At 38.3% G+C, this 140,301-nt stretch overlaps 5 protein-coding genes and 1 non-coding gene across 9 annotated transcripts; 3 read left to right on the forward strand and 3 right to left on the reverse strand.

The window, feature by feature from the left end:
- Positions 1–1,036: 1,036 nt before the first annotated feature.
- Positions 1,037–26,233, reverse strand: LOC135463669 (transmembrane 9 superfamily member 1-like). The gene is made up of 15 exons (XM_064741050.1): positions 26,144–26,233; positions 22,025–22,114; positions 19,039–19,120; positions 18,264–18,368; positions 17,678–17,796; positions 16,998–17,107; positions 15,227–15,290; positions 13,875–13,946; positions 13,138–13,285; positions 11,831–11,956; positions 10,975–11,067; positions 9,146–9,256; positions 7,907–8,069; positions 7,291–7,482; positions 1,037–5,996 (listed from the first exon to the last, which is right to left on the reverse strand). The coding sequence occupies exons 1-15, from the start codon at positions 26,231–26,233 to the stop codon at positions 5,795–5,797; spliced, it is 1,767 nt and encodes a 588-aa protein (XP_064597120.1). The 3' UTR covers positions 1,037–5,794.
- A 470-nt stretch (positions 26,234–26,703) lies between these two features.
- Positions 26,704–74,041, forward strand: LOC135463393 (homeobox protein dve-1-like). Its single transcript, XM_064740653.1, has 6 exons — positions 26,704–27,095; positions 41,902–42,031; positions 69,545–69,745; positions 70,301–70,427; positions 71,567–71,672; positions 72,434–74,041. The coding sequence occupies exons 1-6, from the start codon at positions 27,006–27,008 to the stop codon at positions 74,039–74,041; spliced, it is 2,262 nt and encodes a 753-aa protein (XP_064596723.1). The 5' UTR covers positions 26,704–27,005.
- A 16,439-nt stretch (positions 74,042–90,480) lies between these two features.
- Positions 90,481–93,360, reverse strand: LOC135463394 (activator of basal transcription 1-like). Its single transcript, XM_064740654.1, has 2 exons — positions 93,153–93,360; positions 90,481–91,088 (listed from the first exon to the last, which is right to left on the reverse strand). The coding sequence occupies exons 1-2, from the start codon at positions 93,358–93,360 to the stop codon at positions 90,481–90,483; spliced, it is 816 nt and encodes a 271-aa protein (XP_064596724.1).
- Positions 93,361–94,010: 650 nt separating this feature from the next.
- On the forward strand, positions 94,011–117,981 carry LOC135463572 (protein unc-45 homolog B-like). Of its 2 annotated transcripts, none has more exons than XM_064740874.1 (21): positions 94,011–94,271; positions 94,602–94,809; positions 95,963–96,138; positions 96,792–96,884; positions 97,517–97,684; positions 97,841–98,048; positions 98,935–99,102; positions 99,505–99,673; positions 100,693–100,762; positions 101,160–101,252; positions 102,900–103,037; positions 103,749–103,843; positions 104,795–104,936; positions 109,856–109,996; positions 111,310–111,425; positions 111,709–111,775; positions 112,571–112,684; positions 113,390–113,505; positions 113,934–114,051; positions 116,394–116,543; positions 117,403–117,981. In XM_064740874.1, exons 2-21 carry the CDS (start codon positions 94,611–94,613, stop codon positions 117,658–117,660), a joined length of 2,799 nt encoding a protein of 932 aa, XP_064596944.1. In that variant the 5' UTR covers positions 94,011–94,271; positions 94,602–94,610; the 3' UTR covers positions 117,661–117,981. The 2 variants fall into 2 exon arrangements, with proteins under 2 accessions (XP_064596944.1, XP_064596945.1); XM_064740875.1 differs by having other exon boundaries at positions 94,266–94,271; positions 94,608–94,809.
- Positions 117,982–121,584: 3,603 nt separating this feature from the next.
- On the reverse strand, positions 121,585–138,881 carry LOC135463712 (kynureninase-like). Of its 3 annotated transcripts, XR_010443580.1 has the most exons (14): positions 138,655–138,881; positions 137,824–138,054; positions 137,303–137,423; positions 136,568–136,650; positions 134,993–135,054; positions 134,295–134,366; positions 133,918–133,992; positions 131,838–131,984; positions 131,468–131,566; positions 128,657–128,783; positions 126,633–126,718; positions 125,649–125,876; positions 124,680–124,859; positions 121,585–122,095 (listed from the first exon to the last, which is right to left on the reverse strand). XR_010443580.1 is itself a non-coding variant. In XM_064741116.1 (13 exons), exons 2-13 carry the CDS (start codon positions 138,023–138,025, stop codon positions 124,734–124,736), a joined length of 1,428 nt encoding a protein of 475 aa, XP_064597186.1. In that variant the 5' UTR covers positions 138,026–138,054; positions 138,655–138,881; the 3' UTR covers positions 124,242–124,733. The 3 variants fall into 3 exon arrangements, 2 of the variants coding, with proteins under 2 accessions (XP_064597186.1, XP_064597185.1); XM_064741116.1 differs by lacking the exon at positions 121,585–122,095 and having other exon boundaries at positions 124,242–124,859; XM_064741115.1 differs by lacking the exons at positions 121,585–122,095; positions 124,680–124,859; positions 125,649–125,876; positions 126,633–126,718 and adding an exon at positions 126,795–127,969.
- On the forward strand, positions 133,623–133,743 carry LOC135464249 (U5 spliceosomal RNA). Its single transcript, XR_010443656.1, has one exon. It is a non-coding gene; the product is annotated as a U5 spliceosomal RNA (small nuclear RNA).
- Positions 138,882–140,301: the final 1,420 nt, after the last annotated feature.

Here is a 140,301-nt window from a genome sequence, read left to right on the forward strand (position 1 = left end):
GGTGCATGCGCTGTAAGGAGTGTGATCCAACACATATCCTCCAGGAATATTAGTTCTAATGATGTGAATGCCACACATCTGTATAATTTCTTAAGGGACTGGAATTTTGAAATTTTATGACCCTGCGCTCAGTTTTCACGACGTTTGTAACAGTGCTTATTTGATTGTTAGTACTCGAGCATGTATGTTTCACTTATATTTGTTTATTTATTTGATTTGTGTGTTACGCCATCCTCGAGTATTTGACTTATACGATGCAGCCTGCATTATGGTGGGAGGAAACCCACAGCCATCCACAAGTTTGCCAGACCTTCTCATGTGCACCCAGACGACGAAGAAGTTCTGGAGTGCATGTTATTTGCCTCCTTGTTGCAGGAAGGATTTCCACCGCTCTTTTATCTAGTAATGCTTCACTGAGACAACTTACTGAAGGCTATTAACTTGCCCCGCCCAAGCCATTATGCTGATACGGGTTAACCAGTCGTTGCACTATCCTCTTAATGCTGAATGCCAAGCGAGGAAGCTACAACTTTCTTTTTTAAGGTCTTGGGTGTAACCCGACCCAGGATTGACCCTGGATCTACCGCCCCCGAACTGAGCCATCGGGGCTCGTCGGCCAGAGAGGAAGCCAGCATGCTCAAGTTTATATGTTTCACTTTATGATGGCAGTTAGTTTCATGTTGTGTGAAACCCGAGTGCTTGGAGGAAGACCACTGACTCTTGGACAGTTATGAATACACTTTCCCATGTGTGGTTTTCAACAAATGAGCATTGTTGATAACTCTTTGTCTTCAAGGAATATACAAAAAGTGATAAAGAGGCAAATGTACAAATTCCCTGTCCAAGGCTGGGTTTGAAACCACACCTCATAATAATTGAAATAAAAATTCAAATAACAACTCAGCCAAGTTCCACTGCTATTTGCGTGAGTAAACCATAAGCCTCCTTTAAAAATGAAACAATTCACAAAGGTATTGTGTGAAAAAAGTGACAAGATTCATTTTAAGTTAAAAATAATATATTTTTGAATACATATAGATTCACTAGTACATGTGTATTCTAAGAGCTCTTCACACACAAATTATCCCTCTGGAAAAACAAAATGTACAAAGTTCAGACTATTCCCATTTGTATATCATAATAAAGTACTTTGTACCTAATGGTACAATGATTAAATTGTTAGCCAAATATTAAATATTATAAGGTATTTATATGCAATATATTTTCATATCTGACTAATTGTTGAACTTATCTGAACCCATCTAAAATGATTTAAGAAAAGGAAAAAAAATGCAAACTAAACCCGACATGAAAATTCAGAAAAGAAGGTACAATACAATGGCACAAACAGAGGACTACTATTTTAGCAGGTACTCTGAAGGCAGAAAAAACAAATGTAAAAAAAAAAGTTTTTTCTCATGCCACTTTTATTCACTCATACATAGACCTCTGCCTTGTGTACCTTCTCATATACGACAAAAAAAAAAGCAGCCAGCATGAGCTGGACTTGAACTCGTTGTATTGGTGAGAGGTTCCTGGGTCATTGTCATGACTGGCAGGCTAACCACCAGGCTAAAGGTACCAAATCGTTTTACTTTCAAACTTGTAAACACTTTAGTACTATATGCTGGAAAAATTATTCCACATATGAAATGTACAGCAGACCGCAGAAGTTTTTTGACAACTTTTGTAATCTAGTAAAACTATGGTTATAAACTATAGTTTCTATATTTACGAATTTGTCACATGATTTAATTTTAGTGCTGCTCTAGCTGATATGGTTGGGATTACAGTTTAGTGTGAAATTATAACAGTTCATTGTCACATCAAATTAGTTCTGTGTCATATTGGAACAGTCCAGTGTCAAATTACAGTTCTGAATGATATTCAAACAGATCTCTGTCATATTAAAACACCTCGGCTTCAGATTACAGTTCTGTGTTATATTAGAACAGGTCTGTGTCTCATGAGAACAGCTCAATGTCAAATTACAGTTCTAAATAATATTCGAACAGATCTGTATCATATTAGAACACCTCCATGTCAGATTACAGTTCTGTGTTCTATTAGAACAGGTCTGTGTCTCATGAGAACAGCTCAGTGTCAAATTACAGTTCTAAATAATATTCGAACAGATCTGTGTCATATTAGAACACCTCCATGTCAGATTACAGTTCTGTGTTATATTAGAACAGGTCTGTGTCTCATGAGAACAGCTCAGTGTCAAATTACAGTTCTGAATAATATTCGAACAGATCTGTGTCATATTAGAACACCTCCATGTCAGATTACAGTTCTGTGTTCTATTAGAACAGGTCTATGTCTCATGAGAACAGTTCAGTGTCAAATTACAGTTCTAAATAATATTTGAACATATCTGTGTCATATTAGAAGACCTCCATGTCAGATTACAGTTCTGTGTTCTATTAGAACAGGTCTATGTCTCATGAGAACAGTTCAGTGTCAAATTACAGTATCCTGTCAAGACATCTGTTCTACAAAATCACTTTTTTCAACCCTGTAATTATGTTTATTATCACATATGTACATTTTCAAAACACTGTACGTGATACAGCAGGGTACATTTGCCTGTGATCAAATTCATACAAATCCCTTTGCAGAAAATTCATTTAAATAAATGAATAAATTTTAAAAATGAAGTAGAGCTTATCACATAAATCATGCACAAGCATGTCAGTCTTCTTTGACTTTTGTGAAATGAGACAAATGGCTAACAAACCCTGACAAATAGTTAACAAAGCCTGACCAATAGCTAGCGAAGACTGACAAATGGTAAACTAGCTCTGACAAAAATTTGCTAGTAAAGCCTGACAAATAGCTACATACAAATTTACAGAGAACAGAAGCTTAAATAACTAAATACTATGAAGACCGTCCCTCTTGACTTTTTTCCCCACGAATTATATTCCTCTGCAGCTGTGTGAACACAAATTAAGCCCCGCTCATGTAAGTCAATTTTTCTGACAAATGGCAAAACAAAGCATCTGACTACATGTATAAGCTAATGTACAAGTCAATACAGGCAACTAGCCATGTGTGACAAGCATGTTGTAGCCATGTTCATGTTTACGCACTATTAGCTGGAGAAATCAGACAATGATCAGTGATGGAGAAGGACTTTAGAACATGTACGGTACCAACTACTCTGCCTGATTCAACCAGTACTCCATTCTACAAACATCACATGATTTTGTATTTATTTGATTGTTTTTTTACGCAGCATTGAAGAATATTTGACATATACACTGTCAGTCGGCATTATGGCGAGAGAGGGACCTCACAACCATCGTCTGCTCTCTGGTAGACCTTCCCATGCATGAATGGAGAGGAGGCCAGTCACGTGATTTTGTAATGAAGTTACTTTTTTAATTATATCTTGGTAAACTAAGAAATTTTATAAGAAAATTGTTTAGTCTGACTTTGTTGGTAGTGTGTATATAAATAATCAAAACACATTAAGTCATAAATGTTCCCTGCTTTTTTTTTTCTTGACACTCACAATACATTGTAAAACTAGTTTCAAACTTAAGCTACCATCTCTTGTCGCTAGATAGCGCCACTAACCAAGAGGCACTACAGAAGGGGAAGTCACAAACTAACACTCATATCCTCATAATACAGGAACATAGAAATAGAAACGGTGAACCCTGCTAGTTGTGAGCAATGAACAACTTGTTCACTTAATAATGGCCGTTGCTATTTGATTAGCTGTCCTCCTCGCAGTGTAACTTTCACCGGTCTCAGCATAAATTGTAATAAAGCAGTATGTCTCTTTAAAACGTGTGCAACCAATGAGCCAGATGAAGCTATTTACAAAAGGCAGATTGGTTAAAATAATGGTTTACTCAAGAGTTTTTCATTTATGTGATGGAGGCCAGGTTTATGGGCTTGAAGGAACAAAAACCTTACAGACCTACGTGTACATGTACACAAATGACACGTGGAGCTTTAAATTCATTGGTCCATTCTTCAGAGAGCTTTTACAACCATTTACACCATACTGCTACCTCATATTTTACAGTAAATTTAAACCATGTACATGATCAAAGATCTGAAGGGAATTGATATTTTCCAATCTCTGCTTAAGTACTGCTTGTCGGTTCTTCCAATGGTCCATTCCTTACAAAATGTCTTTTTTTTGACACATACCAGCCACGCCTTGCATGAAATCATGCTTTGTAGTTTGGTCATCATTAAAAATACATTTTTTAAGACCCTAAGTCTTAATTTGGATTTTGATAAAAAGAATTTTCAATTCATTTTTCTCTACATGTTAATTTCCACAAAATCCCTATCATTAGCCAGAACAAAAACATTTCCTACTGCTGACTTTATTAACTTGATATGCTTTTACTCAACAAACATTTTTTTTTACGGCAGGCCTTGTTACTACATATATACACTGATCTAAGACTAACTCTCTGGCATACAACAGAAAAGTCTCTTCCATTCTCGTCAATAGTCACAAGAGATATTTGGCATCGATGAAATGTCCAGTAAAAGGTCAGTCCTTCATTAGCCTCCATGAATATGCATTTATCAAGAACACACATGTAAATAAATACCACTAGTCTATTGTGGACTGAGGCTAAGTGACACACCCAGCTAGTGAACGCTTGTTAATTGATGTACCTGCTAACGACCACTACACCTGAGAAAGAAAAGACAGTGTTTATATCGCAGGTGAACTCCCTGAAATTCCCCGAACTGCACATTGTCAAAACTGTTGCGAGTACAAATTTAGGGGAGGTAACTCTTCAATACAAGTCAGAAGTAGGTCTGTGAAAAGTGTTTTTATTCAGTGGCATAAATAAATCGTCCTGTTATATGTATGATAATGGTGCATCACACTAGTGACTGATTGGTTAAAATAACAATAGTTTTAAATTCAGAAATGTAATTCTGGTGCCCCTTGATACAGTACCAGAAACTGAATATATGGAAAAAGTAATTCTCCCTCTCTACAAGATAATGCGGCCATTGTACCTTAGGTACTTTTGTACTTGCATACATAATATTACCACAATATTACGGCAAACAAAAGAAAAAGTTGTTTCCACAGCATTTCCCATTATTAGGAGATCCAATTTCATCTACTTCTGTAAAACAATGCCAAATTTGATCAGGAAAAAAAAATAATAAGTTACATATTACTAAATGTAAATTCATTTTACATGTAAAAGCTACAAGTAAAACTGGCTCTGATCCAGTGAACAAATCTCACATACTTGTAATTATATGCATAATTAACTCATACCGTGTTTGACCCAATCTTTCAATGGCACTGTAAACCTAACACCCCTTTAAAAATTTCTGCACCAATAGATGTATATTATATATATGTCAGTATCACCTAGCATTTCATTAAGCTGCACAGCTTACAATTACACTGAAGAGTTACCTTTCTTTCCAACTGCAGTTATCCCTCTTTAATGATCCAGTCAAATTTTCCACTTCACAGAGACATAAAAAAATAAAGAAAAAAAGAAAAACACCTCCATTGTCACCTTCCAGAGAGACACACCCAAACATCTGATCTTCACTTGGCATTGTGCCAAAAGTAGAAATGGTCCAATCCAGCCCTAACCATGTTCACACACCAGGTCAAAGGACATTGGGATATTCCAATAAATTCAGATAGGTTTGCAAGTCCACACTCAATACACAATACAGAAGTCTGCAGTCAAGTTGCGTCCCATTTTCCATTTTCTCTCAAAAAGAGTTTTTTGTAGCATACACTGAGTTACTGGGCTCTCCCTGCTGACCCTTGTCGTCAGTCCATCTTAATGTTAATGTAGATATATCTGATGAACTTCAACGAGGCAAAAAATGAGACTGTTCCGAGCATGAGGAAAAAGACGAAACAGCTCAGCATCGTGTAGCCGAAAAACTCCACAGTCTGAAGTAGTCCCGACATGTTTGAGCGCTTGAAGTAATAGAAAAGTGCGTACAGAAAGACAAAGATTCCGGTAGATCTGTAAACAAAGAGGTTACGATTAGAAACATTTTTCACATTCTTAGGGGAAACAAGAGGTTTTTTTTTCCGAATCACGTTTTTCATACATTTTTATGTAAATACATATATTCTCTTGTTCACTTCATCTGGATGCTGCTTTAAAAAAAGTTTCATACTAAGTTTGTTCTAAACTTTTTATCCAGTAATTCACAAAGTTATAATCTGCTACCATATATGATGACAAATATCAGTGACAAAATACTGACGAACGAGCAAATAGAGCAGACAGAAAAACATCAGAATCTAAAACTTAAAGCATCTTAAATTGGATACAGAATCGACGCTGGCTGGCTGGCTGACAGAGAAAGATTTCCTGGGTTAAATCCGGAAATGTACATGTAGTCCTCATAGTGAAAATTGAGCCTTGTAGGCTAGACATAGCCTGGGTTTGCCTATTCCACACACCAGCCAATCAGGAATGATTCTGCCTCCAGATAAGATGTTATCATTAAGCTGAAAATTTAATTTCCTTAGTTGGAAAGATTTCTTGTGACAACAATACAAACATTAAAGGCAAAGAACACACTAGCATGAAGTACATGTCGGATGAAAAACCATTAAACTAAACCATTAAATGACTGTAGGTATTTGAAAATATTTTTGTATGGTGGGTATTTGGGACCGACTTTTGGTATTTATCGTTGTTGCATAATAATGTTCTCAATAAGGATGTGACGCTTGTCGAATAAATTTATTTGACTGTAAATTTGTTGTTTATATCAAAACATATGCATTTATAAATGATGATAATATTTATGAACATTAAAAACATTAAAAATATAAATATGATCCAAATTGAGGTTTAATATATTTGTTAGCTGAAAAGAACAAATTCTAGTGCAAAAATATTTATTAAACCTGTGTTCCATCCTCATTTATGACATTATTAAACAAAGACTATAAATACCAAAAGGTGGTCCCAAATACCCAGCATGCAAAAATTATTTTCAAGTGTCTTTTTCTCCTTAAGGGAAAATCGGAAAAAATACTGAAAACCACATTTGGGAATAACTTTTCGCACTCTTTCATCTGAACTTTATGTCATTTTCATGTTTTCTCCGCTTTAAAAGGTATTTCATCTGATAATACTTTGTTTTAGTGCTTTCGTTGCTGTTAATGGCCCCTTGAGGCCTGAGCACGATTACCTGCACAAAACAGGAGAGAAAACCAACAACAAGTAGGACTAAAACCATGATTTCAAATACTAAGTCACACTTCTAAATCATTTTGGCTGTTCTTTTAAGCGAACTCACCCAGCGCTGAATATTGACCTCCACCACCATCTGTAATCTTCAGCCGACAGCTGAAAGTAGGTCAAGGCAACGGAGATACAGGCAGTGACACTCAGCAAGATCCCGTAGACAATGAAGAGTATCCCGTACAGCGTGTACTGCTCCCGTCCCCACAGGGTCGCGAAGATGTAATACAGCTCCACGGAGATGGCACTAAGGGGAGACAACCGGAAAACTAATCAGTACAGACACATTTTATTTATTTATTGATCTGATACTCTAATGACAGAGAAATTTTTCACTTATACAGTAGCGGTTTCAAAGGTGGAGGAAAGCGTAGTACCCAGCATAAACCATCAACCTCTCGGCAAGTTTCCGATTTTCTTTCCCTTGTGAATGATTACTGACGAATAAGGTTAGGCATAAGCAGTAAGAGCACGAGAAAGGTAGTTTCAGCACCAAAACTCTTTTACATTTAATAACACTTCCTGCCTATAAAAATACAACTTTTGGTGAATTGTTTTAGGTCATTTAATTTGTCTGCAAGCAAACATTTTCGCACCATTTTTTAAAATTTCCATCTTGAAACTTGTATTCAACACTGCTGAAATAACAATACCAGCCTTAATCCACTTACCTGAAGGGCAGAAAGCCCCCGACAATGCAATGAGCAAATGCTGATCTGTACCATGGTACACTGGGAATTTCCCGCGCTATATTCTTTGTCCGACACGGAGCGTCGAAACCGTTAGCCCAGTTCTTACCGAAGATACCCCCAATCACAGTCAAGGGGAATCCCACTGAAAGAGAAACAGACCAGCGTTGGAAACATCAGTGGTCTCACAAACGACATAGTTTAACGGCATACTCCTGAATTTTTCACTTCGCTGGAATGAATAAAGCACAAACAAAGTTAGATTTGTGCTTGAAGCTGTACTCAGGTATCCAGGTAGTCAGGTATTAAGGTTGGGAGGAAAACTGATCAGACAGAATAAACCATCGTCATTTGGCTGGTATTTGTCAAACCATTTTGTTTATTTATGCATTTGATTGTTGTTTTACGCCATACTTAAGAAAGTTTCAGTTATATGACGGTACCAGCTTTATAGTGGGAGGAAACCTGGCAGAGCATGGTGGAAACCCATGACCAGGTTGCTGGCAGACCGTCCCAGTACTGCCGGAGAGGAAGCCAGCATGGGCTGGACTTGTACTCACAGCAACCGCACTGATGAGAGGTTCCTTGGTCAACAAACCGTTTTGACACCTCCAAGCCAGCGAGACCTGGATTTGAAAGTGTTCTGCAAAATGACGTGCAGTCATCAAGTTTTGGAAAACAGTAAGGCTATGTATTGTGGAGACCCAAAACTTCCCCAAAGACTGGATTCATTACTTAACTGTCTGCAGAGTAAGTGTCAAAAAGCTGTAAAAGAAGAATTTAGTGTTTGACTTATAATTTTGTTCATGACAAAGTTACTCACTTTTCCTGATTGTGAGAGTTCTATTGAACTTAGACAGGTGTTTTGACGTTTGCTTGAAAAAGAAGGATCATATCCTACAGTGAAAATAAAAGTTTTCAGACCTTATAAATAAAAATTTACTTCTTTGGATGAAGTTTCAGGACAAATACATATGTATAATTACATGGGGAACCTTCCCTATTTTTTCTGGTATGCTCTTTTAAGCCAGTTTACACGTTCCTATAGCGGGAATATTTAGTTATTTTTTTTTCTCATATGGTTAGAATATCTAATGAATAACATACTCACATCTTTACTTTTCCAAAAAGCTGGGTAAGAAATGTAATATTCTACTTTAAGCACTACTTACATCTGTCCCCCAAAATTAGAAGGATTAGGGTACTTAGGGGGTGACTTACCAAATATCCAGAGCCCCATAAGGAGGATGACGGTAGTCCAGGGTAGTGCCTGGGTGGTGCCATATGCCCAAGCCACAGAGTTCACCACTGACCACACCACAAAGAATGGCACTGAAAATATGCACGGAAATTATTATTTCTTTAATCATGTTTCACTTACACAGAATCAAGCTTTGAAAAGTTACGGACTAATTTTTCCCCATGAAAATGATCGTTATTTACAGAATTTTTCACTTATTCCATGGTGGTTAGTGTTATTGGTAGAGGAAACCAAAGTAGCCAGAGGAGTCCAAAGTAACCAGAGGAAACCAAAGTAACCAGAGTAAATCATCCATCCTTGGATGCTAATTACTGACTAACTTTCCCATGAAACTGATGGTTGTTTATGGATATATTAAAGAATTTTTCACCTACTGGCGGCTAGTGTTATGAGTGGTGGAAACCAAAGTGCCCAGAGTGAGTGAGTGAGTGAGTGAGTGAGTGAGTGAGTGAGTGCTTGAGGTTTAATGTTGTACTTAACAATTTATCAGTCATATGACGATGAAGGAATCCTTAGAATGTATATAATGTGCCTCCTTGTTGTAGGACAGATTTCCACAGCTCTTTTATCTAGTGCTGCTTCACTGAGACTCCTTACCGAAGGTAAGTAAGCCGCCCCGCCCAAGCCATTATACTGATACGGGTCAACCAGTAGTTGCACTATCCCCTTCTTGCTGAAGACCAAGCTAGGAAGCTGCAACTTCCTGTTTTAAAGTCTTAGGATTGACCCTGGATCTAGCGCTCCCAAAGCGGACGCTCTACCAACTGTGCCAGCAGGGCCGATTCAAAATGCCCAGATTAAACCAACCTACCATTGGCTAATTACTAATCAACTTTCCCATACAACAGATTGTTGTTTATGGTTACACTGAAGGAATTTCCACTTATTCGATAGAGTACCAGAGTGCCTGGAGGAAACCAGAGTGCCTGGAGGAAACCACCATCCCTTGGCTAATTACTGACTAACTTTCCAATGCAACGGACGGTTGTTTAACGCCTCACTGAAGAATTTTTCTGCTGTTACGTCATGATGTCTTTAAGGAGGTGTCATTAGGACAACTTGTGAAAGGAAGGATTCATGTTATAAAACTGGTATTTGAAACTTGCTATCAAGTTGCCCGTTTCAAGACATCAGGCATGATTCTTGCTGCTCTTCCAATAAAGAGTACTGCTGACAGAATTCATAAAGATTGGCTCATATTTACTAAGCAGCTAAAGACTTAAGCCCATTCTCCCTACAGTGCTAGTGTCGCTCTCTACCTTTTGCTTTGCATCACTGCCACCACTAGCAAATTATGCAGAGAAATCTCGAACAACGCCAAAACCATTGGGGTCACGGTGATGAGGCAGGAAGTTGATGTCAGAAAACACAAAAAAATGTCTCGGCCTTTGTTTCCAATAATACTTTACACACATGCATTCTCTTTATCTAGAGTATGTGCAGCATGGTTCTAACCATCACCTAAAACAATTTTATTGATGAATGCTGATTAAATAGTTCCGCTGGAGGAGACAAGTGATAAGGCTAAGCCTAAACAACCCCACAAGGGATGTAAAGCGAAAGATGGGGAGTGACGCCAGAAAGTGCTGTAGGGAGTATGACTTAAGGTGTGAACTGCAAGCAAAACTCTGCAAAAAACTGTGGTTGGTACTTTGTGGTGCAATGAAGAATTGGTATACAAATTGTACCCTTCCTGGAGTAAAACATTTCGACTGTAACTATGTTTCAGTTTTTTACTTGAGTCTCAAGATATTTGTGAAATATTAGCCAAAGGAGTTGACACACTTACAAGCAAAGAGGGATGATGTCAAGTTGATGTTCCACACCCAGTTGTCTCCGCCCATCTTACGATACATGTTGACGGCCACATAACCTGATATACCTGTGGTGGAAACAAATCAAATAACGATCAAATATTTTTTATTTTTTTTATTTTATTGACAGACTGCAGATTTTCTAGGAAGTACATCTGCTCTTACTAAGACTATCAATAACTACTCCAGAAGTTAGATGCTTAACGGGTAATGAATTATCATGTTGCTATTTCAAAGACAAAGAAAAAAAAAATACTAAGAACTTCCCAAGACATATGCAATTACAATTTGTATATAAAAACATCTTCACTTAAACCATTTTTATGTTTAAATTATGTTGTGGGCTCTACTAGTGACTCCCCATAATCAGGTACACTTGCTTATTCTTTCCTTTTTTTTTTCAATCTGAGGTCACTCCTTTATTTTGTGTTTACAAGTGAGCAAACACCCAAAAAATCCAAAAATGGAAAAAAAAAAGGGAAAATCCACATTTTCATTTCTTCCTATCTTCATTTATTTACAATGGTCCTGTTTTTCAATGCTATTTGACTATGTAAAATATGTCTTCAACACTGCTTGGAGCAGTTTACATTTCCTACAAAGTACTTGATCTTTTAGGTTTCACTTTTACTTTCATACCCACCTTCAACAATTTGGAAAAAAATATATTCTGTCAGTAAAATAACAATTTAAACTGTTGTAGCATGACTAGAGCAGGTAAGTTTACAGGAGCTCCTTCCATGCACTTGAATGAAGTTATCAAAGAATGTCATCCTGAGCAACTATTTAGAGCAAACCATGTGTGTGTGACGGGAGAACAGTGGTCCGTACACGAGGTGAAGGCGTAGAGAATGATGGAGGCAGCGTTGATGGAGCCGTGACGGTGCACATTGAACATTCCTGTCAGAGCCATGAGGAGAATGCCTGTAGCCAGTGCCAGGAACTGACTTCCAACACCTGTCAAACAGATAGTTGTTCCCTGCAGAAATGACTTTTGCTATCACACGCACAATGTTGTTTGCATCATATTCAAACATATATTGTACTTATCCACTCACAGCAAGGTGAAATGGAGGAAACCAGTGGAGTGGAGGAAACTGGTGGAGTGGAGGAAATCAGGGAAATCCAGGAAACCAGTGGATAAATAAAAGTTTTAAATTACTAGTTTTGGTGCTGTAATTTACATGTACAAGTACATTTTTCCAGAACAATAGAATCCCACCTTTCCAAACGAACTTCAAAAAAACATTCCAAAGATGAACAGAACTTTACTATCAGGCAAAATGAGTAACCTAGTCATGAATGAAATTTTAGGGCAAATACGGTCTTGTTTTTCTCGGTTTTTCCTGGCTTTGTCAGTTTTACTTAGGACCATGTTATTAGAAGAGTTTATTTTCATAACTGAAAACACACTGAATGTTACCAGCCTACCATAATTTTCACTTCAAAACAAACATATTTTAGTTGTTAAATAAGTTAGAAGTCTTAATTGCTTTATTAATTTATTTCATTCATTGGTAAATATTTATTTATTTATCTGATTGATGTTTTACGCCATACTCAAGAATATTTCACTGATACGACGGCGGCCAGCATTATGGTTGGAGGAAACCGGACAGAGCCCGGGGAAAATCCATGACCATCCGCAGGTTGCTGGCAGACCTTCCATTGGTAAATAAGTCCTGAAGGTTTAATTCATTTATCTGATCTGATCAATATTATATGCTGTCTGCAAGGTTTCCTTTGCCAAGTGCCTCACAAACATTCGGATGTTAGCTTGTAAACATGAATCCAATAGAACAGCAGCCCCATGGCTGGATTTGAACACACAACCAGGCGGGTCGATATTTTCAAGATAAGAACTTCAGACCACTTTAGTTTGTCAGCAGAAATGCTGACCATACAAAGTCTTACCATACTAAAGATTTCCCTGCATGTAGTAAGACCTGGGGATTCTACAAATTTCCTTTTCCAAGCCGGGTTTTGAATCCTCATTCAGTGTGTCCTAACATTCAGACACCAATGGAGGTGGAATTTGAACACCCAACCCAACTGGTCTTAACTAACACGTACTGGTGTCAAGAGCAACCCTTTACATCACTTTGCCAACAGAAATGCTGACATGAAGCATCACCCACCTAGAATAGCGCAGAACAAGCTTTTACACTCAGGAAACCTGAACACATCTGTATGGATGATCTTCCAACCATTGTCGTCAGAGTCCAGCTCTTCACTTTCTTCTTCGTCGGTGTTGTACCTGGCAAAGTCGCTTTTCAAAACACGTGTCTGAAATGACAAAATGAGCACACCATACACTACAAGTGACAGCGCTGTTCCATTTCAAAATGCTCGCATTGAATTATGACTTTAGCAATTAGGATTTCATAGAAATCCCCATAAACAATTAATATTATTGGACAACACTGTTTGCCGAAACAAGTCCTTTCAAGAAGTGCGCTCTTTTGATCTTTACTGTAATATGTCACTTTTTCTGTACAATAGTGCTTGTAAAGCAGAATGGTAGTTCTGCAAACACAGTGCAGCATAATAGCAGAAAAATATACACAGCTTGGAACCATTAATCATTCTGTCTTTGATTCATTTATTTTATTCGATTGATGTTTAATGCCTTACTCGAGAATATTTCACTTATACGACGGTGGTCAGCATTATGGTGGAAAGAAACCGAGCAGAAACCCATGACCATCCGCAGGTTGCTGAAGACCGGTGAGGAAGCCAGCAAGAGCTGGACTTAACTATAGGTATTACGTCACCATGGCAGTAATGCTTAGGCCTGTGATATGGACACTTCAGTTTTTATGCTCACTTTCAAGAACAGATTAATACAATGTTGCCACTGTGGATGATAACTTACCAGTATGATAACTACAAACCCGATCAACAGGAAAACCAGCACCATGGAGTTAATGATGGACAGCCAGTGGATCTAAAATAGAAAACACGTTCATCACAAATTATTTGCTTGTAAATTAATTTAGTTATTTAATCGTTGTTTACCACTAAACTCTTTCACACAGTAGTGTTGTATTACACCTAAAGTTTGGCATTTTCCAAGTGGGGGGCCTTCGCAGCGTAATGGCCCAGGAGCCTTTCACCAATGTGGTCGCTGTGAGTTCAAGTCCAGCTACATATGGCCAGATAGGAAGCCAGCATAAGCTGGACTTGAACTCACATCTTCCTATCTAGCCATATGTAGAAAGGTCTGCAGCAACCTGTGCATGGTCGTGGGTTTTCCCCGAGCTGTGCCCAGTTTCCTCCCACCATAATGCTGGCCGCCGTCATGTAAGTGAAATATTCTTCATTTGGCATAAAACACCAATCAAAGAAATAAATAAATAAATAAATAAATTTTTCAGGTGACACATTCAGCTTGATTACAACATCCTTTAGGGTCACATTCAATTTTTTTTTTTTTTTTTTTTTTGAATTAGCTGCTGTATCGGGAAAGCCTCATAGTGTTAACAAATGATCTGCAGCATGGGATATGTTTTACTTGTTCACAGGGATGTGATTATAGTCAAGAAGACAAAAAAGGACTTCTATTTACTATACGTTTAAGGTATCACATGATGTCCAGTTTATGCCATCTAATACCATATGAAATTATTAAATACACCACTGCTAATAATCAGTCTTAAAAAATATGTTTTTTATTTCCAAAAAACAGTTTTGCTGTTCCTTGAAATTCCATGAATTCACTATAAAATGGCATGCCTGTGTTCAAAGAGTGTGATTTGTTGTCACTGTCTATTTCATGACATTTGTACCTTTCTACTAACACTGGTGGCGAGTTAACAAGTATCGATGCTGAATAATTGCACCGTGTGAAAAAGGTTTTCTGACATGCATGTCTTTCCATTAGCGACATTTCCATTATAGGCTGGGCTCTACTGCATTACTCACCACAGAGCAGCCGCGGTCAAATTAGCATCCAGTCACAGACAACTGGCTTTTGAAATTTGAGGCTACAGCTGCTATCCACAGCAATAAAAATGGCAACCTTTCAAAATAACACTTTCTACTTGGCCTTTTCAGTTTCTCCAATGTTTTTACTAGAAGTTACCAACTGGGGACATGATTTCCAGTGCCAAATTTCAATGATACGGATATTTATTGTAGCATGCCTGCCCAGCTAGGATGCCCATTTTGACTGACAAAATGGCAGCCGTCCTAAATGCGAATGTAGCTTTTCACTAGTACACTTACCTCCAGGGTCTTGGGAAAGAAACTGTTGTCATGTAGTCGTTTGATTTTTTCATTGTATGACATTCTGTTAAAAAAAAATAGAAAAAACATCTTAATAAAAGCTCACAAAAAGCAGACAATGACGAATTATTAATTTACTACCTTAGTGATTCATAACTCTGTGACTCCATTCTTCTCCCTTTAAACGTTACATGTTTATATATTACTGAGATTCTGTCATTTATATGTTAACCTTTCAACACAGGCATATATTTTACTGAGATTCTGTCATTTACATGTTAACCTTTCAACACACGTATATATTTTACTGAGATTCTGTCATTTAAATGTTAACCTTTCAACACAGGCATATATTTTACTGAGATTCTGTCATTTAAATGTTAACTTTTCAACACATGTATACATTTTACTGAGATTCTGTCATTTACATGTTAACCTTTCAACACAGGCATATATTTTACTGAGATTCTGTCATTTATATGTTAACCTTTCAACACATGTATATATTTTACTGAGATTCTGTCATTTACATGTTAACCTTTCAACCCAGGCATATATTTTACTGAGATTCTGTCATTTAAATGTTAACTTTTCAACACGTGCATATATTTTACTGAGATTCTGTCATTTATATGTTAACCTTTCAACAGATGTATACATTTTACTGAGATTCTGTCATTTAAATGTTAACCTTTCAACACATGTATATATTTTACTGAGATTCTGTCATTTATATGTTAACCTTTCAACACATGTATATATTTTAATGACATTCTGTCATTTATATGTTAACCTTTCAACACAGGCATATGTTTTACTGAGATTCTGTCATTTACATGTTAACCTTTCAACACATGTATATATTTTACTGAGATTCTGTCATTTATATGTGAACCTTTCAACACAGGCATATATTTTACTGAGATTCTGTCATTTAAATGTTAACCTTTCAACACATGTATACATTTTACTGAGATTCTGTCATTTATATGTTAACCTTTCCACACATGTATACATTTTACTGAGATTCTGCCATTTATATGTTAACCTTTCAACACACGTATATATTTTACTGAGATTCTGTCATTTAAATGTTAACCTTTCAACACAGGCATATATTTTACTGAGATTCTGTCATTTACATGTTAACCTTTCAACACAGGCATACATTTTTACTGAGATTCTGTCATTTACATGTTAACCTTTCAACACATGCATATATTTTACTGAGATTCTGTCATTTACATGTTAACCTTTCAACACATGTATACATTTTACTGAGATTCTGTCATTTATATGTTAACCTTTCAACACAGGCATAGACACGATAGTTACGGCCTTTTCATATCTGTACATTTCAACAAAAATTTTCGAATATGACTAGTTAACAAATTTGGCCTGATTCTTACAAAGATGTTTTCGGCCTACTTCGGAAGACGATATCCTTCTGGGAAAATAAAATTCTCAGCATTTAAAGTAATATTAGAGACAATAACACAAAAGTTTGCCCATGACTACATGGACATTAATACACACTTTACTTGATTTTGAGAGCTATTTTGATCTTAGGAAGTTGTTTTGATGTTTGTTATGACGGTAGTATGGTATTCAGCTGGGAATATGTAAGTTCAAGTACCAAAAGTGATAATTTATTTTATTTGCTCCTAAAAACGCACTTTTGGGGCAAAATGATATGTTTGCCTCTAAAATACATTTCTTCATGCTAATTTTTAGACAACACTTTTTGTTCTTTTTTTTTCCTTTAACTTACTTAGTCTCATGCCACTGGACACTGTACGTAAAGACGACTTCAAAAGGAGAACTGACTTCATCCAGACTTACAGGTGACTGCTCTTTGGTAGAGACATTAGCGTAAATGATCTGTAAAAAATAAAGACCTTCTCAGGTTATACAGAAATACGGTATGAGATGTGGACTCTCACATACATGATCCAAAAAAAAAAAAAATCTGTACAAACACTCACTGGGACCATTCATTTTGAAATTCTAATTTACAATAGATCCCATTAAAATAAGACTATACGCAAAGTGATATGCAATTAGCAAAAGTGATTTTCAAAAAAAAAACTGCAAATATAGTACATATTTTCCATAAATTAGATGATTTTCAAGTTTTAGTATTTATTTTCATACCTTCCTCCGCCACTGAAAAAAAAATTAACTCTTCCTGTTAAACAACAACTAATTTTGGCTAACTCAGAAAGAGCTTTGCTAGATTAGTAACAAACCTGAGGGCATCAGTTCACATGCTAGATTACTAACAAAACTGAGGGCATCAGTTCACATGCTAGATTACTAACAAAACTGGGGGCATCAGTTCACATGCTAGATTACTAACAAACCTGGGGGCATCAGTTCACATGCTAGATAACTAACAAACCTCAGGGCATCAGTTCACATGTTAACTTCACCTGCATCAGTTGAACATACCTGATCACCATTATACTCTATGTTGAAGTGGTGATGCGCCCACAGGTATACTTTGTGGGTGTGAGGAAGAAAACCGCTCTCTTCCAGGTGACCAATAAACCCTCTCACAGGTATGTCATCTAAAGAGGAGGATAAAAAAAAAAAGTGCTTTGTGAAGTGAAATGCAAATGGTAGTGGTTTGAAATCTGCCAGCACATCTGCTCACCTGGCACATCTTCGCCAGCCAAGTGACATTCACCTGATGCTCTGCTAATTCTTGGCTTGAGAAGATGAACTGGCCAGCGCCACATGCTTTACTCAGATGACCCAAAATACTCATTGTGATAATGCTCATTTTGTAACTTTACAAATGTATTTTTTATTTAAAATTGATCTGATAGTTGTTTAATGCCGTAAGAATTTTTCACTTTAATACACTTGCTGTTAGTTTTATGGGCACAGGAGGCCAATGTGTTCGGGGGAAAAACCACCAGCCTTTTGCAAGTTACTGGCTGGTATTTTTACGCGCAAGTATCTACAAACTCCAAACATTAAGCCACACGTACATGGTTCCTGCAAACAAAAAACTTTGTAATTTTTGTCTTACCAATGACAAACTCAAAGTAATACAAGTCCTCTATGGCGTCACGAAGCAGTTGAAGGTCATTCTCTGTAAACTTGACTGCGCACAGCGTTTTCTTGGAAAAACTTTCTAAAAAAAACAAAAACAAGGAAATATTATTTCCTTAGCAGTGTTATCTTATAGTACCTTATTACAAAATTACTCAAGCAAAAAAGAAACTCGCTTGAATACTTTAAAACAAAATACTTCTCCCACGAATTCTCTGGACAGTTATGTTTATAGAGGTTTGAAAATGTCTGATATTTAGCGAAGAGCTCAGCAAATATTAATATGATTTAAGTGTGAAATGTGACAGATTCCATTTATAGACATTTTATGTCAATATGACCAAACAATTTGACCTCTTTCTGCAATGGAATGTATATGTAAATGTAAACATAAGCAATCTGGTCTATCTAACAGCTAGTGGAACAGAATTTCAAATTACATGTACATGTACAAGAGGAAACTTTCAATATTTGAACCAAAACCAATCAAACTAGCATTTTTATACATGTGTAATGTACATTTTCTCAAAAAATATCTATGTTCAGATATGCAATTTGCAGTCATAAAAGTTTGTCTGTGTTTTTAAACTTTTCTAACCCCTCCTCCTAAACCCTCCCCGAAAAAACAACATTAAATTGGGAATAAAAAGTTACATGTCCCATGTTCAAACTACAAAAAAATCATCATGCTCCAAATTAAAACACTGAACAAAAATACATGTAGAGTATTTCTTGTGTACTGAAAAACTTACTTTTAAAATTTATCTCATACATAGACTCGGCCATACGATCTCCATCCAAAACTTCTCCCAGGGTAAGGCTTTTATGGTTAACCTGAAAAAAAAATTAAAAAAACATTTTGCAAACTTTCAAAACATTCGAAAACTGTCTGTTTCTCAAGACCCTACACAATGTATGTATATTTTTGTGGCTTTTAGTTTATGCATGTGTGTTATCTAACAACAGTCTGGCCATACCTGGGAAGGTCTGTCAAGCAACCTGATCATGGTTGTGGATTTCCCAGGGGCCCTGCCCAGTTTTCTCCCACCATAATGCTGGCCACCATCGTATAAGTGAAATATTCCTGACTACGGCGTAAAACACCAATCAAATAAATAAATCTACTGACAGTTCTGGATGAAAAAACAAGCATAATATAATTTTGTCGTATGCGAAACAGCTGCTGTAAATTGCATACATGTATTTATTTCTTTGCTAGTTGTTAAACACTATACTCAAGAATATTTCAGTTTATAAAAAAATCTTGTTAAAGTAGAACCCCATTATTGAGCAATCCAAACTGCATAAAGATATGCATAAAGATGCATAAAGATATGCAGTTTGTCGCCTGAATTCATTTCGATCGTTTCAACCATCGAAATGGGAAGAAAATGCGTAGAATTTGGTGATCAAAAATCAGAAAATCCACTCCACTATGATCGAGCCACCCTTGACCTTGTGACGTCAGGGCTGTACATTCTCTGTCAGGCATGCAGTCTGCTCTATGTGTACAACCCACACCACGGTTGACAATCGCTACACTTTTACAACTAATTTTGATATTATTCCACGCCCAAGTGTGGCTTGCGACTATAGTAATACAACACAGGATACTGTAAAGTTACATACAATTAAGCGTTTGCTTCATCTGGTATGTGAGCTGAAATCGGTCATCGTATCACCCAGTCGCAATGCTGTACACAATTTCCAAGGGCCTAAAACAACTCTGGTATCTTTCAAAATATTTACTGCAATCTGTCTACATATATGATTTTCAGGGTGCTAATTACAGTGCTAATAGATTATGTCATACCATGTCTAATTCTGGAAAAGCATGCAGCGGGCTGGCTTTACGCATAGATTCGGCAATGCATTGCAGGGCTTTTCAATACATTATGCCGGCAGGTGTGATTGGCATGACGTCACATGGCCAGGGCTCTGCGGTCGACAAGATAGACAGAGGGTTCAACTTTAATCAAATTTTTAAAATAAAACTAGCTAAGATGTTTTCTTAAATGCAGTTTACAGATTAACATATTATAATTATTGTGTCCAGGGAACAATTAGTGTGAAAATAAAGTTGTTGGGGATCGCTTTTGACAATAAATGGTAAAGAATGCATGTGTACGAATCCCTGCATCCGAACATCTTGTCAACATTCAATCCTTTCAGCATGATATGCTAACTGCAGGGTCAAATACAGACATTAAATTTGGGCACTGTTTCTGTTGTCAAATCTGGGCAAAAATATTTTCAGATATTAAAAAAAAAAGACAACAAATGAACTTTTGGAAGAGGGGGTAAAACCAGATTTAAACTGTCACAGATATTTTTTTCTGATGTTCTTTGTGACTCTATAAATCAGCTTCCGATTTCAGGAATTCTTAAGAGGGCATGAGATAAGCAGAAACAGACCCTTCCTCAAGTAATAGAAATTACCTGCCCCTGACCATGCAAAAAAACAAAACAGATTACATGGTGGCGCTTTAGACGCAACGCGTGTGATTTTGCTTACTTCTTGAATTGCGATATCTTGGTTGTGCAACATCACAAAAATAAAACAATATGGGTTTCGAAACCTGTGAGATACTTTATCGATGCTTATACACATGTATCTGGTCAGGTGTCGTCTTTCTCTTAAGAAACCTGAACTTAAAGGAGAAGAAAACTTTAAAAAAAATGACACTATAGGCTGAAAAGAGCCCATTTTTTTGTATCTGGTAGTGCCTGCTGTATAATTTTGTGATTTTTCCTCGCCATACACGTAAAGTCTGAAAACGGCAAAGCTAGCATTACACAAAAATACATGCTATGTAGAGTATTTCTTGTGTATTGAAAAACTTTCTTTTAAAATTAAAGTTTATCTCATACATAGACTCAGCCATACAAGTCCTCCATCTTTAACACCCTGTAATTTATGCTGAGGTGTGTTGCCTCTCAGCCAATGAGTCTTCAAAACTGCCAGCTTGTTCGTGCTTGGAACCTACAATCCGGTTTCCCGATCATCAAGCCGAAAATGAACTGTACTGTTCGGTACCTTCTGGGACGAACAGTTTTACCGGAAATGTATGAACTGCACTTGGGCGGATTCTGACAGCAGTTTTCCTCCTAACACAGAAGACTTCATGACTAGTTCTTAGGCAAAATGGAATCGCCCATAGCAGATTTTGGTGCTGACTTTATTTATAATTTATCAACTCGAGGTACATATTAGAATTTTTTTAATGCATGCACCTGTGAGGAAATGCATACTCTTTTCAATGGTATTTGTTTCCTATTTGAATTTTCTTCTTCTTTAATGTCATATAAACAAAACTATAGACTGCAGGGTTTTTAATGTAGAATTGGAGAAGGAGGTGAGAGTTCAAAAGTAGGTCGCTGAATTGAAAGTAATTATGTCACAATTACTATTGATTTAAATAGTAAGAATAGTAAGGCTACAGGGACAGCAGTAGACTGCTGTCTGCAGCCTGCTACTTGCTCTTTTTGAACGCTCTTTATAGAGTCAAACTGCCTTACATGCATAAATCTTTATACTGACTGTTCTCATGACTACAAAGATCAACATTTAAGTTAAATTTATCAGGTAATGATTCCGAAATTTGGGCTTTTTTAGGATAAACTGTAAAATTTGGGGACCTGTAAAGGGTATCAAAATGTCCCTATAGTCCATGCTGAATGTGGATAAAAAAATGAGCCCCTAAAACAAGAATGTCAGTGAATTATTGGAGATCTCACCTGCTTGGGCCTGCAAACTGGCAGCTGGTAGTAGTGATACGTCTCATGTGGATTGAAATACGGCCCAACCTTATTCACATAGAGGATTACCTAGAAACCAGAGAAACACACATATACATGTATATGTAACAATGCTCAGGCCACACCAATTTCAACGTTCGTTTTACAGGCTGAATAAACCTTGTTTCAATGTCTGAAAAAAGAATAAATATAAAAATAAAAGGAAGCCAGCATGAGCTGGACCACATTGATGAAAGACTCCTGGGTCATTACACTGCGCTAGCACGCTAAACAACTATTACCTTAGAACACTTGCCCATGACCTGCTCCCTTTAAATTAATCTGAAGCAAACCTGTGGAGCAGAACTACATGAAACTACATCACACCAAAGGATATGCAATGAACAGCATTATGCACATTTAATGCCTATAACTGCGGATTCTTCGGCAGTAGTTTCCGTAAAATTTTCACGATGCGACGTACAAATATTCCTTGTGTGACTCTGAATCACAAAGGCATAACATGGAATTAAACAATTTTGCTAATATGAAATAAAAAGCATTCAAATATACTGCATCATTTGTGGCTATGTATGTACATGTACATCTGTCATGGGTGGCTCCGTGATGCCAGGTAAAAGTGGATATATATATGATCCTAACAACACTTACAATGGCAGTCTTAATAAAGCGCAAATCTTACATTATTTAGGAATACACTTCAGACCACCTCAACCCTTATCATGTAATGGGTTTAGCATTGGTACTGTACAGTTTTACAATAGCTGATTATCAGACTGACATGCCTCATGCTAACAATAAGATTAGCCAGAGGTTCTTCTTGTTTAAACGGGATGGACAAAGAAAACAGGAGAGAACTTGGCAATGAGACTTTCTAATTTCCAAATCTTGCAAAATCTATTCTTCCACCTTAGTGAACTTCACACTATCTTCAAATGTGCTATCAACATTAATTTGGCCCTTATTGTGATAACATCTGGCTGGAAGGCACAGCTTATATTTACACCTTACATGTACCTCAGGTTTGATGCTAAGATTTACTATCCAAATTGTTATCAATCTACCATTTAGTATTACAAGAACAGCAATTATTTTAATCCTTAAAGAACTACTTTAGTGTCAAGACTTGTAAGTTCCAAAACTAAAAAGCAAGGTCAAATGACAAGGATGTTGCTTAGACAACACACAAAAAATGCCTTCAAGATTAAAGAGCTAGAGTAAATGTGACGTCATCTTGCTCTCGATAATGGAGACATGCTGAACCTGTGACAAGACGAAGTTTCTCTAAACTTTTACTGGGTGGAAAAAAATATTTAATGCAGGTTTAAGATACTTTGAATGGTATTCTTTCAGTGGACTTAAACATTAGTCAGCCGTTGTCTTTCACTTTAAATTGTAAAAAAAAAAATGCACTGTATTGAAGCTGCTGTTGTTAGTTTGGGAGGATAAGACAGAAACAAAGTTTTCTGTTATTTCTAATTTTGCCTGGTGTGACATCAAGCAAGAATATTTGACGTAACCCATCAATGACATTTAGCTACAAATGATGTACTTTCAAACACCCTTGACATCATTCAAGCCTAACGTCCTTACTCAACATTATACCTGCGACATTCATCATCACAAAAGGAATATTATCCCGTATCAGACAAAACACTCGGCTTTTCATTGAACAATGGTCATGTGGGGTACAGACATATTCTCCAATCCTGCAGACGACGTCAAATAAATATCTTGTGAGTATGTTATCTCCCTTTGTTGGGTTATGTTATGGTCACATTGCTGCAGCGATTCACCGATACATCAGTCTCCTACACTGAATTGATGGGTCTTTGCAGGGTAAATCGCCACCTAAGCCCAATATGCGGATTACTGACACCATATATTGGTGTATCCTATGTAACTCATGTTATCATGTCACAGCAAGAAAATTTTAAGAAAAATGCTGAGGATTTTGTTTTTGAGGACCTTACACCTATCAGGGTTAAACAGCATTATTCAGCCTAATTTTTTTAAGCCATGGTACTAATTCTAGCTCCATTCCATAGTCTACCACTCGTATCAGTTCAATATTTTCACCTGGCCTCTCGAGACTGAAGTCACACTTTAACACATTTCACATGAAAGCACTGGTTGAACTATTTCAATGAGTATTTGACCAAAATTCCATGGAACTGTGGAAAGGCTGTGGAAATAATAAATAACATATCCCAGGGTTTTGACTTTGAGGTGTGATATCACATTCCTATTCCTGACTTGTAAACAAGGCAAGCTTTTAAAACATGCCTGACATGGTGAAACTCAAATAAATTGATGAAGTTAGATGTTTACATTCCATTTCTGGTATTTAGCGACCGCAGGTGTGTGAAAAGCTGATGTCTAACAAAAAACAAACTCAAAAGCCAGATGACCATAAAAAATTTAAGTAACACTATCAGCCTCACAGCTGAAGCATCTTTCTTCAGCTTAGTATGTTACAAGCAATAGATATCGTTCCTGCCTAAATTCTAAGGATTAAGGCAACAGAACCATACATTCAAAGCAATGACACTATATGTGGCAGAGTGTAGTTAAAGCTATGAATTCTGCCTGTATATATTTATTCTTTCTTTTGACATGTTCAGGAAAATCCAGCATTCCCAGCAATTCACAGGTGTTTTTCCACCCCTTACGTTCTGTAGTGATTATGATCTCTGATCATGAGGGTAAACACACAAATGTAGAAAGTCTATGGCTGCACACAGCGTATACAGATTTACAGGTAGGTAAACATTTCTGGGTGCACAAATGCACCCATGTATTATTAATTTTCATCCCTCACTCTTGGACACCTGGGAGAATTTACCATGTGGATGACTGCCAAAGTTGTCTCCCTTACTACAAGAATATCTTTGACTCGACCATTTCAGCACTGCCTTTTCTGCCATTTCATTTAATGATAATTTCACACACAGTACAAACGAAGGTTATTCAAAGACTTCTATGTCTCTTACAAGAACAGATTTCTAACCCAATGATTTATCACATTGAGAAGGATTCAGTGTAATATTTTCAAATTATGATATTCCCTGTGTTATTGATTTTATAATAAACATAATAGATTTACTTAAAACTTAATAATAAAATATGGGTGTCACAATTAATCAGAGCTCTAGCTGCAGTTTAAAGGAAGGAGCTAATTTTGCACTCTTTGATGGAATGATTGATTGGTGTTTAACACTGTGGTGAGTGGGTGCGTGCAAGCTTAGGCTTTAACGTCGTACTTAACAATTTTTTTAATGTGATATGATGGCGTCCATAGAGTGCAAGTAATGTGCCCCCTTGCTGCAGGAAGGATTTCCACCACTCTTTTATCCATAGCTGCTTAACCAAGATGACTTATTGAAGGTAAGTAAGTCGCACCACCAGAGCGTATTATACTGATACGGGTCAACCAGTCATTGCACTTTCCCTTAATGCTGAATGCCATGTGAGAAAGTTACGACGTTCTCTTCTTAAGGTCTTTGGTGTGACCCGACCCATGACTGACCCTGAATCACAAAGAAGATGGAGAAATGATGAAAACGGGGAAAAGGAATTTGTTGGTGTCGGTAAGTTCGTGTTTACACTAGGGGTATTCAGTAAACCTTTAGGATGGCTGTATGGCTTATTTTTTGAAGATATTTTCTGATACATGTTCTCCATCAATAGATCGACATTTTACAATCCGTAACACATTGTAATTCTCGCGGCGCCCACGCGCCACTCGCACAAGCGAGAGGTACATTATTGCAAGTAAATACCAGTATGTCAGGAAATATTTGTTGCATGGCTCGTAATGGTTTTCTGGTACCACTTGTGCGTGACTAGCATCGGTTGAACTGTGTTTCCAGAAAATAAACAAAAAAATTTCACTAACTTGTCGGATAGGAACTTAACTGAAAACCTGAAAGCACTTAAGCATGTCCAATGTCGCTAAGGTCTGCTATGACAAGTATGATCACAACAACAACAACAAGGTATAGTTACTTAGTAGGTAGGGTGAGAATCAAACGTTTACTCAAGTAACGATCTCGGATCCAAATATAATATATTTTAGAAACAAGTGTAAAACTTTACCTGGGCGTTGTCTTTGTACTTCATGGAGGCTACATTTGTTTTTGACAAGACAACTGCCAACACGACAGCGACCGCCACCGACGCCGCCATTTTGTCAAATTTGTAACAAAACTTTCACCGAAGACTTGAATCTAATTTTTAAAATGCTTTTGTAGGTTTATAGAATTTTAGCGACCATCATTTAGATAGGTCAATACAATCACAAAAAATATTTATTTATTGAGAAATCTCGCGCATCTTGCGAGAAATGCTAATCTTGTAGGGACTATTTTTTGCAATGAATGAAATCGGATATCTGTCCTCTTGAGCGTTGAACAATTTCCCAAAGGCCGTTTTGTTTAATTATCGTTTGCCCAAGAAACAGGTGACACTTAGGAATACAAATCATTAAGTCATGGTAAAGTGTTTTATTGTAAACTGCGAAGGTTTGTTCTGATTTTTGGCGGAACTATTTTCTGCAGCTTGATCTATTATTGTTGTGTGAGTCGGCGCGCTAATCCTCTTAGCAGAGATGAGGCTTTAGGGAGCTAAACCGTGGATTTGCGGGTGAAGATGGAAAATGTTACAGTGCCACGGTAAAGATGTACCAAAGACGAAATAATGTGAACATCTAGTGACGTCAGTTATGTATGCTACTCCAGTTTTGTAACTTTTGGGATTATTGAATTTAGGTGAGCGATAATCCGCACCAAAACAGACGGTGCTGTCACTTGCCCTCACGCGCGAGGCATCTTGTGTGTGGAGATTTCTTTGTGGCAAGTCTCGCCTGCTTGCATGATAGCTAAGTGCACCTAGCCCTCCAATGTAGGCTACCGGCTTGGGCACAGCGCTATTTTTGTCCACATCTGTTTTCGTTCAAAAAATGGACTTTCAGGCGGCAATGGAAACTTTCGCCGAAGCATGGGTTGCTGCAAACACGCCGACTGCCGTCAACTCGGACCCCGCTAGTCAGGTGAGTCGCGATTTCTGGGCCCTGAGTAGGCTTACGACTTCGATTTTTACTTAAACTTTTGAATATTGTTTATACTGTTTTCATTTTCTGTCCAAGACAGATATGTGTTTTATTAAAATACAAATCATATTAAACAGTTTATCAGAAAAAAAGTTAAATTGGTTGACGTGTGTGTTATCAAACCCTGTGTCTTGGGTTGGGGTTGTGGTGGAGGGGGTAAGGTGGGTGTGTGTGCGGGGGGAGGGGGGAGGTGATGCTGAAGTAATTATGTGCAGACAGTGATTTGTGTTGATGTTAATTTTGATGGTGATTTAAATGTATTCAAACTTTATACACTCATTAATGGTATACCTCTTGAGATACCATGGACAGGCCTACCATTTATTTTATTTTGTGTGTGTGATTTATCCAACAACACTGACAATTTCTAAGAATGGTGGTACACAAAGTTTCAATTTCAGTAATTTGATCGACAACACTGTAATTCCAAACTTGTATAGATAGAAAAGGTGTTGTTGTCAGATGTTATTCACAAATGCAATATTTGGAATGTGTCCGACCAAAATGCTGCCACACAACAATGGCAAAACAGTTAAAGTACCTGGTTCACAACAAGGACATAAATTCAATCTCAAGTCTAGTCCTAGTATAGTGCATAAAGCTTAGTGGCGGCATATAATAACCGGGATGTGGCATCATGTGTGGTGTCTTCAGCATGGTTTCCAGTTGGACATCAGTGTGAATTAAATAGATGTATTCATTATTAAGTAATTATATAGATTTGAAAATGTCTGCATTTCTTTCACTGGTAAAAGTGTTATTTCACTCAGTTGGATATCACTTGAACTTTCTTTTATTACATTTTGAAATTTTATACCCATACCCCCTGACATCAAAAACAGAAACATTTTGTTCTGTTATCATTCAAGCTGATCTTAGCAGGATGACGTCATAAGACAGGTTTAGTGAACTTAAAACGTTCCTATGTCACACAAAAGGACATGTCATATATGATGCTACCTTATATCATGTTGTCAAAATAAAAATAATTAGAATAATGATATCTCTTTTTTTCAGTGTGTCTGCTAAATTGTCTTTGCCAATACTTCCTCTGAAATAAATAACGATCCCAGTCAAACCTCCTATAAAGGGAGACAATCCACTTGATATTTTCCCATCTAATGATTGTATTCTTGTGTTCTGAATGTACTGCATCTTGGTACAAACATAGACAACAACATGCTGCGTACTGTACATCTTTAGTTAAGTGCTCTCAGGACCTCTGTGGCAGAGCCAGTTAGCAAGCTAGCACAGCACCATGACTCAAGAGCCTCCCATCAACGCAGTCGCTGTGAGTTCAAGTCGAGCTTATGCTAGCTTCCTGTCCGGCTATATGTGGGAAGGTCTTCCAGCAACCTGCGGATGATTGTGGGTTGCGTTCGGGCTCTGCCTGATATCCTTACACCATAATGCTGGCCGGCTTCGTATCAGTGAAATATTCTTGAGTACAGTGTGAAACATCAAAAAAATCAATTGATCAATCAAGTGCTTAGCTGTACTCCCTGTTAGTGGATTTTTTTAGTTTGGTTATAAGTTGTTGGTTCTACAAATGTTTGAATGTCTTTCCCTTTCAATTCAGTTCAGTTCATTTTAAATCTTTATTACATGACCAAAGATTATACCAAGTACTTTACAACAGAAAGGTATTTACGGTGACTAAGATGTATTTATATGTAAAAAAAACATGTTAGTCTTTTAATTTCTCAGAAGAACACAAAGGTGTTAAAATGATACTTTTGATGACAGTTTTTCTGATAAGAAATTAATCAAAATTCAAGTTAATAAGGTGGACCCCTATTAGATGGATGAATCAAGAAAAGTATGTCACTTGAAATTTTATACATAGGTTACATGTACATGTATGTATGCATTTTTTTGTGCTAAAGTAGATGCCTATAAAATTTAAGATGACTAATTTCAGTCAAATTTTTGTCGCTTCTGTGGCAACATGATATATTGATATTGTGAACTGGAAAAGGCCGTGACCAATTGTACATTTGTAAGTCACACTGATTTGGAAGGAATTTACAAGTTTAGTGGATTGTTAAGCCTTAGAAGTAAGCAGAGGTAGTTTGTAAGGGCTTTCAGATGCTGGTGGAGTCCAGTTTTATTTAATTTTTTGCCCAATCTTAGGGTTGCAGTCGCCTCCCATAGTACACAGATAACCAATGATCGGTAGCAATTTGCATATCAAAGACCAAGGAAATCTTTAACCTCATAGCTCAACGTTTTGCTCAGCTATTCACAGGGCTGCAAAGACCTCTGTGGTAAAGTTGTGCACTAACTCCTAACAGTGTTTTTTACCACCACAATGATTTACAACTCCATAGCATATGAAGTCACTGCTCTGCAATCCTTACTCATATGATAACCAGTGATACATGTAGTTATGACAGTATGATAAGTTTGGTCTTTTCTTGTTGATTTCATGGCATGATCTTAGCACTACATAATTAGCGAATGATATCTGTTTATAACAGTGTGAATCATGAGACATTTTTTTGGTTTAGAGGTCAATCACGAAATTTGAACATTATTTTTAAAAACTGCTCAATCAGGCGAGCTACTCGTATTCTCTGAATGCCTTGTTTAAAATAGGGGCCTGGTCATCTTTCTCAGATTGTGTGGTTTTCTTGTCAAGTACCAAGAATGAGAGAAGATGTGAGCTAGATAGAAGACCTGTCATCAGAGAGAAGGTGCTCAAATTTGGTGTATTAAACTTTATGAATATTGCTCTAAAAGTGGTGGGGCCCACTGCGGTGGCCCAATGGTTAGAGCATCCGTCTCGAAGTAGGGAGACCTAGGGATTAAAAATGGGTCAGATCATACCAAAGACTTTAAAACTAGTACTTGCTGTTATCTCGCTTAGCACTGAAACTGAAAGGTTAGAGCAAGGAAACAGGGTTGTACCAGTGGCTGGGACTGGATGGGATGTCACTTGTTATCTTCGGCAAGGTACTTCAACGGTTGCCACACCTTTGCCGCATGTACAGTACTCGCCCTGCCACAAGAAGATACAATATATGCACAAACACCTAATGGCGCCTTGCCATATGACTGAAAAACTTGTTACATGTATAATGTTAAACCCCAAGAATACAGGTACATATTATACATTCTAAAAGTGGGTCATTTCAGGTACAGTTTGTTTCCATGGCAAGATAATAATTTATGCAGATACATGTGAAAAGATGTGAACAAGATAGCAACCTTGTAACCCTGTCAGATGCAGTACAGTATTCAAATTTGGTACATTCATGTGGCCTTTTTATTGGGCAAGGCTGTTAGCTAGAGAGGGTGCATGTTTCGGTGAGAAGTACATGAATTTTCAGCCATCACGTAACTGAGACCATTCCGCGTTTGTAAACCACGGAGGTATTAAGATTAAAGGTGTAAGTTCTCTGACCGCCCCTGTCAGTTACGGGGGCTGCTGGCACAATGAGTGAGTGAGTGAGTGCTTGGGGTTTAACGTGGTACTTAACAGTTTTTCAGTCCTTGAAAGTGCATGTAACGTGCTGCCTTGTTGCAGGGCGCATTTCCATCGCCCTTTTATCTAGTGCTGCTTCACTGAGGCGGCTTACTTGCCTGCCCGAGCCATTATAGTGATACAGGTCAACCAGTCGTTGCACTATCCCCTTTATGCTGAACGCCAAGTGAGGAAGTTACATCTTCGTCTTAGGTGTGACTCAACCCAGGATTGAGCCTGAATCCACCGCTTCCGAACGGACTGCTGGTACAATGCTATCTCCAATCGCAGTGGCGACATGATATGTTAAGAACATATGTTACTGTGGTAGATACCATCAACTTAACCTATGGATCGCTTTGGGTAAGAGACCCCAGGACCCTATGCTGATGACTCAAATATTGTCGTCCTGAAACAGTTCAGCTGGACTTGCTGTATGGCTTGTTTATTCAAAAGTATCCCTCTATTTTCTTGAGCAGTATCTGTGGAGATCCACTTAGTGGACAGTTGAGATTTGACCGTGGCATAGGTCTGGCTAAACTGCTGCTTCAAGATTTCTTGGAATTGCATTGTCAACTATGGCTGTTTCGACGTATGTTCATTTGCTGACGTTGGCCATTGCATGTGTATCACTATTTAGGTACCTGCCTAATGCAGACACACGTGTGAAAAGTTTGTGGGCAATTTGATAAAGGCCAGTGACAAGGTTATGTCAGTAACTCCTGTTTCCTCCACCCATAAAACTGATTTTAGTGACAAATTGTCGGTAGCAACAATAAAAAAAATATTAGGCAACAATAAAAAAAATAGGCAACAATAAAAAAAATATATTATACCATCTCTTCTAATTATCCTACCTCTCCCATGCTAATTTTATAAAAATAGACACTGTCCCACCCCAGCCACCGTTTTCCCCCTGACTAAACCTGTGGACTGTACATAACATGGCCAGTGAGACTGTAAGGCTTGCTTCTAATTTTAAAATGACAAGATGATTGATTCTTCAATTTTTTTGATTTTGGTGTTGTACTCAGTACTCAAGAATACTTCAGTTGCAAAAGAGGGACAGTTTTATATATTTGATTATTATATATATGTACACTAAAATGTTTGCGTGGCTGTTAATTCATGGGTTTCAATTTTGTTTCGTTTGGTAAGTCAGTGTAACAAATCGTAGCGTGTGAATCTAATGCTACAGACTGATGCGGGAGAACACCACTTTGCATTTACACCCCTGGCTGTGGGTTAATCCCAGATAGAGCCTTGACTTCTTATCCTCAACACGTGGGGTAAATTACTTCTCCAGGTGGAAGTAACCAGCATCAACAATGTGTTTTAATCTACATGGTATACTTGTAAATATTACATAGATGTAGTATACACACATATAGGGGCCTCCATGGCCGAGGTGATTAGTGTGCCACAGACCTGAGGATTTTGGAATTGCTGGGAAACACTTTTTGGGTTCCGTGTACTTTTGACCTGGGAAGCATTTTCTCGGTTCCCAACAATTTCTGTTATGGGAACCGATTTACCAGTAATAAATTTAGTATTAATGGCATTTGATCAAATAAATTTTGGTGTTTCTTGTAGATCTAACTTTCATTTATTTTGTAACGTCAAAATTATGATAATTTCTCAACGTTTTTGTTTTAAATGTATGAACTGTCACTGAATGAGGTATCTGACTACAAACTATGGGAAAAAGAAGGGAGAGAACTGGGCACGCTAAACTTTGTCACTTTGAGTTATCTCCCCTATCTGAAGCGTACAATGCAGCATGTGTTCAATAAAATAAAAAACTTCCACAACAGCTTTGCAATCAAACGAATCTCAGAATCCAAATTTCACATGAATCATAACTTCCTTGGTCAAGGAACTTGATTGGCTTTCTGACCTACATGTAATTCATCGGCTGTGTCCATCGTGGCAGATAGCATTGCAGGAGATGGAACACAGAGAGATTGAAAAAGGTGCATTTTTCGTGAGACCACTCGTGGCAACAAAGTACACCTTAGCCACAATTTGAAGGCTATCAACATACATTATATTTTACAGGTGGTTTTCAGTGAAAGAAGTAATTAAAAAAGCTTTCCTGTAGTTATTTCTCTATTTATGTAGTTATGCCCCACATTAACTTTGAGTAAAATCGAATGTGAGTTACCTCCCTTGTTGAACATATACCTGGACCCTTGTTACCTCCCCTGTTCTAACAACCGTGATGTCAATATCCATTGTCAATCCTGGGTCGAGTCACACCTAAGACCTTAAAAGAGGAAGTTGTAACTTTCTTTGCTTGGCGATCAGCATGAAAGGGGTAGTGCAAGGACTGGTTGACCCGTATTAGTATAATAGTACATAATGGCTCAGGCAGGGTGGCTGACTTGCCTTTGGCAAGCCATCTTAGTGAAGCAGCACTAGATAAAAGAGCGGTGGAAATCCGTCCTGCAACACGGAGGAACATTACATGCGCTTTAAGGACTCCTTTGTCGTCATATGACTGAAAAATTGTTAAGCACAACGTTAAACCCCAAGCACTCACTCACTCATTCACTCTGTTATCCCCAATTGCTACTGACATGCTTTAGCAAATACTTAGTGTACTTAGGTGTCTGCTTCTTTATCTAGTCATGGACAATGTTGCCACAAGGTATTGCCTTTTGTATTCTCAAAACAAGACAAATGTTTGACTTCCTATTTCAAATACAACAACAACATGACGATAGCTACGATTCATGATTCATTTTGAAATAAATTGATTTTGTCAAAGGCAGAGAGAGAGAATTGTGTGCCATGCTTTTTAAAAATTCTGTTTTTGGCTCCTAAATTGAGTGTGGTTATATTTCTGTTGTTGAAATTGATTTTCCTACTGAAAGTATTCAGTTTCCAACAACAAACAGTTTATCAACGGAATATCAGTTTATAAATATGACATATCATTGTTCTAAGATCTTATGGATGGACTTATACAGTAGGTGCTCTTTTGCAGCATGTGTAAACAAACTTATTTTTCACAAGACTCTTCTGCTTACAAGGGTGTCTGTGAATAAGGATTTTGCTGTGAAATATTTTGCCGCAAAGATGCTGTAGTAGAGGCTCCAAGAGGCGGTGACTGTGAGTTCAAGTCCAGCTCATGCTTGCTTTCTCTCTAGCCATACATGAGACGGTCAGCCAACAACCTGCGCATGGTCATATGGTTCCTCCAGGCTCCGTCTAGTTTCCTCTAGGCCCTGCCCAGTTTCCTCCCACCATAATGTGCGCTGCTGTTGTATAAGAGAAATATTCTTGAGTACAACGTAAAACACCCATGAAATAAGTAAATCAATATTTCATGTGTGTTTAGCATTTTGTCAACTTTGCATTTTATGCCAAGTTCTCCTCCCTCCTCTTTCTTAGTGTCTTTTCTTAACTGTGTTCAAAGTTAGTTCCTCCTTCAGTGGTTTGGGCTTAAATCTAATTCCTGAGGGAAAAATGACCAATGCAGGCGGGTTATTAGCCAGTGACAATAACTGGGGATTTTAAGTCTGCTAAGTCAAAATAAATCATCGGGAGAATGATAAGTATGAAGCAGATATGTCTGCGGTGGCTCTATACAGTTGCTGATAAATGTGTGTATTGCACTACACTTATAGTCCTTAATATCACTTGTCTATCAAATGCCACTCTCCAAGAGCAACTGGTCAAATTTTACTTATTGAAAATTGTTTACTTCAGTATTATGGTTAGATTGAGCTGTAATGACCGATTTGATCAGGTGTCAAGTCCCAGGTGGTAGCCTCTCATGGATGAGTCCCTTTATAAGCACTTTGACCAAAGCCAGCAGGTGGGGTTAGTCAGGGGGCTCAGCTGAGCTGGCTGCTAATTCTCTCTCTCAGCCTTACCTGGCCCTCCAGATTTAATCCCTCCTCAAGGATAGTGTCAGCTATTGTGGGTTTTAGGGTAAGTGGATCAACTGGGATTAATCTTATTCACTTGTCTAAGCTGTGACAAGTACCTGTTGTTTATTGTCAATCAGGAACATCACAGTTTGTGTTCCATCAAGGTGTGATATCAGCACCTCTAGAGCCAGGTGTTTGGGTGGACACATAGGCAGAGGCCCTTGCTTAGTAAATTTGTCACATTCAAGGTGGATGGATTATCCCTGTATGCCAAATAGACTACTACCCTAATTCCTCAATTTCTTGCATATGAAAGAGCAACTTTCAATGTTATTTTATTCACATATCAAATTTAATTTTGAAGACAGAACTTCAGTGGTTGGATTGGCCAGTTTCATGGCTTCACAAAAAGTACAGTTTTATCACTCTACGTAGAATAATGCCTTCCGAACATGCTTGAATAAACACCATGCAAACATGGGAAAAAGTTGAAGAATTACAGTACATCTTTTTATTTTATTTGGGTGGTTATTTAGCACCATACTCAAGAATTTCATTCCTTGTAGATCTACAGAAAATCTGTCAATGTCTAATGCACATTAAAACATTCCAGCAGAGTAAGCAGAGATTATGAACTTGGGTTTTGTTATTAAGCTGTTTCTGGTGGGTTAGCTAATTCATACTCATACATGTACATGTAAATACATCTAGATGGCCGTGTGGTCACAGTGACCGTACAGAAACCAGCGTGTTTGCTCTCCATCACAAGTCGTTACTTACTTTTGTGGTTAAATGAAAAGATGGAATGGTACTGAAATTGGAAATAAACTAAGTGCAAAGTGAAAACTATGTATAGCACATGACAAGGTGTAATCTGATGTTTGTACTCCACAGGTATGGCTATGCAAAGTCAAATCCTTCGTAGAAAAATATACAGGGGCCCTTTCTAGCTCATTAGTTTAAAGCCCTTTTTTTTTCCCATGCAGCATATCAGCTGTTGATTATTTGTGTAGCATGGAAACGAGCTGTAGCTGAGTGATTTAGAGAATTGTCTTTAAGTTGCTAAGACACTTGAATTTTGGGTTCAGTCCCAGTCTTTTCCCTGAAATCTGGATTCCCCATCTCTGACTTTTAATCTTTGGCCTTGGTAACAAATTGTCAACAATGCTCGTAGGACCATTTGCACAACCTAATAGCCATTGAACACCGCCTGTCTTTAATGTTGTATGATGCATATCAGAACATCTGAGTGAGAAAAGTTCATCAATTAACTTCATGTACCAAAGATCCCTGGTTTACCCATAGCAAGCCAATGCTGGTATCCAGTTCTGGCTTTGCAAATTAACTTGTAAGTTAGGAAGTTTGTCAGACACCTATACTGCACAGTTGTACTTGCTTGTAATTGTTGCCTTTAAGGTATATGTATGAAGCTTTTTATGCTTTTTCTACTGTAATTTGTGACAATGTTTGTTATCGTTTGTTTTTGAAAACTTACGAATATTACATAAAAACAACAGCATGATAAGGATAAAATGTGGCAGTTCATTGTTGATTTTGATGTGGAAAGCATCTTTATGTACTTTTTCCTTTCTTGAATTTCTGTGTATATGTTACTTGCTAAAATAACTTTTATCACTTTGAATACGCACAAATATTAAGTAAAAACAACAGTGTGATGAGGTTAAAATGTGTAGGCTCATTGATTAGAAAACTGAATTCAGATTGACACTAATCATGTGATCAAGTCTCACGGTTTGCTTTTTTTATGGGGCTGAAAACCAAAGCCCTCAGCTGATTGGTGCAAAGTCTGTAAATCATGACAGATAAAGCTTAACATAATCTTCTTTCTATTAATCCTAGACTTTGACTGGTCGGATTTGTCTAGAGGAAAATCAGTGATCTTCCTTAATCCTCTTATTGTCACATGAAAAAGATAATCCAAAGTCTAATTACGACGACATTGGCATAGGATTATCTGGGATATATCGTAACTGTCAATACTGATGAGAGATTGGCGGGGTTTATCGCTCAACCCCTCGGAGAGTTCCGCTAACAATGTATACATGTTTATTTACTGGGCATGCCTGGTTTTTGGAAGAGACTACATGAGGAGTCCTGAAGACATTCTGGCAGGAAACCAGTCAGACTTGATTTTATCCTTGTGATGTAACCGGCTTACCAAGAACAAGGAGGAGACTTAGCATCAATCTATCATGTTTGGAGGCTCGTAGAACCGATACACTACCCCCCCCCCCTCTCCCTCCCAAACGCTGGTGTCCCCAAAAAAAAAAAGTGGGACACCAGCCTCCAACATGGCTGACTGACAGACAGTGCGAATCTTGGGATGGACGCAAGTAAGCCTCCCCAAAACTGCATACATGTACATGTAGGCACTTGATTTTTTATTTTTACCCACATTTGTGCCAAACAACAGCTGTAGTTTGTGTTGTGGCGTAAAAGTCAGAACACATATGGCAATGGACGAGGTATACATCTTTCTAGGTTTGTTCGTGTGCGTGTGTGTGTTTTTTGGGTTTTTTTGGTGTGTTTTTTATTCCTTTTTTTTTTTTTTTTAATTCAGACTGAGTTGGTGTGAAGAAACCCTTCTTGATAGTTCATATGAAAGAGAAAATATGAAAGAGAAAAACAGACTTTGCCCATTGTTGAGATAGGAACAGAAAGTGCAGTAATGCATGGGTGTCTTTCTGACATCATTGAAAACTGTTGACTGCTCTTCATATGAATCTGAAGTACGACGTTAAACCCCAAGCACTCACTCATTCACTCATATGAATCTGAAGTACGATGTTAAACCCCAAGCACTCACTCACTCACTCATATGAATCTGAATTACGATGTTAAACCCCAAGCACTCACTCACTCACTCATATGAATCTGAAGTACGGTGTTAAACCCCAAGCACTCACTCACTCACTCATATGAATCTGTCTCAAAGTCATATTTCATGTGTTTTCCTTGGTGGTTAGGGTGTTGAGTGTTGTTTTGGGGAATTCCCCTTCCGATTATTGACCTGTAATGTCCATTTTTGTGTATGGATATTATCCAGATTTCTGATTTGGGTTGTTGCAGCTGACTGAAGCCTTATTTAATCTCTATAGGTCTTACCTGAACACATGTACCTGTCATTCTGGAGTACATATCCTCTTGTGTTCATTTACATCATGCTATCAGTATCATTTCACATTTCACAAAGCTATTTTATATCATTTTTCCCCCTGTTTAGTAACATAAATTATGACAAGACATTGAGAATGTATCTTACTCTCTACAGTGATCTAATGAGAGTTTATGTCTGTATCCTACACTTAAAGGAGAAGGAAACATGAAAATTATGCCAGAATAATGGCCTACACTTAAAGGAGAAGGAAACATGAAAATTATGCCAAAATAATGGCCTACACTTAAAGGAGAAGGAAACATGAAAATTATGCCAAAATCAGATGAAAGTGTCAGAACTTATTTGCAAATATGATCTTCAATTTTTTTTTTTTAAAAGGGTATGTGAAAATATTTTTGTATGGTGGGTATTTGGGACTAACTTTTGGTATCTGTTGTTGCTTAATAATGTTCTAAATAAGGATGTGCTGTTTGTGTAATAAATTTATTTAAATGTAAATTTGTTGTTTATATCGAAACATATGCATTTAACCTAAATTATGATAATATTTATGAACATATTAAAAATATAAATATTATCCAAATTGAGGTTTAAAACATTTGTTAGCTGAAAAGAACAAATTCTAGTGCAAAAATATTTACTAAACCTGTGTTACATCCTCATTTATGACATTATTAAACAAAGACTATAAATACCAAAATGTGGTCCCAAATACCCACCATACAAAAATTATTTTCAAGTGTCTTTTTCTCCTTAAGGGAAAATCGGAAAAAATACTGAAAACCACATTTGGGAATAACTTTTCGCCCTGTTTCATCTGAACTTTATGTCATTTTTATGTTTTTTCCAACTTTATTAGAAAACAGGCCTGAGATATATCTGGGTACTGGAATATGAGACTAGATGTTCATGTACATCTTAAGATTTTGGTCTTACTTAGACAAGTTAATCTTGTTCGCAATCACAACCTTTGAAAGGTGTACAAAAGGGAATTAAATGCTTGATTCATTGTGCACAGTGAAGTGCTTAATCCCATTCATTTAGGTGTTCTATTCCAAAACTGCCTGACCTCAGCTCACCCCATGCTGTCTCTACCACAAAGGCTGTCTGTTCCTTGGCAGTCAAGCCTAATCCACCTCCCCCTCCCAACCTCAAGTGTACTCCTCTACCACACCCAACCCATGACACCCCACCCCACCCCACCCCACACACTGTGACTATCAGTGCTTTACAAATCCACCCTTTCTTAAACTGGATCACCCATGGTATAAAGTCCTCTTAATTAGCTTCTCCCCTTCACTGACCAATGGGATTAGAACTGAACTAAATCTCACTGCTGTCACCAAAATTCTGACCAACCATATTTAATCCTCTTATACAGGATAAAGCCCTAACTCTTCAAAACTGGACAGTGTTGTCTTTACTTCTATCTCTGTGAACTGGCACTAATCCAATGGTCAGCCCTGACTGCCTGCCACTATTCCCATGCCTCTTTTCTTGTGCTGCTCATCTCACAGGACACTGGTCATCTCTCTTATGGTCAGTCGTGTCTGTAGTGGCCATTCATGTTTTGTATCCATCATGTACTGAAATAAGTGGCATCTTAGCAAGGTAGATGAAATTGTAATTCACATCTATATTGCATATGCACATGTTGCTCGCTATTACGCAGTAATTTTCATTGCTTGTGTCACAGTAGTGACCTCTTGACCAGTGGTCAGATGAGACGATGATTGCAGGTATCCACAGACACTTCAAAGGTAATATGCTATTTCCATGTTTGAAAGATCTTATGTGTGATCAGTGTTACATGTAGATTAGAATGTCCATGGAGTAAAGATATACATGTGGTGGGAAGTACTTACATGCACATGTGTATTATATTGAGTGTAACATTCTTGTTAGGCAATATGGATTGAGTGTAACACTCTTGTTAGGCAATATGGATTGAGTGTAACACTCTTGTTAGGCAATATGGATTGAGTGTAACACTCTTGTTAGGCAATGTGGATTGAGTGTTCAACATTTCTGGAAATCTGCGCCATAACTCTATTTAATTTGACTTAACTCAAGGCTAATTTAATATATTGTCATTATGCTTTTATGAATAGTTCGCAATCAAAGCATAACTGAGATAACTTGATCGGGAAAATGGTCTTGGACTTTGGACTATGTCAGTTTGAGGTTGGATTTCATTTGTAGGAAATCAGTCGCCTTTCTTGCATCATTGAGAAATGTTGACTCTTTCTTTCTTACAGGTTACCAGCTTTATTTACTGTTTATATGTATACTTGTATATTATTTATAACGCATTGTTTTGAGAACCCGGGCCCAGTTGTTCAAAAGTGTATTAGCTAATACTGGTATTAAGACATATTTTATGTTTTAAGTTTTAGCCAAACTCAGCAGCCAATGCAGTTCTCCAAAGTCAAAATATATTAGCAGTAGTTCTAGTTCATATTAAATATAATGTTACACTTTTTTTTTTTTAATCTAAGTACAAAATTGAAGACTTGGCTTAAAGTTAAATCTGGCTTTAAATCTTAACCCAGTTTTGAACAACCGTACCCAGTGTTATACGTGTACATGTACTTTAATTTTTCTACCTTTTCAACCACCTGTGTCTCCAATATTTTGAATCATTGATTCTGAGAGAACTGTGGGGTATAAAGAAATAATTGACACAGTTTTATGAGTCTTGCAGCTGTAGTGACACGAACAAATCCTGATTTTCATTATACCTGTATGCATAAATTCCACTGAAAAAAGTGCTTTACCGATTGTAAACGTTCAAGATTTACAGTAGGGTTTTATGAATCTTTCATCTTTAGTGATGCAAACAAATCATCATTTTCATAAGAATTGTATGCATAAATTCCACTGAAACAAAAAGCTTGTTTTGGAAATGGATCTTGGAACAGCCTCTCATGGTTTAGGTGTGCTACAGACATGTTGGACTAGACGCTTACATTATTCTGTAAATGTACACACGGGATGAGGTCAAAGCGCCCTCCAGCCAAAACACCCTCGACCTTAACCTCAGAGGTATAGTGTGTGTGTGCAGCTGACTGTGTACAACAACAACTCTGGTCAGTCAGTGAGCACTGTACGCGTCGCAGTAAGCCTTGGTATTTTTGGAAGTACATGACAAATATCAATAGGCCTAACTGTGTAATCTTTTTCAGAAATATCATGTCCACAACAGATCGCCGTGTTCCTTTCTCTATACAACAACAAGTCATATTTACATGCAATCACTTTACAAACTTTAAAAGTCCAGAAATAATTTTAAAATGTGTATTTTACAATAGCAGTATTTAACAACTTCTATAGGCCATATGTATATAGAGAATATAATATGATCGCAGACATACATTGAAGCCCTTGCCACTAGCTTGAACATGCATTATATAGAGAGGACGCTAAGGTAGAGGGCGTTGTGGCTAGAGGGCGCACTGACTGTAATTCGTACACAGTATACATACACAAGGTTAGGGGTACATTTCACAATTCCCAGCTTCTGTGCATGTACAGCTTGTAACATGAGTCATTATGCGAAAGATTTTGTTTTAGCTGCCATTGTATAAGTGAAATATTCATGACTATGGCGTAAAACAGCAGTCAGATCTCTTTCATTCCTTCCTTTAAATTGCTTTGAGAAATTTTGACAGGTTTTGAAAATGATAGAAAAATAATTCTTCCTGAGTTTCCTCAGTTGACTGTCTTTGAGAAATTCTAATTTTAAAATAAAAAAATGTTTATTGGCAGAGTTTTTTTCATTAGTCATACTGAAAAGTTAGGACGTAAATAACTTTTTTATTTATACACAAATTTGCTCGTCTTCAGAAGGTATTCATGCATATGTTTATACAGTAGGGCAGCATTATCAACGTACATGTATATTGCCAGTTCACGTGGAATTTTGGGAAACTCATGTTTTGTAGACTACTGAGGCTAAAACTACAAAGCACATATTAAAGGCAATTTGCATTTTTTCTTTTTGGTAAAAGATTTGTGTTGGATGAAGCACCTTAAAAAAATGTGATTCATGAAAAAAGTTAAGAAAAATTTACGTAGCTTGATGAAAGTGGCCCATGTAGACCAAGAGATCAGCAGAAACTTCATCCAAGAATGCTGTTGTTTTGTGTATTCCATATGGGAGTATCTACTTGATGGTATCGACCTTTTTAAAGAGGATCATTGTCTTAGCAAATGAACTGCAAAATAAAATGGATAAATTTTGTGGTTTGTTTTTTGTTTTAGAGTACACCAACTGCCAATCAAAGTGAAGATCCGCCCACAATGTTGCCGAAAGAAAAACTGACCAGTCTGAAGAGTAGTCCACAAGGGAAGGGAGGAGCATCAGAGGGGAAGTCTGATTCACCAGCTGGAGGTAAGTTCATACATGGATAATTTAATGTTTCTTTTTGTCCTTTTTTTATTTACTTGGTTGGAGTTGAATGTTGGCCATCAGGGTTACAGGTGGAGTTAAAATCCAGAGCAATGGGAACTGGTAAAGAATCAAAACTGTCCAAAGCTGTGAACTCATTTGTTCTTTCGTTTATTACGTCACAATTATCGGTGTATATGTACTCGTAAACCGTATATGATGTACACATGCACACGTAACGTCATAGAGGAAATCCTTGTGTTCTGCTGTCATTGGACCTTCTGCACAGCTCGTTATTGAGTCTCACATTCGCCAAGGACCAAGTACCTGACAAATCAGAGAGATTTGAATTAGAACACATAAATTAATTGGTAAAGAGCAGTGAACCAGCTCTTTAACCGTATATCTACATTTTAAATTGATCTAATGGCATTCGTATGAATAAAGGAAGGTTCTCCCTGAAATTGAGCATGCTCTTCACCTTTAAAATCGTAGACGCAAATCTATCCATGCTAGTTCTGCTGGGCATTTGACTTGTTTAATTACTCTCTGTGGCTGTCAAATTCTGAAATGAGAAGAAAGAAGAGATTCAGGAATGAAACTTGCATGTTTTACATGTGGACTATGTAATAGCCAGATTAAGTCTCTCAAGCTTGGTTAGGAAGTACTTACATGTACTCATAGGTACTAGGTTTTCTCAAATTTTACCAAAACTTGTATTTTCGTCACCTACATCCCGACCGCTCACTTGAAGAGGAGTTGTTAAACATTCGAACAAACATTTAAATACATTTACATTGAAGTCTTTAATGTTTTTAATTGAATATGTTTCCACTGATACAAGTTAAGAACAAATTTTTATGTTATATTTTTGCTTTGTCAATGCCCGAGTCTCTCTGAACATGTGAGTTGTGGTCGGTCAGAGTCTTGGTAGGTTTGCGTTTTATCAGCGTCGGGGGGGCTTTACTCGGCTCCGCAGCCCACGAGAGGTTTAATTTCAAAGCAAAAATGTGATGCTCGGTCTTTGAACAGCTCTCATTGGAACACTTTGTATAATGAGCTAAGCCTTTTTAATCCGCTTTCAAGGGATTATCTCAAATCCAGATTGATTGGCAAGCTGCTTATTCTCGTTGCTGACCAAGGAGTAATACATAGCCAGCATCAGGCCCACACTGCAAGGCAAAAAAAGTATTTTCATTACTAAATATTTATCCCTTAAGCTGTTTAGCCTGATGTAATCCTTCCGTTAATGATTCGGGAGAGGCTAAAGAAGGGGGGTGGGTGGGTGGGTAGAGGGGAAATTGAAGGGTGATGTATTTTAGAGTTTGGGTACGGGTCCAATGCATGTGTCAAAAATAGCGGATTGATGGAACAGTGTATTTTACAATAATTTAAGAAGTTAAAACGACTGTCCCAAGAACTAAAGTGGGGATACATGTAAGCGTACCAGTGTATTTTAGGACACACGTAAAATCACTATTTTTGTGAATTGATATTGAACATGGGGATATAATCACTGCAGATGTGACTAGGGATACATGTAGATGTGAATGCAGGGCTTTAGATTATGACCTTTGTATGGCTGTAAAGAGTTTGTCCAAAATACAAAGCGCCCAAAGTGGCGGTCTGAAGGCTTAACATTTTCCGCTGGAATGGGTGTAAATAACAAAGATATTCATTTTGCTATCAAAACTTGATAAGTTAATCACAAGATGAACTCGAGACGAACCAGTTTATGACTGGTAAATGAGTAAAAGTATGCCTTTAAATTTTGGATGTGCCTAGATTAAGGTTGAATATTACATTACAGGGTGTGCCGAAAGTAACGTAATCTAAAGCTCAGGAATGGATAGTGAATATGATGGTAGAATCAGTGTGGATTTGAATATAAAGTGAGTGTTGGGATCATTGAAAGTCAGGAATTAGGGTGTGACATTTTCAATTTTTCTGTTGTTTTTTTTCTTCCCTATTTACCCTCCCCCCCCCCCCCCCTCCTATCTTTCCCATGTTAATTTCTCAGACCCACAGCATTAAGGCAACCATCAGGGTAAACCTCAGTGTGGTTGGGTGAAAATCACTGTGTGCACATACTTGCATGCAATGTACTTGTAAATTTGTAAATACTGTACTTGGGTGCAGGCATTCAAACCCCAAAGCCCTCCCACCATATAAGTCATATAAGTGAAATATCCTTGAGTACGGCGTAAAACACCAATTAAATAAATAAATAGATAAATCAAACCCCTAAGAGACATGTATAGAGAAAAAAATTTAAGGTCCTGATCTCAAAGTTTAAAAATTGGAAAGCCCAAAGTTTCACTATTTCAGTTAGTTTTGTTTCAAATGCAATGGATGCATGTTGGGCATTCACCTTTTGAATTGCTGTGAATTGAATTACTGTGAATTGCTGTAAATTGAATTACTGTGAATTGAATAACTGTGAATTGCTGTGAGTTACTGTGAATTGAATACTGAGATAACATGTTAGGATGAGATGACAAAGATTTTCACTAGAGTGCTGTATTCAGGAAAAATACACATCGTTTTTGAAAGTGTATTAAGATGGACTCCATGAATGTGAATACATGTATTTTATAATAATAATGATAATAATAATGGCTTTATTTCAAGAGAGTAAAATACAATACATATACTCAGTCAGCACTGGGTTGATCTACCCTGAGGCCCTCAGACACAAACAGTTTGAAACAATATTTTACATTACATATACATTGGAAAACATGGTAATTTGGATTGTGTGAACGACTAGCAACAAGATTTTGAAAACAACACACACACACACACATATATATATAGATAGATAGATAGATAGATAGATAGACATAGATATACAGTAGCAAATTAAATCAACAAAAAGTACTAAAACAGTGAAATGTGTGAATTTTGCCACCATAATTGTCCCCAACCAATGGAAGAGATACATGTAGGTTTGTGGGTGACGGCCCATTAGCAACCCCTTCTTATCGTCTTCAGAAGTTGAAACTTCATGATACACATATTTTAAGCACAGAACAAGTGAGTGGGTATTTAAAAACTGAATAAACAGCTATTGTAGTGAACAACACATACATGTACCCACTGTAGCTATAACATTGTAACTGTGTGTTGATTGAAGGATATTCCTCCCGCTGAATATGAGTAATCTGCCATTGTTAACACCTTCTTGTCCGTCTAACACCGTTTACAAGCCCTGGGTTAATCTTCATCCTGCATCTAGCTGTAAGTGTGGCCATGTCTGAATCACTCAGCTGGACAAGGTTTGGGTAACAATGATGGAAATTGTGATTAACCCCATGGTGTGGTTTAATCCCCCAGAAAGCACTTGGCCTCATTGCTAATCCCCTCAACATGAGGTAAATTAGTAGATCTGGTCAGAATTCCCGTGTACAGGAACAGAAGTGATTTGTACCATTCTCACTAATCTTGTGATATCTCAGATACATGAACGTGTGTACAGGTATATATGACATGTTGTGATTCAGCGATTCAGTGCTGATCATCTCCCCATTTACATGCTTCACAGATCCAAGGTTTTCATTTAGAATTGGAGGAGGAGGAGGTCAGAGTTCAAAAGTAGGCGGCTGAATTGAAAGTAATTATGTCACAATTACTATTGATTTAAATAGTAAGAATATTCAAAGTAGGCGGCTGTGGGGACGGCAGCAGACAGCTGCTGCTTGCCCTTTTTGAACACCGTGGGGGTCAACTTTTGTGAATAGGGCTCTGTGCAAATCTTGTAACTGATACAGCAGCAGTGCCGTCTACGTAGTTGAATAACACAGGGTTGATCTGGTCAAGTGAATGTATATTAGACATACTGTAAACCTATAAAATCTGATCTATTGTAGTTTGTCAGGCAAAGAGGGCGAGGCCAGTTAAGTTTCTTTTGTTTTTTGTTGTTTTTTTTACCTGGTGTACATATATGTAGTAAGGCATTCTTAACTGTACATTGAATGAATGAACGATTATGGCTTAACGCCACATTGGCAATTTTGCACTGATGTTTCATGTATATTGTGTCATTACGGCAAACTGTCTCACGTGTGACCTAGCTGACCAGCTGACCATCTTGCACATCATATTAGTTTTAAAAGGCAAGTTATATTCAGCACTCATAAGACTGCACAAAATGGCCCTGAGGACGGTCAGCCCAAGGGAATCTACAGCTACCCTGCCTACAGCTGGGATTGAACCCCCACTATGCGCTTAACTCACATTCCACTCCTGAATTTTATTTATTTATTTATTTATTTATTTGAGTGGTGTTTTACACCGTACTCAAGAATATTTCACTTATACAATGGCGACCAGCATTATTATGGTGGGAGGAAGCCGGGCAGAGCCTGGTGAAAACCCACAACCATCCGCGGATTGCTGGCAGACCTCCTGAATTTGAGGTTTAACAGTTTATATGTACACTCACGCATGTACTTGTACGTATTAAACATCTAAATGGACTTTTTGTGAACTATATGTACATACACATAGATTGCCTTTTAGATTTGTTGCCTAGTATCTTTCATAATTTATTGCCTAGTAACATATTTCCTACTGCGTATATTCCAGCTGATAAACAAGGACATGAAAAGGAAATCTGTTTGTTTGTTTGCTTATAAGTATACTGGTACACAGATCTTTTTGCTTACATGTAGTGTAATTTTACACAGATCTGTTTGTACAAAAATCTGTTTGAACACAACAAAATAATCTGAAATACGAAAGCCATGCAAACAGCTCTGCACGTATTTTCACCTGCTTCGCTGCCTATGTTTTCTGGGGACCGATCCAGGCAGCTCTGGCCTGTTGTCCAGATCTTTATGCTAAGCCATATCCAGGAGTAAATATTTGTAGTGTAGATTTGAATATGTTTTCCCCCAAAACATGTCCAGTTTACCTCTGCATATTTACATGAGCAGATCGCTGTGGATCGCGTGAACACATGGAAGCCGTTCGGTAATGAGGTATGTGGCGATAGAAAACCTGAGGATTATGGGGGATTTAGTGCAATAGTCCGAAGCAAAGCCAAAAAACACACACGGTGCGGACTGAGCTGGTCTCATTTGGTGGAGATTGTCACCCACTGCTAATGGGGCAGAACATCAAAAAGGCTTCGTTCAGGGACAGACTAAAGAGTTAACACGTATGAGATGTGGCTCTGACTTACACCGTATCAGACATTTTATCAGGTTTTTGTGACGCTTTATTTGGGACCAGAAGACATTTGTTCCTTCCCTCTCCCTACCCCCCGCTACCCTTCCCCAGTGTCTCAGTTTCTGTGTTTGTAACATGTACATGTATGTATAGAGCTCAGTGTGTCCTTGTTTGTACAACTCTTAAGCGACAACATAAAGTGAACTTCAAGCTTTACGCACATCTCAGACTTTTAAATTCTTGTAGTATTTTGGACTAGCGTAAAACAAATACTCTGATACATCAATAATTACTGTTGAACTGGGCAAAAACTTGCTTGCATGTCGTATTTTACATATATATATATATATTTATTTTTTTTTACATCATACATTTTTTCTTGTATTTTACAGGTTTTGATTCATCATTAGTTGTAGTTTTGAAAATGACAATTTCATATTTTCATTATTATCAGCTTTACATTGCATACTTCATTTTAATTATCGGTCAGAAGAAGCAGTGGGTGTAAATCTCTGTACAAATGTGTACTTCCACAAAATGTGCCCTTGCACAAAATTGTTGGTCTTGAACTTAGATTCATAGTAGATTTATTTTAATTTGTTTGTTTATTTGAGGAATGATTAAATGCGTAAAAACTCCTCAAAATATTTCACTGGTCATTTTTATGGGATGTGAAACTGAATAGAGGCCAATGCAATAAAACGATTCTTGACCAATTACAAAGTGCAATCTTAAAAACGTTGCATACATGTACATGTAGTTCATGTACTAAAAAAAACTTGTTAAATGTTCCCAGTTTTAATTTTTAGAATCTTAATTGTTCCCAATTTTAGTTCCTTGAATCTGAAAGTAAACTAAATTTAAATCTGCCTTTGGGGATGGATTGAAGGGAAATCACGCCTTGAGAGGAACCTGAAAACTTTCCTGAGGTAAAGCCAAAACCGAAGCTGGAGTTGAACTCATGACCTTATTGGTTTAGGGGATGTCTTAGTGCATTGAGAGACATGGTCAATGAAGCCCATGTGTTCATGGAAGGAATCTTACAGTTCTTGTACATAAGGTCACATGATCACATGGCATATTCCCAGATATGTGGATTGTACAAACTACAATAGCATGGATTATGCTTTAATATTTTGCTGTGTAGTTGGTGAAAAAAATCACCCAAAAAAATGTTTGAAAAGAAAATCTGTTTCTCATGTTCGAGTTTTGAAAAAAATTTTTAGAATTTGTGAATCTTAAAACTGCTAGGCCCTTGTGCGTTAAATCCTTGCTGTTGATCAATTTTTGTCAAGATCAGTACGCTGCAGTTCTTTTGAAAGTTAACATCTGCCCGCAAAGTAAATCTGAGCAGATATGACAGTTTCCAAGGAGAAATCAGAAAGCAGGTTTTGTTGAAGGTGTGTTACATTGGCCAGAAGCTGCATTTGACATCGGTTAATGTAATGATTTTTTGGTTTTATTCAATACATGCTTCAGCTGTTTGCCTTCTTAAATTCTTAAATCCGTTTTGATTTCTGCATGACAGAATGTGAACAATCTGCTCAGCAAAAGTTTTGCTTGGCATAATGTGCATGTTATGTAATCTGGTGAGGCAGGTGTTATAAATAAAAATATCTACTGTATTCACACTGTACCTGGACAGAAGCTTTAAGTAGGCCATAGATAAGTCAGCTGGGGATTTCAGATCAAGGAACTCTTTTGTTGTGGAGGAAGAAAAGCTAATCCTGCTCTGTGTTACTTTGAAAAGTTGCATATATGGCTGAATGTTTAACATTGTACATGTGTATGTACTTTGGGCTGGTGATAGATGTACATGTACTCTAAATTCCTGAACCAGTTTGACCAGTGTAGCATAACTTTTGGCAACACCAATTTTAATTTTGTGTTTTATTGTGCAAGCCGACCGCAAAAAATGGCATGAGAATAAAAGTGAAAATAATCCACCTATTATTTTTGTCTGATGTTAATGGGGTTTTTTTATGATTTTCCTATTTATAAGGTTTTCTGATCATCTAAATATATCATTGATAGGAACAATTGCTGGGACAGTCCACATTATTCACAAATTAGAACAAACTGTGCTACTCGCACTAGTTCAGGTAGAACGTAGAACACTTTCAGGATGTCCCAACTAAAGAGCACACAGATTAATGATGTCAGTAAATTAGTGTACCAGGTTAGTTATTACTACTAGGATTGGTGTGTATTTTACATTGTATTACTTACATGTATGTCCATGTAGGTTTTGATAGAATATTGAACTTCTTGAGGAAGTCCTGGTTAAAGGGTGTAAAATATCAGTAAAATTAGTGTATTACCTGGTCTTGGGTGAAAAGAGTTGAACTTCCTCGTGTGAGAATACAGGGTTGGATGTTCATGTGTATAGGGGTGTATCTCTGGCTACCATCAGAAGCTCTGATTGGAGGGTTTTGTGATGAGATCGAAAAACCAGTAGGCCGTGTGTTTCGGCCGGTATCTCTCTCAGCACGTCAAGATTTTGTCGGAATTTAAATTTGAATGGCGCGGGTGCTGTAGTTGTTTTTGCAGACTGTACCGCGGCAGAGAGCGGCTTAAGGTTTTCTGTATTTGTTATGAAGCAATCATTTTGGGAAGGATTAATTCGAGGCTGGATTAGAGAGCGAGGCCTAACAGTGTTTGCTTATCAGGTCTGGCCTGAAGACTGCCTATCCCAGGATTATGCCTCCATTTGCCTAATGCCTCCTCAGTGCTCGCCAAGACTCTAGTGATGAGGGTTTAATAATGCAGTGGATTTTTTGTGGGTCTCTGCTCCGAGCACCCGCTGATAAAAGGGCTACGGCCAGACTTACCCCACAAGATGGGCTTAATCCGGTTTTATCTGACGTTGATGCGAGTCGTTGTTTGCACAGCATATTTTCAGGGCTGATCAAATGCCGCGAAATCCTCCATTTAGCATTCAAATTATAGGCCTTATGCCCAAATCGTGCAGAGAAGAAAAATTAGCTGCTTAGATAACTTTGACAGGGGTTTAGGTGAGCTAGACCTTCGCTGAGCAGAGTATGTGTATAGACTTGCCCTGTCATTCATGCCTGGCTGTATGGCAGACTTCTGTTTGTACTACAGGTGTTGGGTGTGTCTTAGTCAGACTAAATTTATGGTAACAGGTATATATTGAACAAAACATGAATTTGAAATTGATTATCTTAATCATAATTTCCGAATTGTTATGAAATGTTGGATAAAAATATAGAAAAACAAATTCGAAAATTACATCAGATTACAGCAGTGCTGCGTTGATTTGTTTATTGAGTGAGTGCACCCTAGGCATGTACATGTATGAGAGCTTACATATAATTAGCATGCTAGCGCAGGATAATAACAGAAGCCTCTCACCAATGCCAATGCTGTGGGTTCAAGTCCAGCTCATGCTGGCAGCATTCGGACGGTCATGGGTTTCCCTCGGGCTCAGTTAAATATTCTTGAGTACACCTTAACACATCAAAGAAGCAAACTAATCTTGCATTAAGATGTTTCTTGAGATGTTCTTGGCTGTTATCACACATGACATCTGGCCTCCTTCACCCATCCGGATCCTTGTGTTAGGTTTTCCATTAATCATTTATGATTTAGATAGCCCATTGAACTCAAACTACATACTCAAACTATGGCTATAAGTCCTTACACATGTAAAATTGTAACTCGCCTACATGTACATGTATTGTTGATCTGACATTATGTCATGGAGATAAGGAAATTCCACTTGCTCCTTGCATGATTTTAAGTACACGTATTTGCACAGTTTACAAAATGATCTGAATTTATGATTTTCCAGGTTTAATAATCTAAGGCCAGTTTTAAAACCAATTCCTCTTATCTTCCCAATAGAACTAATACGATAAAAAAAAAAAAGAAATCTTCGCATGTGTAACGTTAGGCCGGATTTGAGAATTAAGTCGTACATTGTCTTAGGTTCAGATTTGAAGCTGTAGCAAATGACCTAAAAGTTCCCCTGTGACCTAGTCACTCATTTTACCTGATTGCGTAAGAGTTCTGTTGATATTTGGTGTTTTCAGGTGTGTTTGGAAGTTGCATATTTGTACCAGTAAGGTAACCTTAAAATGGAAATTTCATCACCAAAAACCCCTGTATGATTACATGTACATTTTGTATACTTGGTCTTATATCTCACGTTTACCTGACTACACCTTGCCCCCACTCCCCCCACCCACCATTCCCTGAGTTCACATGTACAGCTCACCTGTAATTACACTCACAGCCTTCACTGTACCTGACTGCTAATCCCTCACTTTCCCTACCCTCAAAAGAATGCTTTGCATTTCTATTAGGTAAACGTATGGAGGGATTACTAGTGGGCTCTGGGTGGGGTTACTCTCTATTCAGAGGAGATTATCTTGTGGGCGCATGCTCTGGACTTCACCCTGCCTAGAAGTTGGTCATTGTTCAAACAGTCTCAATTAGAGCAGAATTAAGGCGAAGGCCGTACAGTAAAAGCTCGCCTTTTAGAAATTTAAACAGGACGGAAAGGATAATGTTAGTTAAAAAAAATAAATTTAGCAAACTATTACAGTTCTTTTCCATAGTTGCAACTCACAACTTAGGGTCAATTATGGGCAATTTTTATGCTCCTAAATGGTGTCTTAACTTAACTAAACCACCGAAGTACCATCTAAGACTGAAAGTTTCAAAAATTAAAATTAAGTGGGGTTAATTGTTATTAATGTTTGATTTTAACTGTATGTGTATATTACTTACTGTATCAGTTTCTTATTATCAGATCACATGTTTATCATAGATGTGTGTGTGTGTTATGTGTAGATATAAGTTCTGAAGAACTGAATATATGTTGTATAGGGCTTATGTATTGATTTTCGACCAATAACTTATGATCCTATATGAAAGATATAAGTGTGAAAAAAAAGGTGTATGGAAATTCAAAGTGAAAATTGTGACTGCCTTCTGGACTTAGTCATATATAATAAAGTGGATAGTAAGGGAGATAGTGGCAAACTTTCCTCTGATTTTCAGACCTAATTACAGAAGGATTTAAACGTTGACCATCTCCCGACGCAGATGTGTCTCAGGCAGTCAAACGGCGAAAATGATAGACGTCAGGGAATTAGGCAGATCGCGCCGGGCTTGTATTGCGCACGGCAGTCAGTCATGTCAGAGTTCGATCCCAGCTGACCAAATTTGTCACATGATCAAAATTTTCTGAATTCAAACATTTGAAGTACGCTGCTTGGCATCATTTGATGTTCTGATCACAAATCTGGTCTTTTTACTTTTCCTAAGCTGAAAATAGAGTGCAAAGCGCTATATATGTACTCTGTGTATGCTGAAAATCGTTGAGCTGTGTTGAAAAAGAGGGAACATGCATGCCTTCAAACTTTGCCCAAATGTCGATTTACTCCGTTTGGCACATCTATATATACAAGCTGTACAGTGTGCTTACAATGCACTAATGATTATGAAGAATGTAGGCTTTCTAATTCAGTTGGTTATGTATCTATGCATGGACACCATTAAGGTTAACGTAAGCCTGGCGTTGCTGCTTTACCAGCTATATCTTTCATAATAATTGTTTGCGTGCATGTATATTTCTCTGAAAAAAATTGTTTAAGGTATTTAACTTTTTTTTATGTACATCATTGTCGTTGTCATGTCAAACAAAAAAAAAATTGGGAAAGATAAACAAGTCAAGGGTCAGAGTAACTTTTACATGTATTTTGAAGATATAAAATCCTATCTGTAGATTCCTAAATCAAAGAAATTATATGTACAAGTAAATTGTGAGCACCTCCTTATGCCTAGGTAAACGTATAAACTGAAAAGAAATTATATACAATTGTGCATGTTTTGTATTACAAACTAAATTATATTTGATGAAGAAGACGACGAATATAGCGGGACATGTATCCAATTTTGATATTCACAATTAAGCTACATGTACTGTAGTCCTTCACATAATACAAATACAGTGCTTCAAATCTTGGAGTTTTCTCCCTTGTGTGATGTCGGGAGAACACGGCGGAGGTTTGGTTTGGCCCTTCCAGAGAAATCGTGCGTGTGAATCTAACAAATGAGGAAGGCTGGATTATCTACGGCTTGCTAAGCCCCGGTGACTTACTCATCTTATTCAGTCTCGAGTCCTACCCTGGGATTAAGCAGTGGATCCAATTTAATAAGCACATCCCTTTAATCCCTCTTCACTAAAACTGCAGGTACAGGTGAGGCCATCTGGAGTGTACTTTTCAGAGGTCAGACAACTTAACATGAGAGAAGACTGGTAGAAGAGGGTGGGGTGGAGGGGGGCTAGGCTTGGAGGGGTAAAGGAGATAGTTCTGCACTTCCTGACCTTGTAGGGTTGTGTTCTTGTGATGCACAAATACAATATACTGTTTTCATGTATGTTTTCGTAAAAACATAAACCAACTCAAACCAACTGCTGCCCCAAAATGATGATTTCTGGGAGCTTTTTGTATGAAATTTGTTGGAAAACAGAACTCATTTTTAGTAAACCATCATATTTTTTTTTTTCAGTTTACTTCTTAGTTTTAATACAATTTGGTTAGTTGCATGTCGGCACCCAATAGTTTGGGAGCCCAAATGTTTTCCTGAGCTGAAGTGGATCTGTATACATATATAGCCTTGCTGGGTTGGCCTGAAACTATGCAGAGACTATTCAGGACCATCATATATATGTAGGGGCCTCATTGTCCGAGGGGGTCAGAACATCAGCACAGTGCAATGACCCAGGAGCCTCCCACCAATGCGGTCGCTGTGAGTTCAAGTCCAGACTTCCTCTCTGGCTGTGGGTGGAAAGGTCTGGCACCAACTTGCAGATGGTCAAGGGTTTCCTCTCACCATTATGCTGGCCACCGTTGTATAAGTGAAATATTCCTGACTACAGCTTAAAACACCAATTAAATAAATAAATGAATAAAGACATCTTATACAGGTAAATGTAGTGGAAATAATAAACAGTATATTTTCATTGTACATCCACATCAAAGTACCAAAAAAAAAAATATGTGCCATCCATCTTAACATTAGACATGACCACACGCATGTAGACAACGTGTTGTGATGAAATTAACATAGGAAAGATTGTGAAAAGGGGAGAAAAATATAGGAAAATTGTGATTGAAACACCCTGGTTTCAAAATATGGTATCTACATGTATGCTTGTCTTTACTTCACACACAAGAAAGGTTGCCTTTCTTGCTGGAAGTCAGGGGTTTACCTTGGGCATTTCAGCTTCTTCCACCCATAAAATCCTATAAAATCGACCCCCACCCCACCGCCATCACCTAGGTCAGTGAAAAATTGCCATTAACAGCAATTACATGTAAGTAAATAAATGAAATACTAATTGCGTTAGTGTATTATTGTGAAGTACAGGTATTATGCCTCTTAACTGTTTACTATGGTCATTGACCATGTAAGCAGTTTGAAATCATTTAGGAATATTTAAATAAAGATGGTCAGCTATAGCAGAAGTGTTAGGAGAGATACGGTTAAAGCTTTGTCCATCAACTGACATTAGTAAAGATAGTGAAATATACAATTTTAATAAGGACAGCTTTGCCTTTCGGCAGTCGGAGACTTGGCAAGTTAAGTCTTGTTACTAAGTATGAAATTATATTTGTCTCCATCGGGAGATGACAATCTGGGATTTGCCAGAGTTTTTGAAGATTTTTTTTTTTGTAGTTTGTCGGTTTTTGGCCGTGCCGTTTAAGACTGGCTGACTCCGGGGACTGAACTGAAATCCTGGCTGTCCGTGCACATGGTTTTAAATGCATATTGATCAAAAGGCAGTCTTCATAGAAGGGATTAAATAGAGAAGGATGAAGGGAGAAAAGGGGATTTGGCGGGGTTGAGCGGAATCCCGATCAATGGATTAAGTCCCCTGATGATGACGTGATGAGAGATCGGGGCTGTTGTAAGTAACCACAGCCTTTAGCGGCAACGCCGGGGCTCCAGAGGGGTGGAGTTACAGTGACCACGACTGTTGTGCTGCTCATGAATAAAACCGCATAGACAGAGTTTGATTGGGTTGGTGTTTGAAGGATACATGAAACGCTTTATTTTTTGTTTTTATTTCTTAAAACTGAGTATATGATATGGCCTATAGAAGTATAAAATAGCTTGGGGTGTAGATATGGCTTTAAACTACATGAACAGTTCCCCTAATGCCCTAGCCATTAGTCTGGAAGTTAAGTAGCCTGCATTGGTAACATTGTCAGTGATCAACAACTTTAAGGGCAGAGCCAGTGTGCCAGTGGATAGGATTTTACTTCATCATTATTGTTGTTGCACTATTAATTGTAGTATGACTGCAAATCTAAAACACTGTACATATGTATTAACCACACACTTGTGTTAACACTACAGGTTTCTTGGTTGGCGATTTGTATGATTAGACATTTTCTTAGTCTGTCCACGAGTATATATTTTAGACTTTAGCTGAGGTAATTATCACTTTGACACAGACATTTTGACACCTTAAAAACATAATTACACTCCATTCCCCTTCCTCTACACCCTCTATCAAAGCTTTAAAAAAAAGAGAAAAAAAGACAAAAAAAAAGCCAGATTCAAGTTTAGAAACTCAAACAGTATTCTTGAAGAGGAGAAACTTTTTCAGGCCAAATCTGGTCGAGCTTAGGAATTTGCATCCTTTTATCGTATGATGCAGCTTTTCATTGCTTCAGCCACTGTCCATGTGCTCTGCCTTTTATTCCAATGGCCTTTGTGCGGGGACTACTTTTTTGTGTGTGACGTCCTTTGCCTTGTTTACGTCAGAATTGGCGCAGCGATTGAAAGGCGGTCACGGCGCTTTGAAGACCTCGCTGAATGACTGATGGAGTGGTGTGATAAGCCGAGGGAAGGATTCCTTTTATCACCCCGATATCCCTTAATCCGTGTTCCATGAGGCAGAATTTTCCTCCCCTAACTCACAGCACCTCACCTTCAGCTGAATCATCAGATGAATAATACTGGTTTACTTTGCAAACGGATTAGGACTCCGCTGCGAGGGATTAGGGCAAATGCATTTTTCCCCACCATTCTGTTACGCTTTCAGGACTGTGTTAAGATACATAAATAGGTCGTGGGTTGACACTACAGACTACAGACTAGAGTGCAGTAGAGTGAGGTTTTTTTTAAGGACACCATTTTCTACGGCACATCTACATGTAGTATGAACTTAAGAAAACTTAAGATACAAATTTGCTCTTCTTTTAGTATTTTTTTCTCATTTTAATGTACAGTCCTGCTGGAATTTGTCACGTTTGTTCAGATAGATATGTGGAATCAAAGCCAAGTTTAGAATTTGATGTTCACTTCCCATTAGGGAAAACCTTACTTTTTACATATCACCTGTGACACTGAAAAAGAGACTAGTTTAAAACAGTTGTTCACAAATCGTTAAAAATAGTGGCTCACCAAAAGTGACTACTTTAGGTATGTGGGACTCGCGCTCCACCAAAATATTTCCACCTTGTCTTGGGCTAATGTTGATGTGTATGTATTGATGCATATGTACGGTACATTCAGCTGTTCCTAACTACAGTATTTACTTTTTAATATATGTATAAATAGGATATAAATGTAAAAGTGTTGTAACACAGTTGTGGGTTGGGGGGAGACAGTTTTTCTGAGCCCAATGAGCTGTCAAATTTACAGCTCTCTACAGTCAAGCAAAGTTTGTTGTTTTAATACATGTCCTAGGTCAAGAGACATTGGCTGGCTATGTCCTTGTTCTGACCATGTCAATCCCGTGGATAATGGTGTTAATTATCCTGGATTAACTCCCCTTATCAGCCGTTTGTCTGTAATACCTTCTGGCATGGCCACTGCGGATAGGCTTGTACCTGGCAGCTGGCGGTAAAAATATAATCCGCTTGACAATGGCAGTTGAAGTGGAGAGTTATTACATGTAAGAGAATGGATTTGGGAAAACTGGACAGTTCTGTAACTTGGAGCTATTATACATATGTACAGCTCTCTATTTTCAGACTGGATATGAAATATCAAATATTTTTAGTCTTTTCAAATGTTTAAGGGCAAATTTGATGCATGTACCCACCTTAATCCTTTTGTTACGTCTATTGATTTATTGGGTTTGCCATTATATGAGGGTTTCACAGAAAACATCATTTTTTTTTTTTAGTCTAGGTAGAGAAATGCCTGCAAAATATGTTTAATGAACATGTGGTGAACATGTGAAAAGGTTGAAGAAATAGGATAGTGCACACATGTTATTATTCCCCAAAACCAAATAAGAAATTAAAAAAAAAACTTTGCAAGGATAATTGTCTGTTTTTTCAAAATTCATTGAAAGCAAAGTAAATAAATGAAAAGAAAGTCAAATGTATTTTTCTCAAATTATATATCAATAGTTTTGATCTTGATCAGTTGTCATGATTTTGCAACAACATGTGTTTACCTGTGCATGTTCATTGTTAAGTGGAATCACACTTTAAGATCTCCCCAGTTTCAGAAGATACCCCATCATTTACCTACCTTTTTTGCTGTTGCTTATTCCTTATAAAGGGTAAGCTGGCACTATATCTGCTACCCCCCAATACCACTTGATCTCCCCCCCCCCCCCTTCCACCCATTCCCTCCCCTATTGGTGGGTCTGCATCATCAGCAGTTATAGTCATTGCAAAATTAGCGTTAAACCCTAATCATTCATTCAACAACAACCATGCTGACTTGTGGTATTAAAATGGGTGTCACCACTGTACAGGTGAGAAGCTGCTAATTACACACAAGTACAGCTGTAAATGGAATCATTTCACAACAATTCAAATCTCCATCATGATGCACTCTATAGCCTCAGATGGGTAAATGTATATCCCCCCCTCCCCCTGCTGTCCCAATCATCCCACCCCCTGCCCTGACTGTGCCTTATCTCTGTGGTTTTAATCCCCCCCATCTCTAATCCCTGCCCAGATTTATCTCAAATATGAGATGCCCAGCTCCAATGCTGGGAGATCTGCATGCTGAAATCCGCTTGTCTCCCAAATCCAGCCATCTGTCTTATTATGCAGCCATGTTCTGACAAAGAGGATTGTGGGATTAAGGGGCCGGTTTTTGTTACGGGGAGATAATCTCCGTACTCTATTCCGACTCATGATTTGTGTCGGAGCAGCGCTCACCATTCGTCCCCTCTGCTGAGTTATTGAGGCAATGCTGGCTGGCTGGCGGTGTGGGATCTCAGCTGCTGTCGGTGTCAGTGGTTGGCTGTATAGGAACAGAATTTAACACTGCCCCTGCCTCTATCGGCTAGTCTGACAGGGTAACGGCTGACGGACTGTCCAGAGTTAGCTGTCTTTTAGGCAGCCCCCAGAAATGATCCCCCACTGTCAATCTGGCTTTGACTGACCCTTCACCAGTGGCTTTTCTTGGCTTTTTCAAAAAGCATTGTGACGACAGTGACGCCGCTCGTTGCTGGTCTGTTTGTCTTCAGTACTGGTGCCTCACCTCGCAGAGCTACCGACCCCAATCCTGCAAGCATTGCCCTTTTAGGGACCACTGGTACCCACAGGGTGCTGCCTGACTGGGTGCGGTGTTGCCGTCGTAAAGTCACCGAATTGAAGATATCTGTAGATTAAATGATGTGGCAGAAGTGGTTGGAGGAAGGTAAGTAATTGGACGACTTTACCTGTACTTACCTATCATGTAAGTAGACAATAAACCACCTGCGTATACCAGAGCTCTGTATATTCTGGTACAGGTGTGTGGTTTACTTACCTAATGAATAATCAATCTACCTGTTGTTATATGTAACCCAATCTTATAGATATATCATAAATGGTACATCGTACACGGAAGCCTTGTCTACTCTCTAACTTTTTCTAGGCAGCAACTTCATAAATAACTTTTATTTCTTAAGTTAGTGGAACTTGTTCAAGACAAACTTATGATTTAGTTTTCCATGATTTAGAAATGCCTTATATGACCACAAGTTTCGTCCATGCCTAGCTTGCCCATTTTTCCTGATTCTGAGAGCTCTATTGATAAAAAGGTGTTTTGAAGTTTGCTTGGAACATGGGATGATATTCTACAGGAAAATTATAAGTTTCAGCACCAAAAAATATAGTTTAGGACATTTATATGTCTTAAAAAATGCACTTTGCTGGGTGAAATTGGAGATCGATATGGGTAGTCATCAAACAGGCATTTAGGGTCGTTGTGTGGTAATCAATTTTGTTGGTAATGATTTTTCATATTCAAGTATTAATGATATTCACTAATGAAAAAGGAAAGTGACGGTGTTGTTCAGTGGCAACAGCTCATCAAAAATTATTTATCTGTTCTTTTTCAAAAGGGGAAGTTTTTAATATTGAATATCTTTGAAGACATTTCTAACTTTATTTACGGTATAAAGTATAACAGACGTTTTTAATTCACAAGTGCATTTGAACACAAAAGGAGTTGTGTTTAAAAAATGGATCAGGTCAAATATTAAGGTCATCACGATCAGTGTTGTGATTAAGAATGATTTTTTTTTTAGAGTCAAATTCAAAATATACATGTATGCTTTTGGAAATCTGCTTCTACAGTATGTATTTTGTGATAAGACGATACGAGTTTAATCCAACAAGTAGTCCTAAAAATTAACTTAAAGTAATGCTGGGCTTCACCCATAAAACATGTAGTCAAAATTCTGGTTATGAGAAAGCTATACAATATGATACATGGTACCTAACTTTCACGCCAATTAAATTACATATAAGAATAATAATTCTTTTAATGCAACTTATTTTTCTTTTGTAGTGATACAGAAACCTTGCCTAGTGTTGTTTTTTTTTTTCTGCTTTTGTTATTATCATTCTAGCTTCTGTTTCATCTTTTAATATACCCTTGTTAATACCGTAAATGCACCGGTATGCTTCATATTTTCCCCCATAGAATCAAACTTTTGACAGAACGTGCGCATTATACAGTAGAATAGAAGTATGGGGATTTATTCCCTTCGGAACTGGCTGTTGATATCTCCCATTAGTGCTTAGAAAATGTGGCGAAAAAACGGAAGTTAATACGGCGAACTGGTACTGTGGTCATTTACTCAATAAAATGTTCAAAACAAACAACAAAACAGGGATCTGTCACCACATTGTACAGGTACATCAGCATATTGGCTTGCTGTTTCATAAATGCATACAGGAGGAGACTTTGGTTAGAGGTACTTGCCTTTCAGTCACAAGAGCACATAGGGTATGGGTTCAAATCCATCCTGGGGCAAGGAATCTTTAGATTCTCACGTTGTGTGGGACTTTGGTGACAAGTGATCAGTGTTATTCATGTGATATTTTCGCAATCTGGCATTCATTGAAGAACGCTTGAGGGGTTTCCTCCCACCATAATTCAGGCCGTGATTGTGTAAGTGAAATATTCTTGAGTACGACGTAAAACACCAATCAAATAAATAGATCATTTTGTGAAGATGTTTAAATTGTGTACATTGGATTAAGTTACAGATTTACATGAAGTATCATTGATTTTGTAGGTGATGAGCTCTAAAACATTTAGTTAGCTGCAGTACTTTGATTTTTTCTTCAATACACTGTAATAAAAAGAGGTTTCATGGGATTTTTTTTTCACCATCTATTTCTAATTCGTAATTTGGGTTGTCATTAAATTTAATTATGTATTAATTTGATTGGTGTTTTATGCTGTACTCAAGAATATTTCACTTATACGACGGCGACCAGCATTATGGTGGGAAGAAACCGGGCAGAGCCCAGGGAAAACCCACGACCATCCGCAGGTTGCTGGCAGACGGGTTATCATTAAATGGCCCTGGTATTTTACTGCAGGAGCATGTTTTTTTTTTTTTTTTTGCGAGCAATCTTTCGTTGTCATTCACATTAACAGACCAATCTAAAACCACGAGAGCCTCCTTTCCCACATTTGGTTAAAGCTGTTTTCTCACCACAGTGTATTAGCCCTGACCTGTGAGGTTGATAGCTCAGCTGCAGCTTGAAGTCAGGTAGTTTGTGGAATACCTGGCAAGGCACTAGTGGTTTACACTAGGCACTCAGGTTGCCTCCAAAGTACTCTGGTATCCATAAACCTTACTGCCAATGCACAATGTCCTCATGCATAATTTGGGTACATCTAATGTATGTCTAGATACAAATTTGTTTACTTATAAAATATGATAATTGCTGCAGATAATTATAGATTATAACAGTAGTTAGTGAGTGAGTGAGTGAGTGTTTGGGGTTTAACGTTATACTTAGCAATTTTTCAGTCATATGACTGTGAAGGGATCCTTAGAATGTATGTGATGTGCCTCCTTGTAGCAGGACGGATTTCCACCGCGCTTTTACTTAGTGCTGCTTCACTGAGATGCTACTTACCGATATGATAATAGTGCATTGCAAACCTATATACATATATATAGGCCATTTTTTGATATGTCTGTGCAATGAGATTATGGTTGTGAAGGGCTTTTATCCTCAGTCTATATTAAAACCTAGTGTGGACTTCCTCAACATGCATCTGTGGACCCATTACGCTGAAGATATAGTCCCATTGTGTCTTCAAAATGGGACAGATAATTTCATCCTATGTGTCTGGTGTTAATCCACTTTGGCTGGGTTTTTCAGCGGACATTGAGCTTAATCAAGTCATTTCTTTTGGTTAAAACCTGTCTGAATGGTCGGTCGTTACAGTGTCTGTTTTGTTACATTGTATCGCATTCTTGGGGCGAATTGGAGAGAGAATCCGAACAAGGGCGTGTGTTTTTATCAGCGTCAAACAACACCCACCGTCGGGATTGGGGGAACGTTAGAAGCCCTAGCAAAGCCTCCATAAGCTGCGTCTTTTCCTCGGAATAAACCGCAGAAAAGCGCGCTTTCTGAGCATGCGAGGAGAAGTTTTACCCGCGGAAACAGTTTTATGGGTTTTTATGTTTTCATCATAATAGCTCAGGCCCCTGAGGCCTTGTGGGACGGGCGGTACAAGCTTAGCTTAAATTTGATTTTGCTCGTGTATATGCCGTCAGATTCCATCTAGTTAGAGGTCTTTAGTCGATGGCTAAGTGGGGATTCTTTGTCGACGTCTCTCCTCCTTGAAATCGGCAGATCCTATTAAAATAGAATTAGATAGACATTTGCTACAGAAAGCCCTGCTGAGACGGACTGCTGGCTTTGCTTGGATATTCAGCTGATACCAACTCACACAATTACTGCTTTATCCCCACTCTTTCATTCTTTTTTTTTTTTTTTTTCTTGTTGCGCAGAAGTTACTTTGTTGTGTATGTGTACTTTGCATACCAAAGGCCTGGTGTCTATGTACATACATACCCTTGGCATTGTTGGAACTGTCTATCACCAAGACTAGCAAAACTTTGTTTAACAGTGACAAGATCTAGGAATCTAGGATAATACGTGATGTACATGTCTATGAATGAAAATTGACCAAATTATTACGATTAGCCTAAATGACCTCAAATTTCGCCAACGAAAGTGCACTTTTAGAGGCAAATAAATGTTACAAAATATTATTTTCTGTGCTGAAATTTACAATTTTCAAGTAGAGTATCGTACCATGTTCCAAGCAAATTTCAAACCGCCTTTCTAATGTCTCAGCATCAGGAAAAATGAGCAAGTCGTGCACAAAATTTATGGTCATTTAGTGTAGGTCATGATTTTTAACGTGTACAGTATGTAACCTTCACATCTTGATACCTTAAAATTACAATATCCAGTTTCCTTCATCCATTATCCAGTTTCCTTCACCCATTAGCCTAATCACCATCATTATTCCTGAACATGGCATAACATAGTGGTCAAATAAATAAATCAAATAAACTGGCACTCATACTTCCATATAAAATGTACAAGGCATAAAATCAACAATCAGTATGTTCAAATGACCAGTAATTGCATGAAAATTTGCAGACCTTACATTTACTACGTTCATGTAAAATTACATGATTTTCTCTAAATTTTTTTCTTAATTGTATCTTTGTGATTTTTATGCCTTGTACATGTATGTAGTTGATTCACAAATGATATTTTTTATTCAGTCTATCAGTTCTAGATAGAAAGCTGATGTCAGTTTTAAATCTTAGCGAGCACCAAGTGCATGTACATCCATTATCGCATCGGAAACCATTTACTGTCTGCTGTTCTTCATCATGATTTGGGTGCTTAGGTGGCATTACATGACAATTATTCCTTGATTGATTGATTGATTGATTGATTGATTCAGACGGTAAATCAGAATCTGTCACTGAAACTTGACAAAAGCACAGTTCGCTCCCGTCTTCACGAGGCTCTCACTGCCTTCACAAAGGTCTCCCCACCGAGGCTCTTCTTGCCTTCATGAGCCTGTGCAGATGAGGCCAAGTGTTTGTGTCAAGGGCTAGTAAAACTTACTCTTCAGTTACTTGTGTTTTGTAACCTCTACACATCTTTTGTTCTGATGTTATTATGATACGAACGTTTGAAGTGCAGAGCGCTTATACCCTTTGGGAGGAACGGAAACTTTCAGTTTATTCCCCCATTTCAGTGCTCCTAATATGTATCAGTAAAATCTTGACTAGGGGTGAGATAGTTTGTTTTTTTTTTATGACAAGATTTTTTTTTATGTGGTGTCCTAGCCCTATCATGCAAGTCTTTGTATTATGTTTTTTGTTTTTCCTTTTTTTTTTTCATCCTTGGTGTTTTTAAATCTTAGCCAACTTTCCATCCCCAGCTAAAGTTAAGCCAAATGGATGGTCCCTTCCTGATGGCAAGATTATGGGCTTGATCCCTTTATTTTCTCGGGCCGCTTTAGCGTGCGATTCCTTCAGACATAGCCAGAGATAAAGTAGTTTGGTAGTCACATCGAAGAGGCTCCTGATTCGATTGCGGGAAAACTTTTGATGTCTTAGCTGCGAGCTCTGTTGACTGGCTATTCCTTGCTAAGTCTGGCAGCACCAAGTCCAAAATGCGTCATTTTACGGTGAACAAATCTCATTTTTCTGCGGGTTTTTTCCCGCCCTGTCGTAGTACCAGATTAGGGAACCGGTGCGATAAAAGTCTGAAATCCTTCTGCATTAGAGGTGATCAAGACAGCACTTGGTTGTGTTCTTCTTCACATTAGACATCAATGCCTCCCCCCCCCACACCCCCCAATACTAACTCTGTCCTCCCAACTCTCCTTAGCATTTTTACCCCTCAGGCACGTCAAGGTGACCCTTATGTATATGTGTATCCTCAGGTCACAGAGTACCGATATCGTCTCAGAAACTTTAGTCACCGCACATTTTAGATGAGTGGTTTTTTTCCTTCCCATCTTGCACCATGTCATGCCATTGTCCAGTGTCCAAAACAGTGTCCAAATAGTCAGCATCTCCTAAACGCGACACCAGTTTTATTTTGTGTTTTACAGACAAGCCGACACTAAAAAATCAAATACTGGATTTCCAATAAAATTGAAAATCCACCTTTTTATTGTTTCCATTCTTTATATGATTTTTTCTTTTTTCAAAGGTTTTTCATGGTTTTCCAATCACAGTTCCTGCCACACTCTTTTAACCTCAGTCACCTTCAGTGATTTCAGAAGTAATAATTACCTGTAAGAAAAGAAGCGTGAGTAAAGTGCTGTAGAATATGTGGTGATTTGCAAATTTACAGTGTATAAGTTCCCCTTTGACTATCCCGCCACTGTCCAAAACAACAAATTTTAAGTACTAAAAACTGGTAAAAAAAGAAAAAAAAAATATTCAAAGCATATGTTGTAATTACAAACTAAATTCTTACATGTTTAGATAAAAACCACCCCACTTGACTATGTTTGCTTGCATAAATACACAAGAATAGGCAGACAAGTGATCCCAAACTAAGGTATACACATATAGCCTGTGATCTTCGAAACACAGGGCTTTGAGTTCAAATCTGACTCCTGCCTGTTTGTACCTTTTGTTTTAGTGGTTGGACGGCTTTGTAATGCTTGGCTACCATGGTGGTAATACACCTGCTTTCTGCCAACTATTCATATTCTGAATGTGCATGTACATTTTTTTATTGTTAATTATGTATGTCTTGACTTTAAATAAAGATAAAATATGAAAAGACTGCTTGAAGCACTAATTTGTGAAATCTGTCACAAAATGTATCTGGCTAAAAGTTTTGATAAAAGAAAGAGAACAGTGTCAAATAATTTATGATAAAGGTTTATTGTATTATTCATTATCTTGTTGACAAACGTCTAGTTTGAAACCTTTACAGTCTGACAGCGTAGCATTAATTACCATAGAAAGAATGCACACCACTAAACTCTATATTGTGCAAAGATTTGCACGTAACTCAGACAGCATGTGCTTGCAATTCATATATTTGCCGAAGTGTGTGAAATGAGTTAGCTTAACTCGGGCAGGCCGATCATCTTCAGTTTTATAATTACAACTGTTGACTTGGCAGAAAAGCCAGCCATTTGTTGATCCCTAGCTAACAAAGTTTGGTCGGGTGAGAAATTCCAATGGTTTACACCTGGCTCTGTGATAATCCAGCCAATGATGAGTCTCGGCCATTTTGGAATTGCCACTTAATTTTTCACTGCGTGATTATGGCTCGGGGTCAGAGCAGACGAACTGAGAAGAAAGAGAAAATGTTGAGCCAGATGCCTTGTGTGCCTCCTAAACTTAATAGAAAACAAATCCCAGCGTTTGAACAGCGAAATCACAAACGACATCGGAACACAAACATAGTAAAAAGAAATGCTTTATTTGAAGGTGAACCACATGAGAAGGGGTTTTTAGAAAGAGATTAACAAGAAAATGGCTCTAATGAAAACAGTGCCAAGAGCATACCAATTGGATCTGTTGAAACCTTTTTTTCTAGTCTGTTTGTTTATTTGAAAAATATTGTTGAATTTGATGTCGTGATTTAATATTACTTTTAACCACTAAATGTTTATTAGGCCTCAAATTTAACATCATGTTAGATACACATCATCAGTTTCTTGATTTTAGCCTAAAAAGTTCCATAACAATGATGCTAACCATATGGTGCATGTACCATTGCAAAAAATAATTCTGTTTGTTGTTTTCTGGAAAGTGTTAATCTGCCAATATATTAAAAGGGAGACAGGTATCACCTTTTGTGTCATGGTAGAAAAGATCTGTATGTATGTGGGGATGTGACAGTAAAGCATCCTCTGGTTTAACTGTTCAAATTTTACAACTTTTGTTGAATTGGTTAACTGGGAAGCAAGAATCTTGAGTTGTGGTCATTTTACGTGTAAATTCTCACTATCTGTGTACAATATTTTGAATATTAGTAAATTTATTGTAAGCCGGAATTTTTCATCCATACGATGATGGTTAGACTCATTGGAGGCAGTGACTGGAGTGGCCAGGATGAATGTCCACTCTTCACCGGGCCCTGTATGTGGGAATGTGCCCCAAGCAACCTGCGGATGGTCATGGGTTTTCACCGAGAGCCCAGTTTCCTCCCACCATAATGCTGGCTGACGTTGTATAAGTGAAATATTCTTGAGTACGGCGTTAAACACCAATCAAATCAATAAATCACCAGGATCTCGTTTCACTAGAAGTCCCAAGTTACAACTGTGATCAATAAAAGCAACACTACCAATCCCTTATTGTGTACGGACTGGTAAAAGTGACGACTTGGGACTTACGATTAAGATTCACGACTTAAGATTTATTCGTGAAATGGTGCCCAGATACCTCACAAATCTTTCTGGTTTTAAAGTGGGTGCAAAATAATACTGGCAAGGGGAAATCTATAGACTTAATTTATGAAAAGTTAACATACACTTAAAAGTTTAGAGAAATAAAAGTTCTGTAAGAAGAGATTGCCAAGGTTATATTCATTTATGTATTTTATTTTCTTGGCTCTTACGTCCATTAAATATTCTTGAGTACGATGTAAAACACCAATCAAATAAATAAATAAATGCACCCATTAAATTATGTACGTATTTTAAGTTTTAAGCTAAGACTACTAAAATGCCAAAAGCTGATGGGAAAGATTTTTACGTAAACCTTGGCCATTCCTTGTCCCAGTTGGTCTGTAGATGCCATAATGCTTCATAAACTGAAGACGATCATTTGCTCTGGTTTTTTGTCTTTTTTCATTTCTTTTTTCTTGATAATGTGCTAAGTACATGTAAAGACCATAAGAGATAAGTATGCCGCAAACCACAAAATTGTTATTACATTTATCAATAATTAATAATGAGTCATTGAAATCCTGCAGCATGATTGAGGCAGAACTTTGCCGAGTTTTCATGAGGTTATTTTGTTTATCGTCAAGGGTGCTTAAAAGCTAATGGTTCAAAGAAGATTAAATTGTGAGTAAATCCCTCCTCATCGGCCTAGAAGATTGTTTCTCATTAAATGACTCTCAAAGGTGTCTGCTGAAACAGAAAATAGTTATGATCCTGCTTAAGTTAAGACGTGATGTTGATACTTTATCAGGCCAGCTCCCTGAGGAGTGTTATCCAGGACTTAAACTACAAATCCCCCTGCTCCGTGATTATTCAATTCGTTACAGAAATATTACATACTCTGATTTGTCCATGAAACTAGTGTCAAAACTGTCTGGTTTTCCCGTAAGACCTTTTTCCGTGGGAAAACTTTTAAATACGGGCTCCCAAGTTCAAGCAGGATATTAGAAGTGAATCTGATTTTTTTTTTCCCTCTGGCCACTTTTTTTTTTTTTTTTTTTCGTTCAGCACGCCTCCTCAAGTTTTTTTTTGTCACTTAGTAATCGCTCATAATGGATGGTTGTTAATGATGACTTTCTTAATGCATACTTTGTTCAGGAAAAATCCCATCTAATTCGGCTTAAAAATCTTCCTTAGAACAACCTTCTGCCTGCCCCCTAGTGGACAAAGTTTTATTGAATATGAAATGTACTTGAAGTCTTCTCAGTGGTGTTTTGCAAATCTCCTCAGTAGAGAGACGGACTGGGTTTTAATGCTTCGCGAGATTCATAAGACACAAGACTTCAGTTCACGTACCTCGATCGTGAAAAGTCTTTCCTACGTCTGAGTTAATTCCGTTTGAAATCTGGCGAAATACCCTGTGGCCGTTCTAGGCAAAGCGAAACCTTTGAGGTGTTCCCTTCAGATTTTTGGCGCAGGCAGATCTCGTCAGACAACTGTCGCATTAGCCATGGCATTATCCAGTGGAATTATGACAAGCTGTTAGTTCACTTTAGACTATGATGGATATCGCGTCGATTCCTGGAAGAAGGGTACATACATAAATATGTACAGTTGCTGTTCTTTCGGAACCCACATTTCCTACTCAGCAGGCCATATTTTGACGGGTTAAGAACAGCAGCATACCTCTGACTTACTCCCCACTGAGAGTTAAAACCAGTGGGTTTTCTCTAAAATTCTTTTGTCACAAACATGTTCGTATCTAGGCAATGTTCTTTGTCAGAAAGCTGATTTAACTTGAGATCATACATTCTGTTTTGCAGTTTGCAATCCTTAAAGGTCAAGATCTCTGGGTTTATGACACATCTGACAAAATTGCCTCTTTGTGTTTGGATTCAAAGTTTAAAAAAAAAAAAGAAGTCATGCAGCAGTAGTGTAGTTGATATGTTGACATCTAATGGCTTAAAGTAGACATACTTTTGCAGGTGTGGAACTTCTACTGTTTTGCGAAAGATTTTTTCTGACAGAACTTTTAAGAAAGGTCACTAGCACTATGTATCAGATTTAAGACAAGCTCTGTGTAGACAGACACCTTCATTGTGATTGATTCCTAACCGAAATGCTTGGAATGGCTGGCTTTTTCCATTTTCCACATGAAATCTTTTCCGCTTAAATATTGGTGATCTTGTGTTCATAATGACATTTGTCACATATGAGTATTAATGGCGCATGAAATAGCAGGTTTTTTCTGATACACAAGTGGAAGTAACCTTGTGATCAAAGGGCCTTAGTATAAGTTGTGACCTTAATAGATTTCTTTTCCAGTCGTTGGTTTGGTGTGCAAGTGCATGGAATATTCTATTATGAAATTTACATAAATGTAACAAAAATACAAGGAATTGATGATTCTCCTTTAAAGACCTGCAAATAAAAAGCCTGACAAGATCATTTTGTCAGGTACAAAGAAAGTGGTGCATGAAAAAATTCACATATAAATATTATATGTTTACAGAATCCCCAGTTGGATTGAATGGTTTTTGAAGTATGTAAGCACTGCCTCCAAAAGTTATTTGCAGGCCTGCTTTTGGCAAATCTTTGTTTGTTTGTTTTTTTTTTTTCAACATGGACCCAAATGAAATCTAATGCAATCATTGAATAAATAAATCAATCAATCAGTTTTCTTTTGTATTGTTCCAGGAGCAAAGTCTCTGCCAATTCACTGTATTGTGGAGCAGGTGTCTGGGGTGCCGACCTTTGACACAACAGGATGTCAGTCATCAACCAGTGTGGAACTGGACAGCTACGCCATTTTACCCAGCACGACAACCTTGTGTGACCTTGTCAGGACAGCGTTGATGAAGCTGGGCTACAGCTCTTCAGACACCATGAATGCTAAAGGTAGGTTTTGTTCATTCAGCTCTTAGAGTTCTTGTTAGCAATGGGATTCAGAATTACTCGGAGTAGGGAAGTTTGTCAAATACCTGTTGAAAAGAAGTAGTTTACTCTGGGGAATCCAGTTTCCTCCAGTCATAATCTTGTGTATCGGTACTGTCATGTACATTAGGCGAAATATTGTTGAATATGGTGTTAAGAGCAAACAAACAAGTAAATAAACACTGCTTTAATGGAATTATTTCTGTGTATATCCCATTTATCATAACCCTTCTTTGTGTGTTAGCTTGTTTGTTGTTGATGCTTTTGTTGACAAGTTTCTAAACAAAAAAATAAATAAGTAAAACAGCAGAGTTGCAAAGCTTCATGAAAGTGGCCACATGGCTTAAAACTCCTTTTTGACTTTCTTGATTATTCACATGTAGCTATGATGAATTGATTAATAAATTAATTTTCACATTTTGTCCATGGCTGAAGTTATACATTCATATGTTGAACCGCTCTCAAATAACTTTAGAATGTACATGTACATGTAATGATTTACCGTCTTCATATTCGCAGGTGCTATACAGCTAAAGAACTGGAAACCACTAACGTTTGAGAGCATCACAAATAACCTCCAGTCTACGGTGGAGGACATATTGGGGGACCTGACAAATGTGGCAACATTAAAAATACGCATCTGCAGGTAGGTGGAAATGGACTTGGGAATTTTTTTCTTATGTTTCAACCTTTGTGCCTTAAAAGGAGGGAATAATGCATTTTGTGAAATTTTTAAAAATTTTAGAAATGAATACAGGTTTTAAGTTTTTCGCTGAATTCAGAATTCCTTGAAAATTTTCCATATCATCACATTGCCCAGTACTGCTTCATTTGTATATGTTTTATTAACAATCTTTATTCATTTTTCACAAAGCCAATAAAGCTTACATACATGTATATGGTAAATGGCCTAAAATTTCACCCCAAAAAGTTTCCCCAAGGATATGAGCCTAAATTCCAAACAAATTGCAGAACACATTTCTAATATCAATAGAACTTGTCGTCATCATGTAAGAGTGTGGCATAGAACACCAGTCACGCAAATCAATGTGAATGTTGATCTTTGTGAAACTGAACTGAGAAGTTTGGATTTTTCTGATCACGTTTCTTTCTGTATGCTGGATAATTTGTACTCTTGGTTGTCAACAGATGCAGTGAGAATCTTCAACTTTTAAAGAAATTTAAATTTAACTTAAAGAAATTCAACAGCCTTCTTTTTCAAAGTGGTGAGATGTTAAAATGTGCTGAATGGGAAGACTCGCTCAAGACCAAATTATTGTGGAAGATCCTACATGCATTGTTTATTGATAGGTCAACGACTGATGTGTGAAATTCAGCGAGATCAGTTCAGTTTTACGAAAGAAAAACTTTTAATTTTAATTTTTGTTCAGTTGGCAGTGATGCAGGTTACAGTTTATTTATATTCCAACCACAGATTTTTTTTTCACTAAATGGTTTTACACCTGTGATTGGAATCAAGCTCTGGGCCTTTCATGGCCGGGGAAAAACATCAAAATAAACGCCACATAAAGATGTGATGTCTGAGTTATTTCACCTGTAATCGAACCGTGCAATGAACCTTACTCTGCCTCTATGAAATAGGATATGCAGAGTTGGTTTTGGCAGGTGTGTCTACTTTCCCATACTGTGAACAAAACAAAACTTTCATTTGAAACAAAGACGAAATAAGTTTCGCGAAGAGCCAAAAGAAAGAAAAAAAACCCTCCCCCTTGAGGATTTTGTTTCACACTAGTATCGGAACCGCCGTTATTTTACCTATTGCAGCCAGCCCAAACTGAGCTCAACAGATGACGTGAAGGAGAAGCTGTTGCAGCTTTTACTGAACCAATCACAGGGCATGCTGTTAAACAGTGGATGTCCAATAGACAAGGTAAGACTACATTCTGGAATTTCAGTCTGCAACACTATGCACATTAAACCTTTTTATTTGATTTGATTTGATATGACTGAAAAAATGTTGAGTACGACGTTAAACCCCAAGCACTTACCTTTTTATTTGGACCAACATATTTTTGAGTTTACTGTATTTGCCCTAAAGATTAGCTGTGCCATAAATAATGTGTGTTGGATTACCGAGGAATTTAAGGTATTAATATTATTTTTGGTGCAGAAATTTCGGTTTACTAGGGTGTAGTTATACGTGCCAAAAAAAACTTTTTATAAGGTTGATAAAATACTCAGAATGTAGTAGAATTTAGTCATGAATGATATTTTAGCTAAAATAAAGTTCCACAGTCAGTAGACAGTAATAACAAGAATCTAGACAGAAGTCCAAAACTTCAAAAAATTGCGTAATTTTTTAACAGATTGTATTTATAACTTATTGGGCTCATAAAAGCATTTATGTTTTAGATGTCAATCGGCAACATTTAGGTTCAAGGTGAACTAGAGGCACTTTCCTGTTAATATTTCATTACATCTCAGAAAGCTGTTTTATTCTTGTATGCTAAGTCCCTCTTAGTGAAATTCAGAGAAAAAGATTTATTTCATCCTACATTTAGCATTGTTTGAGGTTGTAATTGTAAGGCTGTAAAATGGATTTTTTTGCTTTTTTGCTTTTTTGAAGATTTTAATTTTGCTTCCTCTCATAATGACATGTAGACATGTTTCTGTGTTTTTTGTCGTTTACAGGTCATGCTCTCATCGATTTCTCAAGGTCATCTCCCCAGTGACATCACTTCAGACACAAGGCGGGACTTCGATCTATGGTTCAGCGAACAGCTGAAAAAATCCACAAAACCGCTTGAATCGCCGTCATTGTCAAAGACCGAATCATCGTCCCCTCAGAAGAGTTGCCCTACCAAGTCTCCTGTGTCCACAGCTACGTCAACGCCCTCTGCTGTACAAAGCTCCTCACCTCACCTGTCAGCCACGCCCATGTCATCGTCAGGGAAACACACGCGGATGAGGACATCGTTCGACCCCGAACACGAGATCCCGCGCTTGCAGAAGTGGTTTCAAGTGAATCAGCACCCGACACGTGAACAAATGATTCTGTATTTAAGCGAGTTGAACAGTCTTGATTCGCGGAAAGGACGCAAACAACTGGACCTCACAAACATTATTTACTGGTTTAAAAACGCAAGAGCAGCATTTCGGCGAGCTAACAAGTCAACAGACGATTGCCAAGGCGATGGAGAAGATACGCTGGGCATGGCTTATCCAGATGCAGAAGAGTCCACCAAGGATGTAGGGGGTGGAAATATGGAGGATCGGGCAGATTCCCCTGTGGAAGAGTCCATTCCTTATCTGCCAAACAGGAATGCTGTGTACGTCATCCCCAATCCTCTTCACAGAATTGTCACTGAAGAACAGGCTACGGACTTGTCAACGAATAAACACAAGGACGAAAGGTCTGAGTCTCCGAAACCCTCATGTCCAAGTGAGAGCGGGGGCGAAGAAGATAGCAATCTTGACCTCAGCGATCACAGGCAGCAAGCATCCACTCCAAAACGAGACCTCGAGAAGGTCAGTGGGAAAAGGGGCGTGTCGCCGCAGGGACGAAAGCGTCGTCACTCAGAGGAGAGTTGTGCATCAGAAGATGAAGAGAATGAACCGAGGCCAAACAGTACCCACAAGTCCATGGTCAAACAGGAAATTGAGAGTGACCATGAGTATGTCGGCAGCCAAAGTCATATATCGCGCGAATTGTCTGTCCTAGCTCAGTCGCCCCATAACAGACTCGCCCTCTCCATCCCTCATATGCCCCATCCTTTAGCTATGCACTATATACCCCTCAATGCCCAGTATTACCATGCCCAACTCCAGCAACGCGGCCACCTGGTGCAGCAACAGGTTAATGTATCCCATAGCAACAGTAACCATAGCAACCACACCAACCACATAAATGCTAATTCTGTCTCGGCCAAAGCGGCACTGGACAAAAAACGTCGGACGAGAGTGTTTATTGACCCGCTGACGGAGATTCCGAAGTTAGAACAGTGGTTTTTGGAAGACACGCATCCGTCCGCGTACATGATAGACAAATACTGTGAGGAGCTTAACCGCTCAGAGTACAGGAGGAAATACCCTAGGCTAGAGCCAAAAAATGTCCAGCTATGGTTTAAAAACCACCGAGCAAAGGTAAAGAGGATGCGTATCGAAGGCCCAGGGCATGGCGTGAACTATAAATATGACGACAGCAGCCCAGGGGGCGAACTGTTTGATTATGAGCAGCATAACTCCCAGCATGCTTTGAGCTATGAAGTTGACAAAGGGAGACAAATTCTGTCAGCCTGAGCCCAAGTGGAGACTGTGTATATATATATATATATATATATATATGTTATATATATATATATATATTTACGTGTACATGCATAGTATGCTCTTGTGTTTAATCATCGGCTACATGTGTATTTTAATCTAAACATTTACTAATGTACATGTTGAAGTCTTTGTACACCAGTGCATAAAATTCATGTATAATTTACATGTTTCATAATATCTATGTAAGACCTCAATACTTTTTACTGTAATTTTTCATTTATACTTCTAAAGGGGTATGATGTGTTATCAGTGTTGGTTTTTTTTTTTTTTTCTTTTGTCTTTGTTATTTTTTTTTTCCTTGTTGATTGAAGTATGTGACATACTTGTCGTCGTTGTTGTTGTTATGGCTTCAACTTACCGCAGAATGTTTATGATAACATTTATGACATTTACATGTGCAAAATGCTGTGTGCATGCTCTGGTTTTGAACTCTTTACTCAATAATATATATATATATATATATATATACATGTACATGTATGTTGTTAACAAGGGACATAGTGAAAACTTGCGCATACTGTCTCATTGAATTGATAACTTACAGACACTACGCATCTCATATCATTTTTTGTTCTTCTTCATTCTCATAATAAAATGCCAAAACTCCTAAGGGACTAGTGCAAAGTTTGTGTGCCTATTCAAATATCCATGTATATTCTAATATCCAAATCTAATAGCAAAATTTACACTTTTTTAACATGTGCTTTAGAATAGTTTATTATTAACACACAATTCTTCAACTGCCAACGACAATACCTTGATAGGCATCAAATATATCCACAAGTAAGGTTCTTGAAGACCATGAAAAAAGGGAGGTAATCCACTAAAATTTGTTGACCTGTTATGTAATCATCCAACCACATACTATAAAAGGTCATAAGCTTCATGGATTATTCTTGAATATCTAGATCATTGTCAGTTATTTCAAGTTCATCAAAATTGGTAACATCATTATGAATTTAACATGTTATTAAATCTATACTCTGCAAGTATCTATAAATTTACATTTACTATGGAGGGTTCGAAATTAAATTTGTTGCTGATTAAATTTGGGCAAATTTTATATGGGGGAAACATTTTCCAAACATGTTTTGGGCTAAAACTTTTGCCCAAGGATACTCTTAGCAGAACTGGTGGATTGATCTGTTTTTCTGGATTATCTCCCTTTCTTTGTCAGTTGCAAATCCCCGTTCGCAAATGTTGCAATGTAGCCCCAGAATTTACACGTCATCACTGGTGGGAAGTTCAGTTGTGCAGTGAATTCCCAACGCCTGTATATTTGTACATATTTTACTCATGTCCTGGTGCATGTTAAACTTACCAAATAAAATGTCCTCTTGACTGATGCTAAAGAAAAAGATGGGACTTTGCTGCATGTTGATTGTTTGTACAAAGCAGCACCTTTTTTTCTTTTTTATCCATTTTCAAAAAGAGTTTTTTTTTCTAGGGGAGAATACTCTGCATAGGTGAGATCATTTAGAGCATAATTAGTTGGATGTACAGGTTAGCCTCTGGTTTATATTGTTGAGTGCTTGAATTTGGCGATAACGCAAAGGATGGATTTTTTATTTCTGTTTCTACACAAGGAAACTAGTCAGTGCTTAAAGGACCTAACTGTTTTTCTTTTTTTTTTTTCACACCAGAGCCAAAAATTTATTGTAAACATTTGTAGTACAGGGTTCTCGCCAGGCTACATCTTTGAATAAAGAAATAACTGTGCAAATTTTTTTTTTTTTTTTTTTGTATTTGTTCAACCTATTGATACTGCTGTTAACTGAATGTTCACCAAAGAAAAAGTATGAAACTGACCTATTTTTGAAATCCAGAACTTTTTTTTTTTTTTTTTTTGGCATTTGTTTCGTAAATAATGCAAGGTGCATTTTATTTTCTATACAAGAAAAACATAGATTTCAGAAGGCATAATTTCACAGTAAACATTTTACCTGGTTGTGACATAGAAAATATATTTTGCCAAAACATACAAATAAATGGTGCATCTAACACTTCATGCTAAGCTTGCTATTTTTTTTTCTTCTTGACTGAATTCAAGTTCAAAGCTTTAGAAATGCTTGAATTATTTTCAGGTTTTAACATTTTTTAATCCAATCATATTGATGGATTACTGTACATTTGCATGTTTATGTTTTGTATGGTACATTGTATAATAACGTATAATTTCTTGTTACATTATGGCACAATATTTTGCATATTATTATGTCATTTTACAGTTAATACATTGTGGATTGTGGAGGTTAAAATAATGTTTTTTGTTTGTAACCATTGACCGGTTTCATTAATTTATTTATTGCCATATTACCAAGATTTTCGTATGACCTGACACTATCTCCATTGATGCTTTCCATGTTTCTGTATTTTTTCAAGATCATTTTTGTTTTTGATGCTATTTTTTGCCATATAAAATCCACCTTTTACAACAGATGTTTTTTTTTCCTTCAAATAACTTACAGTTCAGTCAAGCAAAGTTGGGTTAAAATATAATATACTTAGCGTTCTGACAGTTACTAATGTAAGTCGGTGTTTTGTTTTATTGTGACATTGTTAAGGACAACTTTTTGATAAGATATACTCATACAAACATTTATTTATTTATTTTCACACTTCCTGTCATAATGACCATGTATGCAGGTTGACCAAATACATAATAGTTCGTGTTAAAATGGAGAAGTAGAAGTAAATTTACATACACGTGTGTATATTTTAACTCCTCACATCAACTTGTTTTCCTTGTCTAATTGTTTTTATTGGAGTTCACCAAATCTTTTACGGTAATGTAAATTAATCTTACATCCATATTGATTTTTTTGACATTTCATGATTTGTGATGAATTCAAACTTGACCTTGTCATGTGGATCTGTTTATTTCCACACAGACGAGAACTTCATCTTTCCTGACTAGAAAGTTTACCAGTGATTATCTCCCTTGAATACATATATCTATATATCTTACTATGGCGTTTGTGTGTTTTCTTATAAACGGGGGCAAAGTGGATAAGACACGAGGCTCTGGTTCAATCCCAAAAGTGATCAGAGAATTTTTTAGAGAGTTAAGCGTTCATGTAAGACCACAAATTTGTAGGTGATGGATGAATGTGTCAGTAACTTACCAAATGTCGGTGGTTTACCCCGGGTAGGGAAGTTATTAGAACGCAGTTGGTTACCAGCTACAAGTACCTGTAGCCTGCTACTTCACTAAAATTTTTGAGCAGGTGCCATAACCATCTACTATGACCAAATCTCTTATGTTGACTTCATTTAATTCTCTGCCGGGCTGGCTGGTTATTTCCCAGTGTGTCCTTTTACTCATAAAGGTAATGAAGCCCTGCTGGGCACTTCACTCCTCTTACCATAAAAGTGACCACCATCATACAAGTGAGAAATTCTTGTGTATTGGTGTTTAAACAACAATCAGATACATTTTTCTACTCGGCGCTGACTGGCTTAACATAACGTTTAATTGACTCTTTTTCACAAACAATCTGCCCTCGACCAGTGAAATGTAAGGTTCAAATCCAGCTCCATGTTGGGTCAGCTCAGCAAGTCAGGAGATTTGCCAGCTACCCGGTGGAGGTTGTTAGTATACCCCGGCTCCTGCTCAACACATAAGGCAAACCTCCATCATGTTAACAAAAGTATTCTTGAACATCATTTTACATACAACAAAATACAGCATGACACCAACAAAAGTATTCTGTTGGAATAAAAGAGCGACTGTCATATATAACATAATAGCTTGATTTTTTTTTTTTTTTTTTTTTTTTGATTGGTGTTTTACGCCGTACTCAAGAATATTTCACTTATACGACGGCGGCCAGCATTATGGTGGGTGGAAACCGGGCAGAGCCCGGAGGAAACCCACGACCATCCGCAGGTTGCTGACAGACCTTCTCACGTACGGCCGGAGAGGAAGCCAGCATGAGCTGGACTTGAACTCACAGCGACCGCATTGGTGAGAGACTCCTGGGTCATTACGCTGCGCTAGCGCTTTAACCGACTGAGCCACGGAGGCCCCCATAATAGCTTGAGGCTGCAATAAAATGCTTGCTGCCGTTACTCAGAATATACTTAAAGACGCACGGCATAGCGAGTAAAACCAGAGCAGCGATGACTGTCTGGTAGCTGGCTAATGGTCACATGTAACCGGTGAAATACAGCCTCTTTTTCAGTTTACCTCTGTCAGGGTTTTATTCTAACTGTTCATGTAAATGTGTAAATAGTAGCAATTTACATTACATGGCAATTTGCCGTTACTTATAATGAGTAACTTCCCATGAGTAATGAGTAACTCCCCATTACAGAATAGTGAGTAATTTCCAATCAGTAATGAGTAACTTCCAAATATATGGCAACACCCCATTACATAATGAGTAATTTGTAATCAGTAATGAGTATCTCTCCATTACATGGCAACTCCCTCTCACATAAGTGATTTCCCTTCAGTAATGAGTACCTCCCCAATATAGGGCAACACCCTATTACATAATGAGTAATTTTCAATCAGTAATGAGTATCTCTCCATTACATGGCAACTCCCCCTCACATAAGTAATTCCCCATATGTAATAGAGTAACTCCCCACTACATGGCAACTTCCCAATACATATTGAGTAACTTCCCAATCCAATGAGTAAATCCCCAATACATGGCAACTCCCCATTACATGATGAGTTATTTCCAATCAGTAATGAGTAACTCCTATCAGTAATGAGTAACTCCCCATCAGTAATAAATAACTCCCCAATACATGGTAACTTCTCATTACATGATGAACAATTTCCAATCAATAATGAGCAATCCCCCCATTATATGACAACTCCTCATTTCATAATGAGTAACGTCCCATCAATAATGAGTAACTTCATATAAAATGAGTTACTCCCAACCACACAGTGATTCCCCATTGTATGTAACATGCAAATAACTCCCCAATAAATACACTTAACGAATAATACCCCATTATCAATATAATCAATAAGGAGTAATTTTCCATTACATAAGGAGTATTTCCTCATTGAACTGAGTAACTGTCCACATGACATAGTCACTCCAGACCATGTAATTCTTAACTACCATTGCATGAGTAACTCTCCATTACATAATGAGTAACTCCCTGTTACAAATATTGTGTGACTTATAATTACATAACCAACAGAAGTCAAACATGTTCTTTTGTAACTACAGCTGAGTAAATTCATAGCTGCTTCAGCAAGCGGTGATTAAGTGTTCTGAAGGCATCCTTCTTAGTAGACTGTTAAAATTAATTGCGAAGCTCAAAAATTGTCCAATGCAAACAATGTAGTTTTGTCTCCAAAATCAAATTAAAAATGTGCATAAATTGCACTGAAAGTTGAAAGTTTGAGGAATTAGGGTGTGTGTGGCTTGTGATTGACTGCCATTGAATATGCTTAACTGGGTTTTAATATACGTGAACTACCCTGTCTTATGAACTTATGTAACATCTGTCTTATGAGGTATGTCTTGGGGATAAATAGGCATTGTTTCAGTGGATGGGCACTATTATGTATGCATGGATTGCTGTGGATTGTCCAATAGGTTAAAATGTAGCCTCAGCCATTTTTGGCTGTGGGTTGGGGTTGAATTGTAAAACACCAGTTTATCCGATGTTTATGACAAGCCTGCCCTTTATTTGGTTCACTTCAGCTTACATGAAGTTCCTGTGGAATGGACCGGTCAGACGGTGAGGAGTGCTGTCGTGGAACTTCTACAGGAAATGAGCCAATCCACTTTAGCTGCTTTATCACCCCTCTCTCAGGTAATGCAGTTAAATAGCCACGAAACTGAGTTTCTGAGCTTATTTATGCTTGGCTAATCTGTTATGACCAGATCTTCCTTCACAGTTGCTCTGATATCTGACCTCCTCTGGAACTATTTTATGTATTCATTTATTTCATTGGTGTTTTACACACAGACATAGAAAACTAGAAAGCACTCCGAGAGCACAAATCTCCGCCACATATAGCTAAATGTCATAATCCGCCACTACAGACAATGAATGGATCAATACTCTGCAGTTTTATCCTTTCTTATTTCATTATTTATTGTTTTACAACAGTACTCAAGAATGTTTCATTGATAGGACGACGCCCAGCATTGTGGTGGGAGAAAGCGGGGCAGAGCCTGGCGGAAACCCACGACTGAATTAAACTGCTTTATAATACAGACTTGTTAAGTGTTTGCCAGTGAGAGGATTGTCGCCAACTGGTTAAGGCGGCTGTCTTTCAATGGGTATTAAGGCCACACTGGTTTAAATTGTTGTTTTATGGGCAGAATGTTGAAGGAAGGTATTAAAATAAAAATAAAAAATCATCTAATTTGTGGGGAACGTCCTGGATAGCACAGTTAGTAGAGCGACCGCTTCGGGAGCGGTAGATCCAGGATCAGTCCTGAGTCGAGTCACACATAAGACTTTAAAAGAGGAAGTTGTGACTTCTTCACTTGGCGTTCACTATGAAGGGGATAGTGCAATGACTGGTTGACCCATATCAGTATAATGGCTCGGGCGGGGCGGCTTACTTGCCTTCGGTAAGTCGTCTCAGTGAAGCAGCACTAAATAAAAGAGGGGTGGAAATCCATCCTGCAACAAGGAGGCACATTACATGCACTCAAAGGATTCCTTCATCGTCATATGACTGAAAATTGTTAAGTACGACGTTAAACCCCAAACACTCATTCACTCACTCACTCTAATTTGTGGAAAATGTTAAATTTACCTCGGCAAGTTTTCCTGTTGAAAATATTATTAACATCATCAGAAATCAGAAAAATAATGAAAAACTTAAAGATTACATGAAACAATAAAGTGGGTTTTCCGTTGTATTTTGATTCTTTTCTTGAATTTTTTTTAGTGTGTGCTTGCCTGGAAAACACAAAATAAAGTTGCCTAAAGGCACATAAGGAGCGAGTTCAAAGCCAGTCTAAGGCATGGAGTTTGTAGACTTCAGCTCTTTCAGTGCTTGTAGGGCATTGGTGAGAATGATCGCTTGACGACATATAAGTGGCCATCTAACTTTCCCTAAAGACCACTTGTGTTACTCATATAACACGCATATATATATCACATGGATTTAATTGATCAGTAACTTTATAGCCAAGGTTTATCCAAGGCACTTCAGTTTGCTCCAGCCATAAAAACTGACCATCACAGTGTGTCAGTGAAAAAATCTTAAGTATGGTGCTCAACAACATTCAAATAAATTAGTAAATAGATATCTGTCATTATCACTATGCATGGTACCTTTACTGAGTTACTAGTTTTCATTTATTCCATTTTGTCATTCTCATGAAATTACCCCTTATATAAAAGCGTAGTCCGGTTTATGGGTGGAGGAAACGGTATAGTGCTGGTAGTAAACAGTAAACCCTTTGCATATCTATATATCTTACAATGCATACTGGACAACCTTCATACAACATACATGTAATGCCATAGCAGAAACACCATTGGATAGCAGTCTTCATTTGCACGCTACGAGAGAGCGAACACTAAAACATATTTAACAAATGGAACAAAAGTAAAACTTAAAATTCACTCTTTTATTTTGTCTATTGTTGAGGTTTTTTATGAATTTCCTGTTTTGAATGTTTTATAATTTATATAAATATGTCTTCCAACAGGAGAAATTGCTGGAATGGTTTGTATTTTCCACAGATGATTCCCCCCCCCCCCCCCCCCCCCCAAAAAAAGACACATATTAAAGCCTTAGCTGGATTAAGCTTGCATCCTCAATGATCAGGCGGGGCCTCTGTGGCTCAGTTGGTTAGCACGCTAGCGCAGCGTAATGACCCAAGAGCCTCTCACCAATGCGGTCCGCTGTGAGTTCAAGTCCCATTTCATGCTGGCTTCCTCTTCGGCCGTACGTGGGAAGGCCTGTCAGCAACCTGCGGATGGCCTTGGTTTCCTCCCAACATAATGCTGGCTGTCGTCGTATATGTGAAATGTTTTTGAGTACAGCGTAAAACACCAATGAAATAAAGAAATAAATAAAATAAATCACTGATCAGGCCTGGAATGGTATGATAAACATGTAGGTGTTTAAAACAGAATGATGTTCTGGTTTCAGTCTGTCATTTCAAACATCTCCAATGGGAAATACTGCAACAAGATCTGCCCAGAGAAGTGTAAACAGTTTGGGATGTGGTACCGGATCTACAGAAGCGACCCTGGTAAGATACATATGTACATGCTGACAACCCTCATCCAAGGGTTGACCTTTTTAGTTAAAGGATAACTGTCAGTTGTAAGCTGTTATAGTTAAAGTAAAAGAAAGCTAAATATGAAGTAAGGTTCGTCAAACAGACAGCTGAAAACTACACGTAAAAATGCTTTCATTTATTTTTGGAGATTTTTTCAAGAGTGTTGAAATACTTTCAAATATTTGAATACTATGGTGGGCTTTATGAGCCATACTGGCGGTATCTAGAAACTCTGACATCATATCACCTTTTTTTTCGAATGTTCACCACAAGGAAGGAATTTTTGGGAATATTATTTCAGTAATCTTTCACTCATAGGTAATAAGAGTTATTCCAACATTCAGTGTCTTGATTAGACTTGGATAAAACTTCCCATGAAGCCAGAGTTCCTATCCTCTTATAGCATGGCCCATAAAGCCCACCTTAGAAATCAAATGTTTGAATGCCTTTATCTCTTTTCACAAAACATAACATAACATAAAATAGAAAAACATAACATATTCTAACATATAAAAGTATAAAAAAGCTCATTTTTCTTCTAAGACTCAAGTATTCAGTTAAAAAAAAAAAGCAGATTGCAGTGGTGACATCAGTGGTGATGGCTGGCCAAACATCTATGGGGAGGGAAGAGCCAGAATTTTAGTTGTGAGGGGAGAGGAGAGTTGTCCATCTTGTTCCACATTCCCAGTTAATTCATGGCTGACGTCTTTTCAGAAAATTTCAGACCACTGAAGGAAAAGAGATGTATGAAATGAATGCCACTGAAAGGATTTTTTTCGGCATACCAGTAACATTTTTTTACTTCCCTCCAAAAGATCCTGATCTTTTTTAAAACACCTGTTCCTGTATCCTTTAAGCTTCTCACCAGCAGTAAATATTCCAGCTAGTTTTCAAGATGCCTGTGATATGTCTGTTGATAAATTAGTTAGTACAGTTTAATATGTCCATTGCCAAGTTGCTTGTGCAACTTGGCAATGGACATATTGTAATGCAGACACACAATGTAATGCAGTGTATGTCTATAGGCAACTTGCCAGTGTTGACAATGTAATACAATGTATATCTGTTGGCAAGTTTTGCAGTGGTGACAGTGTAATACAAACTATATCTGTTGGCAAGTTTGCAGTGGTAACAATGTAATACAAACTATATCTGTTGGCAAGTTTCCAGTGGTGACAATGTATTACAAACTATATCTGTTGGCAAGTTTGCAGTGGTGACAATGTAATACAAACTATATCTGTTGGCAAGTTTGCAGTGGTGACAATGTAATACAAGCTATATCTGTTGGCAAGTTTGCAGTGGTAACAATGTAATACAAACTATATCTGTTGGCAAGTTTGCAGTGGTGACATTGTAATACAAACTATATCTGTTGGCAAGTTTGCAGTGGCGACAATGTGATACAAACTATATCTGTTGGCATGTTGCCAGTGGTGACAATGTAATACAATGCATATCTGTTGGCATGTTGCCAGTGGTGACAGTGCAATACAAACTATATCTATTGGCAACTTGCCAGTGGTGACAATGTAATATAAACTGTATCTGTTGGCAAGTATTACAGTGTAATACAGTGTATATCTATAGGCAAGCTGCTATTGTTTATAATGTACTAAGCCCATGTGCAAGTTTCCTGTGGATACAATGTGATAATATTCCCCTGTTTTACAGGTTATCACTAATTACAATGTACATGTGACATGTTCTGTAATTCAAAAGGAAATTTTCCTTGCCAGTAGCCTGCTGTACATTTTACTGTGTTACGAAGAAAAATGATTGGAAGCCAGTGTACTTAATGGGTCATTGTGGCTGAATAATAAAGCAGTATTTCTGTTTTTTCTTCTCCCCAGCAGCAAGCCGCCTACAGAATCTAATGACCAAAGACAGTCGACTAACATTTCATCCAAAACATGAACTACCTCTGATGCGACAATGGTACCGAATGTGCAAGTCGCCCAGTGACGAGAAGTTGGAATTTTACGTAAATGAGCTGAATCAGGGTCATGTGAGGAAAGAGAGACCGAAGGTCAGCCTTCTACGACTGAAAAACTGGTGGAAAAATGAAAAGCAAAGAGAGAAAAGGGAACAAAAGGAAGGGCCGAAACCAGAAAAGTCAGCACGGCATTCTTATGATTATGTTCGGAATTATGTAGATTTAGATAACGGTGCGCAAATTAGGGTGCAAAATTCACAGTTTTTCACCATTTCCGACTCCCAACCAGGGTACAGATAATGGAGCTCCAAATCTGTACAACTCTTGATGCAGCCTACCGAAAACAAAGATGGCAGCCATTCTGTGTGACAGTGAAATACAAACAACATGGCTGGCAGACATTTTGTGCTGACTTATTTCCGCTGACATCTCAACGTAAATGGGTATGGTAACGGTCAGTTGTTTAGGACAAAGTTGTCAACTCTTCAACTTTCTCATGATTTCTTGGATTGTCAGGAGATATATACCTAGTGACATATCTCATTCTCATGGACTTCAGGAGCTAGAAGTGCAAATTATGTGGTTTTGACTTGCATGCACACATACACTTTTCCATGCAGGTTATCATTGTGTCTGGCCTCCAGACTTGCAGTCTGAAATTTATCAGAACTGTGAAGTGTTAAAACAGCAGACTTGTGGAGGTAACATTACATGCATCTGGCAATGTTAAGTGCAATCAGGATTCCTGATAGATGGGTTGTGAAGGTAGCAGCTTGAGAGGAAACATTGTCTGCTGACCCTATGATCGGTAATGGCCATTTCTGACATCTGTATGCTCATATTTTATATGCCGTGGCTCAGGTCAAAGGATATTCGACAAGATGCTGTAAGAGAACAGTTTATTCTTAACTGTGGTTACCAACGGCGCACTCTCTGCTTACACATTAGAGATGAGACTACATTGTACTTCGAATCTTGCTCAACCACCTGGAATGCTAATGTCTGACTTGTATGAGGAGATTTTGGGTTTCTGGAGTCTCTTGAGTTCACTCATGTTTGAAGGAGACTGGGTGTGGACTCTCACTAACCAATGCGGCTACAGAGCCTGGTTTTACAGTGTTGCCAGATGGAAAGTACATTTTGCATAATCAGGTCTGTCAGCTGAATGATGCAACTAGGGTAAATGGATGTCCTCTAGCTGGCTAGTTTTCAAGATCCCCCACCTTATCTGGCCTTAAACTGCTTGTAAACTCACAAGACTCTTGAAATGCAGGTGCAGTTTGTTAAGCCAGCAGCGATGACAGCAGCTTGAGAAGAAGTATTGACTGACCTTTGCCTGGCTAAGGTCAAAGTTCAATAACTATTCCACAAAGTACAGTCTTTCTCAACTACCTTCAGTGTTAACTTGAATGCCTGGCTGGTATTGGAAATGACTGATGCAAACATGAAGATATAAACAGATGACATCCGAAAAGGGGAGACTACTCTTATGTTTCATGGGTTAAAGAGCTTTAATTACTGTATTTAAGTTAATTCTGCTTTCAGTGGCAACATTACATTACATAACCATGACAGCATAATTGTTACAGCACTGGGGACCTCCGTGGCCGAGGGGGTTAGCACGCCAGCATGGCACAGTGACCCAGGAGCCTTTCACCAGTGCAGTCACCGTGAGCTCAAGTCAAGCTCATGCTGGCTTCGTCTCTAGCCGTAAGAGTGAAGGGGGTCGTGGGTTTGCCCTCGGGCTCTGCCCTGTTTCCCCCCACTGTCGTCGTGTAAGTGAAATATGTATTCATGAGTGTGGCCAAAAACGTATTCACTTTGAGGATGTGTGTAAGCCTGGTGGAGCCACACAACACTGTATGTCAGTTGTATTCACTTTGATGATGTGTACAAGTCTGGGGGAGCAACACAACACTGTGAATCAGTTGTATTCACTTTGATGATGTGTATAAGTCTGCAGGAGCCACACAACACTGTACGTCAGTTGTATTCACTTTGATGATGTGTATAAGTCCGCAGGAGCCACACAACACTGTACGTCAGTTGTATTCACTTTGATGATGTGTACAAGTCCGCAGGAAACACACAACACTGTACATCATTTGTATTCACTTTGATGATGTGTACAGGTCTTCACTACATAGGTTGTCATGGATGTTATGTGGAACAAAAATTTAGTAGAGAAAAAAAAAAAACATTCTTAATCCCTGTTTTCAAAAATCATATTTTACAATAAACAGAGGTTGCCTAATATTGATATACTGCTTGTGAATGCAGTGACATATGCTATAGTGAGGTATACATGTCTACACTACAGTAATTGTTATAGATGTTATGGTTACAAGTGCTTAGTATGTATATTGAACCCTTCGGAAGGGGGTGTGGGGTGGGGGGTGGCGTGTCAAGGAAAATCATTGTGGTATCAGGACAGTGTCACAGTGGAGATTTTGACGATTTGGCCTAAAGTATCGAGGGAGATGTCATTAACTTTAAATGCATAATTTTAACAAACCTTTGTGGTGGTCAGGGTAGTGAGACATGAATTGAAAGACAAGGTGTGATTATCAAATACTAATTCCTTTGAAATTATATGACTTTAACATATAGGTATCATAGAACTATGGATATGCTGTTTTTTATTTCTCTTTTTAGTCTTTTGTTGCGCTTTATTTTATAAGATATTCATGCATGCACATTTTAAAAACTCTAAAAAGCTAACAGAGGGAAAAAAAAGACCTTCTTAATCATGAAATTAATTTATTTTCATACCTTGTTTTTTATATCGCGCATATAGGGGCCTATTAGTGATTTGACCTTGGCAGTGAAAAAAAGAGATAGATCAGATCCAGTGACAGACTTTCAATTTCTTCTGCATAGTAACTTTAAGTTCTCAATTTGGGTCTGTAAGGGTCTGTAAGGGTCTGTAAGGGGGGGAGTGGGGAGGTCATGATTGCTGGTCCAGGTGGTTAAAGTGCTGGCTTGCTGCAGCTATCAGGCTCTTGACCAATGAGATCTCATGCCTTATTCCAGCTTACAATGGGCAGCAGCTCTAAGTCAGCAGGTTTGTCAGGTATCAGCTGAAGGTCAGTGGTTTTAACCAGGTGCTCCCCAGTTTTTTCCACCTATAAAGCTGACCATCATACACCAAACTTGTGATAATGAGTGAAAAACTTTTAATTGTGGCATTAAAGTGAAACACCAATCAGATAGGTGAATGACCGAAAATTTGGCTCAAAAAATTGCATTTTTATAAACAAACAAATGTGATGAAATATTAGTTGTGTTCCTAAGACCTTTTTACAATAGAATATCATTCTACTTTACAAACAAACCTAAAAAGAGGTCTCTAAGATCAATAGAACACTCAAAATCGGAAAAGTGAGAAAGTTAGTGATGGATGAAATTTAAGGTCATTTAAGGTATTAAATGACTTGACAGGGTGACATATGAAAGATTAGAGATGGGACTTTTTAGACACATCTCCGTCCGTACATAGAGTAGGTCTGGCAGCAACCTGCGGATGATTGTGTGTTACCCCCGGGGCTTTGCCCAATTTCCTTCCATCAAAATTCTGGCCACCATCGTATAAGTGAAATATTCGTTAGTAAGGTATAAAAATCCAATCAAATAAATGAATAAAATTTTCGATTCATACCAGTAATCCAAGTTCTTAACTTATGTTGGTAATGGAGGCATCATTCCAACACTCATTACGACTGGAAGAAGAAGCTGGTCAGAGACTCACGGAAACGAGATGTCGAGATCTAAGTAACTATATATATATATATATATATATATATCAAAAACTAACCCAGAGTGTAAAAGCTTCATTTTAATTACACGTAGAATTACAGTAATTCACTCATAATTTTTTTCACCATTTGTACTAAGAACAGTGTGAGGTGTATGTAAATCAGTGTTGCTTTGAAGCAGTTATAACTTAAACCAAACCTCGTGAGAACACTTCATACTGTGATGGATTTATTGTCATAACCCTAAATTTAATTATTTTTGTTGCCTTTTTTTCTAACCTTGAAATTCTTGTTCCAGAAATTGAAAGAAGTTTTTGGAGTATTTATTGTTAACTTATGTATTTTAGTGGAAAATTGTTTGGTATAAGTTTAAAACATTTATCTTTCCATTACATCAAAATATGTATTGGCAATGTTGAATTTCAAGTGATTTTAAGATGATGTTTTTGTGACCCATTCTAAGCATAATGTTAAATTTAATTAGTTGAAACGTAATTCATGCTTTAAGTTCTGTGTTTACAATGAATATGTATGAAGAGTGAGAGAAATAAATTACATCATTTTAAATGTCATAACATTCTGGTGAATTGTTAATGTTAACTGTAGTCTTGTGGGACCTCTGTGGCTCAGTTGGTTAGCGCGCTAGCGCAGCGTAATGCCCCAGGAGCCTCTCACCAATGCAGTCACTGCGAGTTCAAGTCATGGGAAGGTCTGTCAGCAACCTGCCGATGGTCGTGGGTTTCCACCGGGCTCTGCCCAGTTTCCTCTCGTCATAATGCTAGCCGCCGTCGTATAAGTGAAATATTCTTGAGTACGGCGTACAACATCCAATGATATAAATAAATAAACTGTAGTCTTGTAACGGTGTTCAGAGGAGTTGACTGGTTTCAAGCCTTGTGACCAGGAAATTGTGTGGGAAAATATGCACGCTTAAATGATATAAAATGAGGGGTTCATGGTGGAAATAATGACATGACTGCAACATTCGGGGCCCTGGGCCCAGTTGCTCAAAACTGTCAAAAGACGTAATACCGATTAAACTTTAAACCAAGTCCTCAATTTTGTACTTAGCCCAAAAATAATTGCATTACAGTATATTAAATATGAACTAAGCCTGCTGTTGTTATACTTTAGACTTCGGTCAGCTGTATTGGCTGCTGAATTTGTCTAAAAAATGTAATAATAAAATTGACTTAATACCAGTTTTAGCTAATACACTTTGGAACAACTGGGACCAGCTATTCAAACTGGTTTAAGACTTCATACCAGATTTAACTTCATCCAAGTCTTCAATTCTGTACTTAAGCCTTAAAAAAATTGTGTACTTTAAATGTATGTGTATATTTTAAATATGAACTATACCTGCTGCTGTTATACTTTGACTTTAGAGAACTGCCTCGGCTGCTAAAATTTTGGCCAAAATTTTGAACACAAAATAAGATTTAATACCAGCATTAGCGGATAAACTTTTGAACAACTGGTCCCTACATGATAGTCGGAGATCGTATCCATGGAACAGTCTCAAACACGTGTACATATTCTGGCTGCAGTGGCTTCGGGACAGAGTGTCTGGCTCCCAAACAGTAGATCTGGAGTTCAATCTCAAGTCAAGTCACACCAAAGACTTTTGAGATTTGTGAGAACCTTGGTAATATACCTGGTTTATCACCCATTCAAAGGCCGAGTAGTACTCCATGCAGCAGCAGTATAATGTGGCTGGGTGAGGCGTCATGTGTGGTGTCTTCAACCTGGCTTTTGAGTGATACAGCACAATAACTATGTTAACACTGGGCCAGGACTGCTGCATAGAGACACTGTTGTCATATTCCCAAAATGTGGATAAAAACAATCAAACAATCAAATTTTATGGAAGCTGCTGAAGATTTTGTTTTCAAAGACTCTTACAGATTTGGGTGTGACCTTAAATCAAGAGGTTTTGTCAGGTGTCTGTCGAAGGGCCTCTCTTCTTCTGATTTCAGATCTGACTTCAAGTCCAGGAGTAATAATAACATTTGATATTTTGAGCTCTTCGGATAGATAACCTTGATACAAACTGAGGTCATCCAATGTGAGATAAAGGGGTGAAATGTATTAGATTTCATTTATAGATATTGTAAATCAAGATGGAAATAGATAAAATACAACAAACACTCATTTATGTGTCTGAAATTAAGGCCATTTCCATGATACAAAGTTGTGATGAGCTGGATTCAATTTAAGGTCATATTTTTTTTTTTTTTCGGGGCTTAAATGTGAATGAATGACAGACCAAACATTTTGACCTTTTAAGTCTCACTGAAACCTTCTTGATTAGTTGTCTTCTGGCTGGAACCAGTTCCATGTATGTACATGTATGCACATACATTAAACATAATATAAAATGTAGACATATAAACACTGACAACTTTTATTTTCATGATTTATGAATTAAATTATTATGAATATTTATTTATGAATAACATCTGCATGTAAAAAAATATATATATATCAATCTTCTTCAGCTGTCAGGCCACCTGAAAAGATATGCTTCAAAAATGATTTTTTGTTCGGCTGTTTTCGAACCGGTTTCTTAGTTAATGGTTTTTTCGCTGATTTGACTTCATAAGGTTCTGAATGTACTGACTCCTCCTTCTTTCGTTTCCGTGACAAAATTTCTTCTTCCGTCTGCCTCTGTTTAATTTCATATGGTTTTCGGAGAGTGCTTTCTCCTGGCTTTTCCACCATTGATTTCACCTCGCCAGTCTTATCATTTATCACAGTGCGTTTCTGTTCCTTAAGAGCTTTCTTCTTCAAACGTTGACTTTTTTCCATATTTTGTATGTGAAAGTTTGTTTCTCTCTTAACTTGCGAAATTTCTGTTCGCAACCTCTGTTGGTGAACAGCTTTCTCATAAGCCAGTCTTTCGTTCAGATGAGTCCATTTAAATCGATGTAAGTATTTGATATTCCATATTTGGTCATGCCACTGGCTGTGTCGTTTTCCACCAATTGGGGAATTGTTTAATGACAGGGCCACTCGTTTAGCCACTCGTTTATCCTGGTACTCCACCCATCCCTCTGTAAATAGGCGACCTTTCTTTGATCCAGTGGCTTTGTCTAGGTGAAATGAAAAGAAAACAAGTCACAACTATCTTTGTATTGGAACTATAAAAACATATTATGTAGTAAAAATGGCATAAAATTTTACCCATGAGTGATTAATTTGCACATTTAGCATGATTCTGAGAGTACTTTGGTCTACGAAAGGTGTTTGGGGGTTTGTTTAGAAATGACGGAGCATATTATACTTGAAAAACATAAGTTTCAGCACCAACCTTAATATTTCATGAAATTAATTCCTCCCGAAAATGCACTTTTTAAGGGTGAACTAAAGGTCAACACCCTTAGTCAGACTAGAATATATCCAACCAACAACCATTATGGTGTGTATGAACTTGAAAACATCAGAAAGTTTGCTCATTTCACAGATCTGAACATATGCCTTATGATGAATCAAACGTGTGATTTATTTATTTATTTATTTCATTGGTGTTTTACGCTGTACTCAAGAATATTTCACTTATACAATGGCGACTTAGAATTTTAAATAACACAGTGTGTCCACCTCCATGTAGCCTGACGCATTAGATGTTATATGCTAACGACAGAATATCTTAACAGAGGTCTTCGCAAAACTGTGGGTATTTTCCTACATGAACTTAGATCTTCCAAAGTTTCCCATCTGACATTTGTTCAGTCCACAATCCCTAGCCAAAGGGATCTCACTATTGTTGGACAGAAGCAATATTGTCTTCTGTTCTGCTCAAATTTGTAATTTTTAAACTTAAAAATTTGATCAGGTGGCCAAGGTTACTTTCATCGTGATTTAGCGAGTATTCATCGCAATGGTGATTTTTTCGCCACTCTCATGACTGTTCTTCACACAGAGAAATCATCAGCTTTGCATGACAAACAAAGAAAACACATCCTGAAGATCAGTCTGCTCCACAACACACTCCTGGGCACCGAAGTTACAGATGGCTAAGAAAGCTGCCCGTTCAAAGTTTTTGTGGGCCATGACTAGAAATGGACGACATGATCGTAACAGACAAGAAGAGTTGATTGTGGTCCAACAACACTTAAAGTGTGATCCCCTCAGCTAGGGTTTGCTGACTGAGGAAATGTCAGCTGGGAAACGCTATAGAGGTTCTAAGTGCGGACTGGGAAATACCCAGCATTTTGGGGGTGGACCATTGTTGAATGTTGTATCGTTAGCATGGGCTAATCTACATGTAGATTGACTGTAGTTAGCGGCAACTGCTCTGAGGGTTACTGAACCAATGCATGTACCATTGTCGCAAATGTTACCCGGTTCAAAGCCCCAAGTTTGTCCCCGTACCGTTGAGTTTCGGCCTCGATAGAAACGAAATACCTCCTACACCCTCCCCAGAAAAGGTCAACTGCCAACATGTTGTTATCATCACAATTCACGAATCGCCAAATTCCATGTGATAGCAGATGCGTCGCTTTTGCAGTTGGTGTATCCTGTACCGTGAACGGAAGTTGATTGGTGTAAGTGACAACATGGTGGCCGGTGACCTGTTCAGCTGAGTGAATAGAAGGTATTTTGTTTCTACTCTGGTAGAGCCGTGATGTGGGGAAGATATTAGGTGGCGGGTTTCCTCAGTGTTTCTCCTTCACGTGGAGTGCAGTTGTAGCCACCCCTGGCCTAAACTGAACGGTGCAGGGACAAACTTCGGGCTTTGAACCGGGGAGCATTTGCGACGATGGTACGTACGTTAGTTCAGTAACCCTTAGAGCAGTTGTGGCTAGACTATGGTAGGCTGCTGGCCTTACTTTCATGGCCTGATACAGGGTATTTTTGGGGTCTGAAGTTTGGGATATCAAATGAAAATATTTCCACCTTTTTGTGTTATTTTCATGTATAAAAATGGTAAAACTGACAGACTGGAGAATCAAAAGGGTGCCCAAACTATTCAACTGGCTGATCTTAACGGATGTTAACAGTTTGAACTCAGGAACTCTTTTCAGGAAGAACAGCTACATGACGCTGTTAAACTGCCGGTCCAGCCAAAAAAGAAAAAAAAAGACGCCTATGGTCTCTAACGAACATAGCGTGTGGAATCGAAAAATGAACCTGCGGTAATCACTTTGACTTACCATCTGGTTGAAGAAATACACGACCCAGTTCTCCGTAATGTTCGAAGATTTGCTTGATTTTTTTCACACTCATATACTGCGGGATTTTACTGAGGTATATAATCCCAGGCTCTGTCGTCTTTTTAACAGTTTTCAGAGACGCTGCATCCATTTCATCACCATTCTTATCGTTGTCAACAGCAGAACATTCCTCGTGGCCGTCCGCCATGATTTCTTTAACTGAAAACGAGGCTCCTGGGATTCACTTTTGAAAGCGACAGCAGGGTTTTCCCCAGTTTTTGCATGTGGACACAATAAAAGTTTGATAAGTGTTATCTTTGAGAAACTGACAAAATATGTTTTAACAAACGAATCTGAAAAAAAATATGGTGCTCGATTAGAATTTTTTACCATATATTTGCATTCTTTTTTGTGAACTTAGCGAGTTGACTGGATGAATATTTACAGGTTTGATAATTTTTCACGCATCAGAGTGCTTATTCATTAAACGTGTGCATGTTCTTCTTTAGCGCCCAGTATACTGGGCAAATAAAGTAAATTCCGGAAATCTCGTAAGAAATTTAAGATTGTGGAATTGATTCTGGGGCATAACACCAAAAAAGTTCGTTTGGGCATCATTTTCATCGCTTGTTTTGGATGGTTGAAAAATAGCTTACCAGAGAATATTCCAGAGGAATACATGTAAATCAAAAATAGCTTTCACCAGCTACCCAGGCTGTGGGAATATTCCAGAAGAAGAAACCTCACCCTATGGAGCCCCGTTGACAGTTTTGGTTTCAAGGGCGAATAACTCTACACGTAACTCTTGTTTCCGCTTTTACTATTTTGGGCATGGTCTTTGAAACGCGTGGACATCAAATTACGCATTCTGTCGTCTGCTGAATTTCTGGTCAGTTCGTCCCCGCCGGAATGCTTGGATAAAAGTCTTGCGCTTTGTCCTCATTTGATAACTGACACTGCGGGCTTCCACAGCGATTTACTTTATGCTGGTGTTGTTGAAACGTGGAATCAGTAACAACAACAACGTTTGTTACTATCCACCGGCGGCATGAGGCAGACTTTTGACTTCTAATTTTTTTTTTTTGTTCAGAATTGTAACTACGAGCACAATAGTATCAGGTGTGTATTTACAAGCATTTTTTTGTTTTGAAACTTTTAAATCTGATGAAAATTACAGAAATTACAGTAGTTGTCAGCTTTTAAGACATACAGGTCTTCACACTGTAGTTGATCTTTAAAATTTTAACAGTTTTGCAAAATGCTTGGTCAAATTTTTGATATCCTGTCTTTCAACATGATACTCCTAGTTCTAATACTGACCAATCACTTATCAAAGGATCATGACAACATGAAAACCTTGATACAGATCAAGGGGAGCAGGTAACTTGCACAGCTTCCTTTCTATTTGTTACTTTATCAATGTTGTTAACTATCATTTATGTATTTAAGTTTTAGATAATGGATGCTAAACAGTTGCGAGAGGATGGAAATGCCCTGTTTAAAGATGGGAAGTTTGAGGAAGCCTTAGCCCTCTACACAAAGGCCATTAACATATCCCCATTGAAGGAATCTGAGAAATCAGCTATCTACAAAAACAAAGCAGCATGTGAGCTGAAACTGGAGCGCTATTCAGAGGCAGTGGACGATGCGTCAAAAGGTTTGTGACTGTCCCACTGAATATTTAAAGAATTTCAGTTAATGTTTTTGGATATGAAGAGGTACATGAAGTAAGAACTCCAAAATGGATGCTTATACAGACATTTATACATGTCGACTTTAGACCCCAGTATTCGGTGGTTAATTTAGTGAAAAACTAAGTACTGGGGTGAAAAAAAACAAACAAAGCAATTCTATGTTTTCCTGGTACAAATACGCAAATTTTTGGATAAAAACTGAATCGCATTCAAATCATATGCAAGTAGCATTTGACTGCGATCATCAATGGCTGGACCCATGATAAGCCAAAATCAGCCATTATTTTTAGTCTATTATTTAGTCAACCATTATTTTCATGACCAAGATGGCAAAAATGGTGGCCTAATTGTGCCGACACGAGATGAGTAAATGGAGTCAAGCCATAATGCTTTCCCCACCTACAGTGTTCAAGGGCGGACTGCCGACGTTGGCAGTATGTCCCTGTAAACTGAGTATCGGGTTAAAGTCAGCATGTAAAATACTATTATTCTTAATCTCTCCAGAAAAAAAAATCAATTTTGAGTTTCTGGTTATAAAGATTTGGACTTCTTGGAGATGCTGCTTTGATATCACTGAAATAATCTTGAAACTGTTGTTGAACAAAAAGACAAACAGTTCAAGTCAATCTTGCTTTGGAAATTGATCCAAGGTAAAGGTTTAATTTTCTGGAAAAGAACCTGAACATGCAAGCAAACAAATAAGAGGGTTTTTATGTTGTTTCACTTGGAATATAAAACTACCATAATGCTGACCGACGTCGTATAGGTGAAATATTCTTGAGTACAGAGTAAAAAAAGAATCAAAGAAATTAATAAATGGAATATAAAACCTTCCAGGTTGCCCATAGAGCCTCATGAGCTTCTTACTCTTTCTGTGTGAAAAGCAAAAAAAAAACAGACAAAGAAAAAATGAAATAATTGTTAGCAAAAATTAGACCATTGGAAACTACACCTCCAATAATAACTTATTTTTAACAGAGTTTTTTTTTTTCATCGAATGAAGTTCAGATTTCTGGGGTTGGCTTCATCGAACATATCAATAATTATAGCTGCCAGGGAAGTGATGTTGATTTGTAACCAATTTCTGTTCCTAACATTTGTAATTTGCTTCCTCAGCCCTGGAGATATCTCCTGATGATCCAAAGGCCTTGTTCCGGCGTAGTCAGGCCTATGAGAAATTAGGCAAGGTTGAAGAGGCATATAAAGATGCTGTGCATTTGGTCAAAGTTGAACCCAAAAATACAGCTGTTAAACCAATAATTAATCGCTTGGGTCCAATCATTCAAGAAAAGGTGAGTTCTACTGAAAAAAAAAAGAAAGGAAAAACTTGAAGTAAGTTTTCGTGCTAGAGAAATGTAATAATCCCTTTTTTTGGAAAATTTTCCCAAACGTACCAAGATACCAACATTATTTCTCTTAAATCAGTTTCTATAGTTTGTACACAGAATATGAGAGATTTATTTCTTTATTTATTTATTTGATTTTCAAGTCCAGTTCATGCTGGCTTTCTCTCCGGCTGTAAGGGAGAAGGCCGTTGGTTTCCTCCGGGCTCTGCTCGGTTTCCACACATCATAATGCTGGCCAAAGTGAAATGTTCTTGAATACTGCTTGGTGTTGTATGGCGACCATCATTACGGTGAGAGGAAATAGGGCAGGGCCCGAGGGAAAGCCACAACCATCTGCAGACTGCTGCCAGACCAAATATGAGAGATCACCCATATTTAGAGTATCATTTGAAAATGTCTGCCAGCAACCTGTGGATGGTTATTGATTTTCTTGGTTTCCCCTCACTATAATGCTGGCAGCCATTTTGCAAATGAAAACTTGATATTCTTAAGTATGGTGTAAACATTTTTGCTACACATTGATGCAATTTAATGTGAGTAGCAGCTTCTGTAGATTTCCTAGCAGGAATAACCTCAATCTTTTTTTCTTTCACTTTCAGATAAAAGAACAGAACAGCACAGCCTCTAAGGTGACACAGATGTTTAACCTAGCATTTGACAGCAGCATTCAGGATAGGGAAAAGAGACTGCAGGTATGTGGAAAGCACAGGTAAAAAAATAAAACGAAATGTATTTTTTGTAATATTGAGTTCTTAGTTTCCCTGTTGTTGATCCATCAAGTAATTGAAAAATTGAAGATATAACCATGATGATTTTGAAGTGGCAAGGGAAGAAACAGAATTTAGACAATGGAAAAAACAGTTTACGATATAAAAGGTACACCTTTTTGTTTTGTGCAGGTATTTTCACTTTTAAGTACGGTACAACATAATACCCAAAGCATACATTCATACATCTTACGTTATGGATTGTGGGCAGTAGATCCAAGGTCAGTCCTGGGTTGGGTCACACCTAAGACCTTAAAAGAGGAAGTTGTAACTTCCTCGTTTGGCATTCAGCATTAAGGGGATAGTGCAATGACTGGTTGACCCGCTTCACTATAATGGCTCGGGCGAACGGCTTACTTGCTTTCGGTAAGTCGTCTCATTAAAGCAGTTCTAGGTAAAAAGAGCGGTGGAAATCTGTCCTGCAACAAGGAGGCACATTACGTGCAGTCTAAGGATTCCTTGGTCGTCGTTAAATCCCAAGCACTCACTCACTCTTATGTTATCTTTTTTATTTCTAAAAGAACTTGTTCATTAATCATGCAACTTGCATTTCTCAGGCTGCTAACAATCTGGTGGTTCTAGCCAAAGATGAAGCCGGTGCCAACAAAATTATGCAGGAAAATGGCGTGGAGAAATTAATACAGATGGCGGTGGAAAAAGACACGGAGTTAGTTCAGACAGCTGTGAGGGCGCTGGCATGTCTGGCAGAGAAAAACAGGACAAGAGTGAGTAGGGAAATGTATCATTGTAACCCTTTTGATGTTTTTCCAATTTATTGACCTTGTAACCTTGACTGGCAAAAAAAAAGAAAACAAAAACACTAAAAGAAACAGACTTTTATTTGAGGAAACTGATTTTTTTTTTTTTATTCCCTTTTCCAGGCTGAAATCATTTTGACAAAGGTTGGGCTGAGAAATCTCTGCGCTCTGATTGGTCAGGCGAATGAGGGAGTTTCCACGGCAGCCAGCACACTTTTACAGAACGTTCTTACAGCAGTATCAGGTTTTCACATCCACCAGGAGAAAATGGAGAAGTGGGAGGAACAGAAAAGGCAGGGTGGTAGAGAGCCCCGACCGCAGTTTAGAATGGGTAAATAGAAGCATGATGTTCTTGAAATCGAGACGAGCAAGAATTGTAGCAGAAGTAGTTGTCAGTTTTAAGTGATGTCAGGAAGAAATTTAAAGGCAAAGAATACACCAACAATAACATGAAGTGTATGTCAGATAGAAAACCATCATATCCAGTCCTGGGTGGTTAGTATGCCAGCACGACACAGAGACCCAGGAGCTTCTTACCAGTGTGGTTGCTGGGAGTTCAAGTCCACCTCATGATGGCCTCCTCTTTGTGGAAACCCACAACCATCCGCAGGTTGCTGCCAGACCTTCCCACGTACAGCCGGAGAGGAAGCCAGCATGAGCTGGACTTGAACTCACAGCGACCGCATTGGTGAGAGACTCCTGGGTCATTACGCTGCGCTAGTGTGCTAACGAACTGAGCCACGGAGGCTCCCACCTCCTCTTTGGTGTTACCTGGGGAGGTCTGCCAGCAACCTGGTCGTGGGTTTCTCGCAGTTGTAGAAGTGAAATATTCTTTAGTATAGCGTAAAACACCAATCAAATCAATAAACAAATCAAAGCAAACTCAGTCCTAGATAATAGTTCTTAACTATTCAAAGAAAAACAGAAGTGACATCACTGTTACCCACTGTGTCATGTCAGATTATAATAAAAATTTGATGTTTAAAGCAGTTTTTAGTGTACCGTCTTCTGATATATACCGGTAGCACATTTTAGTGTTTTTTTAATCCCTTCAAAGATGTTCCAGACACAAGATCTGAAATCTTCAAATTTATAGTAGATAGCAGTATCTCAGCTCCATGTTGATTGCCACTGTAAAAAATGGACCAAGGATACTGGGACATGGGAGCAGATTTTTTTGACACATAATAATTCCCCTTTATTGTCTACCTCTTTAGATGAGGAAACCCAAAAACTGGTAGATGAGATTTTCCAAGCGTTGACAAAGATGCTCATCCATGGGAAAGTTTCGGCCATAGGGAGGGATTCAGCCATGGAGCTAATCATCAGAAATATACCCCGACTGACGAATATCGGCTGGACAAGACAGTTCCTGGAGTCTGATGGTAAGTCTACCAAACCACTCGTCACTCCAATCTGTTTTTAAGTTTTTAGTCAAAGTATCTTTTAATTTAAAGTCAAAGAAATAATAAGGTAATGTTTATCAGTTGGACAACTGAAAGCCATGCATAAAAATGCTATCTTTTACTTTTTACAATTCTTTTAGGAGAATTTAATGCATTCAACTGTTTGAATTCTGTGGTGAGTTTTATGAACCGTATAATCCGTGTGTGAAGAATCGCAGATATAAACCAACTGGTGCGGGGCATTGGTTCTGAATTGGCCTTTAACGTGTCAGTTTCTAGCTAATTAAGGGAAGTTGTGTGCTCATAATGTCTTTCAACGAGCCATCGTGTCTTCCTTTTTCTACAATATCCACTTACCTTGACCTGTCGTGCTCTTCTTAGGTATAAGCCATCTTCTGACTATTGCGGGCACGTTCAAGCATGACAAGACGCTAGCGGTGACGGACAAGTCTCGAATGCATGCCTCTCTGGCACTGTCGAAAATCTTTGAGGACACTGTGAGTGATCGAGAGAGAGATATCTTCAAGGAAAAGTGCACCAATTTTCTCAAGTAAGATGATTAAAAATTTGAGAAACCTCTCTCATGTGAGTTTGGAATCTCCCTTTGGTGTGTAATATCCGTGTGTTGTGTAATATCCATGTGGTGTTTAATCTCCATGTGGTGTGTAATGCCCGTGAGGCATATGATATCCGTGGGGTGTGTAATATCCAAGGGGTATGTAATCTCCATGTGGTGTGTAATGTCCTGTGGTGTGTAATATCCTTGTGGTGTGTAATCTCTGTGTGGTGTGTAATATCTCTGTGGTGTGTAATAAAAAAAAAATATCTGTGTGGTGTATTACACATGTATGGTGTATTATATCCCTGTGGTGTGTAATATCCCTGTGGTGTGTAATCTCTGTGTGGTGTATTATATCCTTGTGGTCTGTAATAGTATTGGGGTGTGTATTATCCTTGTGGTGTATTACATCCCTGTGGTATATTACATCCCTTTGGTGCGTAATCTCCGAGTGGTGTATTATATCCCTGTGGTGTGTGATATCCCTGTGGTGTGTAATATCCCTGTGGTGTGTAATATCCCTATGGTGCGTAATCTCTGTGTGGTGTGTAATCTCCGTGTGGTGTGTAAACTCCGTGTGGTGTGTAATCTCTGTGTGGTGTGTAATCTCTGTGTGGTGTGTAATGTCCCTGTGGTTTGTAATCTCCGTGTGGTGTGTGATATCCCTGTGGTTTGTAATCTCCATGTGGTGTGTAATATCCCTGTGGTGTGTAATATCCCTGTGGTATGTAATCTCCGTGTGGTGTGCAATCTCTGTGTGGTGTGTAATATCCCTGTGGTGTGTAATATCCCTGTGGTTTGTAATCTCCGTGTGGTGTGTAATATCTGTGTGGTGTGTAATCTCTGTGTGGTGTGTAATATCCCTGTGGTGTGTAATATTCCTGTGGTGTATTACACCCTGTGGTGTGTAATGTCCCTGTGGTGTGTAATCTCCATGTGGTGCGTTATATCCCTGTTACATACAATATCTGTGTTGTGTACGAAACTTATATTTTTCTTTGTGATTTCAGAGAACTGTTTGCTGAGACTACCATGGAATCCAAACTGGAAGCCATGGAGACCATATCAACATTACTTCAGGTTTGTCTACAAATAGATAGGATTTGCATTACAAACTTAAATCAGTACTCACCTGTCTAGTGACTTAGCTAGTTGGAATCTATCTCATTCGTGAGTATTCCGGAGTTTTTCCACCATGGTTTATAATGAAATTGGTCACACACGGTAAATGATCGAAGATTTTATCCCAAGAAGTGCATTTTTAGAGGCAAATAAATATTACTCACTGTCAGAACAGGCTGTTAAATAATATGCTTTTTTTTTCTTTTTTTTTTTTTTCCAGTGCCATATCATCCCGTCTTTCTAAGCAAACCTCAAAACATCTTGCTAAGACGAACACTACTTTCACTTTCAGTTTTAGGTCATTTAATCCAGCTCCCTGTCAGAACAGACTGTTGAATGATATGTTTATTTCCAGGGTCCTAATGAAGTTGGTCAGATGATGCTAGGGATAAGTGGAGTGACAGAAATCATGATCTTACTGCTGAAAAGTGAAAACCCTTTGTATCAGGTAAAGACATTCCGCAACTTTTCCTCCCAAGTCATTGAGGAGCCTCCGTGGTCGAGCGGGTTAGCACACCAGCTCCGCACAATGACCCAGGAACCTCCCACCATTGCGGTGGCTGCGAGTTCAAGTCTGAGTCATGCTGGCATCCTCTCTGGCAGTACATGGGATGGTGTGGCAGCAACCTGTGGATGGTGGGTTTCCACCAAGCTTTGCCCGCTTTCCTCTCACCGTAACGTTGGCCACCGGCGTATAAATGAAATATTCTTGAGTATGGTATAAAACACCAATCAAATAAATAAATAAAAAAATTGAAGATTTAGTTGAGTAAACGAAACAACTATTGTGCTAATACATTTCTAATGGTAAATATGTTAAATGATCAGATCAAATATTCATCATTTGAAAGCATTAAAGTTGAGAGGACTGAATTCGTAAAGGGGTTTTAATTTGCATGTAGTTTAAACACACTTATCTTTCACATGAATGATAAAACAGTATTATCTCCGGGTAGCAGCTTTTATTTAGCTGTAAGAAGGACAAGATAGCACCTGGCTAAAACATATTTCAATTGAAAACAGGATACTCAAGCTTTCTTAAAAGTATTGTACTTAAGTATTTTAATGAGATTTCACCCAATAACATGTAGAGCAAAATGGCAATGCTGCACAAATGGCTAGTTTGAGTCGAGGCAGCCATCTTGAATTTTATCCAATCACACACACGTTGCCATCAGATTGCGCGGCCTAAGCTATCAGTAGCCTTTACCAAGTCACTCCATGAAGTGACGTATGATAACACAGAACTACTGCATAAGGCATTTTTTTGAAATCATTATCAGCGATTTAGTTTGGTGTAGCTGAAGTTGGTTCACAAGCCGTGTAATATTCAACGATAGTATCATAAATTATGTCGGACAGTAGCATACCATCTCAGTCCGAACCACATTCATCTCCCCAGTAGACCGTAGGCCTACTCAGACATACTGTTGAAATTATGTGTACATTTTTTGTCATTCAATTTACTGTTTAGTCAGCGGTTTGTAAATAACAAATATCACAGTCATTGCAAACTTCATTAGGGATGCCTGAGGTTGATGGGATTGAGAAGATGGCATCTCACAGGACAACACCTAAAATTAATCAAACCTTATGATATCATTTTTTTTCTCTGAATTTATTACAGTGGAAGAATTTAAATTTTGCTCCTTTGTCTCTCTCCCATACAAGGAATGTTTTTTTTATGATTTCTTTCATGAAATACAATAAAATTATTAAAACTTTGTGTTTAAGCCGAAAATACTTTCGACGATAGAGAGTTAGGGTAAAGGTGATGTCACCTTGCTCTCCATAATGGAGACGTACTGAAGCTGTGTCAAGACGAAGTTACGCTAAACTTTTACTGAGTTGAAAAAAATGTAAAAAAATATTTAATGCCGGTTTAAGATACTTTGTATGGTAATCTTTCAGTGAACATAAACATTCGTCAGGTGCTTTCTTTCACTTTACAAGAAAATGTTTTTGTGGCAGGTAGATTAAATATTTAAATTAATTACATGAGAAATTCTTGGACTTTGGTGGCCTTTTTATTTGAAACAAACCATATACTTTTTTTTTGAATTTCATTTTATCACTTGTGTACTACCTTATTTAGAAAGTTGCCGTGGAAACTGTGGTTCACTCCGCCACAAAAAAGGACAAATGTACTGGAATCCTGAAGGATGTAGTCCCTGTGCTGAAGACGATTTATCAGACGACATCAGACGACCATGTCAAAGTGCGCGCCCTGGTGGTAAGGAAAGACAACTACACATATTGCACCGTTTCTGATAAATAAGATATACTGATTATGAGGCCACTCCAATTTTAATGGATGTTTTACGGGCAGGATGAAACGCTTAAACATTTCAGTGATGGATGGCCAAATGTGAGAAGGCCTGCCAGCAGCAGGCGGATGGCTGTGGGTTTCCTCACCATAATGCTGGACGCCATTGTAGAAGTGAAACATTCTGGAGTACAGTGTAAAGCACCAGTGAAATAAACAAATAAATCAATGTTACAGGAGGGTATAAATATAAAAAATTAATTATCATTGAATCTGTGACAAATGTGGATACTGCTGTCAATTTTTCTATTGAAGACATGTTTTGATGATCAGAAAGCCTTGGAAAAAAGACAACAGAAAACTTTAAAAATGTGGAGATGAGACAATCAGGCATCATAACATGGACTGTATATTATTTTTGATATTTTGAGGCCTCCATGGCCTAGTGGTTAACGTACTAGCATAGCGGAATGACTTAGCGACCTCTCACCAGTGTGACAGCTGTGAGTTCATGCTTCCACTCTGGTCTTGAGTGGGAAGGTCTGTCAGCAAACCTGTGGATGGTAGTGGCTATCCCCGAGCTCAATTTCCTTCCACCTGGTCGCCATTATATAAGTGAAATATATTTGAGGACAGCGTAAAACATCAAATAAATGAAATTTCTATATTTCACCACAGGGCATGTGTAAGCTAGGATCAGCTGGAGGCACTGACGCCAGCTCTAAGCCCATGGCAGACGGATCAACTCTGGCTTTAGCTAAGGCATGTCGCAGGTAAGTTACCCAGGTCAATATAGTTATTCCGAGATTCATCAATGTCATAACACTCAAGCTCTAATAAATACATTTTGACATGTGTGTGTACATATGTATATACAATATTGATTTTAACTTATTGAATTGCCTAAACCATCCGCTAAACTTATATTTCAGTAAATAAAAAGTTTTCAAAAGGTTTAGGCTAGTATTTATTCTTGTTGTATGCCCATCCATGTTGATTTGCACTGATAGGCCTACCCAAATTTACACTGATAAGCCCACCCCAATTTGCACTGATAAGCCCACCCAAATTAGCACTGATAAGCCCACCCATATTAGCACTGATAAGCCCACCCAAATTTGCATTGATAAGCCACCCAAATTTGCACTGATAAGCCCACTCAAATTTGCACTGATAAACCCACCCAGATTAGCACTGCTAAACCCACCCAGATTTGCACTGATAAGCCCACCCTTGCTGTAAAGGGCCGACGTCACGGAGCAAAAGGGATGTCATCATGATGTCGTAATGTTAATCTTGATGCTTGTGCATGTATTTATTTATGTTATTGAGTTTCGTTGTTGTACTCAAGAGTTATTCACTTAGACAGTTTCAGTTGAAGCCAAACCCTCCAGGTCTGGATTTGAATTGGAAGCCTCCTTTGTCAGGAGGTCCAAAGTCAGAATAACAGTATGGATAAGACTACAAACTGTCACGCCAGTTTAACATGGGAAGGTCTGTCGCATGGTCACGGGATTCCCCCCGAGCTCTGCCTGACTTCCTCTCATCCTAATGCTGGCTGCTGTTGTATGAGTGAAATATTCTTGAGTTTGCCGTAAAACACCAATCAGATAAATAAATAGATAAAGTTGACATGAAAAAAACTTCCATAAAGTCTTATGTTTCTATTCCAAAATTTTTGTGATCGAATGGTTGCAACATTAGAGTACACACTTTGCATTCAGATTTTTGACCAATCCAACCAAGGACATAGATTTACGGAAGTGGGCCACAGAAGGGTTGGCGTATCTCACACTGGATGCTGATGTGAAGGAAGAGTTGATAGAAGATGCTGATGCTCTAAAGTCACTGATGGAACTGTCCAAGGTAAATATAGCCTTAGCCAGACACCAGTCTTTTGGACTGGTTAAAATTTCATTTAGACAGGTTAAAATTTATATTAGACTTTTATTGACGTTAACTGAGAAAAAATAGACTGGCAGAAATCTCAAATGAGGTGTTTAATAAAGGCACTTATATGACACTGACTAACACACTGCAGAGGTAAAGTGTAGACAAGTTAGTATTCATATTCAACATGTTCCTACTCGTAATGCACAGATTGTGTGCAGTTACGCACAGAGGTGAAAAAATTGGTCGTCTGAGTCAAATGATTGTAGGCGCGTCCCTGGCTCAGTAGGTTAGCGCGCTAGCGCAGCGTAATGACCCAGGAGTCTCTCACCAATGCGGTCGCTGTGAGTTCAAGTCCAGCTCATGCTGGCTTCCTGTACGGCCATACGTGGGAAGGTCTGGCAGCAACCTGCGGATGGTCGTGGGTTTCCCCCCGGGCTTTTCCCGATTTCCACCCACTATAATGCTGGCCGCCGTTGTATAAGTAAAATATTTTTGAGTACAGCGTAAAACACCAATCAAATAAATAAATAAATCAAATGATTGTATTATAGGCCTGTATATCTTTCAAACATTCAGTGAATGTAGATGTATTTGATACTTTTTCAGCAGTACTTCCTTACTAAACAGTAAATGTTTTTGCAAATGTTGTATCCACTTTTATCTGGTATGAGTGGGAAAAAATCACTAAAATTACAGGACTATTTGATAATCTAACCTGATAGTCTTGTCTAATTGAGAAAATGTTGGTATAACCTGTCACTTTGGATACATTATGACTTTACGTTTTTATTTATTTACGTCTATTTCGCTTTAAGTTTTACGCTATACTCAAGACTATTTACCTCATACCATACGTCCAGTATCATGATGGGAGGAAGCCAGGCGGAGTCGTGGGTAACCCAAGGGCATCCGCAGCTTGATGGCAGACCTTCCCACATGTGACCAGAGAGATTTTATTTGATTGGTGTTTTACACCGTACTCAAGAATATTTCACTAATAGACGGCGGCCAACATTATGGTGGGAGCAAACCCATGACCATCTGAAGGTTGCTGAAGGCCTTCCCAGAGAGGAAGCCAGCATGGGCTAGACTTGATGACCGAAGAGACATATGGTTGTAGGCTGAGGTTGAAACCTTGTCTACCCATTTACTTGGAGGCATCAGATTGTTTAGTGTAATAATCCCCTGTGGGTGGTGTAGGTTTGGGGAGGCATCAGATTGTTCAGTGTAATAATCCCCTGTGAGTGGTGTAGGTTTGGGGAGGCATCAGATTCTATAGTGTAATAATCCCCTGTGAGTGGTGTAGGTTTGGGAGGCATCAGATTCTATAGTGTAATAATCCCCTGTGAGTGGTGTAGGTTTGGGGAGGCATCAGATTGTTCAGTGTAATAATCCCCTGTGGGTGGTGTAGGTTTGAGGAGGCATCAGATTCTATAGTGTAATAATCCCCTGTGAGTGGTGTGGGTTTGGGGAGGCATCAGATTCTATAGTGTAATAATCCCCTGTGGGTGGTGTAGGTTTGGGGAGGCATCAGATTGTTCAGTGTAATAATCCCCTGTGAGTGGTGTAGGTTTGGGGAGGCATCAGATTGTTTAGTGTAATAATCCCCTGTGAGTGGTGTGGGTTTGGGGAGGCATCAGATTGTTTAGTGTAATAATCCCCTGTGGGTGGTGTAGGTTTGGGGAGGCATCAGATTGTTCAGTGTAATAATCCCCTGTGAGTGGTGTAGGTTTGGGGAGGCATCAGATTCTATAGTGTAATAATCCCCTGTGAGTGGTGTAGGTTTGGGGAGGCATCCGATTGTTCAGTGTAATAATCCCCTGTGGGTGGTGTAGGTTTGGGGAGGCATCAGATTCTATAGTGTAATAATCCCCTGTGAGTGGTGTGGGTTTGGGGAGGCATCAGATTGTTCAGTGTAATAATCTCCTGTGAGTGGTGTAGGTTTGGGGAGGCATCAGATTGTTTAGTGTAATAATCCCCTGTGGGTGGTGTAGGTTTGGGGAGGCATTCGATTGTTCAGTGTAATAATCTCCTGTGGCTGGTGTGGGTTTGGGGAGGCATCAGATTGTTTAGTGTAATAATCCCCTGTGGGTGGTGTAGGTTTGGGGAGGCATCAGATTGTTTAGTGTAATAATCCCCTGTGGGTGGTGTAGGTTTGGGGAGGCATTCGATTGTTCAGTGTAATAATCTCCTGTGGCTGGTGTGGGTTTGGGGAGGCATCAGATTGTTTAGTGTAATAATCCCCTGTGGGTGGTGTAGGTTTGGGGAGGCATTCGATTGTTCAGTGTAATAATCTCCTGTGGCTGGTGTGGGTTTGGGGAGGCATCAGATTGTTTAGTGTAATAATCCCCTGTGGGTGGTGTAGGTTTGGGGAGGCATCCGATTGTTTAGTGTAATAATCCCCTGTGGGTGGTGTAGGTTTGGGGAGGCATTCGATTGTTCAGTGTAATAATCTCCTGTGGCTGGTGTGGGTTTGGGGAGGCATCAGATTCTATAGTGTAATAATCCCCTGTGAGTGGTGTAGGTTTGGGGAGGCATCAGATTGTTTAGTGTAATAATCTCCTGTGGCTGGTGTGGGTTTGGGGAGGCATCAGATTGTTTAGTGTAATAATACCCTGTGGGTGGTGTAGGTTTGGGGAGGCATCAGATTCTATAGTGTAATAATCCCCTGTGAGTGGTGTAGGTTTGGGGAGGCATCCGATTGTTCAGTGTAATAATCCCCTGTGGGTGGTGTAGGTTTGGGGAGGCATCCGATTGTTTAGTGTAATAATCCCCTGTGAGTGGTGTGGGTTTGGGGAGGCATCAGATTGTTCAGTGTAATAATCTCCTGTGAGTGGTGTAGGTTTGGGGAGGCATCAGATTGTTTAGTGTAATAATCCCCTGTGAGTGGTGTGGGTTTGGGGAGGCATCAGATTGTTTAGTGTAATAATCCCCTGTGGGTGGTGTAGGTTTGGGGAGGCATCAGATTGTTCAGTGTAATAATCCCCTGTGAGTGGTGTAGGTTTGGGGAGGCATCAGATTCTATAGTGTAATAATCCCCTGTGAGTGGTGTAGGTTTGGGGAGGCATCCGATTGTTCAGTGTAATAATCCCCTGTGGGTGGTGTAGGTTTGGGGAGGCATCAGATTGTTCAGTGTAATAATCCCCTGTGAGTGGTGTAGGTTTGGGGAGGCATCAGATTCTATAGTGTAATAATCCCCTGTGAGTGGTGTAGGTTTGGGGAGGCATCCGATTGTTCAGTGTAATAATCCCCTGTGGGTGGTGTAGGTTTGGGGAGGCATCCGATTGTTTAGTGTAATAATCCCCTGTGAGTGGTGTAGGTTTGGGGAGGCATCAGATTGTTCAGTGTAATAATCTCCTGTGAGTGGTGTAGGTTTGGGGAGGCATCAGATTGTTTAGTGTAATAATCCCCTGTGGGTGGTGTAGGTTTGGGGAGGCATTCGATTGTTCAGTGTAATAATCTCCTGTGGCTGGTGTGGGTTTGGGGAGGCATCAGATTGTTTAGTGTAATAATCCCCTGTGGGTGGTGTAGGTTTGGGGAGGCATCAGATTGTTTAGTGTAATAATCCCCTGTGGGTGGTGTAGGTTTGGGGAGGCATTCGATTGTTCAGTGTAATAATCTCCTGTGGCTGGTGTGGGTTTGGGGAGGCATCAGATTGTTTAGTGTAATAATCCCCTGTGAGTGGTGTAGGTTTGGGGAGGCATCAGATTGTTTAGTGTAATAATCCCCTGTGAGTGGTGTAGGTTTGGGGAGGCATTCGATTGTTCAGTGTAATAATCTCCTGTGGCTGGTGTGGGTTTGGGGAGGCATCAGATTCTATAGTGTAATAATCCCCTGTGAGTGGTGTAGGTTTGGGGAGGCATCAGATTGTTCAGTGTAATAATCTCCTGTGGCTGGTGTGGGTTTGGGGAGGCATCAGATTGTTTAGTGTAATAATACCCTGTGGGTGGTGTAGGTTTGGGGAGGCATCAGATTGTTTAGTGTAATAATCCCTTGTGGGTGGTGTAGGTTTGGGGAGGCACCAGATTGCTCAGTGTAATAATCTCCTGTGGCTGGTGTGGGTTTGGGGAGGCATCCGATTGTTTAGTGTAATAATCCCCTGTGGCTGGTGTGGGTTTGGCGAGGCATCAGATTGTTTAGTGTAATAATCCCCTGTGGGTGGTGTGGGTTTGGGGAGGCATCAGATTGTTCAGTGTAATAATCTCATGTGGCTGGTGTGGATTTGGGGAGGCATCCGATTGTTTAGTGTAATAATCCCCTGTGGCTGGTGTGGGTTTGGGGAGGCATTCGATTGTTTAGTGTAATAATCCCCTGTGAGTGGTGTGGGTTTGGGGAGGCATCAGATTGTTTAGTGTAATAATCCGCTGTGGGTGGTGTGGGTTTGGGAAGGCATCCGATTGTTTAGTGTAATAATCCCATGTGGGTGGTGTAGGTTTGGGAAGGCATCCGATTGTTTAGTGTAATAATCCACTGTGGGTGGTGTGGGTTCGGGGAGATTGTTTAATGTAATAATCCCCTGTGGGTGATGTGGGTTTGGGGAGGCATCCGATTGTTTAGTGTAATAATCCGCTGTGGGTGGTGTGGGTTTGGGAAGGCATCAGATTCTTTAGTGTAACAATCCCTTGTGGGTGGTGTGGGTTTGGGGAGATTGTTTAGTGTAATAATCCCCTGTGGCTGGTGTGGGTTTGGGGAGATTGTTTAGTGTAATAATCTCTGAGTGGTGTGGGTTTGGGGAGATTGTTTAGTGTAATAATCCCTTGTGGCTGGTGTAGATTTCCTCCCACCATAATTCTGTCCGTCGTCGTAGTAGTGAAATATTATTCTGTACTGCGTAAAACACCAATCAAATGTAAAGTATGTAAATAAATGTAATAATCTGGTTTCTATTTTAGGGTCATGACAAGATGATTCTCTATGCCTCCATCACAGTCTTTGTCAACCTCACAAATAGTTACGACAAACAGGATGTCATGCCTGAGCTCGTAGAACTGGCCAAGTTTGCCAAACAGCACGTTCCAGAGGAGCATCCCAAGGTACAAACAAACATTGTGCTAGAAATATCTCAGTAGTACAGTGTGTTTTTAGATTGTATGCAGAGGTCAAACGTTTGGTTTACTTTCTGTGTATTTTCCTGGATATTTTAATCCCCATGTTACTGGTTATATTATGGTGTGGCATTATCCATGCATGCATAAATACGTACCATCCAACCATCCTACACTGTGTCATTATCCAGTGGAGTCAACCCCTCCTGCAGTAAGAAAGGAGACTTTTGTGGTAGAACTTTCAAAATGTGCATAGTACTGTAATTTCATTTTTGTAGCCCTGATATTTTTTTTCATTTTTTGATTTCGGCAATATATTTGCCTTTCATCTCTTTTCTAGCAATGTATGGTTGACAAGGAGCTTTGATCCTCTGGATGCTTGTTGAATATAATATTATAATCAGACAAGTAAATAAATAAAGAAATAAGCAGCTTTAGGTTTTAGATTACAGTATATCACAGCATAGCATGCCTGAAACAAGATGGCTTCCTCTCCGGCCGTACGTGGGAAGGTCTGACAGCAACCTGTGGATGGTCGTGGGTTTCCCCAGGGCTCTGCCCAGTTTCCTCCCACCACAATGCTTGCTGCCATCGTTTAAGTGAAATATTCTTGAGAACAGCGTAAAACACCATTGAAATCAATAAATGAAATAAGATGTCCAAGCGTTGAACTCACTTCTTTTCTGTAATGTGCAGCAATTTCTGTAAAATTGTGCTTGTAAAGCAGAAATGAAGAATACTGCTTTATGGTTGTTTCGTGGTTTCAGTGATAATAATCATGTCGAGAGATCCCCACGTAAATGTAAAACGCGCTTGCCGGCATCTTTATGGCGTGATCGCAGCTAGTGGGTCAAACCTTGGGTCGAACCTTTCACATTTACAGGTGATGCCTCAACTTCATTATTATTGAAAAAGAAGTAGTTCACAAGCCCTGCAGCCTAACAACAGAGAATGGTGTACATTGAAACCAACTTGTTTAGTGGGAGAAGATCCAAACTGTCAGAGGGGATAGTACAACGACTGGCTGACCTGTATCAGTATCATGGCTCCAGCGGGGCGGCTTACTTGCCTTCGATAAGGCGTCTCAGTGAAGCAGCACTAGATTGAGGAGCGGTGGAAATCCGTCCTGCAACAAGGAGCCACATTACATGCACTCTTAAGGATTCCTTCGTCTTCGTATGACTGAAAAATTGTTGATGTCAGTTCAGTTCTTGAACCAGAGCGTGGCAAATGCTAACCGATTGGATCATCATTTTCTAATTGCACCCATATCAAAATATAGTTGTTGTTTTTGATTACAGGATTCTATGGAGTTTATTAAGGAGAGAATCCAGAAATTAGCCAAGCTTGGAGTTGTCAGTGCCCTGGTCAGTCTTTCTACTACAGACAGTAAAAACAGTCGAGAGCTGATAGCCAGGTAAGGGGAGGTGATGGTGTTACGGTCAGTCGATTGTAACTGTAGTGGCATTACCATATGTCTGTAACATGTGTTGCCATGGTTATTGTGGTAAATTGTGAAAGGAGATTCTGGCCACAGTGTTCAAAAAAGTTGATTCGTGATATCAAGGGAGGTTATTTTTTATTGAATTTTTGTTAAGTATTGATACAAATGATATATATTGCTTCACGGTATTTGTTGTTCGTTGTTTTTGTAGTCAAAAACATTTCCACAAAAACTAAAATTCATGTTTTCTTTCCAGATTGTTTGTAGCCTTGGCAACAGAAGAGAATCTCCGTGGTAATATTGTGCAAGGGGGAGGAGCTAAGGTCAGTTCAAAACATCTGCGAATGTTCATGAGTGACACCATTACAAGTCTACATGTGTACTTACTTGTTTTTTCATCAGCTTTTCCACAAACAGGGCATTTCACCTGAAGTTTGGTTTGTAAAAATGCCCTTCCAGTGGATGAATCCATCAGAATCAAGCAAAATGTATGATGTGAAAAATGCTGAACTTGCTAGAAAAATGTTAAACTTGAAAAATGCTAAACTTGCTAGGAAAATGCTAAACTTGAAAAATGCTAAACTTGCTAGAAAAATGCTAAACTTGAAAAATGCTAAACTTGCTTGAAAAATGCTAAGGGGAAATACCATAAACATGTAATTTGATTGAAATGGAAATTATGCGAGTAAAATGTTTCTACCTCATCACAAATCATAGTACTCTTGAGAAAGTTAACTCTTCTTTGATTATGTCAATGGACAGGCTGCTGAAGCTTTCAGTTATTGGAATTTTTGATGTAGGTTTCTTGTCCTGTCTAGCAACATACATGTAACTGCCTTTAATGCCCAAAACATTAGAGAGGTAGTTATCTTCTCTTACAGCAACCTGCGGATGGTTGTGGGTTACCCCCGGGCCTAGCCCAGTTTCCTCCCACCATAATGCTGGCTGCCGTTGTATAAGTGAATATTCTTGAGTACGGTGTAAAACACCAATCAAATAAATAAATAAATAAATCTGCTCTTATATATGAAGATTTTCACAGGTTTGACTCTTTCATGTGACAAAACAGAAAGCTGCTGAAGTTTCATATTCAATTCTGTGAGTGTATTCGTTTTTAGGCCCTGATTCCTTTAGCTCTGGATAACACGGACAATGGAAAAGTCCTGGCTGCTCACGCCTTGGCAAAGGTTGCCGTGACGATGAATCCGGAGATTGCTTTTCCAGGACAGAGGGTTAGTTTTAAATGTGTGTGGATTTGTGGGAGAATTGCTGTTCAGATTTGTATGACTGATGAGAAAGGTTTTTATTTACCTGATATCTAACTATTTTATATTACCTCACAATTTGAGATTTTCATCTTCGCTGTTCCTGTCAGTAAATCTACTGTGCTACTTAAAAAAGGTTGAGGTTTGAACGTAATGATGTCAAAAAATCGGTATATCTTGTGTTGTTATCTGGGCCTGGATTTGCAAAGCACAAAGTAAAATGATGTAATTGCCATGGCAACGTAATATCCACATTGTTGGTTGCCGAGATAGATTTGTGAACACAATATCATGAGTGCTCTGTGAATCCAGTCATGTTTGCTTTATTTGCATGCATTGTGACAAGAAGAGAGAATTTTGGCATTTGACAGAAATCACATATGATCATCTGGGTCTCTGTGGCCCTCTGTGGCCTAGTGGTAAGCGCGTTAGCACAGAATAATGACCCAGGAGCTTCTCAGCAATGCCGTCGCTGTGAGTTCAAGTCCTCTGGCTGGCTTCCTATGTGTTCCAATGTGGGAAGGTCTACCAACAACCTGCGGATGGTCGTGGGTTTCACCTGGGCTCTGCCTGGGTTCCTCCCACCATAATGCTGGCCGTCATGAAATATTTTTGAGTACGGCACAAAACATTAATCAATACATAATTATTGTGATAACTATATGCTTGTAGATGTTGGAGATCGTGAGGCCATTGTTACAGTTGCTTCATCCAGACAGATCTGGTCTGCAGAACTTCGAGGCTCTGCTAGCCTTAACCAACCTCTCCTCCGTCAGTGAATCTGTACGGTAAGTGCAAGGTCAGAGGGTAAAGCCAGGTCATCGAATGTTAAAGTGATGAAAAATCTGATACAGGTAGAACTCACAAATGATTGGTACAGTACCACTATGGCAAGTCAGTATCCAAAAGTGGCGTATATATAAACCTTTAGGAGGCCTCCGTGGTCGATGCCAGCATGGCATAATGATACAGAAATGCGATCACTGCGAGTTCAAGTCCAGCTCATGCTGGCTTCCTCTCCGGCCACACGTGGGAACGTCTTCCAGTAACCTGCGGATGGTCGTGGGTTTCTCCCAGGTCCTGCCCGGTTTCTTCCTTCCTGCTATAATGTTAGCTGCCAATCCACAATCCACGGTAGACTTTAGTGAGACAAATCTGGTCTGGGTTAGAATCTCTGGTCTCTTGTTCATGTTGTACTTTTTCTGGTTTCTTTCAGCAAGAGGATAATCTCAGAAAAGGGTTTTGGCCTGATAGAAAACTACATGTTTGAAGACCATGACGAAATCAAGAGAGCAGCCACTGAGTGCATGTGCAATATGGTCATGAGTGAAGAGGTATGTTCTGAGTGGTTGGAGTGTTCTTAGATCTGATTGGCTGGAATGTTCTTAGATCTGATTGGATGTTGTAACGTTGACTCTGAGTGGATGTTATATGCTTATGGTATATAACCTAAAGTTTCACCCTGGGACTTGGAAAGTGCATCCCAGGATTCACTGCGTTGATTGTGGTTGTTATTGACTGGGTGTCGCAGGAGACCATCAGGGGTGACCAGGGGATTATACTGACAGTACAAGAATGTAATAAACAATTTCACACTTCATTGAGCAGTAGTCTGTGCTCCTATGACTAAAAGTTCATGTTTTCCTCAGTTTTAATCATAATAATTTTAGTACATGCTCTTTGCAAGAGGTTGATTTTTTTATTATCATTTTATGATAGGTGGGAATTTGGGAATTTGCAAACTCTGTGGAGATTAAGTGTGACTATTCAGTACCTTTACGCATGTAGAGTGTCATGTCCAATATCCGTTATTAAACTGCAGGGCTCTCTGTATACAAAGATGCAGCAGAATTGAGCACACCACGAATTAATACTAGAAAACTAGGCCTACCAGCAGTTGAGATATGATGTCAGGCTGCGATTAAAGTGACACCTGCACATGTGCGTTTGCATCGCGATAGCTAAACAGTTCTTGTTCATTGTGACATAATTTGAAAGACTGTCAACTTCCACCCATATTTCGTTAACATGAATGCTTGATTTGCTTTATACTTAATCAAGTCACGTACGGATGAAATTTTAGTCATCCAGACTGATTTTATCTACATGTAGATAAAAACCAGCTACAATCAAAGGACTCGCAATATTCCATGTGTCTACCCATGGATCACGTGATTTTTGCTGGCAAAAAGGCAAAACAATAATCTTGTCTTACATGTATATCACGTCTAGGCCAAACTGTGTTCAGGAAATTATAAAACATGCATTTTATTTTGATTTAAAGCCATTGACTGTGTTGTTCAAACTCCTGATGTGATAACAACTCACACAAAACCTGTCTCCTGATATGCCGGACTCGCACACAGTGCTGAAAAGGGGTAAAAGTAAATTATGGTAGTTTTCAGAAATGTCGCGTGGAGTATGGTTTTCTCTGTTTAATATATGTTTCCTCATAAAAAACAGATGCTGGAGAAGGAACTGTTCTGCAATAGGACACTTCCGCCTGTAAAGAAACAAAATGTCATATTTCTTACAGCTCATGCGTCGCTCTCTACCTTTCCCTATACATCACTGCCACCAATAGCAAATTTTTTACACAAATCTTGAACAACGCCGAGGTGACTGGGGTCACGGTGATAAGGCAGGAATTGAAGTCAGTAAACCAAAACAATTCGTCTCAGCCTTTGTCTCCAATAATACTGTGTACACATGCATTCTAGAGTATGTACAACATAATTCTAACCAAAACCGCGTAGTTCTGCGAGATGAGACAAATGATGAGGCTAGCATAAAAAGCGTAAGTGTGTCTTACAGGCTAAAAAAGTTCAAGCCTGTCTATTGGTGGCAATGATGTAAAGAGAAAGGTAGAGAGCAGCGCATGCTCTGTAAGGAGTATGACAAACTCTGCATGTAGACTGACATACCAAATTAGTATTATATGGGCATGGGAAGCTGACAGACATTTCTCAGTGAAATTCGTTTTTAGCTTAAATACATTTGTACACGTATTCATCGCATAATGAGTGCTCTCAGCTGACAGCTGTGTACCAGTTCACAGGTGGGGTGAGGTGACTTCCACATAGGCCTAACTCAGAAATAATCAGTTCGTCCCACAGTGTACATTGTGCATGTACATTCCTTGTTTGGCGTGGTCATGCTTTGAGACAGTGTTTGATATTTAAAGGTTTGTAATAGACATCGCCAGTCTTGATATTTTCTTTGATTTCGTTCATGGGTATATTTAGAGATTGTAGGGGCCTACATGTAGGCCTACTAGTCGGGGGACTGCACACCTCACCGTCAGTGACACGACCCCATATGGCAAGGAGTAGAAACTGCGAAGTGCCATGGAGGGTAATGAAACAGGCCGAGGCTGATCCCTCTCTTCTGTCATCTTGCCGCCAACTCAGTCCGACAGTAAATGACAGTAACTCACGTGAAAGTTCAGGTCATTTACCGTAAGTCTGATTGGACACCACGTTCTTTGATCTGATACGATGTTGTGTTTTGGGGTCTGATTGGATTTTATGTCCCCGAGCCTTGTCAAATTTATGATGAGTTCGTAAATTCTGAATTAACAGTTGTGTTGGAATGAAAACATGGAGCAGTAAATAACAACAAAAGAACAGCATTTGCATGTATGATCATACTGAATTCCTTCGTGTCTCCATTTCAGGTCGCAGCACACTTTAAGGGAGCAAATGATCGCATAAAGTTGTTAGTTCTCTACGCTCAGGAAGCTGAGGACTTAAAACTTGTGCGTGCGGCGGCAGGTGCTTTGGCTGTTCTGTCCAAGGAACCAGAAATCTGCCAGAAGATTGTCCAGGTGAGTCGTCACGCTCTCAGTCACTGATAGTTTCTTCTGCGTTACGAGTTTAAATCTGGAGTTTTCTGTTTTCAGCTTTGTTTCAAAAGATACAACAAAGTAAACTCTTAAAATGAATATTGTACTTATGTGGGAAATACCATAAAAATTATGGCATATTTTATGTCACAAAACTACCCCTTCTGTGCATGTTTTCCGGAAATGACGCAGACGCTGAATGTAGCTATGTGGGACCAACTTAGAGCCCCCCCACCCCTCTTCCCTATTCTAACTCTTTGGACAATTATAAATGTTGATGTTCTGACTGCTCGCTGCTTTATTTCCGCTCTGACCACGAGGGCCTGAGTCATTTTTATCCCCCAAAAAGAAGGCTGAGACTTTTTTTTTTTTTTTTTGGAGTGGTTTACTTATTTAACCACCATTATATGAGTGGAGTTGTTTCCACCCAGTGTACCGGACTTGATAACGCAGTTGGTAGAGCGTCCGCTTCGGGAGCGGTAGTTCCAGGGTAAATCCTGGTGGTTTACCCTAATTCCTTGACCCTAAATTGTTAAGTACGACGTTAAACCCTAATCACTCACTCACTTACTCACTCCACCCAGTGTGACTGATATCCAAGATTGTTTTCCCTCACTATACTGATTACGAATGTACTTTAGGCCAGGAAAAGGGTTTTTTTTGCAACTTTTGTGTTTGATTTCATGGTGCAGAGTGCAGACAGAGACAGAAAAAAAGCGAGGAATTATGAAAGAAGAATTTTTCCCCTTTGTACATGTACGTGCAATAACAAATTTTCCCATTTGGTTGAATTAGCTCCACTGCATATCAACGAATTACAAATTTGTCCTTTGCCCTTTAGGTACAGAGTTGGCTGGAGATGTTACAAGGGTTGGTGGTGAATGAACAGACAGACATCCAACACCGAGGCTGTCACCTTCTCATGAACATGATGGATAGTGGAGAAGACGTCGCAAAGAAAATTGTTGAAACGAACTTGCTCGAAATCATGATGGCTCTGTCCAAATCGGATGGCCCAGAAAAAAAACCCATTCAGCAATGTGTGAATTCAGCACTGGAAACGGCTGTGAATTTAAAACTGATCAAACCCTTTAACTAGAAATCATCGTGCCAGCTCTTTCATTGTTGAAACTCATTTGTAGTGTAGACCACAACAACATTTTACTTGTACATATTTAAAGGACTGCATTCGATTTCATTTGTTTTAGAAGTATCGTATTTGTTCGTGTGTTTTGAAGGAAATTGACCTTGACAGTTGACCTTGGTGATTTGAATGTTCAAACATTGCAGTTTGAATTTTGATACATCTGTTTCATAAAATGTCGTCATTTTATTAAAAGTGTCTTTCTTTATGTGAGCATTATGCTGTGCATGAATGTAGGTCTGGTTTAATGTCACATTCACAACAAAAAAAAGATGCTGCACTTCAAGATCCACATAAAATTCGGGTGAAACAACCTTGGCATATTATGAGGGGCTGATTCCACTAAGGCAGTTTTGACTTAAGTCAAAATTTGAAATATAATTTTAGAGTTTTTTTTTTCTCATGTCCTGTAAATTAAAATTTTGACCACCTGATCAATGTTATCTCAAGACGAAAGTGTGAAAATTTCAACTTCTAAAACCATGAAACCATTGTTACTACACTTCTAAATTTTGACTTAAATCAGAAATCTTTGTGGATTTGGCCTCAAAGAAATGAAATTTTGCATTGCGTGAACTGTGTTGTGTTATTTTGAAAGACAGCGCAGAACCTCTTACGACATTAACGGTGCTAAAGGTTTGCGAAAGTTTCAAAATGAAACAGTGTTCTTAACCAGTGTGTGTTAGAGAGAGCCCTAAATGTCAAGATTTGTTGTTGCTGAAAAAACTTCCAAGTTCTTAGTGCAATATTTTTTAAGGTAGTGAAATAAAAAAAAAACAATACATAGACAAAAAAATGAGATATTATTATATATCCAAAATTATATACTATGCATTTCCTGAACAGCTCAAAGCTCAGTTTAATCGAGAAGGGGTATGTTATTTTGTTCTGTCAGTTGGCATCAGTGTGAAGCTTAAGACCTTGAGTCAATGCTACCTGTACATCAAAAATTGACAGTGGCACAACATGTGTAATGTCACAATGTATTCGTTTCTACTGTGTCGTCATTACAGCTTTATTGTGACGTCATAATTATGAGCTGGGACAGGAACAGGGGCCACGCCCATGTTACTACCACATAATATCTACAGTACTGGTTGCCATGAAAGTTAAGTGCACGTAACGTTACATGAGCTTTTGTGAAACAGGCCTCAGAGTCATGTTGTTAGGTGGCTTAATCTTAACCCATTAAGACTGTTTGGCAGGGGTAACCTATTTCTGCAACCTTTTTTAATGTTCACCCGTGTCCTATTCTACAAAACTGTTGCAAAGCTGCCTCATGCACATTTACCATGGTGACGTATCTCTTCACTGTATGTTGTCATGGAAATTGCGGCAGGCGCAGCTTGCGACTGCTTCATAGAATGAGCCCCAGGTGTTCTTTAAGCATATCTAAAAGGCATTTTTCTGCCTAGACTGAAAAAAGATTACACATTCTGTGAAGAATTGATGTTGTTAAACCAACCAGAACATAACTTATTGTCATGATCAATACATTAAGAGGTATGTGGAAAGGTCTTCCAGCAACTTGTGGTTGGTCATGGGTTCCCCTCGGCTCTGCCTGGTTTCCTCCCACCATAATGCTGGCCGCCGTCATATAAGTGAAATATTCTTGAGTACAACATACAACACCAATCAAATAAATAAATAAATCAATGCATTAAGATGTGTCAAGTGTGTTTAAATGTGCTCTTAAATATGTGAAAGGGTTGAAGAGATAGGTTAACTGTTTAAACTTTTTCTGTGGCTTTTCTGAGAATTGTAAGTGTTACAGCTATGTGAAACAGTGGTCCTTACATGGCTTATTTTATCTGCCAGTTTACCTATAGCAAGCTTCATGTACAAAGCTGTTTGAATCCCTGTTAGCCTGATAGTGTACACTGTATTTACCCCATGGCGAAATATTTGAATGTTCAAATAATTAGAATTTCTGAAAAAATAGAACAATTATGGTATGTTACTGGCAGTGTATCTTACATGATAAATTATCACTAATTCAATTGTTAATGAGTCTCATGTTGAAGGGTGTCTTAATATTTAACTGAATGTGTTTTGAAGAGTTGGCCATGTTGTTTGTTTAGAGAATGTGCATGTTCTGAATCCCATATTTTTTGCCACAAAATGTACTTTGTAACGTTTTGTATGTTTTTTTATTGGATTGTTAAGAAATAAAATACATTTGTATTTCATTATAATTCTGGTTTCCTGTATCAGATTTTGTGATTCCAATTGATAGATTATTGTATTTCATTTAAAGTTTAGCAGTTTTTCAAGTGAAACATCTTGCTTGGTTATGACGAAGTCTTCCACATTGTAGGGCCACTTTAGAGAGTGTTTTTTTGTGTGTGTGGGAAGTTTGATTCATTGCTTGTCAGAAAAACTTCAGTGTTGGCATCAAAAGTATCATTTTAAGGTCTTCCTCTGCATTTTTACAGTGAAGCAGCACTAGATAAAAGAGCGGTGGAAATCCGTCCTGCAACAAGGAGGCACACTACACGCACTCTTAAGGATTCTCTTGTTATGTGACTGAAAAATTAAGTACAACCTTAAACCCCAAGCACTCACTCAGTTTACAATCGTTGAAGACCACTTTGGGACTGACTGGAACAATATATCTAGTGTCAGTGTGCTGTGTCTGGGTGAGGTGTGTGATTGTGCGCATGATGTCTGGTGTCAGCAAACTGTGTCTGGGTGGAGTGTCATGTCTGGTGTCCATATACTATGACTAGGTGAGGAAGCATGTCTGGTGTCCAGATACTTGGACATCATTGGGCATAACGTGTGGTGTCAGTCTAATGTGACTGGGTGGGGCATCCATATGATCTGATTGGATGGCCTGTCATGTCTAGTGTCAGCATACTATCCCAGTTTGGGGCATCTGACCAGTGTCCATATACTGTAACTTCCCCTTATCCTCTGACCATCATGTCTGGTTTCTTCAGCATTATATTCCAGTGAGGCAGAACTGTAGATTCTGTAGTCATTTTAAAAATTATTATGTTCCCATACATGACAGTTAAATACAATGCAAAAATATAAACAAACTTTTATATTCACTGAATGATTTATTGAAAAACATACAAGCACTCCACCGTTCCATATTTTGTACAAATGTATAACCATTATGCATGTATCACAAATCAGAAATTTATTTCGGAAAAATGAGACGTTAAGTTTGAGCAGAGTGTCATGTGAGCCTCAATAAAGAAGTGATCAACTGATTTACTGATTAATCAACATTTGCCAGTGAACTTTAGAAGCTCAACCATTCTGACGCCATAAAAGCTCAAAAATTTATCGACAGCAGCTGTTTGATGAAGCAATGAACAATGAGACAATTACTAATTAACATACTTGTGCTATACTTCTGAAGTAAAATTATTTCATTCTTCAACCTTTTCGCATGTTTGCAAGGTTTTTATTCAAGCATATTCTGAGGGCACTATTCTCTGTAGATTTTATAAAATTATACTTTTTGTGAAGCCCTGAAATTGCAACTCGATGAATTATAAATGAAACTCGAATTATAAATGCACATGAATTGCACTGAAATTTGCTCTTTCATATGCGAACAGCTTGAGGAATTGGGGTAACCAGTCAAATTTAAGCATCGCTGCATCAGTCTGAATTTTGTTAAAAAAAAATCTGACACATGAACAAGTACATGTATCTCTATCCTATTTAGAAACACAGGGTCCTATTCATGTAAATAATCTCTAAACTGTAACAAGTTACAATGTTTACATATTCATGTAAATAATATATAAACTGCAACAAGTTACATCTGTGCAAATTGTCCATTCCAGATCAAAACATTATATGCAGCAAGACAGAAAAATATATACCAAAAAATGTTTTGTCATCACTAATGCCTTTAATTTTTTGCCTTTTTTATGTTCAAAATGGTAGATATTTGTTACATATATAGCACTGTGAGACTACAGAAAAACTCGAAAAATCCTGTTACCATAGAAACTGTCCAATGACCAAATGGGATCAATGATAAATGTACCAGGGTATATATAAATATAGAGAGGAGAGCCTTCATGGCCGAGTGGTTAACGTGCTGGCGCAGCACAGAGACACAAGAGTCTCTTACCTATGCATATGCATATCACGTACGCGAGAAGGTCTGGCAGCAACCTGTGAATGGTTGTAGGTTTCCTGCAGGCTCTGCCCAGTTTCCTCCCACCATAATGCTGGTCCATGTCATAAAAAGTTAAATATTTTTTTAGTTGAGAGAAAAACACCAATCAAATTAACAGTGGAGTAGTGACACTGTGAAATCTATGGTATGGTCAAACAGTATAATTTGGACCAATGGCAAAATGTCAATGACCAGAGGCCTTAAACCACACCTATGGTACCATAATCAAGTCTTCTGCCGTCTCTACAGGGACAAAAGAAAAAAAAAAAAAACAGACCTTAAATGCACAAAGCACATGAAGTTTATATGTTAAAACAACTGTAACATTTATACATGTGTGTATCATGTAAACAGAAACAAGTTAATATCAACAGAACACGTCAGAGAAATTACCATAAAATATCTAAGGAAAATAATCATGCAATTTCATAAAAAATATCCAACTGAACAAGTTTTCAGACACGATAAGATTCAGTGAGACATGGTTACACTTTCTAAAAGCATAATTTTAGACAGCCAGCTAATAAACAATACAAAGTTGCAGCTAAAGCCCAACATTTTGCTTTTTCCTGAGCACATATTATTTTATACGATGTATTATGACTGTAATTTACCAATTAATTCAAGAAAAAGCCATAAACAGTATATTTTTTTACTTCCTCCCTGATGCGAAATGCAGGTTACTAAAAATAACAATTAAAGTTCATAATTCACATAAAAATTGGTCAGATTTTCTTTGGGTTTTATATTTGAAAATCACAGTAACTGTTTCCAAATACATAAATACACCAAAAGATAAGAATGGGTACTACAAAATACACCAAAAGATAATAAGGACATTTTACATGCATCAAATCGATGTAATATTTCATTTCAATTCATCAGTGTCTATACCCAATTTGAATGTTTTACTTCAGTGAAAATGTCTGAACTTATTCTTAAAGCTGAAAACGATCTTTTATCAACACAAAATATGTACCGGTACAGTTTTCCGTCATTCCATAAAAAGTCAGCACCTAAAAAGTCAAGCACCTAAAAAGTCATGCACCTAAAAAGTCATGCACCTAAAAAGTCAGCAAAAGGCCCAGAAATACAACAGCACCGATGCCCACATATTCATTCTTAATGAGAAAAGTGTCATTTACATTCGTTTGTATACTTTATACAACAAAGACTTTATGTACAGACACACGGACTGGCGAACGGACAATGCCATGCCTTTATATGCCCCCATCGCTATCAACAGGCATATAAAAAATGAATTCTTTGGTTCAATAATTTTTCAGTGGTGTGTCTGGTCATGATGATGACAGTGGTGTGTTTGGTCATGATGACGACAGTGGTGTGTTTGGTCATGATGATGACAGTGGTGTGTCTGGTCATGATGATGACAGTGGTGTGTCTGGTCATGATGACGACAGTGGTGTCTGGTCATGATGACGACAGTGGTGTGTCTGGTCATGATGACGACAGTGGTGTGTCTGGTCATGATGACGACAGTGGGGTGTCTGGTCATGATGACGACAGTGGTGTGTCTGGTCATGATGACGACAGTGGTGTGTCTGGTCATGATGACGACAGTGGTGTGTTTGGTCATGATGACGACAGTGGTGTGTCTGGTCATGATGACGACAGGGTGTGTCTGGTCATGACAACTGGTGTGTTTGGTCATGATGACGACACTGGTGTGTCTGGTCATGATGACAACAGTGGTGTGTTTGGTCATGATGATGACAGTGGTGTGTCTGACAGTGGTGTGTCTGGTCATGATGATGACAGTGGTGTGTCTGGTCATGATGACATGATGATGACAGTGGTGTGTCTGGTCATGATGACGACAGTGGTGTGTCTGGTCATGATGACAACAGTGGTGTGTTTGGTCATGATGATGACAGTGGTGTGTCTGACAGTGGTGTGTCTGGTCATGATGATGACAGTGGTGTGTCTGGTCATGACGACATGATGATGACAGTGGTGTGTCTGGTCATGATGACGACAGTGGTGTGTCTGGTCATAATGATGACAGTGGTGTGTCTGGTCATGATGATGACAGTGGTGTGTCTGGTCATGATGACGACAGTGGTGTCTGGTCATGATGACGACAGTGGTGTGTCTGGTCATGATGACGACAGTGGTGTGTCTGGTCATGATGATGACAGTGGTGTGTCTGGTCATGATGACGACAGTGGTGTCTGGTCATGATGACGACAATGCTTCATGTACTATTTTTATTCAGATTCCAGCAATTACAGTAAATTACCTAAGGCTACTACATTAAATTTCACATTTTTCCTAATTCTGATCGGAAATTTCTCAGATTTTTTTAGGTTTGTTTGTTAAGTGGGATGATGTCCTATTGAAAAAAAAAATAAGTTTCAGCACTATAATGTAATACTTTATGACATTTATTTGCCTCTAAAAATGGACCTTTTTGGGGCGAAACTTTAGGTCGTTTACAATATTGTTGTAGAGGTAAGTTTTCTGGTAAAATGCTTCATACACTGGACAATAAGGGAGTTTCGAATTTGAACTCTTTTGTTTTTGTATGCAAAAATGGTCCTCCTAAATCATGCAACTCGTGAAAACTGTTCAGTAACCTTTGATGACATTAGTTTACTGGTCTTTTGTCTCACCAAGTTCCAGAGGAACAAATCTTTCCTATAGAAGCTTCTCAAGTTCACAAACGTTCAGCTCCACCATTTTCTCTACTCTAAGAAACTTTTTGCCCAACTTTTTTCAAACACCCATGTCACAGTACATGCTAGGCAATAGTTGTTTAACGCTTTTTGACAGGTCACATGTTACAACAAGACTTTTTTTTTTTTACCTTTAACGATAAAAGAGGTCGAACTCCAAACTTCCCTTCTGTTCTGCTAATTTCCTATTCGGCTGCATAAGCTGCTTGTAACGCGTCCTCTAAATATTTCATAAATCGGTGGACATCATAGAAGGAGCAGTAAAGAGGGGCGGGAGCGATTCTGATGACACTAGGTTCCCGCTTGTCACACTGAAACAAATAAGAAATTCGTACACACCTATACAATTTGCTATTTATTTATTCATTTGTTTCCTCATTTATTTGACTGTGGTTCAACACTACCCCGAAACTCACATTTTACTCACATGACAGCTGGTAAGATTTAGGATGAGGGATACCAGGGTGCTCAGAGTATACCACCTGCTCTTGGCAAGAAATCGTCAAACTTCCCTGCATGTGACAATACAGGTAAGCATGCCGTATCGAGGAAAGACAACTGGTCTTAAGCAAACGTTACACAAGAACGTTGTCAATAGCTAATTTTTTGACCAAGGACCCATGACAACAATAAAGGATTGAACCTAAGCAGATCTATGTGTGTAACAGTAAATGCTGTACTCAAGAACTGTATTTATTTATTTACTTATCTGAATGGTGTTTTACGCCGTACGCAAGATTATTTCATTTATACAATGGCAACCAGCATTATGGTGAGAGGAAGCCCGGTGGAGCACAGGGGAAACCCACTGCCAAGGTTGCAGACCTTCCCATGTATCGAGACCTTCCCAAACCAGCATGAGCTGGACTTGAACTCACAGTGACTGCATTGGTGAAGGGCTCTTGAGTCATTTAGGCATAATTTTCTAAAAAAAACCTTTTGGATTTCTATTTTAAGCAATGGTGCATACACAGTTCTACAAAAAAAACATGCTCTGTTTTTCTTTGTACATGTAGTTTGTTGATTGTTTCTTTTCTTCTTTTGTCACATATTACATTTATTTTCAAATGACAAAAAGTTTCAGAATACAAAACACTCACCACAACACCTCTTTTCTCCAGTTCTTTGAACACCTCAATGATGGGAATAGAGAAGATGAGTGAGAGTTGTGCGCCCCTTTGCTCTGGGTCAGAGGGCGTCATTATGTCCACATGGGGGCGCTGCCCAGTCTCTTTCCCATGATACTTCTGCACAATCAACAGTTCCAAGTAGCCGGTCAGAAGCTTGGACTTGGTGCGAATTTGTGACATTGATGTCTTTTTAAAAACCTGCAAGAAAGTGTTAGTACCTACTTATCTGACTGATATTTGACAATCTCATTAGTACCTACTTATCTGACTGATATTTGACAATCTCAGCAAGACTTTTTCACACATATGTGATGGGACTCTGTCTGATTGGTGGCGAAAAAGGGAAGTTTCTGGAGTAAACCACAGATCTTCAGCGAGCTACTGGTGGACTACTGTATGTCACCTAAAGTTTACCATTTTTCAAGTCACACATTTTGCATGATTCTTATTGACTCATCCACTCTGTAGGGCCACATAATTGATTTTTTGGGGTTTTTTGTTTTCTTTTTTTTTGTAAAGTTTGATAAATTAAAGTGTTGACATCAAAAGAATTGTTCTTAGGTCATTACTTCCTTCTGAAGGTACATTTTTACATACCAAACTTTAGGTGAAATATTTGGCATCCGTCAAGCTCAGGTGCAAGACAATGAGAGATGCACCATCAACTAATTCTTGCCACAAACGCCCTCCCCCCCCCCAACCCAATGAACAAACAGAGCAGGGAGTGCAGATACTTTCCTGTCCAACAATGGGTTTGAATCCACATCTCACTGGAAAAACTGACCATTCAGACATGAGCCAATCCTTCAGGAAAGTAAACCAATATTTCAGTTTACATTTTCTCATATACACTGAATTTTGACAAGTTTGTTAATTTTAACAATTTGTTTATAATTTTAGGATCTCGCCGTTTTTCAAAATGAATCCAAACCTTCAGCACTGGAACAAACTCACCTCTAGACTGGCCTCTATTGGAGGGCATAACAGCCCAGCTGGGTTAGTTATTCTGTAACCATAAGCACCTGGAGATAACACCATCTCTTTAAACATAAAGAACAAAAACAACATCTCTTTAAACATAAAGAACAAAAACAACATCTCTTTTAACAAAAAGAACAAAAACAACATCTCTTTTAACAAAAAGAACAAAAACCCCATCTCTTTTAACAAAAAGAACAAAAACACCATCTCTTTTAACATAAAGAACAAAAACACTATCTCTACATGTAATAATATCATCATCTTTAGAATATCAACCTACATTACCAAAGAGCTTGCCTACAGGAGACACACGAATGCAAAACTTCAGCTCAATACATGAAGCACTGAAATCAATGAATTTGATAATTTATGGTAATTAATATGCACACAGAGCAATACAATAAGTAAGGAATTTGGTCATTTACGGTATTTAATATGCATACACCAAGTCAATGATGGAATATGCCCCTCCTGCTACTGTGCTCTACCTGTGAACAAACCCTGAGTTTAATACTTGCTGCACTTTTTGAGATACCACCCCTAATATTTTGTTTGACATTGATTCTAATACACAATACACTACGTCAGGAATTCAGTATACATACACACTGTGTCATCGATGGAATATCTCCCTCGTGTTATTGTACTCTACAAGTGAGCAAACCCTGATCTCAATACCGGCATACTTTTTACATGTTTTAAGAAACCACCTCTAATATTTTGTTAAACACTGCTTTCCCAGTTGTTGGACGCCAATGTTGACGGTACAACATAAGTTATGAGCGTACTTTGTAAAGGTGAGCTAATACCACAACCTCCGTGAAATAAAAAACAATAGCACCATCCCTGTCACATGAAGAGCAATAGCACCAACCCTGTAACATGAACAGCTATAGCACTATCCCTGAAACATGAAGAGCAAAAGCACCAACCCTGGAACATCAAGAGCAATAGCACCATTCCTGTAAAAGGAAGAGCAATAGCACCATCCCTGTAACATGAACAGCAATAGCACCATCCCTGGAACATCAAGAGCAACAGCACCATCCCTGTAAAAGGAAGAGCTATAGCACTATCCCTGGAACATGAACGGCAATAGCACAATCCCTGTAACATGAACAGCAACAGCACCATCCCTGGAACATGAAGAGTAATAGCACCATCCCTGAAACATGAACAACAATAGCACCATCCCTCTAACATGAAGAGCAATAGCACCATCCCTGTAATATGAACAGCAATAACACCATCCCTGTAACATGAAGAGCAATAGCACCATCCATGGAACATCAAGAGCAATAGCGCCATCCCTGTAAAAGAAAGAGCAATAGCACCACTGCTGTAACATGTAAAAGGAAGAGCAATAGCACTACCCCTTTAACATATAGAATATTAACACCATTTCTGTGTTAACACAGAGAACAATAACGTTTTTATTTTCTCGTAGGCTAAGGTTACCCCAAACAACAAATCTTATTTCATTGATTTGTATATTTCACTTATATTTCACTTATGACGGACAGCATTATGGTCAGAGGAAACTGGGCAGAGCCTTGACCATCCGCAGGATGCTGAAAGACCTTCCCACGTACATTCCCAGAGACAGCGACAGCATTAGTGGGAGGCTCCTGAGGACACTTTCACAAAGATGTCATCAACGTACAATAATCGCACATATAGGACAATGGCACAGTAATAGTGACTTCTGTTTGAAATATCGTAACACAAATGTACGATAAAAAAATGTTGCACGTTGCTTTGTGAACAGAGCCCCCCATTATAAGGATGGACCAATTATAACACAAGCAAAAACATTTCTAACATATACGACAGCTACATGCATGCATAGCATCTGACCACCTTTAACATAAAGGCCATCTTTAACAGCAACACCGCCATCAAAATTGCAAAGATATATTATAAATATATACACATAAGCAAATGAAAAAAACAGTTAACAGAAAGGAATAAATCGCTAAAACAAATGTGTCACTCACTGTTATCCATTGTAAACCTGGTGCTCAGTTCATGACCCCACCAGCCCAAGAGCTTAGGAAAGTCGTTACGGGCAAACTTCTCGTGAAGGAAAAACCCTGCCAGACAACCCGCACTGCTGTTCAGGTACTGACAACACAGAACAGAACAAAATGGTGTATCAGATCTATATGCAGCCAGGTGACTCTGTAACATGGTGCATTATAAGTGGTACCCACATCGAGGCTGTAGGGCATTTCCCTTTTATTCTAGTGGTAGAAGTGTGGACATGACACTCATAGGTCAATGATTCCAACAGGGTTGCCCTGTCACAATACGCAGCTTTCGTGTTACGTCATTACGACAACAGAATGACGTCCTATTGCAAAATGACGTCGTCACTTTACGGCACTAACTGCCTATCTTATAAGATGGCACTGATCGTGTTTAGATCAAAGTACCGGGATAACATCATTATTTTTGCAATATTGGGAAATCCATCCAAAAACATGATTCAGGAGATCAGTCTAATGCTTTTAAATTAGTACTCTATATTCTATATACGACCCCATGTTAAAATTACCAGATTGGCCCTACTGTGCAGTAAAGCGACGACATTATATAACAAAGGGATGTCACTCTGTCGTCGTAACGTCATATCTGGAAACCTGCGTATTGGCGCTACGCCCGGGTGTGTTGGCATAGTTTAAGTACAGCTTTCAAATATTTTGGACAGTACCCTAATTCTTCTAATTTTTAGGACAGACATTAGTAGTGCTGAAGGCAAAGAATTACATTTCTCCCAGTTTTTTTGAAAAGTAAAGATATAAATATGTTGCACATTAGATCTGAGACTATGATATACATAGTTCCAGATTAGATGGACTAACCATGGGAAAAAAAAAGAAACTAAATATTCCTTTCACAATTTCTTGTACATTGGCTAAAAAGGGCAGACCAGGTTCCCACAAATTAGAAGAATTAGGGTCGATTCACTACCCTTAAATGATACACGGAAAGGAACTATAAGTCAAAGATTATGTTTTTATGCCAAATGAAGAGAATTATGCCTGTTAAAAATTACCTGTTAAAAATTACCTGTTAACTACCCCTCTATATTATGCATATTTTTCGTCAATGGTCGGATTTTTCCAGAAATTACATCGTTGTAGACCTTGCTTGGAACTCAGTAAGCTTGAGCTCCCTGAGCCTGGTGAATCAAGTTGCTAAAGTGATAGCAAGGGCCACATGTACATGGGTCCTGCATGGCCTCTTCAGGTCACTTTAGTGCCCCATCCATGCCCCTACACCCGTCACCATTCGGTCGGTCTGTCCCCAACAGAGTTCCTTTTAAACAGGGATCATCGCTGACTTAATTTCTGAGCTGACTGCTTAGGCCTTAAGAAAACTGTACAGTTAAGCCATTTTTACCTCTCCCCCTCCCCAAAGTAAAAGTTGAAAACACTGTTTGTACTGTTATATGTTATTACGCATTACAATCTGCACATTAAGAAATGAAGTCACAGTGCTTCATGTATCCTTTAAGTGTGAAGAAGACATGACAGGTCTAAAGACAGGGTGAATGTAATATGATGGAATATAAGCACTATCTCTATGCTTGAGGAACTTTCCCTTAGTCTAGTGGTAGAATTAAGCAAAGGACTCGAAAGGTTGATGGTTCAAACCTCAACAGGGTCGCCCTTCCATGGGATAGGATCCTATAGCATTTCACCACTAGGCCAAAGGGAGACAACTGTTAACCTGATTGTAGATAGCTAGCGCATTCTACTCTACTACGTGCAATAACACTCGTTCTGTTTTTCTTTTTACCACTCATATGGCCATCTCACTAGTTTTTCAACATTTGTTGGATCATTGCTGTATATATTTCAAAATGACCTGACAATAGAGATATGTAAATAACCTACTAATATTGAACGCTTTAACATGTACTGCTTACTCCCAAGACTTAAATTTTGTTCAAAAAAGTTTTGCTCATGACTAAGTTGCACTGATTCACAGGTGTTTTGAGGATTGGTTGGGAGATACCAAGACATCCTGCTTAAAAATACTGGAAAAGTTTCAGCACCAAAAGCAATATATGAAGACATTTATTTGCCTTTAAAAGTGCACTACCTGCCTCAATATGATAAATTATCATATCGTCATATGACTGAAAAGTTGTCAAGTACAATGATAAACCCAAAACACTCACTCGCTCACTTAAAATGTACTTTTTGTGAGAGAACATCTGTACTAAAGCCACCTGGCTGGGCAAATCTGAATATGTGTTAATTTCTACCTGTCATATGTCATGTATGAAAGTCATTACACAAATTGACGGAAGACATCAAGGTTTTCCTTCTGCTATGAAAAGCTTAAGACAATTGGGCATTACCTTAATTCTCACTCCATTATAGTTTAAATAAGGTATATATGACATATTTATTTTCCATAACTTTCACGACAGAGAAATCTCATGTTTAAAATCCTGAAAATTATTTCTCTGAAATTGTCCAGTGCACACCAAACCCCCAAAATGCTTGATCTTTTATAAACTGCATAATATATTCCCCATACATAAATGGAGTGCACATTGCCCACAGCAAAACAGCATCCTGGCCAGGACTTAACCTTTGTGTTCATACATATTCATCAAAACCATAGATATTCATGAACACCTCATACATATTCATGCCCACCTCATACATGTTCATAACCACCTCATACATATTCATCACCTTCTATATACTTTCAAGTAAGCCTGCCATGATACTTATTGACCACGTACTCACAAAGCCAGTCATTCACTTTGCACACCATGATAAAATTACCTTGTATGTACACCAACATGCAAAGTCAATGTCCCAGTCATGTAGGCAGACTGGTACATTGCCAGCAGCATGTGCCAGATCAAAGCCAACATAGCACCCCTGAAAAAATCAAAAAAAAAAAAAAAGAAATATCTGTGACAGCTATTTCACAAAATTCATCAGGTTATTTTTCAGAAAAACTAAAGAATACAGCAGAAACAATTTTAAGAGGTTTGTTTTTCACATTAAATTTTCAAAATATCACAGCATATACCAGTATTTCTGTTGCATGTATATCAGAGGAATTCAACGATATGACGTTTACCATTTTACAGACTGAGAAAAACAAGAGAGATGATTACATCTGAACTGGTTGTCATGGTAACTTCACCTTTTTATGCCCTGCCTTGCAGATTCGCTCCATTTCAAACACTTGTCCAGTATAATACTGTACTCCACTGAACATTACTACAGCAATACTGTCACCTTCTTCCTCGATTTTGGACAAAATGTCTTCTGTTCGTAGAGTGAACTCTCCCTACCATGGCAGTAAAAAAAAAAAAAGAACACTGTAGGCCAAAAATGACAAACTTCTTAATGAACTGATCAATGTCAACCAAGCTTGCCACAAATTTTATTACTTTATTTATCTGATTGGTGTTTACACTGTACTCAAGAATATCTCACTTATACAACGGCGGCCGGCACTATGATGGGAGGAAACTGGGCAGAGCAGGGGAAACCAACATCCATCTGCAGGTTGCTGACAGACCTTCCCGCAAGAGTCCTGCCGTAAATGACATGTTTATTTATGTAAAGAGCTAGTGGCACAATTAACTTTTTTTTCGGACATTAAGTTTATATAAATAGGCAAACAGATTTAGCCAGCAAACAGATTTAGCCAGCAAACAGAGTCATTCCAAACTTTTGGGAGCAGAACTATCCATCCCATCAAGCACTACTTCGCTTGTGAGTGAGTGAGTGCTTGGGGTTTTGCAGGACGGATTTCCACCGCTCTTTTATTTAGTGCTGCTTCAATGAGACGACTTACCAAAGGCAAGTAAGCCGCCCCGCCCGAGCCATTATACTGATACGGGTCAACCAGTTGTTGCACTATCCCCTACATGCTGAACGCCAAGCGAGGAAGTTACAACTTCCTCTTTTAAAGTCTTAGGTGTGACTCGATCAAGGATTGATCCTGGATCTACCGGTCGCGAAGCAGACGCTCTACCAACTGTGCTATTCAGGCCGGTACTACTTTGCTTGTGGAAGCAGATCTAGTGCAACAGGCGGTGTGACAGCAACATTCATTTTATAGTGCAGTCAGACTGCACCAATTTCTGTTTTTTATATTTTTGTTTTACTGGCAGAATGACTCTTTTTCTTCACTATCAGAGGAGGACATAAAAATAAAAGTGAAAAATTATCTAATTTATGGCAAATGTGGACTGTCCAACCAATTTTTTGCCTTAGTTTTTTTTAATATATGATCAAAAAAAATTCATCAACAGAAGAGATAAGAATAAAAACATGTATTTTTTGTTTTATCTTTCTTCCAGTCTTTGATTGTTTAGTGTCAGCTTGTCTGTAAAACACAAAATAAAACTGGTTTCATCTTTTATTTGAAAAGTGTTGACCTGGTATACTTATTACTGTACAAGCAGATATTAAGTGTTCTAACCGGTATACATGTATCTAGCAAATATTGAACCTACAAAAATCTTTACAAGACTTTCATATTTTCAGACTATTTTATATTAAATATGTTAATTTCATCTTTTGTGCTGAGAAAAAGACTTACAAAATAGATACCTCCTGCAACAATACTGTTGCTTTTTAGTTTTACCTATATTAGTTGTAGCCTTAACTCATCTGCTCAAAGGGGTGTAAAGGTAAAGGTAGCCTGTTGTGAAGGGGAGGTAACTCTCTGTACAAGCAAATTAAGTGTCTTTTGTTACTTAATTTGGATATTTTGTCATGCAGCTCCAATTCTTTCATGTTTAAATAATATTAAAAACGAAATATTTTTAAGACTTGTGAAAAAACATAACAAATAGCTCTGATCTATTTATATCAAAATAAATATTACAACCAACATGTGTTTATTATCGAAGGCAGAACCCACAACGCAGACACGGTTTCTGGTTGACTACTCCCGAAGCTTACCACTGACACATAACTCTGGTTTCTCTTCAAATCCACGCACAAATCTTTCGCCTTTTACTAAAGATTTCCGTGGGGAGGAACATACAAATGAGTCTATAGACTATTTTTTGTAGTCTTGCGAGAGCAAGACAATATTCCAATCAAAAAACAGATGACCGATCTGCTTACCTCACCTTGCACGACCCTTCAAACACATAGCAACATTTCCTACAGAATAACTCACTGCTCCGTGTAAATGATCAGTACATTTCACAAAACATTCTATTGCCAGTTACTCCCGTGATGCAAACTGCAGCAGTGCTTACCTCCCTTGGTTCAAGAGCAATGACGCTGGTATCTGGATCGTAACCATGGAGACGAATCTGTGATTCAACTGCATACTGGACAGAAAACATTCAAGGAAAAGAAAAAACCCTCAAAATAAAAATTAGCAAAAGGGTTGATGAATTAAATTTTTTTAACTAACTTTAAAAAAAGAACACATTAAAAATGGTATGTCCTTAAATGCTAGTTTGCATAGTATGAAAACTAATAAAGAAAATTACTTTTCGTTTTCGCCATTTCGTTTCTTTTTTGTTCAATGGTCTTATCCTCTAAAACATGAGCATCCCAATGTTTATTTCTTCAATATTTCTGCTACTTTATGGAAATATCCTAGATAGTGCAGTTTACCAAAACTTACCACATCAGATGGGAAAGCTTTACTTTCTAACAGAATTTTATGTCTCTGAGGTGTGGGACGATAAAATGAAATCTGAAAATAAAATTCAAATGATTTATTATTATGATAGAATTATTGTATCATTGCATTTCAGAACGTTTGTAATTTAGTGACAGTCTCACTGATTCCAAAAAAATGTTGTTTTTTTTTTGTTTTTTTTATAATGAAAACTAGTCACAAAAGTACCTTACTTATTTGAACTAATATTGTACCCAATATTGCAAAAATTTATTAAAAAATTTTAAAAAAATATAAAAATTTATTCATTTCTTTTTGTTGGTGTTTAACATAACTTTTCATACTTTAAAAGTATATCTGATTACCCACCCGTATCTTGCTCAAGTCAGATAAATGAAGACAAAGAAAAAAATTTTAGATGGCTAATAAAACATGAATAAAGGCAAAAATGTTTTGTAATGCAGCACACTATAAGCATTTTATTAAATTGGCAGGCTTAAAAAGTTTTCATTGATATGACAGTGCTCTGGGACAGACAAATTACATACCTATAAAGTTATCAATTTATCGTAAATTGGCAAAATTATAAAAAAAAAAAAGAAAGAAAAAAAAAACCCACTGCAAACTGAATCCAATTTTCCATGAAGAATCAATACCATGGACAAGACTGACAATGGTAAGGAGAACAGTAAATGTATTACCAGCAGCAGGTGTAGATTGACGGTAAGGCCATTCATAATGGCAACTTCCCCTGGTTTGGCTCCTGTAAAACAATACAAAAATAAAACAATGCGATGTTAAAAAGACTATACTGCAGATTTTTGGCTCAAGAACAGCTCAGATCATTGGCTTTTAGTAAATATCAGACTACTACATCATTAAAAAGATTCTAGTTTGAATAAGTTGTAGTTATATACCGGAGATTTTTGACTCAAGAACAGCTCATATCATTGGCTTTTAGTAAATATCAGACTAGTACATCATTAAAAAGATTCTAGTTTGAATAAGTTGTAGTTATATACTGCTGACAAACTTGTTTACGTGTCATTGTGATTCATGTTAGAGATCGCGACAACTGAGGACGAGATGATACTGAACAGATGTGTTCTTTATGTAACATGAACTGAATATTCCACCAATGTCGATCTATCCTGTTTCTGTCCAAGTATTAACTGCCCCAAGCTTATATAACTACATAGGCCTATTTACATTGTTGGAAATCAGCTATACACATTAGAGATACACATTATTTAATCTGAACTGAAAATACCACCAATTATGGTTATATTAGTTTCAATATCTAGTTATTATGCCTTGCCTCCTTTTCACTATGTTAGGAACTCAAAGATTATAGAAGCTTACCCTGCCGTTAAGGTACTTGGAAGATGACAGAAGAGCTTGAGAATAACTTAACTTTTCGCGCTTCATTTATTTAACTTGCATGAACTATTGTTTGTTAATTTTACTATAATAAAATGTTCATCTATAACTATTTTCCTAATCTCTGTTTTCTATGAGTCTGTTATTTCTTCAGATCTTTATTCTGTTTTATATTTATTACAGCACCCAGGAAGACTACAGTTTACTAGCATAACTTTAATGTCAGTTCTTCCTCTGGGATTTTATGTTTGGTGATTTATTAGAGAATTTCCTACAATAACAATTATCCCGGGGGTTGGGTGCGACATTATTCAAGCATATTCTTTAGGCTTTATTCCGTGTGGACTAATAAGATTATACTTTTTGTGAAGCCCTGAAATTGATCAATCCAACCAATCTAGTTTCGACTCCAAAATCTTATTATAAATGTATATAAATTGAACTGAAAGTTGCTCTTTCATATGTAAAAAGGTTAAAGAATTTGGGTACTCAAGAACTGATCACTAATAAGACGGCTGTCAGGTTTATGGCTGGAGGAAACCTGCCACCGTTTTCCAGGTACCTGACAAACCTCCTGACATAATGCCACAGCCAAACATGTGATAACTGGATTTGAACCTGTGACCTCAAAGGTGTGGTGCAGGTCGACAAGGATGAGAGGATGTCAATTTCAACCACAGAGTTCAGCTGCTTAACTTTGGCCATTACTTACCACAAGGTTGCAAGACTTCAGGGGACATTTTACCCACAAGTTCTCTCGCAAGGGAATTTTTTCAAACATTTAAGTTAAATTTATCAAGCAATATTCACAAAAATTCTGGGGAATTATGGCACATGCTGTAATTTGGGCACCTGTAAATGGTATCAACAATGTCCTTACATTTTACCCTGCTTACCAACAAGTTTTCCCATGACCTCATCCAGCTTTTCGTCACACAGCGACCATGGAGATTCTCCCGAAAAGTGACCAATGACTCCCCTGAAAACAGAAAGACAAAATGAGTGATGCATCAGCCTGGATAAGAGTACGTGTATTTCACTGAATGTAATACTGTGGGAAAAAATCTGATAAAATTAAGTTATATGTTTTTATTTATTCATTTGATTCATGTTTTAGGCCATATTTATTCATTTGATTCATGTTTTAGGCCATACTCAAGAATATTTCACTTATACGACGGCGGACAGCATTATGGAGGGAGGAAACCGGGCAGAGCCCGGAGGAAACACTCGACCATCTGCAGGTTGCTGAAAGACCTTCCCACTTATGGCCGGAGAGGAAGCCAGCATGAGCTGGACTTGAACTCACAGGCTACCCCCAAGTTATATGTAAGTTAAATCAAAAACAATTTTCAAGGGTCAGGGGCCAATTTCATGAAGCATACTTACTGCTAAGTAGCCCTTAGCTAAGAGTACTTTATATCTCTTTAACATGTCATCATGGTATTTAAGGGCAAACTTAGCTAAGTGAGCTTCTTGAAACCGGCCCCTGTCCTTTGAAGCTCATAGTGTTTTCTGTATTGTTTCACTAAGACTTTCTGCCATATCCAGTCCTACTCCCTAACATGTACTGACTAAAATGAAATTGACTAGAAGGGAGACACAAATGAACTATTGGCAGAGTATCTCACATCTGTGCCCACTTTGTGATTTCCCTGTCCATGTACTTCTTGGTTGCCCTGGGGCAGAGGCCTAATGAATTCCCACAGAAGTAAACACAGTCCTCCTCAGGGTCAACAAGGGACTGGTCAACTGAAAACAAAACACTGGAGTTTACTCATTTATTTATCAGATCGTTGATTAATACAGTCCTCAACAGATCAAAAGCACAATGATAGTAAATTAACCTTTGTTACCTCCTCCAAGTAGATTATCTTTTTGCCAGGGTCTGCCTGCAAATTTATTGAAAAAGTAATGCAAGGGATTTTGATGAAATGTTCAGTTGTTCCACACAATTTCGGCCGTGAACTGGGTGAGGAAATTCTTTAAATGATTTTTAACCATTGACAGAAATGCCGAGTCTTGTACCATTGTGCCTATTCCGTACAGTAACTAGTACAGGACTATAGGGGATTTGGGGTTAAGCGAAATACTACAAGGTTTTGTGCGAGTAAATTGAATTAGCCTCAATTATTAGGTTATTATCACTTACCAACAGGAAGTTCTTTCATCTTTGGGTAGAAAAATTCGCCTCTCAGGTGACCAATCGGATCGATCTGGTCCATGTACTGAGCAAATTTCTTATTGGTGATGTCACATCCTAAACTGTCTGCAACATCTTGTAACTGTTGCCATGGGTGACTAGCATCCAGCATCTTCTTGGATGAAATATGGTGGTTCGGTTCATCTCCCATCTTTCTTCAGATCCAATTTCTTAAATCAACTGTATCAAAGTAGTAAATGTTATTCAAGTAGTTAAATGTATGAAAGTAGTTAACTTTATCATAAATGGATGTGGCTTTAAAAAAAATTGACTGCCTGCTGTATTTGAATCTAATTGCTGTTTTGAAAAATATTTCACTTCCGATCAAACTACCCTAATTCCTTAACCTTCTCTCATATGAAGGAGTAACTTCACATGCACATCTGTAATTTGATTTTGGAGATAAAACTAGATTTGTTTGTATTGGCCAATTTCACAGTTTCACAAAGAGTACCATTTGTCAGTCTACACAGAATATGCCTTCAGAATATGTCTGAATAAACACCTTGCAAACATGAGAAAAGGTTGAAGAATTACAACTGATTCCTCTTTCCCCATTTTTCTGGTGCAAACCATTCTGCATCAAGCAGAAAACAGATTCGAACTTATCACCTCACTCACCAAGAGTTTGCTGTGAAGAATAAAGCATCTATAGGCCTATGTGCTAACATTCACTAATAATATATGATCGTGTATCACTCTGAATTTAAAATAATAGTAACAGTTTACCAGCAATGAAGAAATTAATGCAATGACACAACTTTATATTCAAGTACCCACCTGCAAATCTATCAATTCAGCATACAATGAAGGTACTCGCTCTGTTAAAAAGATTGACGCTTTACAAAAGTGAACTGGTTGGGACAATACTGTATGTGTCAGTAACACTTGCCTTGCACTACACTTAAACTCTGCTTCGTGACACGCATGAAGGTCACTGGCCCAGAAAAGTCGCCTTAAGCCGGCTTTTAAATGGCTGTAACAGTGACTTCTGCGATACCTGGTTTACAGAGACAGCACCCGCCAAACTTACAAGGTCAGTGTCATCGTGAAGCTTGACATGTATCAAGCCATGGTGACACTGTCTTTACCTCCATTCGCCGAGAAGGAAACCGTGGGGCTCTTGACGAGGGGGTATCCGATTGTGGAGAGCTGTTTACAGAGGAAACTCCAATTACACTACTATTTTGATAGATAAAGATATTTGATTTCTTCAAAAATTAAAAGTATTACCTCCATTCTGTGCCATGAACTATAGCCATCTGCGCTGATAATAGTAAAACAACGTGTCTTTTACTTATGCGAAACATGTTAACGTGAAAAGTCGTAGTTCCGCTCCAGTGAGCAATTTCATTTATCTTTGTGTCTTCTGTTCCACAGGACAAAACATTAGCTGGTGAAAGAATGGAGATATTTAACCTCGTTTTGTTGCTTTTTCTTTCTAAATTCACCGAACACTTGTAAAGTGTTCCAGATTTGCTACCTGTTGACAACAACAACAACAAAAAAGGTAAAAAAAAAATAAAGGGCAAACAGAATACATGTACATCAAACAAATTTAGTGATTCCGTTAATCAATATTTAAGATCGTCGTTATATGACTGAAAAAGTGTTAAATACGACGTAAATGTGTAGTAGGTAGGTAGTTGGACTTGTTATTCAAGGTACCATATGATATGTTTATTTAACAAGAGCTAAAGTTGAGTTGCTTATGCTAAGGTATTAATATAATATAATATATGAATTACTGGTACTGTAATTATTGCTTGTAGTTAAACTGTTTTTAAATTTTAATTTCTTTCAACTTTTCAACTGCAGTTACCACGTCGAATACGCAGTGAATGAAGCCATTCTTCATATTCTAACACATAACCTCTTCATATGTACTAGTATTTTATAATACTACTCAGTTTTCACTCCTTTCGATTTTCAAACTGATGCCTATTCACCCCTTTATTTTGATTACACTTCTTTTGCGTCGATCGCTGCGTGGAAGAGTCCAGTTTGCAGAACTACAGCGTCCACATGTCGAGAACAAATGAGAATACCGCATTTCGCATGTGACGTGTCCACGCTTGTTTTAGGGTGTTTTAGACATTCCTAAAGTATTTATTTATTTGACTGGTGTTTTACGCCGTACTCAAGAATATTTCACTTATACGACCGCGTCCAGCATTATGGTGGGTTGAAACCGGACAGAGCCCGGGAGAAACCCACGACCATCCGCAGGTTGCTGAAAGACCTTCCCACGTACGGCCGGAGAGGAAGTCAGCATGAGCTGGACTTGAACTCACAGCGACCGCATTGGTGAGAGAGACTCCTGGATCATTACGCTGCGCTAGCGCGCTAACCAACTGAGCCACGAAGGCCCCATTCCTACAGTAAGTCTTCGCGCGAAGATTTCAGTCGGGAGTGTTGAAACGTGGA

Source organism: Liolophura sinensis, chromosome 3, assembly GCF_032854445.1.
Source record: "Liolophura sinensis isolate JHLJ2023 chromosome 3, CUHK_Ljap_v2, whole genome shotgun sequence".
Lineage (NCBI taxonomy): Eukaryota > Metazoa > Mollusca > Polyplacophora > Chitonida > Chitonidae > Liolophura > Liolophura sinensis.

What these genes read in the sequence shown, in the direction of transcription:
- LOC135463393 (XM_064740653.1), top strand. Translation starts at nt 27,006, where the DNA reads ATGGACTTTCAGGCGGCAATGGAAACTTTCGCCGAAGCATGGGTTGCT. An exon ending in GTCTGATTCACCAGCTGGAG is followed by an intron (nt 42,032 to 69,544) that starts GTAAGTTCATAC and finishes GTATTGTTCCAG; the next exon opens with GAGCAAAGTCTCTGCCAATT. An exon ending in AGACACCATGAATGCTAAAG is followed by an intron (nt 69,746 to 70,300) that starts GTAGGTTTTGTT and finishes TCATATTCGCAG; the next exon opens with GTGCTATACAGCTAAAGAAC.
- LOC135463572 (XM_064740874.1), top strand. Translation starts at nt 94,611, where the DNA reads ATGGATGCTAAACAGTTGCGAGAGGATGGAAATGCCCTGTTTAAAGAT. An exon ending in TCAAAGTGCGCGCCCTGGTG is followed by an intron (nt 103,038 to 103,748) that starts GTAAGGAAAGAC and finishes ATTTCACCACAG; the next exon opens with GGCATGTGTAAGCTAGGATC. An exon ending in TGCAAGGGGGAGGAGCTAAG is followed by an intron (nt 111,776 to 112,570) that starts GTCAGTTCAAAA and finishes ATTCGTTTTTAG; the next exon opens with GCCCTGATTCCTTTAGCTCT.
- LOC135463712 (XM_064741115.1), bottom strand. Translation starts at nt 138,025, where the DNA reads ATGGGAGATGAACCGAACCACCATATTTCATCCAAGAAGATGCTGGAT. An exon ending in CATGTTGGTGTACATACAAG is followed by an intron (nt 128,784 to 131,467) that starts GTAATTTTATCA and finishes CTGTGTTGTCAG; the next exon opens with TACCTGAACAGCAGTGCGGG. An exon ending in CAGGTTTACAATGGATAACA is followed by an intron (nt 127,970 to 128,656) that starts GTGAGTGACACA and finishes TTTCTTTTACAG; the next exon opens with GGATGGCGCTATTGCTCTTG.
- LOC135463669 (XM_064741050.1), bottom strand. Translation starts at nt 26,233, where the DNA reads ATGGCGGCGTCGGTGGCGGTCGCTGTCGTGTTGGCAGTTGTCTTGTCA. An exon ending in GTATGAGATAAATTTTAAAA is followed by an intron (nt 18,369 to 19,038) that starts GTAAGTTTTTCA and finishes TGTTTTTTTTAG; the next exon opens with AAAGTTTTTCCAAGAAAACG. An exon ending in GGGGGCTTTCTGCCCTTCAG is followed by an intron (nt 7,483 to 7,906) that starts GTAAGTGGATTA and finishes GTCTCCCCTTAG; the next exon opens with TGCCATCTCCGTGGAGCTGT.
- LOC135463394 (XM_064740654.1), bottom strand. Translation starts at nt 93,360, where the DNA reads ATGGCGGACGGCCACGAGGAATGTTCTGCTGTTGACAACGATAAGAAT. An exon ending in TGTATTTCTTCAACCAGATG is followed by an intron (nt 91,089 to 93,152) that starts GTAAGTCAAAGT and finishes CATTTCACCTAG; the next exon opens with ACAAAGCCACTGGATCAAAG.